Source organism: Pistacia vera, unplaced genomic scaffold (genome assembly GCF_008641045.1).
Source record: "Pistacia vera cultivar Batoury unplaced genomic scaffold, PisVer_v2 Contig670, whole genome shotgun sequence".
Lineage (NCBI taxonomy): Eukaryota > Viridiplantae > Streptophyta > Magnoliopsida > Sapindales > Anacardiaceae > Pistacia > Pistacia vera.
In genome coordinates, this window is record NW_022196524.1 from 38,901 (window position 1) to 183,079 (window position 144,179).

At 35.7% G+C, this 144,179-nt stretch overlaps 9 protein-coding genes, 1 long non-coding RNA gene and 1 pseudogene across 30 annotated transcripts in view; 3 read left to right on the forward strand and 8 right to left on the reverse strand.

Annotated features, from left to right (window-relative positions):
• Nucleotides 1-4,379: 4,379 nt before the first annotated feature.
• On the reverse strand, nucleotides 4,380-7,435 carry LOC116112911 (auxilin-related protein 2-like). Its single transcript, XM_031399025.1, has 8 exons — nucleotides 7,412-7,435; nucleotides 5,838-6,455; nucleotides 5,692-5,764; nucleotides 5,469-5,566; nucleotides 5,324-5,389; nucleotides 5,144-5,233; nucleotides 4,739-4,915; nucleotides 4,380-4,642 (listed from the first exon to the last, which is right to left on the reverse strand). Exons 1-8 carry the CDS (start codon nucleotides 7,433-7,435, stop codon nucleotides 4,607-4,609), a joined length of 1,182 nt encoding a protein of 393 aa, XP_031254885.1. The 3' UTR covers nucleotides 4,380-4,606.
• Nucleotides 7,407-11,537, forward strand: LOC116112912 (annotated as a pseudogene).
• Nucleotides 11,538-36,253: 24,716 nt separating this feature from the next.
• On the reverse strand, nucleotides 36,254-39,162 carry LOC116112917 (NAC domain-containing protein 45-like). Its single transcript, XM_031399029.1, has 3 exons — nucleotides 38,275-39,162; nucleotides 37,916-38,187; nucleotides 36,254-37,094 (listed from the first exon to the last, which is right to left on the reverse strand). Exons 1-3 carry the CDS (start codon nucleotides 38,417-38,419, stop codon nucleotides 36,381-36,383), a joined length of 1,131 nt encoding a protein of 376 aa, XP_031254889.1. The 5' UTR covers nucleotides 38,420-39,162; the 3' UTR covers nucleotides 36,254-36,380.
• Nucleotides 39,163-39,286: 124 nt separating this feature from the next.
• LOC116112918 lies at nucleotides 39,287-40,575 on the reverse strand. Its single transcript, XR_004125330.1, has 3 exons — nucleotides 40,321-40,575; nucleotides 40,098-40,169; nucleotides 39,287-39,744 (listed from the first exon to the last, which is right to left on the reverse strand). It is a non-coding gene; the product is annotated as an uncharacterized LOC116112918 (long non-coding RNA).
• A 10,890-nt stretch (nucleotides 40,576-51,465) lies between these two features.
• On the reverse strand, nucleotides 51,466-80,253 carry LOC116112919 (NAC domain-containing protein 71-like). Of its 5 annotated transcripts, none has more exons than XM_031399034.1 (9): nucleotides 56,778-57,035; nucleotides 56,525-56,665; nucleotides 56,344-56,431; nucleotides 55,997-56,072; nucleotides 55,238-55,417; nucleotides 53,631-55,008; nucleotides 53,271-53,542; nucleotides 52,320-52,464; nucleotides 51,466-52,031 (listed from the first exon to the last, which is right to left on the reverse strand). In XM_031399034.1, the coding sequence occupies exons 6-9, from the start codon at nucleotides 53,773-53,775 to the stop codon at nucleotides 51,580-51,582; spliced, it is 1,014 nt and encodes a 337-aa protein (XP_031254894.1). In that variant the 5' UTR covers nucleotides 53,776-55,008; nucleotides 55,238-55,417; nucleotides 55,997-56,072; nucleotides 56,344-56,431; nucleotides 56,525-56,665; nucleotides 56,778-57,035; the 3' UTR covers nucleotides 51,466-51,579. The 5 variants fall into 5 exon arrangements, with proteins under 5 accessions (XP_031254894.1, XP_031254893.1, XP_031254891.1 ...); XM_031399033.1 differs by having other exon boundaries at nucleotides 51,466-52,226; XM_031399031.1 differs by lacking the exon at nucleotides 56,778-57,035 and adding an exon at nucleotides 80,216-80,253 and having other exon boundaries at nucleotides 51,466-52,464.
• Nucleotides 58,401-60,848, reverse strand: LOC116112924 (putative NAC domain-containing protein 94). Of its 2 annotated transcripts, XM_031399052.1 has the most exons (6): nucleotides 60,520-60,848; nucleotides 60,169-60,434; nucleotides 59,372-59,506; nucleotides 59,202-59,279; nucleotides 59,046-59,096; nucleotides 58,401-58,930 (listed from the first exon to the last, which is right to left on the reverse strand). In XM_031399052.1, the coding sequence occupies exons 1-6, from the start codon at nucleotides 60,662-60,664 to the stop codon at nucleotides 58,652-58,654; spliced, it is 954 nt and encodes a 317-aa protein (XP_031254912.1). In that variant the 5' UTR covers nucleotides 60,665-60,848; the 3' UTR covers nucleotides 58,401-58,651. The 2 variants fall into 2 exon arrangements, with proteins under 2 accessions (XP_031254912.1, XP_031254913.1); XM_031399053.1 differs by lacking the exon at nucleotides 59,372-59,506.
• Nucleotides 66,766-68,929, reverse strand: LOC116112923 (NAC domain-containing protein 96-like). 2 transcript variants are annotated; one of them, XM_031399051.1, is made up of 7 exons: nucleotides 68,613-68,929; nucleotides 68,250-68,533; nucleotides 67,956-68,090; nucleotides 67,771-67,848; nucleotides 67,587-67,664; nucleotides 67,398-67,475; nucleotides 66,766-67,304 (listed from the first exon to the last, which is right to left on the reverse strand). In XM_031399051.1, exons 1-7 carry the CDS (start codon nucleotides 68,755-68,757, stop codon nucleotides 67,083-67,085), a joined length of 1,020 nt encoding a protein of 339 aa, XP_031254911.1. In that variant the 5' UTR covers nucleotides 68,758-68,929; the 3' UTR covers nucleotides 66,766-67,082. The 2 variants fall into 2 exon arrangements, with proteins under 2 accessions (XP_031254911.1, XP_031254910.1); XM_031399050.1 differs by having other exon boundaries at nucleotides 66,766-67,307; nucleotides 68,613-68,925.
• On the reverse strand, nucleotides 70,049-74,183 carry LOC116112920. 14 transcript variants are annotated; one of them, XM_031399038.1, is made up of 18 exons: nucleotides 74,160-74,179; nucleotides 74,004-74,053; nucleotides 73,833-73,910; nucleotides 73,569-73,648; nucleotides 73,383-73,459; nucleotides 73,213-73,290; nucleotides 73,035-73,111; nucleotides 72,864-72,941; nucleotides 72,693-72,770; nucleotides 72,523-72,600; nucleotides 72,166-72,243; nucleotides 71,646-71,723; nucleotides 71,481-71,558; nucleotides 71,303-71,380; nucleotides 71,141-71,173; nucleotides 70,958-71,035; nucleotides 70,663-70,743; nucleotides 70,049-70,539 (listed from the first exon to the last, which is right to left on the reverse strand). In XM_031399038.1, exons 7-18 carry the CDS (start codon nucleotides 73,035-73,037, stop codon nucleotides 70,267-70,269), a joined length of 1,014 nt encoding a protein of 337 aa, XP_031254898.1. In that variant the 5' UTR covers nucleotides 73,038-73,111; nucleotides 73,213-73,290; nucleotides 73,383-73,459; nucleotides 73,569-73,648; nucleotides 73,833-73,910; nucleotides 74,004-74,053; nucleotides 74,160-74,179; the 3' UTR covers nucleotides 70,049-70,266. The 14 variants fall into 14 exon arrangements, with proteins under 14 accessions (XP_031254898.1, XP_031254896.1, XP_031254895.1 ...); XM_031399036.1 differs by lacking the exons at nucleotides 72,523-72,600; nucleotides 73,035-73,111 and adding an exon at nucleotides 72,343-72,420 and having other exon boundaries at nucleotides 74,160-74,182; XM_031399035.1 differs by lacking the exon at nucleotides 73,035-73,111 and having other exon boundaries at nucleotides 74,160-74,180.
• LOC116112913 lies at nucleotides 74,000-75,299 on the reverse strand. The gene is made up of 4 exons (XM_031399026.1): nucleotides 75,070-75,299; nucleotides 74,587-74,994; nucleotides 74,352-74,497; nucleotides 74,000-74,053 (listed from the first exon to the last, which is right to left on the reverse strand). The coding sequence occupies exons 1-4, from the start codon at nucleotides 75,215-75,217 to the stop codon at nucleotides 74,000-74,002; spliced, it is 756 nt and encodes a 251-aa protein (XP_031254886.1). The 5' UTR covers nucleotides 75,218-75,299.
• Nucleotides 80,254-138,314: 58,061 nt separating the features above from the next.
• LOC116112909 (cholesterol oxidase-like) lies at nucleotides 138,315-140,503 on the forward strand. 2 transcript variants are annotated; one of them, XR_004125329.1, is made up of 5 exons: nucleotides 138,315-138,944; nucleotides 139,030-139,452; nucleotides 139,666-139,822; nucleotides 139,994-140,133; nucleotides 140,397-140,503. XR_004125329.1 is itself a non-coding variant. In XM_031399023.1 (5 exons), exons 1-5 carry the CDS (start codon nucleotides 138,684-138,686, stop codon nucleotides 140,495-140,497), a joined length of 1,167 nt encoding a protein of 388 aa, XP_031254883.1. In that variant the 5' UTR covers nucleotides 138,316-138,683; the 3' UTR covers nucleotides 140,498-140,499. The 2 variants fall into 2 exon arrangements, 1 of the variants encoding a protein (XP_031254883.1); XM_031399023.1 differs by having other exon boundaries at nucleotides 138,316-138,944; nucleotides 139,909-140,133; nucleotides 140,397-140,499.
• The window catches only part of LOC116112914, a 12,003-nt gene continuing 8,322 nt past the window's right edge, over nucleotides 140,499-144,179 (forward strand). Inside the window, exons 1-4 of the mRNA XM_031399027.1 lie at nucleotides 140,499-141,310; nucleotides 141,385-141,728; nucleotides 141,974-142,237; nucleotides 142,315-142,397. Coding sequence (XP_031254887.1) covers nucleotides 140,499-141,310; nucleotides 141,385-141,728; nucleotides 141,974-142,237; nucleotides 142,315-142,397 — 1,503 coding nt within the window. The remainder of the gene's footprint in view (nucleotides 141,311-141,384; nucleotides 141,729-141,973; nucleotides 142,238-142,314; nucleotides 142,398-144,179) is intronic.

Here is a 144,179-nt window from a genome sequence, read left to right on the forward strand (position 1 = left end):
CTAAACCTAGGTGATCGAATGGTTTGATAAAATCTTAGGTGTATTATTAAGAGGTTTTAAGTTCAAATCCTTTCTCGATTACTAATAAGGGTAGTCATTGAAGTTCTTACCGATAGTAGTTCAGAGTCTTGAGAAATTAGTTGAGGTGTCATAAACTGGTCCAAACCCCGATCATTTAAAAAAAATATATAACAATTATATCATCGATTACAATCCACCAGGAAGATCAAATCATAAATAGTTTTCAACTGACCCAGCTACTCCCTACTACCTTAGGCGACCTATCTTTCTTATACTGCTTTCAAGTGTTCTGCAGTCCCACTTCCAATGGTTGCAAGAAATTTGAAAGCAGCACGAATATAGCAGGCACATCTGGCTCCAATTCTAAGAGATGCTTTGCTGCAAACTCTCCCTTGTGACATCTAAACTATAATACAAGCATTTACTAGTGCTCCCCATACAGCAGGTGGATCTTGGTACCATTCTAACCATATATGAAACAACACAATACTTCTCTATTTGACCAGCCCGGCCTAAAGTGTCTATGAGCAGACATAAGTTCTGGACCCGGATTCAAACCATACTTCTCCTCATCAAATTAAAACATTCTCGGCCCTGCTCCACAATCCAGAATGTGCACAAGTGATAAAACAAAACAAGAAAGGTCACAGAATTGGCGAACCCCACTTCTTCTCACCCATCTTTTTGAAAAATTTAAGAGCTTCAAGCCCATGCCATGACTGCCGGATGCATCTATCATGCTTGTCCAAGAAACAACATCTTTCCGACAAATTCTATCAAATAGGACCCAGCATCCGATATTTTACCACATTTTGCATACATGTCAGCAGGACATTGCATACTGGGTATAAGAAGTAAACCCAAAACGGATAGCCAAACAGTGGAACGCTTCCCATCCACAAATATGAATTCTCAGAGCAAGCAGAAAGAGCACTGTAAGTGCAACCACATTTAGTCTAATTGTACTGATAATCGAAAACGCCTCTTCATACTCCTATTTCGAAAACATCCAGAAATTAAGCAATTTCTCATAACATCATCCACTCTACCATCAAAACTATAGAACACTTTCATGGCATCACATAACATCTACAAACGAGTAGAAATCAATAAGTGCAGTACCTAAAACCACCATTCCCCACCTAACACAACACCCAACTATGCACCTGTTCCCTTGTTCAAATGCTTCAAAGAGGCACAAGCCTTAAGAACAGCATTAAAGTAAACTCACTAACCTCAACTCTTTCCTTCTCATTGCCTCAAAAACACCAAACGCTTCCTTAGCAGACCGTGCCTTAGAAGCTAGAAAGCAAAGCTTCCACGTGACAACATCCTAAACTCCATCTTGAAAAACTTTAACCGATCATTCAAGAACCCAAACTTGGAATACATGTCCATCAGCGCAGTCTTGGACACAGTTCCAGTATCCGAACCAGTTTTGATCATTAAACCATGGACTGTTTGCCGCGTTTGGTCCAGGCAAAGAAGAACAACGCCCAAAACTGGCGTGAAAGTGTAAGCATAAGGTTAAGGCAGCGCAATGCATGTGACAAAGAGAGTCCATGTGCAAGAAAATGGGGGCGCGACGTATGAGCAAGTTGGGAGTTGAGGGAGCGGAGATCTCTGTAAGGAATTCTCTCAAACGAGTGGTGAGTGATACGTTGCGTTTTTGGAGGTGTGTTACATTTACATTTGAGTCGCAAGTGGGGGTTTTGTGGGGAACAACTTGTTACGCATTAACGGATCATGATTCATGGAAGGTTGGGTCTCAGGCTACCCCGTAAACTTTAATTAGTATTTCTAATGGATTTGGATCATTTTATTTTGACCTAATTATAAAGGACTTGAAGACATGACTAGGAGGGCACGGCTGGGGTGGGGCCGGAGACAGTGGTCCCCAGCCCCAGCTCGAAAGCCCGGGGAGTTCTCCAATCCCGGCCCAAAGCCCGTTTGAGGAATTGGGGCATCCCCGAAAAAGCCCGTTCCCAAACGGGGAATTCGGAGATTCCCCGTTTGGGTTTTTTTTTTTTTAAATCCAATTTTATACTTTTATTATTTTTTTCTCCCAATATATATACCACCAAAAAGAAATTAAATATATAATACATATTAAACATAAAGACCATATATCATAAAAAAAAAAAATTAAACTCATAATATGCATATTAATATAAAAACCATCATACTAAATGTCATATTAAATTTATGTATTATATAGGTAATAAATAAAACTAGATTTATAATATAATAATCATAATATTTGTTAATTATATATGTATTATATTATGTATGTATTATATATATATCATATATATTAATATATTATATATAATATATTACAAATATTTATCAATGATTTATTATATTTAATCTAGTTTTATTTATTACCTATTGTATATGTTTCATATAATTATACCACAATTATAATTGTTATTGTATATATATAATTGATTTTCAAATATTATAATGTATATATTATATAATATGCGGGTCGGGCCGGCCGCAGCGTCCCCGATTCGGGGGGCCAATATTGGGCCTGATCTCGGCCGTAGCCTGAAATTTCGGGAAATCCGCCCCGTTCGGAGGGTCGGTGCGGATCCGCGGGGGCGGGCTTTGTGCCCATCTCTAATGACAGTTATACTGTGTTACAATCTATTCTTATAAAAATTAAAATATAGGGGCTTTACCTAGCAAAAAATTATAAAAATAATACTTTATTGAACCTAATCTTTGAAGGATCTAAAGATACTATAATAACCAACCCCGGTGTGATCGAATAGTTTGATAAAGTCTCTTGAGTATGATTACTTAAGAGGTTTTAAGTTTTAAATCTTTTATCGGTTGTTAATAATGGTGATCATGGAGTTCTTATCGGACCGATAGTTCTAGGGTTTCGGAAGATTAATGAGGAGTACGTAAACTGATCGCGAACACCCGATCATTAAAAAAACAATAGCAATTACATCATCTAACGATTACAATACCACCAAGAGAAGATCCAAATTCATTAAATAATGTTTACGTGTTATATTAAAGAGTTATTGTAGATATTAGGATATGCTTACAGAATTTATTTCTATCACATTAATTGTATAAATAAATTTTATAGCTCTTGTTAATTAACCTTCTGATGTAATGGGATGTTTGTCTTGAATTAATCTTGTCTTTCCGAAAATAGAAAAGGAATTAAAGGATTTACCTATATGTTAATATGGTAGTCATTTGCATCTGAATTCACATTAAACGGATCCTATATTTGAGAAATTATTGAGATTTTGAGTGTTTCATAAAGTTAACGAGCAAATGGTAATGAATATTAATAAAGAAATTCAACACCTATGAATTAGAACATAATAATCCTTTAAGTCATGCCAACAAAGATTAGGTGTGAAATCTTTATTCTATCTTATTTCTTAACTAGTATAGTACATGTGGAAAATACTTAGATAGATTTTATTTATTTAGTTCTTGGCCATTCTAAAACACGGTTCCTGTCAATCTACGCTTTTATCTTGGAGAAATTTTTACGCTTATATCTTATTCATGATTGTTTTATATCATATCACATCACCTGCGTACAAAAATTTGAAATTTGAACCTTACATATAAAGTATTATTCATGCGATTCGCCCGTATGAGTGGGCCAACACATATCTGATGAATGACAAAACTAGACTCTACAATTTCCTGCAATATCTATCCTTTCACAAAAACATTGACAAATAAAGCGTTCATCATTGATTTTACAGCATTATAGCAACCTCATGTTATAGGCCTTGATGACTGGTGGAGGTTTTCATAATAATTACCATAATTAGCAGGCTTTTCATAATACTACCCCAAAGCGCGATAATCATCCTGCTCCGTTTCCCCCCCCCCCCCCCCCTCCCCCCCACCATTTATGTTCAAAAAAATTTTTTTACATTTAAAAGATGATTCATTATTTATTAGGCTCAAAATACATATTGGTTATATTTTAACAAAAAAGAAAAAGCTCATTACTTAATTAGAAAGCAATGCTAGTCCCAGAACTTGGATCATCTTTCCGAAGCTAATCACGCCGGCACTCCAGAATTAGTGCCTGCTAATTCTGACTAAGATTTGATAGCAAGATTTCTTTTGCAAGCTGTCTCCATGAGTTGATTTAATTGCGCTAAAAAAATAGACAAAGTTTCCAACTTCCACCTTTTACTTTTTCTCTTTAGCTAAATGAGACTGATTTAGCAAGAGGGCATCTGCCCTTTATCCATTAAACAACAATTTCTACCACCCAAAATTCAAATATCCAATACCTGCTTTTTTTTTTTTTTTTCTTTGTTTTGTAAATCATCATTGAAATATACTCTATTCATGGTAGATTAGCAGAATAAATAAATAGCCCATATATTTGAATGAATATAGCCATTTTCTTTTAGCTAATATCTGTTTCATACCTATTTCTTTAAGCTTAGCTTAGCTTAGCCTAGATTTACCAACTACATAGATGACTAGAATTATCAAATAGACATGATCGATATTACTTACAAGCAGCATAAATTTACAGGATGAGTGTAAATATGCGTTCAGCATATACACTAAGTTTGACCTACCGCTCTTCTGAGTTGAATTTGTTCCAAGCTTCCTGAAAATTAACAATTAAAGAAAAATTTAGATACCGACAGGTCATAAAAGCAACATTCAAAGAGGGCAAAACTGCAACTGTAACAGTATAACACACCTTGAGAAGATCAAAGACCTTCTCGCAAATGTACTTCTGCTGGATACTTGCACCTCTTTGTTGTAATTTGTCAGGGTGAACGCAAAGAGTGGCTTTCCTGTAAGCTTTCTTTACAGCAGCAGAAGTTATAACTTCAGTCAATGGAATGGGATGCCAACCACTATCAGGCCCAAGGATCTGCCAAGGAATAAAACTTGGTTAATTCAGATGCTAGCACAGATTGATTTTTACAAAAACTCCGAATAGAAAAGGTTTGGTAATTTATACATTCATTTATTTCACAAAATACTAAGATCAAAGATAGAGATTGAGGATTTTTTTCCTTCCGTTAAATAATATAGTGGCACTAAAGGAAAACCAGAATTGAAGCTTGTGCATGAAACATTTGATATGAATAACACATACATATTGCAATGTTGAAAGCAAAGCTCGTAGGTTGCCTTCCTTTCCGCTTGACCACCTCTTGACATCAGCATCCAGTGTTTCAGCTAGTCTCTGCAAACGGAAATAAATTGAAGACAATAAGCAAAATATGGCACTAGTTCAGAGTTTGAGAAATATTTTTTAGTGGAGTGAAGGTTTTACATTTCTTTCAGCTTGCTCTCTTTGAGCAAGAAGATCACGCATATTCTTCTCTGCAAGAGCTTTTGCCTACAAAAACACCAGAAGCAAGAAGTTTGTAAGAAATGGATAAGGCATTCACAAATTTTGATAAAATTAGAAGTCATACCGCACGTTCAGCAGTACGGCGATGCCTTTCTAGTCTAGCTTTACACCTCTGAGCTGTTTCACCTTCAGTCCCTTCAGATCTCTCAGTATTATATGAAGCTTCAAGTAGAAAAGATAAATGGTTAGAAGCAACAAGCAGAAGATAATAAAAATTTTAAAATATTCATTCACTTAAATATCCCATCTACAAGAAACCAACACCTGGTACTTCAAAGATTACATACCAACATAAGCTGAAGAATATGGATATCTTGAACCACTAAAGCCGGCACTCTGATATTTATGATCCTGTAGATCCTGCCATTTTCCATCAGTTAAAACACTGCCATGACTATGCATGCTACAAAACATCAATTAAGTATATACTCACATTGGATGAAATTGGTCTCAGTGTACTGTTTCTGGAAGAAGCAGAAAACTTATCTGGAAAAGTTCCACGTTCTCTCGCCTCAAAAGCAGCCCTGTCTGCCATTGCTTTCTCCACAGCACGCTCTCGAGCCTCAGCAGTTGCTCTCTCTACAGCAGCACGCTCTGCCCTCAGTCTAGCCTCCATAGATGCCTTCTCGGCTAATGATTTCTCCTTAGCCTCCGCACAAGCCTTCTCCAATCTCTCCCGGGCCTCTGCCAAAGCTCTTTGTCGAGCTTCAGCAGTTGCTCTCTCCAAAGCAGATCTTTCTGCCCTCCCACGAGCTTCAAGGATTGCTATGTCGACAGCCATCCTATCTTTCTCTCTCTCCCTCTCTCTCTCCCTCTCTTCTTCTATCCTCCTAAGACGTTCCTTTTCCAGTTCTCTCTCCCTCTCTTCTTCTCTCCTCCTAAGACGTTCCCTTTCCAGTTCTCTCTCCCTCTCTTCTTCTCTCCTCCTAAGACGTTCCTTTTCCAGTTCTCTCTCCCTCTCTTCTTCTATCCTCCTAAGACGTTCCTTTTCCAGTTCTCTCTCCCTCTCTTCTTCTATCCTCCTAAGACGTTCCTTTTCCNTTTGCGGTGACTAGCTATGCTGGTGAAGCTACGGCGCCACAGTTTTGTCAGTATGCTCTTGGGGTTATTGATAAGGAGAGCCAGACTTTGAAGATTGTACCTATTGCTTCTAATAAAGTAAAAAAAAAAAAATTGAAAAATTGACATCAAGTTGAAAATTTTATGGAAAAGGTTCAATTTTGAAGATTGTACATTTGTACCTATTGCTTCTAATAAAGTAAAAAAAATTGAAAAATTGACATCAAGTTGAAAATTTTATGGAAAAGGTTCAATTTTTATGTAAAATATTTGAGTTCTCGGTTGGCTTCCGTTGATGGATGCCGTCCATTATTTTATTTTTTAAATTTTATGGATGACCGTTCGTATGATTTAGACACCGTCCATGTAAATGACTCCTGTCTAAATAATATAGATGGCAATCCGTTGTTATTTTTGTGGACGTTCATCCAATTGTAATGAACGATCGTCCATCAAATATGTATGAACTTTCATAATTATTAGATGGTCGTTTATTCACGGAAAGCGTGTGTTGTATCCAACGTAGTTGGGTCTGACTGGATGTCATGTACGTCAATACAAAAATTTGGTATAAATTATCGGTGTTTATAGTATTATTGATTTTACCATTAGAATTTTAGAAATAAAATTTTAACTAAATGCACCAAAAAAAAATTGATATATTGCATACAAAAATCGTTAGAATATATTTTTAATTTAGAAATATTTACATTATCTTTAAAATAATAAAGATAAATGAATTAAAAATATTTTTTTAAATATTTAATAATGATGGTTTACATGGATGTGCATTGCTGAAAGGGTTTAAGTTTAACAAAGACAATTAAAAGTAAAAATTTCAAAAAGCCCCTCTAAATTCGATTAGTTTAATGAGACCCAAAAGATAACCGGAACTTTCTTTATAGTACCCGTATTCTAACAACTCCATCCAAGTAAATACTAATGTACCCACCGGCCACCACTTTCAGTCATAAAGTCTCTGCAAATTCCACACTTTTTCACTATAGTGCTTCGAAATTCGAAGATTTTTCGATTTTCTTCCTCAAAACAGGTAAAATTTCATGCATTATTGTTTCTTTTGAGTAGTTTTCTTGGCAGTTTTGTTTATGAACCCTTTCATCTATGCTATTGAATTGTTTATTTCTGTTTGTTATCTTCAATGTTTTAGGGTTTAGAAGCCTTTGAAGGTGGTAAGGATTGGACCCTTTGATTAATTTTCTTTATGGAACTCTGGTTATGTGCTTAAGAGATTATTGGAATTTGTTTTGTAAATTTATGTATTATTTTCATTCTTTCATTGCGTTTGATGATTCTGAGTATACCCATGTTTTTGTTTTTGGGAAAGAAATGAAATTATAAATGTTGAATAAATAATCTTTTCGGTTTCGTATGATGAAAACTTGATAATGTACCAATCAACACAACTCAATAGGCAATATTAACAACCACCAATAAAAATAACTAAGCAAACCATACAAGTTATCCACGAATGAGACCCAAAATTTAAATCAAGAATCAAGACTAGTAGAGCACTGTACTGGTATTGATCACTTGGAATGTGAGCGTAAACGGAGCTTGTTTGATCATCTAATGATAAAGTTGATTATCAAAGCCCTAAGGCCTGGTTCTTTATCTTTGGCTACTGTCTTTTTCTCTCCACTTTCTTTGTTCTTTTTCTTCACGTGTATTATACAACACTCACTCGCTTCCTTTTTTATTTGATCTTTTATTTTGGTGTAAGCCTTAAACATATGTGGTGGCCTGCTAAGTTCCCCTTCCGCCTCTTGTGGTGAGCTCCATCATACACAATCTGCTTGTACTTTCAGGTTTTTCTTGGGAAATGGCTTTGTATCATATCTGGCTCTTTCTTAGTTGTATTAATCTTCTCAACCAGCCATATCTTTATCTCTGGCACAGCACTGATCCAATGATATCAAATCATTGTGCTTGGATTTTGAATTAAAAATATGCTGTCACAATACACAGCATGTTTTCCTGTTTCGAGCCCAATTCCCAAGGGATTTTTCTTATCCATTGCCTGTCTTTGCTAGCTTCATTCACCACAATATATGGTAGACAAAGCAACACACTTTTGTAGCTTAAATTTCCATTAACCCCTGCCAAGGTCATCCAATACCCTAGAGTAGATAGACTCAATATCGGCAGCTACAATTGCATCTTTTTAACTCTGAGATATCTAACGATCCTTTTAATTGCTAGCCGATGGTTTTTAAGATTAGAGAAAAGCTTTTGAAAAATCCAACACCATGAGATTTATGGCCTTGAATTTACCATGATATATGTTCAATTACTGATTATTGATATGCAAGGAACTCTACTTATTTATTCTTTTTTTTCTCACCTGTAGGATATTGTTGTTTGCTAAGCCTGAAATGGTTCAATAGGGGATAACAACAAACTGATTATGCATTACTCATGTTGAATAATTTGTTGGGATGATTAATTGGGGTGATGTGATGAAAGTACAATTATACTTCATATTGCCTTCCTATTGAAGTATCCGTGAATTCTGGCTTTTCATTATATCATTTATATGTGTGCTTATTTGCTTCTGGGGTTGGTTTTTATTGTTGTCTTTTTAGTGATTTTGTTGCTCTCGGAATATCTCATTTATACCCTGGTGTTTTAAGCACCATTTGAGGTTGCCTGGGAAACAACTCTGGAGTATCAATCACATTTCACTTTATTGTTTGTGTATTTGTTCTTCTGTTAAAAAAGAAAAATGAATTTTAGTGTTCCTTATTATTCATGGTTAACATGCTACCTTTTTGGGAAAGTGCAATTTTAATTTTAATGTGTGATTGTGATTGTTTGATTCAGAAGTAGCAGAGCACTCGGCTTTCCTCTGTTTATAGATCTGTGTGCACATGCAAAATTTGCCAATTCTGCTCTATGTTTACCAGTTCCAACTTTGAGTCATGGAGACTTGTTAGTTTATGCAAAATCTGAAACTCAGTAATGTTTTCTTTAATTGGATCTGAAAATAGGTCTCACTTTTCTCATGTTTTTACAGGGTTTATGGTGAACTTCTAAATGTTGGGGAGGAGCTTTGGGAGGAAATGTTACCATTACAAATGGGTACTCGATTGTACCAGCTTCTGGGGTTCAAATCAGATAATTGGTATGAAGTGAAGATATCGTATCCAGCTTCTGTATGTGATTTTCTTTATGTATGTTTTGTTGCTCTTTGCTGCATTCTCATTTTGAAAACTTATTTCTGGTGTTCTGTATCTGCTTGCTTTTCATTGCAACTGAAGAAAGGCAACTTCGACTTGAGTTTGAATCAGAACAGAAGGTTATTGAATACTGAAAAGTTGATATTCAAGACTGATAGTCTTGATGTGCTCAATGTATGTGACGAAGTTTGTGGATGCAATCTTGTATGTTTTATGAGATGATCTCAAAGTTTTGTCTTGTGCTCCGGGTGGAATATATGTTTTAGTGACTGTGGAGCCTGAGGGGACTGTTGCAATACCACTGCCACATGTACAAGAGAGGGTGTTTATCATTTTTAATATCGGTAATATTCAGTTAATTTATTCTATCATAAATTTGTGTTCCACTGTTGCATAAAAATTTGGTTAAGCTATCCGTATTTGCCCTTGACATATTTTAGAAATGGTGATCCGTCTCTCTCGTCATGTTCTGTGAAAGAAGTTCTAACACTTCGTATTTCTGTCATGATCCCATTTCAGCTTTTTGTTCCATTATAATGATGCTGATTCTTTTATTTGCATCCTTAATGATGATTTCATAAGTAATCGTACAAAATTCTACCAAAACTATAAGATCAATATGTCATGTCGAGGCTCCTAAAATGTTGAAAAAAAAGTATTGCCATTCTGGACTAGCTTCTAATAATAGTTGAAAAGATCTAGGTTCCTTCATTCCGAATATGTTTTCAAGGAAAATTTTAGTACGACTTTCACTGTAATTTATCAATAAAGAGACAAAGTTATGTTTGTTTTCTCGGGCGATGTCCCTTCGATAACTCGTTCCCTTGCCATCTGACTGCCCTCCCTTTTACCTTCCTACTGGATATAGCCTTTGTTTATCTTGTTTCTGTCACAGCACTTTGTGAAACGCTTTTGTTTTCCAATCTCCATTCATACTCTATGGTACATCGTAAATCACCATATCTTGAATTAATTAAATAGTTCTGTTCTTTTTGACAGTTAGCGATGAACTATTACTGGGCATCCCGTACAGAGCTTGGACGTTGTTGTCTTCATGTTGATCAATTTGGTATCGGCGTTCATTTTTCCTCATTTTCTTCCATACTATTTGCTGCTAAAAAATGAAAAAATTGGTGCCGGTTGCTCAGTATATTTCCAAGGAATCTGATGGATACCTCCACTAGAACTCTTTACTTGCAACGCAACTTCCAAACAATTCACACAAGCACAGCAACACCAGACGTCACGTACATCAATATAAACCAGAGCAATAACCAATATAAATCAGAACAATAACCAGACAAGGGAATGCAAATACGATTCTATTAAAAGTTAAGAATTATGTTCAACAGACCCAAATAACAACTGGAAACAAAAAGACAAAGATAAGCTGGTCTTCGATGGCCAGCACCTCCCAGGACAGACCAATACACAAATTTCAGAATGTTGTCCCTCTGCCCATTCTTCCCGTTTTATTCTAACACCCAAATCCTAATCCTAACTAACTACCTAGCCATCTGTCTCAATGCATTTTCTGCCTAGCCACTTGTCTCAATGCCTTTTCCCCCTTTTCCCCCTTTGTCTTGTGCCTTTGCCTTGCGTGTGTACCACTTTGAAATGCAGGGTCCATCATTACCCTTCCCAAGAAGTGCCAACTTGTCCTCAAGGTGGAAAGATGGGAACTGATGGCAGATAGCTTCACAAGGTTCCCAAGTATTGTCAAAAGTTGGCAGGTGTTTCCATTTGATCAAAACTTCATAGGTGCCATCAACCAACCGTCGTTTGAGCAGGGCCTGTTCGAGTTCCACCTGAAGCACCATATCGCCAGCCAAAAAGGGTGGAAGAGGAAGTGGAGTGCGGAACTGGATGTGAAGTGACCGATTAGTTTGCGATACATGGAAAATGTTGGGGATACGAGCAGTGTCCGGAAGTCTCAATCGATAGGCCACAAGACTAGGGGTGAGCGGTTCCGGGTACCCTGCACTTTTCCGGGGAACCGGAACCGGAACAACACGTACAGGTTTCCAAAAAAAGGAACCGGAACCGGAACCGCACAGTACAGGTTCTTCAATTCAAGGAACCGGAACCTAAAATGCAGGTTCGGTTCCTTTCCAGGGTACCCTGTAAAAAAAATCAATACCCCCTATTAGTTAAAAAATAACAAACAAACACCTTAAAGTTTTACAAATACAACCCTAACAAATTTTCGTTATCATTTTCTTGTGTCCATGGAACTCATAACCTGTAATCTCTAAGCAACACTTGAATTCAATCAATTCATCCACAATTCACATAAAATTCGTCAATCAAAACCAAAACACAAACAATTATTCATCACAATTCACATAAAATAACTTCACAAAATCATTTAACAAAACAACAATTCTTAATAATAATTACTAACATGCCATTTGCCAGGGTCTATTGATTAGTTAATAAATTATTAATATTTATTAATTATTAATTTAAGTTATAATTGGTTAATGGGTATTTATAATTACCAATATAATTTAGTAAATTTAATATTAGAAACAAGTAATGTTATAATTAATAAGTGATCATACTACAATGTAAATTGTAATGTTATAATAATTAAGTGATCATACTACAATGTAATTGTAATGTTATAATTAATTAAGTAATATATTATTTAATTATATGTAAATTTAATTAATTAAATTGTAATCATTTAATTAGTATTATAATAGTTTATAATAGAATGTTATAATTAATTAAATAATCATATCATAAAATTATAAATAATGTTATAATTAATAAATTTATAATAATTCGATTAAAATTGTGCAATTACAAATTAAATATTATATATAATGTCATAATCAATTAAGTAATCATTTAATTATGTAATGTTATATTAATTATATGATCATACTATAATAGTTAAGTAATGTTATAATGAATTAAGTAATCATATCAATCTAATTTAATATTATAATTAATTAAATTTCAATCATTAATTAATATATAATGTTTATAATGGAATGTTATAATTGATTAAGTAATCATATTACAAATATAAAAGTAATGTTATAATTAATTAAATTTTTAATCGTTTAATTAAGTAAGTAATAGTATAGTAAATTACTAATGTTTATAATGTAATGTTATAAATTCATACTAATAAGTAATTATGCAATCATTTAACATATAATGCTATAATTAAGTAAGTGATTATAATATAATGTAATATAATAATATTATAATTTAATGAGTAATTATTTAACTATAATGTAATGCTAATTAATGTTTATAAGGTAATGTTATAATAATTAATTTCTTATCATTTAATTAAGTATTGTGCTAATGTTATGTAGTAAATTAATCTAATGTTAAAATATAATATCATAACTTATAATCAATTAAGTATTATTTAATTATGTATGTTATATTAATTATATGATCATACTATATAGTATAATGTAATGTTATAATGAATTAAGTAATCATACTATAAATCATAATTTAATATTAATTAATTAAATTTCAAATCATTTAATTAATATATAAGTTTATAATGGAATGTTTAAGATATTAGTAATCATATTACAAATATATAAAGTAATGTTATAATTAATTAAATTTTTAATCGTTTAATTAAGTAATGTAATAGTAAGTAGTACTAATGTTTAAATAATAATGTTATAAATTCATAACTAATTAAGTAATTAGTATCATTTAACTATATAATGCTATATAAGTAAGTGATCAAATATAATGTATATAATAATATTATAATTTAATTGAGTAATTATTAACATAAAGTAATGCTTAATTATGTTTATAAGGTAATGTTATAATAATTAAATTTCTTATCATTTAATTAAGTATTGTGCTATATTTATGTATGTAAATTAGTAATTACTATGTTTAAAATATAATATCATAATTCATATTAATTAAGTAATTATTTAATTATGTAATGTTATATTAATATATGATGATTACTATAAATAGTATAATGTAATGTTATAATGAATAAGTAATCATACTACAAATCTATAATTTAATATTATAATTAATTAAATTTCAATCATTTAATTAATATACTAATGTTTATAAGGAATATTATAATTGAGTAAGAATATTACAAATATATAAAGTAATGTTATAATTAATTAAATTTTTAATCGTTTAATTAAGTATGTAATAGTATAGTAAATTACTAATGTTTATAATGTAATGTTATAAATTCATAACTAATTAAGTAATATATAATCATTTAACTATATAATGCTATATTAAGTAAGTAATCATAATATAATGTAATATTATAATTATTATAATTAATTGAGTAATTATTTAACTATAAAGTAATGCTTAATTATGTTTATAATGAATGTTTATAAGATAAGTTATAATAATTAAATTTCTTCTCATTCAATTAGTATGTGCTAATGTTTATATAGTAAATTAGTAATTACTAATGTTAAAATAATATCATCTCATAATCAATTAAGTAATTATTTAATTATGTAATGTATATTATTTATAGATCATACTATAATAGTATAATGTATGTTATATGAATTAAATAATCATACTATAAATCTATATAATATTATAATTAATTAAATTTCAAATCATTTGATTAATATACTAATGTTATATAGATAGAATGTTTAATTGATTAAGTAATTATATTATAAATATATAGGAATGTTATAATTAATTAAATTTTTAATCGTTAATTAAGTAATGTAATAATATAGTAAATTAGTAAATTGCTAATGTTTATAATGTATGTTATAAATTCATATAATTATGTAATTATGTAATCATTTAACTATGTAATGCTATAATTAAGTAAGTGATCATAATATATAATTATATATAATATTATAATTTAATTGAGTATTATTTAATATAATGTAATGTTTATTAATGTTATAATGAAATGTTTAAAGGTAATGTTATAATAATTAAATTTCTTATATTCAATTAAGTATTGTGCTAATGTTTATATAGCAAATTAGTAATTACTAATGTTTAAAATATAATATCATAACTCATAACAATTAAGTATTATTTAATTATGTAATGTTATAATTAATATATAATATACTATAATGTAATGTATAGTGAATTAAACTATTAAATAATCATACTATAAATTTTAATGTAATATTATAATTATTAAATTTTTAATCATTTAATTAAGTTTGTACTAATGTTTATAATAAAGTCAATTAATTAAGTAGTAAACATTAAAGTAATGCTATAATTATTTACTATAAATCAATAAGTAATGTTATAAAATTATAATTAATTAAGTAATCATTTAACATAATGTAATGTTATAATTGATTAAGTATGTATTTAACTAGTAATTAAATTATTAATGTTTCAATTTCATATATAATTAATTAATACTAATTTATAGATATACTTAGAACTGATAATTGAAGTAAATAACTAAATATATTACTCAATCAAATATACTATTTTATTCAAAAATAATCTTTTAATAACATTAAAAATGTAAAACACTTATTGGATCATAATTCCAATTATTCACTTAATTGATCAAAACTTTAATATTATGTATTATAATATATTAAAGCTTTTAATTGGTGTAATTTATATGTAATAAGTATAATTGTATTCGTAATTTATTTAATTGGTTCTTTAAAAATTTAACTTTTTCTATTTTAAATTTTTTTATATGTAAAATAATAGAAACTCCCTATTATTTACATTTCACAATATTTCATCTATAGTCCAGGTTCCAAAATAGGTTCTAAAAAGGTTCCAAAAACAGGTTTCACCAATATAGGTGTCAAAAACAGGTTCTAGCAAGGCAGCCGGTCCACACAATGCAGGTTCCAAAAACAGGGTTCCAAAACAGGTTCCAAACAGGGTACCCTTTTTACAGGTTCCGGTTCCGGTTCCGGTTCCTCCGGGGGTAAGAACCGGAACCGGAACCGCACAGTAGCGGTTCCAAAAAATTGGAACCGGAACCTACCCGCACAGTGCAGGTTCTGGGTAGGTTCCGGTTCCGGTTCCGGTTCCGGTTCCGGTTCTTACCCCCGGTTCCGGTTCTACCCGCTACCCGTGCTCACCCCTACACAAGACCAACTTTTGCTAACACCTCATAGGGACCATAAAACATGGGGCTAAGTTTTTCATTAGGCCTTTGTGCCAAGGATTTTAGACAATATGGTTGGAGTTTCAAGTAAACCGAGTCCCCTTCTTCAAATTGAACAGCCCTCATCTTTCCATCCGCTTAGGCCTTCATGGATTCTTAAGCCTTAGACAGATTTAATTTGAGTTCATCTAAGATGTGGTTTCTCTCTATCATCTGGTTATCCACTGCCTCAACAACAGATGCATGTTCAGAGCAGCTGATAAGGGCTGGTAGGTCTTTGTCGTACAAGGCCCATAATGGAGTCATACTTGAGGACCGATTGAAGTTCGTTTTGAACCAATATTCTGCCCAACTTAACAATTTAGGCCATTGTTTTGGCTGTTGTCCGACAAAGCACCGTAGATATGTCTCAACACACCAATTGACTACTTCGAATTGGCCATCTAATTGGGGGTGGTAAGTTGTGCTCATGTGAAGGTTAGTACCGAATTATTTAAACATTTCCCTCCAAAATGTACTCCTGAATAGCCTGTCCCTGTCCGAAACAATTGTTCTCGAAAAACCATGCAATTTTACAATATGCTGGAGAAATAAATTGGCTACCTCAAGTGTTGTGTAAGGATGCTGAAGAGGAATAAAGTGGTTGTACTTTGTTAGTTGATCAACCACCACCAATATTGTATCAACCCGATGGGTTTTGGGAAGGTCGACGATGAAGTCCATCAAGATGTCTTCCCACACTTGTGTCGGTATGGGTAAGGGTTGTAATAGGCCAGCTGGTTGGAGGTTATCATATTTATTTTGTTGGCATATAGAGCAGTTGTGAACAAACACTTGGTTGTCCCTCTTCATGTCTTCCCAATATACAACTTGAGATAGTCATTTGTAAGTGCGGAAGAACCTAGAATGACCCCCCATGGGGCTTGAGTGGAACTCTTGAAGAAGCAACTGAACTTGTGAACTCGATCGCAGTTAAACGAGTTGATCATCAAAAAATAACTGATGCCCTACCAAACGAAAGTGTGGATGCCTTTGAGGATCTGTAATCAAATCCCGACTGATTTTGCTCAACTTCTCATCCTGACGGATGGATTCTTCCCATTCATCTCGACTACCAAAATAGCAAGTAAAGATTGCGTTGCATTCTGCCTATTCTACTCTCCTGGATAAGGCATCAACCGCCTTGTTTTCCAGCCCGGGTTTGTCTTGTATCTCAAAATCCATGCCTATATGCTTGACTATCCACTTCTGTTGATCTTCCCCAAGTAAGCTTTGATCATTCAAGTAGTGAAGGCTTCATTGGTCGGTTCTTATGACGAAATGCTGTAACACCCACATTAAGGTACGTAATTTTACTTATGCCCTAATACCCTTAGTTGGATTTCTTTGGAGTTACCATAGACAAATGTGAAGAAAATTTCTTAAAACTTCATTAGGGGTAAAATGGTCTTTTCACTCATAATTAGTTGAAAAAGTGGGAAGTGAAATGAAGCAAAATAATGTGAAGAAGATAATAAAAGTGAGGGTATTTTAGTAATTGACTGAAAGACATAGATTGAATTTCTTAGAAAGTGCAAGGGCAAAATGGGAATACATGTTTATATTATTTGATATAAGGCTTTATTTGAGGAAACCCTAACATACCCTCATCCCCTGTTCACGCCACCTTTATCCCATTTTCTCTCAATTTTCTTCACTAAATTTCAAAGGAAAATCATAGGATTTGGCTTGGATTTGTGGAGATTTTCAATCCTAAAACATCCTAAGGTAAGATTCTAGCAAAAGGAGTGTGATTAAACTTTAAAGTTTTAAATTCTTATAGTTTTTATATGATATAGGTCCAAGAGGAAGAGATTTAGAGCAAAAAGGAAGTGATCTTACATATTTAAGGTAAGCAAACCTAATTTGAACCTTGATTTGAGCAAGACTTGTGTTGAATGAATTTTTGCATGTTTGTATGTGATGGTATGAGAGAATTATTGACTGTTTTTTATGTATAAATTCTAGCCAAGAGAAGTAGTGTATAGTTATGTGATGATTTGATAAAGTTGTGGAAGATTTTGTATTGAAATTTTTGGAGTGTAAAGAAGTGATGAAATCGGCTAGGTTTGATAACTAAGTTAGTGAGTTTTTGGCTCACAATTTGGTGGAATTAGAAAGTTGTGGAAGTATAGCCAACATGGTAGTTGCATGTGCATATGAAGTGTTTGATGAAAATCCAAAGAGAAAATACATGCATGAGTTGGTTAAACCCTAATGAAGAAATGGTTAGAGAAAGGCAAGAATTGAAGTAAGAAGATTATGTATGGGCTTAACCAAGTGTAAATGTTAGTATTCAAGGGTGCATATTGTTTTGCCAAAATTTAGAATATCACTTGGTCATGTTAGTTTCGTGAGAGAAATGACCCTTAGTGCTTGGTTCTAGTACTTGAACCCTTACTACTTCTTGAATAGAACATGAAAGTGTTAGAGAAGAATTGCAAGTTAAAGTGTTATTTTGATATGGCAATTGTGATAGTAGAGAATGGTAGAATATGTCATGACATACCATTATGCCATAATGAATTTGCAAGTTTGTATATGTGAATTTGGAAAGCATATTAAAGAATGAGCTTGATCATGCATATATTGTGCACATGATTATATATATAGCCTTGATTTAGGGGGTGTTTGTCTAAGTTTATAAGCTGGTCAAACTAGCTTATAAGCTCTAAAATTAAGTTGACCTGTTTGTTTATAAATTTTTTGGGGTTATAAGTTAGGCTTATAAGCAAAAAAAAAAAAAAAAAAAAAAAAAAAAAAAAAAACAAAAAAATAAAATAAAAAAAAAAAAAAAAAAAAAAAAAAAAAAAATCTCCCTAACTTATTATTATTATTATTATTTTGCTTATAAACACTCTGCTTATAAGCTAGTTTGACCAAGTATATTACCATATTATCCTTGTTTAATTTTAAAATTTCATAGTATATCCTTGTTTAATGTAGTACCTTTTTTAGTTATTTTATAATAAATTGTTATAAGCCATATTTTACTACACACGTCAACTACTTATTAATCACTTATAAGTACTTTAACCAAATACGTAATTGCTTAAAATTTCAAATGCTTATAAGCACAAATTAGCTTATAAGCACTTGTTGCTTATAAGCTAATTTTCATAAGCTCAGACAAACACCCCCTTAGTAAATGAGAATATGTTAGCAAAGAATGAAAAAGAAAGAAAAGAAAATGACTAGTAATTTCCTTTTAAGCTAATATGCAAATATGTATATTTTCTCATTTACTAAAGAATACAAGTGTAGAATTTCCATAGCTTGGAAATTCATGTTAAAATGTGTATAATATCTCTTTCTATTCTCTTTCTACATCATGTTATGATATAAGGTTTTTGTGATGGGGAACCCGTGAGTGACAAAGATGCCCACATACACGCCGCCACAAGCGAGCGACATTAGTAGAGAGATACATTATTTGTACAGTCCATGTGCAGTGTATGTGGATGAGGATTGTACCCAGTAGAGCATACCTACATGCACGCCGCCACGAGCGAGCGACCACAACAGAGAGATACAATACTTGTACAGTCTGTGAGTATACATGTAGATGAGGAGTGTACCCACTCACATGGTCAGGGTTCCAAATCCATGCATCAACCTAGTCCGATCAGCAAACCAAAAAGAAGAAAGAAAAAAAAAAAGAAACAGAGAATAAAAGAAAGAGATACAACATAAGAGACAGAAAACAGAAAAGAAAAGGAAGTTCTTTTCTCAGAAAAGTTTATTATTCTGCATGTGTATTATGCTACTTACGTGCTTCAGTATTTCTTATGTGCTCAACGAAGTACAATTTTATTCATTGTTTTTGCACGTTGGTGAGTAGCAAATCAGAGTATCAGAAAAGAATGCAGAATATCAGAAAAGAATGTAGAATATTATCAAAGAATGAAGTGAGAAAAGGAAATCAGAACATGAGTAACAGAGAAAACACAATAGTGCAGTTTGGTTTACTTACTGAGCAATTAGTGCTCACTCCGTTATTTTACTATTTTGTAGGTACTAAATGATTTACGACTGGGTGGGACGTCAAGAAGCGGAGGAGTTTGGCAGTACTATTCAAGATTACCTTGTGCTTACTAAAGTATATCAGTATTTTGTGTATATATTTATATGAATTAAAATTAGAATTTTCGGATTTTACATTATGTATATATGTTTATAAAATTATTTAGTGGATTTTATCTTATATTTCTCAAAGAAGTACTAGCTATACAATATATTACAAATGTCGTCTAAGAAGGTAGTGTTTCCACTTTTGTATTGCCAAAACAATTGTCATAAGCTCTCTTTCATAAACCAACTTCGCTTGAGACCGGGGTGAAAGTCCCTGACTAATAAATGCTAATGGTCCCCTTCTTGCATTAAGACAGCCCCAAGTCCTAAACTTGAAGCATTTGTTTCGATAACAAACATCTTGGAGAAATCAGGCATAGCCAAAATAGGTACCATTGTCATCACTTGTTTTAGTTCTTGGGAACTCGCTTGGGCAGATTTTGTCTAGATAAAAGAGTTCTTGCAAAGCAGGTCAGTGAGTGCTTTTGCTCTTGTGCCATACCCCTATACAAACTTCCAATAGTAGCCGATGAGCCCCAGAAAACCTCGAAGGGCCTTAATGTCCTTTGGTACAGGCCAAGACAGAATTCAATCAACTTTGGCCGGATCAACAGAGATACCCATAGGAGATATGATATGACCCAAGTAATCCAAATGAGTTTGTGCAAACTTACATTTTTTTTTTTTTTTTTGGTTCACCATAAGCTGATGTTGTTCCAGAATCTGAAAGGCGATATGCAAATATATAACAAGATGTCCTCGAAGAAGACCAGTATGAATCGCCGAAGGTAGGGCTTGAAAATGTCATTCATTAGGGCCTAGAAAGTGGATGGAGAGTTAGATAAACCAAAGGGCATCACAAGAAACTCGTAATGGCCTTCGTGTGTCCAGAACGTCGTTTTGTATATGTCATTGTCCTTTACTCGGGTTTGGGGGTAACCGAATTTGAGGTCCAACTTGGAAAAGATAGTAGCTCCGCCTAATTCATTGAACAACTCATCAACCGTAGGGATCAGAAACTTGTCTGGAATAGTGATCTTGTTGAGTGCCTTGTAGTCGACACAAAAACACCACCCCCCATCTTTCTTCCTTACCAACAATACCAAGCTGAAGAAAGGACTCTTGCTTGGTCGTCTAATTTCGGTTAGTAACATATCGTGCAGAATCTGCTCAATCTCATTCTTCAAATAATAGGGGTACCTATAGGGTCTAATGTTAGGGGCTGACTTCTAGGCTGTAGTCTAATAACATGATTGTGAATCCTAGCTGGGGGAAGTCTCGTGACAGGTTCGAATAGCTTCTCATGATGCTTCAACAGTTCCATAACCCTTGTATTCACACTTGATTCTTCCTCAGCGAATTTCCCTTCAGCTTGTAACTGCATATGATCAAGTTCAATGTAGTAGCCAGGTCCCTCAGACTGAAGTGCTTTTAGCATTCCCTTTAACGAGACCATAGTTTTGCTTAAAGTTGGGTCCTTGCGGAGTGTCACTGGTCCACCTGCACAATGAAACTTCATAATCAACTTCTTCCAGTTAGTGGTGGATTCGCCATGTGTCTCTAGACAAGCCACGCCCAAATGACGTCGGCATTGCTTATCTTGAATGGAAATTTTTTTTGCACAATGTCAACGCCTTGTAGCTTCAGTCGTACATCTCTACACTCCTCTTGACATTTCACATTGAATTTGTCCCCCATTCTCACTCTAAAAGCTTTGGTATGTAGCACTGGAATTTGTAACTCATCAATCACTCCCTAGTTAATAAAGTTATTCGACGCACCACTATCCACCAAAACTAAAACTTCTCTACCCATAATCTCTCCTTTCAATTTCAAGGTCCTCGCTCTTATGATACCCACAACCGAACTCATCGCTAACTCTGCTTCCTTTGGAATCCCATCATTAGTCATATCTTCCTCGGTAATTCCAACATCTTCTTGTACCTCACCCTCTTCAACCAATAAGACATGGAATTGGTGTTCACCACATTTATGCCCCAGGGAGTACTACGCATTGCATCGATAACACAATCCCTTATCCCTCATCAATTGAATCTCCGCTTCCGTCAACTTCTTGAACGGAAACTCTCATCTGAAAGTGCTTGACTTGGAGTTTGCAGATGAGGTTGAGTTAGAGTTGGAGCTAGAATTAGAAAATATCTCACCCGGGTTTCTATAGGCTAGAGTGTTATATTGGTTGGATGTATTAATAAAATTGGTTTGGGCTTTGTGAGTCTCTTCAAGCTTGGTTTGAGAAATGAAATTACGTGGGCTAGTGTTGGCATAACTCCATTTATTCTGTCGGCCCAATTGAGAACGGGCCTCTTCAATCACTAAGTTCATCTCCTTAATCCTTTGGGCCAAAAAGGTTACACTTGTTAAGGAATTGGGTTGCTGCAATTTGACTTCTACCTTCACCTTCGATTTTAACCCATTGAGGAAGGTTGCTATAAGGACATCCTCCCTCTCTCCAGTAGTTAGTGTTGCCACCTCCTTAATTTTCCTCTAATATTCAACCACCATTCCCTTTTGTCTTATGGCCGTCAAGAGCTCTAGTGGCCTAACCTCTTAGGTCCTAGTAAATCGTTGTAATAGAGCCACCTTGAACGTCGGCCACGTCCTTGCCTCTGCCTGAGACTCTGACCACTGATACCAGTAGAGAGCCTCCCCTTCCTACACTGTATTGTTGTGGACACCTTGTGTTCATCCGAGATCTGGTTGATGGAGAAATACCTCTCTACACAAAAAACCCCACCCATAAGGATCTTCGCTGGAGACGATGGGTAGCTCCAGCTTCCGGCCACCCTAGTCATGGTGATTTCTCCCATCTCCGTCATGGTTCCAACCCTCTCCATCTAGGTTTTCCCCTAAGGTTCCACCTAGGTTTCCCTAGTCCCCATGAGGATTGCCCTCTGTTCTACCCCTCTGTCACAACTTGAGTCTTTGGTAACATTCCTTCTGTGCTCTTCTTCTTCTTCATCTTTATTGCGCATCCAATTTTATATGTCCATCAAGATCTCCCTCATGGAATTCACTGTTTCAATCACCCTAGCTACGTCCCTCTGAACAACTGCCATATCCTTTTTCACACCCTCTACTCTATTCTTCATCCTAGTGCCAACCATAACCCAACTGATAACCTGACTCTGATACCAAAAATGATGGATACCTTCACTGGAACTCCTTACTTGCAACGCAACTTCCAAACAATCCACACAACCACAGTAACACCAGACGTCACGTACATCAATATAAACCAGAACAATAACCAATATAAACCAAAACCATAACCGAAGAAGGGAATGCAAATACGACTCTATTAAAAGTTAAGAATTATGTTCAACAGACCCACATAACCAAATAACATCTGGAAACAAAAAGAAAAAGATAAGCTGGTCTTCGAGGGCCAGCACCTCCCAAGACAGACCAATACACCAATTTCATAATGTCGCCCCTCTACCCATTCCTCCCCTTTATTCTGACGCCCAAATCCCAATCCTAACCAACTACCTAGCCACTTGTCTCAATGCGTTTTCCCCCTTTTGCCCCTTTGTCTTGTGCCTTTGCCTTGCGTGTGTACCACTTTGAAATGCAGTGCCCATCAGAATCTTAGAGACTTGAATCAAGTCACTTGATTTAGAATTTACCAGTTAAGGTTGTTGCCAATGTTTTGGTTATAATGGATATTTTAGTTGGTTGTATAGATGTTTTTGTTGTCTCCTTGTTTTACTTTTAAATTAANCTTTTGTTGTCTTTCTCTAAATGCCCCTCCTTTGTTAAGTGAAACACTGAAACTATTACATAGTAATACTTTCTTCTTCGAAAGTAACAATGAAGTGACCCCCATTCTTTTACAAGTTGTTTCTACCCTTATATTACATATTGGGTATGTTTGGTTCAAGAAATATTTTATTGCTAAAAGGATAGGATTATCAGTGAGATAGATTAACTTGAAAATTATGAGGGAATGTTATATCAATATGTTTGGTTAGATTGGTGGGTATAAATAATTAAAATGTTTAGTGGGGAGAAATAAAATATTATCGGCGATGCTTTTACTGAATTGCCCTTTCTTTCTAATGATATTATTATAATTATTATTTAGATAGATTACTTTTAACCCCCTATATTTGAGAATTTAGCTAAAACACCCCCAACAACAAAAATTTAAATTTAACAAAATACCCCCAACTACTATAGCGATTAATGGGCACCATTGCTGGTGGCCACCATAAGTCACCAGAACAGTGCACGATCGGTCGAATCTGGCCAGTTGTGAGTCGATTTGGTTGTTGTCGGCCAGACCGAAGGCTGAAAACGGCTAGATGGCCGTGGATCTGACCATTTTTTGCTAGATCCAAGGCCGTTAACAGTCGTGGATGGCCGGGTATCTAGCCATTTTCGGCCAGATCCAAGACCATTAGCGGCTAAATCCAAGGCCATCTTGTCGTTTCCGGCCTTCGATCTAGTAAAAAATGGTTATCTTGGCGCATGGCTGGCCAGATTCAATCAGTTGTGTGCCGTTCTAGCGACTGCGGGAGGCCACCGACGGTGGTGGCCGAAAGTCGTCTACAATGGCTAAATAATTTTGGGTGGTATTTATATAAATAGTGAGGGGCATTTCTATCCAAAAAATTAATTTATGAGGTTCTAGAAGTCATTTTGCACAGTTGAGCCAATTGTTATTTGATAGACATATGAGCACATTTTTGTTTGAAGTGTGTTTTTAATTAAGGGTAAAATTGGTATGAATAGTGGATTACCTTGGTAATATTTTAATAACACCTATTGATTACCTCATATATTACCAATAGTAACAACTATTGTCAATGAAAGATTACCGTAATATTTTATTACTTGACAACCAAAGAATGTAATGCCCATAATAAAAGATAGATTACAAGAGTAATCTTCCTAGACCCCTAACCAAACACACCCTAGATTGATGTTATGTATATACACGAATGAAAATTGATTCTCTTTGGCAATATCAAAAGGAAAATTTCTTGGAATTTTTTTTTGTTATTTCTTTAGCAATAAGTTTGTATTCCAACCCTTTTAAAAACATCCACTATTTTATCTAATTCATAAATGAACAGCTCCATAATAAACTTGTGCAACAAAAATACCTTGAGGCTTCAATGGACGATCAGTGGAACATGTGATTTTCATACCTCTCATTCTTTTTGTTGATGTGATAAATCGTATCAACCAAAGATACTCAGCCGGCCTTGGGAGGGGTTGAGCAAGATGTGCATGTGGCCACAGGTGACTAGCAATGTCGCTAAAGCAACGTATTAAAGTAAAGAACACAAGGAGTTTATAGTGGTTCAATGGTTATGAGTGGGTGTTACAAGGTGTAATGAATTTAAATGAAGTTACAAAGGAGGGGAGATCGCGAGCATGAATTGAAGACCTTCAAGCTTTGTGATCAATCTTCTCTTTAACTCTCTCTAGAAGATCACTGTATTTTCTCCTTGAGCTTTACTAATGCTAGAAGAGAGTTCTTTCAAACAGAGGTTAAGAGCTCCTTTTATACTCATCCCATCTGACAGTTGGTGAGAGTGGATGCTATGGGATTTCTTGCACGCATAATCCCCCTAATTAGGATCAGGATCAGTAATCCCATGCTTGTTGTAGGTCGGACCATGCTAATGGAAAGTTCTACGGACTTATGGTAATCACCTAATTATAAAAAAAGTCAAACACCAAGAAGATGACATGTAGGAAGATCCAAAGTGTTAGGCTACTGTGTATTTTAGAGAAACTTGGCATTTATCAGACCATTCGGGAATTAGGCATAACATCAACCCCTCAATTTTTGAAAGGCGTATCGGGCTTTGAAAACCTCTACTTTAGTGATCGTATACAAAAATGGAGTGTGGGTCTCGATGCTCGCCATTCTCATGACCTATAACTCTTTGGCCTATTACTTCGAGTCCATGCAAGGAGTTATGTTTGACACCCTTTGCTTCCCTCTTGATGAGTCATATCAGCCGTCATTTTGTCTAATTTTTCATGGCACAATGAATGGTGGCGTGTCGGTCTCTTTTTCCCTTGTGTACGAGTATGTTGGGAACGACGATAGTTGAGAGAAATGAAACGGCGCCTGTACCCCTTATCTAGTCATTGGAAATGGCGATAATGATGACAACGAACAATTCGTCTTCCCATTCGCTTATAAATATAGTTTTTGCGATTAGGTTTGCCACCATCGCCTCTTCTGCTTTCTCCATCCTTTTTGAAAAGAAAATTTCTGGTATGTCGCTCTTATTTGGTCTTGTCATTGCTATTTGTACTTCTTACATTTTTCTAACTGTGGTTGCTTTCTTATGCAAATGTCTATTGTTAATAACCTTCATGCTCAACAGAGAGGGACGGGAGCAATGAAAGGGTCCTTTCTTGCGGTGTTCCAGACCATGGCGTTGTGTGACGCCTCTCAAGCATTTCATCAAACACTTGGTGTGCGTCACCCGGACATTCTAGAAGCTTCCGGAACACTCTTGTACATGCTAGAATATTGTAATTAATGTGGTAGTTGGTAGATAGTAGTTGGTAGGTGGTAGTTTGGAGTTAACTAATCTCCACCGTTGATCTCGGAAGATCTTGACCGTTCATTGTATATTCCAACTACTATAAAAGGGGGAGGCCTTCATTTGGCCAAACCATCCAAAAATTGTAAAGTTCTCTCAATTAGTAAAGAGTTTTCTTCTAGCATCTCTTGTGAGTTTGTGTGAGTGTTTTCTTACTTGCAGGGCTAGGAGCGTGAGCAAGCAAGGCTGACTTAGGGTAATCATCGGGAGATTAGCACCTAAGGCCGAACGAGTTCGAAGGGAAGCAAACGGGTCGTTACAGTTGGTATCAGAGCCAGAAGATTCTTGGTTCAAGATGTCGTCCAAAGTTTGCCATGAAGAGCAAAGGGGGAGGGAAGCCAATCCTAACCCCAACCCTTCCAAGAAGAACTCTCGAGGAGGGAAGGACAAGTCCGTGGACGTGATTGCCTCCATGGAAGCGCGGGTGATGCGCAACGAGGTGAATGTTGCCGAAGTGAAGGAACACCTCGACATCCTCGANGGCTGTGAGAGACTGAGAGGCTGTGCGATACTGCAATTGACGATGACGATCGACGACTGTGCGTGAGCGAGAGTGCGAGACAGCGTGTTCGTGTAACGAATCGTGTTCCAGTCGAGCGAGAGAGATGCTGGATTGCTGGGTGTTTACTGTTTAGGCCTTTAGGGTTCGTGACTTCGTGTTGTTCGAGTCTGAGACACAGAGACAGAGAGTCAGAGTAGTGAGACTGTGTTGTTAGTGTTAGTGTCTTAGTGCGTTACTGTGTTAGCAGTCTTAGGGGGTGAATTTAATTTTGAAAAGCAGTTTTAGGGGGTGAATTTAATTTTGAAAACCCAAAACGACGTAGTTTAGCAAAATCCGGATCGGATATGGATATCCGATTTTTTTATTATCCCGATCCGGTATCCGATCCGAATATTCAGATTTTGCTAAATTCTGATCCGTATCCGATCCGATCCGAATTTTCCGGAGCGGAGCGGAGCGGATTAGGATCGGATATCGGATATCAGATTTTTTTGCACAGCCCTACCTGTACCCCTTATCCAGTCATTAGGAAATGGCGATAATGATGACAACGAACAATTCGTCTTCCCATTTGCTTATAAATATAGTTGTTGCGACTGGGTTTGCCACCATCGCCTCTCTAGCTTTCTCCTTCTTTTTTTAAAAGAAAATTTCTGGTATGTCGCTCTTATTTGGTCTTGTCATTGCTATTTGTACATCTTACGTTTTTCTAACTATGGTTGCTTTCTTATGCAGATGTCTATCATTAATAACCTTCGTGCTCAACACGAGAGGGACGGGAGCAATGAAAAGGTCCTTTCTTGCGGCGTTCCAGACCATGGCGTTGGGACTACAAATCCGCTGGGTCATCCTAGTTGATCTAGCCCTTAGGTTGTGACCTTCGATTCTCAAGAGAAGCCCACACTTCTAGAGAGGCTCCGGAGGGTGGAGTGCAAGTTTTGCAGTCGAAGGATGTTACTGTTGCAGCGGATGCTAGCCATTAGAAGGAAATTGATAGTTTACGTGGCGTTCTCCATGACACTCGTTGGCGTATGGAGTTCCTTAGGGAGGAGCTCATTTAGGTGCATGCAAAGAACGTGAGAATGAGTCGGCTTATTGCGACACGCTGGGATGCAGAGTCTTAAGACTCCATTTCTTCTCACGAGGATTACTGTCCGCCTAGGAAGACAACTACCCATACTTTCCCCTATACACTAGAGTTAGTATCTGCCTAGATGCCAGTTGGTACGTTCGTGGCTACGAGACTTTCGTTTAGTTGCATGGGCGTATTTTTTCTCGAATTAGAACTACTATGTTCCTTTCTTGAGGAGGCTCTTCTAGCGAGCTGGGTAGATGTGGGGCTGTCTTTTTCCCTTCCCCTCCCCTCCCCTTCATTCGCTTTTGATCTTAGAGGAGTTTTGATATGTTCTGTATCTTATTCAAAACCTCAAGAGATTTGGTGAAGTGTGCAGCTCCGTGGTAATGTCCTGTGGAGCCTCTGTCCTGTTGCTCCCATTCTTTCCTTTGGGTATACTTCCAATAGGCTTATTGGAGGGTAGTGTGCTCACTTTGGCCTCTTGGTGAGTCTGGCTAGTTGCTCCCTCCTTGGGAATTTTCACGGGGGATCTCTCTTGTAGAGCTACAACATGTCTACAGGCTTTGGGATATTCTCTTCGTCGAGTTGTAGCGCACATGGAGGCCTTGGAAACTGTTGCAAATTCTGAGGATGTGAGGGTGAATCTGTAGCTTGTAAACATTTTCTGTAACTTGTTATAGTGCTTGTACTCTTTTCTTTATGTTAACTATTTTATAAGCATTGGCCTAGTGGCCCTTACTTTTATACATATATGTGTATTCACCGATCGCTTTTGTATGACCTTCATATTTTCGCTCATCCTGTATACGTTATTCTAAATATTATCCTTTGCTTGAACTTGTTGATCGCTTTACTCATCTTGTTAAATGTTAGCGCTTTTGTCCTGGCTATTTAATACCTACATGTCACAACATCCGACATGACGTCCCTTAATATTAACCCCCAATTTTTGAAGGGCATATCGGGCATGAAAACTTAGCCGTTGAATTGGTGCGGTATTTTTTACGAGCGCGACTGTTCATTATGCTTGAATTATGAGTTGTCACATCATTATTGTCTTAACACCCTGTCAAATTTGGGGTTACGTCACTTAGAATTTTGGAGTTGATGACGCCTTGGGAAGAGATGTGTTTTTCCCGTTTTGAGTCATTCTGGAGTGTTGGAAGTTAAACAGTTACCATGACGAGTCGTTTTAGTGTCTGTGGGCGTGTACAAATATGGCCCGTTACACTTGTATCATATATAGCTTGTGCTTTCCTTACTTTGATGTAGAGTTGTTGTGAAGATGGTTTCAGGTGGGAATAATAGTAACAGTAACGAGCTTGGGTGGTTGGAGCGGATGCAAGAATTTCTACGGATGTTGGCTGTTGAGGCTGGGCCTTCCTGAAGCCTCGGAGAAGAGGATGAGGTTAGCTCTGTCCTTGCATAGTGTGATGCTAAGCGAGACACGGTGGCTGTAGGGGCTGGTGGAGGAAGTGGCGGTCACAGGATTGTGGTGTTGTACGTTGGTAGGTAGATGAGGAATAATAGGGAGTGGATGTGATGTGCTACGCATGTCGTCAGTGGCTCATCGTCTGTCCATGTGGTTGTTGGACCAACCACCCCAGGCGATGACGTCCTTCCCAAAGTATCTATGCGAACCTATGAGCACCCTAATAGACTGTGATAAATCAACAAAGTGGGAGGTAGATAAGCTCCTTAGCAAGGCTGACTTGCTGAAGACGGTAGCTAGCAACTAGGCTTAGGTACGTTGTGTTGTTGATTTTTTAATTGGCTTCATTGTATGTTAACATTATGTTTATGCAACCGTCATCAATGTTGCTATTCCAAGAAACCTATGGTGACCTAATGAGGTTGGGTGAAAATGCAGCGAGGCTTCGGCTGGTCGAAGTGAGGCTGGCTGAATCGGAGAGGTTGGGAATCAATGCTCATGCCGCATATGAAGAGGAGGTGGCACTATATCATGGTCTTATCGCGGACAAGGACCAAGCATTGGTTGAATTGCGATTGGAGAGGGTAGCCCTTCAAGAGCAAGCGCACAAAGATGGACGAACCATTGCCACCATTCGACAGCAATAAGATAGGGCGCGACAACAGGTTGAGGCGCTTGGGGTTGCGGAATCGCAGGGTCGTCAACTCCGAGTGAGGGCTAGGGCTGTGGACGCTTATTAGTGGAGCATCATTGGCCATATGTTTATTATTATACATACTTCTCTCTCTCTCTCTCTCTCTTTCTCTTTCTCTTTCTCTTTCTCTTTCTCTTTCTCTTTCTCTGTCTCTCTTTCTCTCTCTCCTAGGCACAATGTACTTGTGTGATGAATTATATGAAATAATAGTTTATGCTTTTGAGATATCTTTGTTGCTCTTCTACATTTCCACTTAATTTTTTCTTTGGGCTAACTTTCTTTGTCATATGGTTATAAGTGTTTTAGGGTGCGTTTGGTTTATTATTTTGGATAGGATTTTGGGGATAGTATTGGATAGTTAGATAGGGGAGTATTACGAGAATATAATTTGCAGAATATGTGTTTGGTAGAGTATTTTGACCTTGATATTTGTGTTGAATATTTTATTAATATATTTTTTTTATAAATAATTTATTAATATAATATTTTGTTGTATTTTGTTAAAATAATGTATTATTATATATATATATAACTTATCAAATTACATTTTAATAATACTAAATATTTTATTGGTAATTTTGTCACCCGTATGTATTAAAAAACAAAAACCCATATTAATTTTCAAGTACTAATCCAACTGTTTAAAAACACCACATTAATACATATATGACAAAAGTACTAATTATCAACCCTTACAATCATTATTACACGTATACTCCATTAACAACTACGACATGGTCCACTGTGTCACCCACAGTGCATTCGTTATGTTATCCCGTACAGTCGTCATGTTGTCTATAATACCTTGTTGCGGTTGACTCAGTCCTTCTCCATTTCCGCCATATTCTGCCCCATTTTGACGATCACAATTTACTTGCTCATTACCCGTACTATTATTGGTTTGTTCGAAGATACGGTCTGGAAAAACGTCGAAACTTTCGGCTCTGTTGTAAGTACTAATCAATCCTGCGACGTCGAGACAAATTATCCTGACATCTATGCATATGAGCGTAATTTCTAATTACGATTAAAGAACGATGTCGAATCTACACAACAAATATATCAATTAGTGAAACCCGAATAAAATATTTTAGTCAACTAATTACAAAACGCATTGTTAAAGTCCAAATTAAAAGGATTAATGAAAAGAAAAAAACAGTATTAACACAAAGTATTTCCAATAAAAAAAATGAAAAAAATAGCGTCTCGGTGACTTGAAAACAAATAGGTAACGGAAACTTACAAACTAGATTTGGATACTTCGCGGGTTTATTTCCCTTCTCTGAGACAGAGAAACATCAAACACAATTAAAGGGTGTGTGTACAGGAGATTAAAAACCTGTCAAACAAAACAAAAAACTTATTAAAACAATTCATCTGTTTGCCAAACAAAAAAAAAAACGCATTGAAAAGGATTCATGCCTATGCCAAATAAAACAAAAACGAAAAAAAAAAAAAAAATTCCCGTGCCAAACAAAATAAACAACCAATTACAATAATGTGCCAAATGCCAAATTAAACTCATTCACATGCGTGTGCCAAATGCCAAATAAAAGCAAAACCCATTCCAAATACCAAATAAAACAAAAACCATTCCAAATACCAAATAAAACAAAAACCAAATAAAACAAAACAAAAACCCATTCAACAATCCATTAACGGAAAAAGCATTCTCTGTATCCATTAACGCAAAAAGCATTCTCTTCTACACAAATCAAACAAAAACCCATTCACACCATTAATGCAAAAGAGCATCCTCTTCTACACAGATCAAACAAAAAGCATTCTCTGTATCCATTAACGCAAAAAGCATTCTCTTTTACACAGATCAAACAAAAACCCATTCACACCATTAACGCAAAAGAGCATCCTCTTCTACACAGATCAAACAAAAACCCATTCACACCATTAACGCAAAACATCATCCCCTTTTACACAAATCAAACAAAAACCCATTCACAATCAATTCCTGCCAAACAAATAAAAAACGTAAAACAACATCTGAGGTGGGTTTGATCCAGATGGGGGTGTGGGTTTGCGAAGGATCGGGTCACAGTGGGTTCCTTTTGGATAGATCGGGTCACGGTGGTTGGGTTGCGAAGGATCGGGTCACGGTGGGTTTATTGTGGATAGATCGGGTCACGGTGGTTGGGTTGCAAAGGATCGGGTCACGGTGGGTTTGTTTTGGATAGATCGTGTCACGGTGGGTTTGTGTGTGACAGATCGGGTCATGGTGGGTTTGTGTGTGACAGATCTATCACAGTGGGTTTGTTTGTGACAAATCGGGTCATGGTGGGTTTGTGTGTGGCAGATCTGTCACGGTGGGTTTGTTTGTGACAGATCTATTTCCGGGTTCACGGTTAGGGATCTAAAGTGGGTTCGCGGTGGGTTTGTGACGGAGGCATTTGCGGGTTGACGGTGGTGGGTTGACGGTGGGTTCACGTTGGGTTAGGATGTGGGTTTGTGACAGAGGGACTTGAAGGTTCACGGTGAGAACTGAGAAGTGAAGCACTGAAGCTGCCACTGGATACTAGAAAGTGAAATGGTGGTAATGCAAACTGGGAATTGAAGCACTGAACCTGGTAATGGATTATCAGAAACTGAAATGGTGGTGATGGATACTAAGAAAGTGAAGCACTGAAAATAGTAATGCAAACTGAGAAGTGAAGCACGAAGCTGGTAGTATACTGAGAATGAGAAAGTGAAATGGTGAAGCAGTGAAGAAAAGTGAAAAAGCAAACTGTAACGGTCAAAAAAAATTTGTCAGGATAGTTGTCAGGATTGAATTATTAGGACAGTGTTATGTAAATAATAAAACAAACGCTATCTGAAGAATCCGATCCAAAATATGAATAAAAATAATAAGCCAAACATAGCCTTAATGTTATTAAAAGAATTATTTTTGAATAAAATAGTATATTTGATTGAATAATAATATAATATTTAGTTATTTACTTCAATTATCAAATTCTAAGTATATATGTAGTAAATTTGTAATTAATTAATTAATTATATTTGATAATTTGATAAATATTAATACATTACTAGTTAAATAATTACTTAATTAATTATAACATTACATTATAGATAAATGATTACTTAATTCATTATAAGTTTATAACATTACATTAATAATTTAGTACATTACTTAATTAAATAATTAGAAATTTAATTAATTATAACATTACATTATAATATGATTACATAATTAATTATAACATTGTATAATTAAATGATTATTTAATTAATTATAACATTAGTACAATACTTAATTAAATGATTATAAATTTAATTAATTATAGTATTACATTAAGATTTATAGTATGATTACTTAATTCATTATAACATTACATTATAGTATGATCATATAATTAATTATAACATTACATAATTAAATGATTACTTAATTAATTATGACATTATATTATAAACATTAGTAATTTACTACATTAGCATAATGCTTAATTAAATGATTAGAAATTTCATTAATTATAGCATTACATTATAAATTTATAGTATGAGTACTTAATTAATTATAATATTCTATTATATGCATTAGTACAATACTTAATTAAATGATTAGAAATTTAATTAATTAAAACATTATATTATAATTAAATAATTACTTAATTAATAATAACATTATATTATATTATAATTACTTAATTAATTATAACATTACATAGTTAAATGATTACTTAATTAATTATAAATTCATAACATTACATTATAAACATTAGTAATTTATTACATTAGTACATTACTTAATTAAATGATTAAAAAATTAATTAATTATAACATTACATTACATTATAGATTTATAGTATAATTACTTAATTAATTATAATATTTCATTATAAACAATAGTACAATACTTAATTAAATTATTAGAAATTTAATTAATTATAATATTAAATTATAGATTTATTAATTTAATTAATTGTTTTGGTTTTGGTTTTGATTGAAGAATTTTATGTGAATTGTGATGAATTGATTAAATTCAAGTGTTGTCTAGAGATCAAAGGATTTATGAGTCACATTGAACACAAATGAATGAGTAATCAAAATTTGTTAGGGGTGTATTTGTAAATTTTTAAGGTATTTTTGCCATTTTTAAACTAATAGGAGGGTAATTGATTTTTTATAGGGTACGCGGGAATGAAACCAGAACCTGCATTTTAGGATCCGATTTCTTGAGTTTAAGAACCTGCACTGTGCGATTTTGATTTCGGTTCCTTTTTTTGGGAATCTGCACTGTGCGGTTCCGGTTCCCCTGAAAAATGCAGGGTACCTGGAATCACCCACCCCTACAGAATACCAAGTGCCCGATACCTTCCAATATCACCCTATGTAGTGGGGAGGGGGGGTTTTGTCACCACTTCAAATTTTCACTTGATTAGCTCAATTGTGTCCGATAAGGTCTATCGGGCGAAATTTGCAATCCGTTTCGTAATTTTTCACGGCTTCATATCACTCCCATTTATTAGTTTCTTCCAACAAAACTACAAAATCACTTCTTCACAAACACCCAGTCACAATAATCAAACAATAAACCATCAAACAAACATTCAACAATAAAAAATTGCCCAAATCTATACATGACATAATCTTAAAATAAACTCCAACAACAATATATCATAAAAAGAAGATTATAACTGTTACCTTTTTAAACCTAGCAAACTGATTTCTTCTAATCTCCACCAAATGCACTTCAAGTCACGGTAAAAATTTTGATTGATGAATAGAGGGTGTTTGGGTTTGTTCAGAGTTTAAATGTGAGGAGAAAAGTGTTAAGGTTCGAGTAAGTTAGGGTTGCTTTTATGTCAAGGGTATTATTATCTTTGAAAATGTGGAAGGGATATTTTTGAGAGACCCTTTTTTTGTTTTTTTTGGCTAGATTTCAATTCGGTCCCTGAATTAGGGACATTTAATATAATTTCTCTATAATATAAAATGGAAAAAAAAAAAATGCGCCACCTTCCATGAAAGGGTTAATATTAGTATTACTTCTCAAAATTGGCAAATTGAAATATTGAATAGCCATCATGAACTATATTATACACTCAATTTTGCCTATAGTATTGGATGATTGACTTGAACTGACAACTTAAAAGATGGTATTGCCCTTAAAGTTTTCTTAAAAAGTATACGCTTGTAATTTTTAAAAATGTATTATTGCTGAAATTGTTATGTGAAACGTCCAATTTAACCTTTTTCATATCAAATTTAGTTTACAATAGTGATGGTAAGGGGTGTATGGTGTAGTTTTTGATCTTAGTGGTGCTTAACATATAGTTTTGCAGAGTTTTAGGGGTGTATTGATATCAACCCTCCACTGTCCTTGGTAAGTTAGTGTTGTTTCTTCCTTTTACCATTTTATTTGTTTATTTATTTATTTTTTTTGGTAACCGGGTGTCTGGACCAGCTTGCGCAGTAACAGATCCAGAAATTTTTGCTAGGGTGGGCCAAAGTAAAAATTAATTATACATTAATACTTTTGTTCATTAATATTTTTGTTAGGATGGGCCAAAATATATAAATTATACATATTAATATTTAAAAAAAAAATTCATGGCCCACCCAAAAAGTGGCTGGATCCGCCCCTGAGCTTGTGCGTATCTCAACTAATCCCTAAAGTTTATTAAACATTATACAAGCCTAAAGGACCAGATAAGTCACAATATTATTATCGTAGGTGAACTCAAGGTTTGAACCCAAGAACTCATTCCTTTTACCATTCCATCTAGATGCTAATTATTTTTGGGAACTTCTGTATTTCATTTGTTAAAACCTAATTGAAACATCTAATGGCTCAAACTTTGAGAGTAGATCAATAAGTACCAAATAAACTTTTATCAGAGAGACCTAACAAGTAATGAGACCAGCTTTTAAATGTGTTTGCATTTAGGAACACCAGCAACTTAATGGCATTTTCCGTTCGGACACTAAGAAGTGAAACAGGAGTTCATTTACCTATGACATCCTCACAGTAATCATATAAGAGGAGAAACAATTGTGTGTGAGCCTTACACATTGTTTTCGCTAATAATGATAGGAACAAACAAATGGAGTTCTCCAATGTTCTAAATAACAAACTCCAGAAAGATATAACCATATTGAAAGATTACATGGTTTGGAATACACAGATACATGAGTGAAACATCTTTACAATGTCAAAAATACAGAATTTGGTTGTGGTTTACAAATGCTAGGAATTATACTCAAATAAACCATTTACCCATTCACCGAAGGTTTCAGTGTCTAATTCACTGCTAACCCCACTGCAAAATCCAGCTACTGATTTTATTGAGTTGAAGTAAGGAGGAAGAGCACTATCTCCCGTGTCTCCACAAGGGTATTTGTTCTGGAAACACTGACATCGATTCACAGAGTTATCTTCCTTCTTGTCGCCAAATGGAGAACTCAATACGTCATGGTCATTACTAGAGGCACTGGAATATGAGGGTCCCTGTTCTGGATTTATCGGTGACTGCAGTACCAAGGGAGAGGTGTGATCCAACCCATTACACTCATTGAGAATATTTGATTTGGCAAGATTCTGGGGATCCACTTGCAAAGTACTTTCTGTAACTTGATATCTAGGATTTGAAGCTGATGAATTACTTGGTGGTAGTTGTGATTCCGGAGAATTATTTTCTGCAACATGTGATTGCAATTGTGTAGAAGTATTTTCTACAACACAATTTCCCGGATTAGAAACCAAAGAATTACTTGGTAACTGAGATTCTGGATAAGCATTATCTTCAACAGGATTGCCATTATCATAAGCAATCCTATGACTTGGTTCACCCTTATTCCTGGTTGATATGCAGGGCTTCTTTTTTGGTTGAACTGCAACGTTGGTTGAAACATGACGCTTCTTATCCCTTTTTCTTTTTATGCGATACACAACAAAATCCTTCTACACAGAATAATTGTCACAGTAAATGAATTGCTATTGTGGAATTGTGAACTAACATTTAATTTCCAGCAATAGCAAATTTCCACTAACAATGACAGAGTACTAGTTACCCAACTTCTACGTGGAAAAAGAAAAGACAACAAATTCTCATCCATCAAAATAAATCTTACATGGACTAAATTTGTAAAGTCAAATGAATAATAATCTTGCTTTGAATTAGAAACAAAGATCAAAATTCTGACATTGTTCAAGAAAAAAAAAGAAAAAAAAAGAAATAATCCATGTAGATATCTATTTCTGCATATGATATTCTTTCAGTTTTTCCTTTTCCTTGCAATCTTAACATCGAAGCACGATTAATCTCAAAAATTATTATGCAGGATGAAAAATTCACCATTAAATTAGTTACTACCCATAACTCAAGTGGTAACTGACAGATATTCTAATTGCATAGCATGTCCACAAAACATAGAACAAAAATGAAACTGTAGTTCTTTTATAGTTTGGAGCCTAATCCGATCATATCTAAATTGAAAACAAGATTCTAGCACTTCAATTTCAATCTTCAACAAGTAACACAAACACAATCAATCAAGAGAACTGAGTACGCAACATTTCACTAAGTACGCAACATTTCACTTAGTACGCAACATTTCAGTATATAAAATGAACATTAGCAGAAGTTTTTCATTCCATAGATGATTCATAACTAAAACAAGGAACTTAAGCCAACCATATTAAGTAGTGAAGTTCAATGCAAAGCAAAATGTACAACAATTAAAACACCAAGCAAATAAATTAGAAACTAAAGGTTCATATACCTTATAAAGAGAATCATCATCGACAGAAAACTGATGCATAACCCAGTTAGTCTTAATCTCCTTAGAACCACCGGGACGTTCATAGAAAACCAAGATTCTTTTGCTACCAATCACCTCCTTGCTGCGTTTAGCCTTGATTTTACGAACTTCGCCGGTTACCTTCCAGTACCCTGTCTTAGTTGCTCTACTAACGCGTTTGGTATCAGCATTTATATAATCAGGTGCACAGAAAAAGTTGCACCATTTTTCATCGGACTGAATTCGCGAAAGACCTGTAACACACCCAAAGCAAAAAAAAAAAACTGTTAGAAGCATTCTTTTTAGAGAATTTAATGGGCTGATAGCAAGAACCCACTTACTAGGTAACTCAAAAGGTTCGAAATCGTAGATATTAGTCTCAGAAATAGCTTGGACAGAGAAATCAGGGTCAAGCCTCTTCTGCTTCAGAAGACGGATGATTTCTTCATCAGTTGGATAGAATCTGAAACCAACAACAAAGTCCATTTCTGATTCAGCTAGATATCTCTCTGGTTTAATTTGATCGGAAAATCTTGGTGTTTGAGAAATAAGAAGAGGGAAGTGGGTGATCACTTATTTATATTCTCATTCTTTGAGTGATTGGTCAAACTACTGGCGTTGCTCCGACGCTCTACAAGTATCCATTAATAAAATTTAAAAAAATTAATTTGTTTTACTGTATTAAACTTAGCTCTGAAGCACTCTATGTATAAAGACTTTAAACTAAAGAAGAAGACCCCACCTTTAATTCTGATTTCCTTTTTATGATTCTTTCTCCACTTGGAAGTGTTTTTTTCCTTCCATCCCAACTGCCCTAATAGAAAAGTTCAAAAAATCAGAGAAATCTTCTTTCTCCTTTTGTTATCTTTTTTCTGGACCGACCTAGAATATTATTATTATTTCAAGTTTACAACATAACTATGAGTCATCCTATTAAGAAAATCGGTAGATTCCTTGTCCTAATCTTTTATTTACGAAAGGTTCTTTCTTTTTAAGTACTGATGAGTCCCCTCTCCACAATTTTTTGCCTTTTGTGCTTCTCAACGTCTGCTTTGTGTTATTGATAGAATCTTTCATGGACAGTGCAGTTGTATACAATACCGACATGTCTCAATTGATTAATATTCAAATCATAGACATTCAGCCCTAATTGGAGCAGCACAACACCATTAGAAATTTTGAGTACACAACATTTTTGGAAAATGTCCAATAAGGAACATGCCATGTGTTAATGGAAAATGTCCAATAAGGAACATGTCATGTGTTAATTAATGGTCATACTGTGACATAGAGACAAAGAACAGGTTTGAGTTTTCAACTGTTTCGTCCCTAAAAAACTACAGAGCTTGGATATACACCACAGCATGAATGAAACATTATTATAAGTAATGTCAACAATAACAATATTTCTCTAGAGAAATTTAATTATGATGAACTGCCTATTAGAGTTCTATTCCCAGATACTGATTGGAGGATATTCAATTTACCCATATGCATTCATGGGTTCACTGTCTGTCACTGCTATCTCCAACATAAACTTCACTGACAGGCTTTGACGAGCTGAAGTCGTGAGTGCATGTCCAGTTTCTTCACAAACACACAGTCTCCTGGACAAGCTGTTGAGAATTGACAAAATCTTCATCCTCATGGTTGAACGGAAAAATCCACAAACTACAATAATTGCAGATATCGTTTTTGAGGAGGATCTCTGTTCTGGATCCAGAGGTGACCGACTGCAGTTAAAAGAAGAGTCGTGTCTAACTCATACAATCATCGAGTGCACCAAATTCTGCAATTAGTGGAGGTTCTACCTGAAGAAACACACATGAAGAAGCATTAGTCTAAATATAAATATCCATAAACAAATAGTCCACAAGCAATAATAACTTAGTAGAAACTGTTCCTCTACCTGAATCAAAAGTCACAAAGAAAAAAACATAAGTTCTGGAGATGTTTCTTATGTACCACTTGTACAAGTCATCTATAAGAAAGTAATTATTAAAAATATCACTGCACACTCATAAGCTAAATGGTGAATTGGTAGTAAATGAGATTCTACTTAAGATACAAACCACAAACAAATTCTAATTTTGGATGTGCTCATGAAAAATATGCATAAATTGGAATGGAAAATTACCCATAAAGGCTAGGCATGATTTCTCACCTTGGAATAGGTATTTCTGGCAACTTGATTTCCTAAATCAAAAGCCAAATCGTCAAGCAGTTGACGATCTACCTAAATTAAGAAGTATAGACAAACATCAAGCAGTTGACGATCTACCTAAATTAAGAATTATAGACAAACATACATTAGTTGTGAATGTGTCAATTGCAACAAATACATAAGTTGAAATAGGGAATAACTTTTAAAGCATGCTCTTTCTTACCTTTCACTTTCTACAACACGGTTTCCATAATCAAAGGTACAAATAGTGCCTGATTTGAGAAACTTGTTGAACTAGAGAGATTCAAATGGTCTTGGTCTTAGTAGTTATGAGAGGTTCTACCTGAAGTAAGAGTCAAGGTACAAACAAGTATTAAGACATTGATATAACATGAGTTTTAAATATGTCTTTCATAAACGAAAGGTATTAGACTTTATTTTCTGCCATATGATTTCTCAAATTGGAATTCATAATCGCTGAGCTTTGAATGAAATAAAAATTGCAATTACAGAAGCATTGACTTTAAGACGTGTAATGAAAATCATTCGAAANTCTGCAATTAGTGGAGCTTCTACCTGAAGAAACACACATGAAGAAGCATTAGTCTAAATATAAATATCCATAAACAAATAGTCCACAAGCAATAATGACTTAGTAGAAACTGTTCCTCTACCTGAATCGAAAGTCACAAAGAAAAAAACATAAGTTCTGGAGATGTTTCTTATGTACCACTTGTACAAGTCATCTATAAGAAAGTAATTTTTAAAAATATCACTGCACACTCATAAGCTAAATGGTGAATTGGTAGTAAATGAGATTCTACTTAAGATACAAACCACAAACAAATTCTAATTTTGGATGTGCTCATGAAAAATATGCATAAATTGGAATGGAAAATTACCCATAAAGGCTAGGCATGATTTCTCACCTTGGAATAGGTATTTCTGGCAACTTGATTTCCTAAATCAAAAGCCAAATCGTCAAGCAGTTGACGATCTACCTAAATTAAGAAGTATAGACAAACATCAAGCAGTTGACGATCTACCTAAATTAAGAATTATAGACAAACATACATTAGTTGTGAATGTGTCAATTGCAACAAATACATAAGTTGAAATAGGGAATAACTTTTAAAGCATGCTCTTTCTTACCTTTCACTTTCTACAACACGGTTTCCATAATCAAAGGCACAAATAGTGCCTGATTTGAGAAACTTGTTGAACTAGAGAGATTCAAATGGTCTTGGTCTTAGTAGTTATGAGAGGTTCTACCTGAAGTAAGAGTCAAGGTACAAACAAGTATTAAGACATTGATATAACATGAGTTTTAAATATGTCTTTCATAAACGAAAGGTATTAGACTTTATTTTCTGCCATATGATTTCTCAAATTGGAATTCATAATCGCTGAGCTTTGAATGAAATAAAAATTGCAATTACAGAAGCATTGACTTTAAGACGTGTAATGAAAATCATTCGAAATACTTGAGTTCCTACCTTAAGTAAAATTCCATGGAGATAAAATCCAGAACCTCAAAATAGTTGAGGTTCTACCACTTGTTTTGAAAAGGCGTTTTTGAAGCATTCTCTCAGTTTTCTGCCAAAGTCTTGTCCTTGTCTTGGCTGCCAAAACTGAGCTGGCTGAGACACCTATAATCCAAAAGTTAAGCTGGTGTGACAGCAACGTCCCATGGAAAGACTTAAGCACATCTCCAATGAAACACCAATTTGGTGGCATCTCCAATGCTACACCAAAATGGTGTCCAACTCCAACCCAACTCTAAAAATCACCCCTCTGCTTGCAGGGTGGCTAGCTGGCTAAGATAGCGAAACAGAAATTCTTAAAAAAGATTTCTCTTCTTGCGAATGCAAGAATACCATCTTTAAGATCTTCTCTGAAAGAAGCTGTAATTAAAGCTGATAAATGACTGTAGTGTGTTTTGCACTCTTCTTCTTTTTCTGTTTGTGTGCTTTTTCTTTAGCACTGGCTAAAGATTCTTTCTCCACTTGTGTAGTGGGGCATCAAGGGGCTTCTCCCCCCCGAGTGCTGCTGTACAGTAAACTGTCTAAGCTGTCGTAGGCTTGGCGACACGTCCTTTAACAATTTGAAAATTTTGACCATTGTTTCGCAATGATGCAAAAAAACAAAGTGTTTGTGGAGTGTTCTGCTGATTGAGCAGCATGAGAGCAACATGAGCTGGTGCCTAAAATCGGGTACCTCCATAGTAGTTGAGGTTCTACCGGAGGTAGAATCTACTCTCACCATAGTAGTTGAGGTTCTACCGGAGGTAAAATCCGGGATCACCATAGTAGTTGAGGTTCTACCGGAGGTAAAATCCGGGATCACCATAGTAGTTGAGGTTCTACCGGAGGTAAAATCCAGTATCTTCATAGTAGTTGAGGTTCTACTTGAATTAAGAACCAGGCGATGTCACGCAACTACCATGGTAAACACCCTGCAAACCACCCAAAAACAAAAGAAGGCTTATTATAAAAATCTACCAGTATCTCTGGAAAGATAATATAGATAGAAGCTAAATAGAGATTAGATTGACTGATACTATGTATTTACTTACCGAGCAAACCCGGGGCTTCAAACTATCAAATTATTATTTGATAGATCGATTGGACAGAGAAATCAGGGTCAAGAATCCTTCCGTAGACAGATGATTTCATCATAGTTCGAAGGGAAGCGAAAACGAAATCCTCAAGATTGCCCATTTCTGGTTACCAAACAATAAAACCCATTTCTGATTCAATACAAAAATAATAATAATAAAAAAAAAACAGAACCCTCTAGAGAGAGAGCAGTGGATTGCATCAGTTTTGATGGAAAGCGGAAAAGAATTTGCTGTGCGAGAATGAGAGGACTGGGTTCATTTGTTTATATACAGCAGAAAAGCATAAAGGAGGGACGGGAGACAATGTGTTCTCTTGTGCAACGGCGATAAGCACAGTTACGGCTTGAGGTTAACATTTGATTGATCGGTTCCCAAGCCAAAGTGGGGTAAATTATAAAATAAGACATTAAGACCCCACCCACCCACCCTCCATCTGTCATCCCACTGGCCTCTGTCTGCTTCCTTTGCAAGGAGTCTAAAACTTCAAAGACTTATGTGTCACTGTCACGGTCCCCTTCTTCAACAAGTTTTTGCTTCAGGAGAACGACATATTCCCACCCAAGGTTCCGCGAAAAGACACTTTCACACCCTTCCTTCCCTAAAATATTAACAGAAAACATGACAAAACTTAACTATTAACGAAGGGTGAGAAAGTGTTATTTTGAAACTTAAAGGGTGGAAAATGTTATTTTGCCAAACCTCGGTGATTTTGCTTTTTGTATTTTCTCCACTGCTTTTACACATATTCTCCTTCTAGAGCCTGATTACGTCTTTCATCTTAGTTTTTCGTGTCTTTCTCTTGTTTTTATTTCTTTTATTTGTTTTTATTTCAATTCTTCTATTTTGTCTAGAGGGAGAAGCTGCCTGAATTTATCACGGGAAATGATGATATGGCTTTGAAGTTAATTTTTACGGATACGATTGTTTAGGAAATGTTGTATTATAGGATATAGAAAATGATATATTAACGGAAAAAATTGTTCAATAAATATTATATTATAGAGAATATTATATTAATAAAAAAATAGATTATCTCAAAAATTATTAGATTTACTTAAGAAATTGTGTTTTGTTAATTTGAAATAAATTAGTGATATGTTATATTAATATGTTTAATTGGGAAGAATAAATTAATCGATATATTATATAAAATACTAAATTTGAAATTTTGTTAAAACACTCTAGCCACATAAAAGTTTAATTTCTAACAAAATCACCCCCTTCCCAAGCCACTATTGGCTGTCGACCACCATCGCTAGTCAACGGAACGACATACGAACGGTTGGATCTGGTCGACTATGCACCGATTTGGTTATTTCCAGCCAAATCAATGAATGGATTTGGTCGAAAACGACCAGAATAGATTCGGCCTTTTCGATGTCGGCGGTGGTGGCCAAATCTGGCTACTAGTTTTGGGTAAATTTTTTTTGAGGTCAAGGGTATTTATGTTATAAAAAGAGTAATACTACATCAATAACTCTTTCTCACAAATTTTCTCTTACAATCCTGACGTTACAGCTCGCAATTAATTAATAAGACTCACGTATGACTCGTTGTAAATTGACTAATTGTGAACTGTCACATCAGAATTATGAGAGAAAATTTGTGAGAGAGTGTTATTGGTGTAGTATTATTCTATAAAAATTGTATATATAAGAATAAAATAGTTCATAAATATTTTTGTAAATTGTTTTTAAAATAAGGGTATTATTATCCAAAAGTTTTAATAGTTAAGAGTGAAATTGTAACAAAATTAAAATTACTAAGTAATCTTAAAGCATTTAAAAAAATAAAAATATCCAGATTACCTCTTATATAATCAATAGTAATTATTGGTTAAAAAAAAATTAAACGTGAGAGTTTAAGTAATATAAGAGCAAACGTGAGAGTTTAGGTCAACCAATCACCTCCTGTGAAGAGTTTTAGAAGCCAAATAAGCTTAACTTGGAAAACAAGTCAGCCAATAAAAAACTTAACTTGGGGAGCAAGTCAGCCAGTAAAATCAATCCTACTAATTTCTGAACACGCTGGGTTACTTTAGGCGTAACTTTCGTTTTAATGTCCAAATGCGGTGATTCTTGCGTCTAATAAAAGTTAAGAGAGTGTTGACAAATTTGCCCAGATCGATCGTTGTCACGGAGTAAATCGGAACACAAGTGACGGGTCGAATAAAAGCTACCTTTTTCAATAACAGATTTTGGGAAAATAANGGTGATTTTGCTTTTTGTATTTTCTCCACTGCTTTTACACATATTCTCCTTCTAGAGCCTGATTACGTCTTTCATCGTAGTTTTACGTTTCTTTCTCTTGTTTTTATTTCAATTCTTCTATTTTGTCTAAAGGGAGAAGCTGCATGAATTTATTACGGGAAATGATGATATGGCTTTGAAGTTATTTTTTGACTGATGCCTTTGTTTAGGAAATGTTGTATTATAGGATATAGAAAATGTTATATTAACAAAAGATTGTTCAATAAATATTGTATTACAGAAGAATGTTATATTAATAAAAAAATAGATTATCTCGAAGATTATTAGAAATGTTTAGAAAATTGTGTTTTGTTAATTTGAAATAAATTAGTGGTATGTTATATTAATATGTTTGATTGGGAAGAATAAATTCATCGTATATTATATAAAATATTAAATTGCCTTCTTTTTAAAATATAAATATAATATTATTTTTTGAATCATTTTTTAACCTCTTACGTTTAAAATTTTGCTAAAACACTCTAGTCATATAAAAGTTTAATTTCTAACAAAATCACCCCCTTCCCAAGCCACTATCGACCATCGACTACCATCGCCCATCAACGGAACGGCGCACGAACGGTTGGATCTGGCCGGCTATACACCGATTTGGCTATTTCCAGCCAATTAATGAATGAATTTGGTCGGAAACGACTAGAATAGATTCGGCCTTTTCGGCGTCGGCGGTGGTGGCCAAATCCGGCTACCAGTTTTGGGTAAAATTTTTTAAGGTCAAGGGTATTTATTTTATAAAAAGAGTAATATTACATCAACAACCATTTCTCACAAACTTTCTTTTATAATCCTGACGTGACAGCTCGCAATTAATTAATAGGACTCATGTGAGACTCATTGTGAACTGACTAATTGCGAGCTGCCACGTCAGATTTATAAGAGAAAATTTGTGAGAGAAAGTTATTGGTGTAGTATTATTCTATAAAAATTGTGTATATAAGGATAAAATAGTTTATGAATATTTTTGTAAATTATTTTTAAAACAAGGGTATTATTGTCCAAAAGTTTTGATAGTTAAGAGTAAAATTGTAATAAAATTAAAATTACTAAATAATCTTAAAATACTTAAGAAAATAGAGGTGTTCAGATTATCTCTTACATAACCAATAATAATTATTGGTTTTAAAAAATTATTGAAATCGAGTCTAAGAATATAAGAACTAATGTGGGATTTTAGGTCAACCAATCACTTCGTGTGAAAAGTTTTAGAAGCCAAATAAGCTTAACCTGGGGAACAAGTCAGCCAATAAAATCAATAAACAAACTTAACTTGGGGAACAAGTCAGCCAGTAAAATCAATCCTACTAATTTCTGAACACGCTGGGCTACTTTAGGCGTAACTTTCGTTTTAATGTCCAAATGCGGTGATTCTTGCGTCTAACAAAAGTTAAGAGGGTGTTGAAAATTTGCCCAGATCGATCGTTATCACGGAGTAAATCGGAACACAAGTGACGGGTCGAATAAAAGCTACCTTTTTCAATAACAGATTTTGGGAAAAGAATGTGGATAGCAAATAAAGGAGGAGAAATTCGTGGGATTAGGGTTGAACAAGAAATTCACCAGTAGAGAACCCAGAGGAAGTGCAGATCATTGAGGAGAGAAGAGAGATCGGTTTGAAATATTTCAGACTAGTCTTATTTTTCTTTTCTTTCTTTTACAACTCCTTTTAGATTTGTTAATTCTTCAATTTTCTTGATTGAGACTATGGGCTTGAACTAATTTCATTTGCTAAGGTAACGATGTAACCCAACCACGATGTTTTAAATCCCTTAATATATGTTATTCGAAATATGCTTTTATGTTGAGTATACATCATTGTACTTAATGTCTTTAAATGCTTGATCACCATTTAGATGATTCGTTGTGCACATTGAGACCGAGAGGTAATATAGATAAATAGCTTCTTATGATGTATGTTGTGAATTGAATGAAAGACGAAGATGTGCCAACATAGTTCATGTAGTCTTATTTATGAATTTCCATAGCACTTAATGAGTCTTTTCACATGGTTATATACTTATATTCAAATAGAGATACGGTGGGACCGTGGGTTATTATATGGGAAGCACATTATTTCTACCCATATTCCCAATCCTATTCTCCAAATATTGTTTGTTTTGTTATTTGAGAAATATTAGTATTTTTCATTAATTGTAAACCCTTTAAGTTTATTAATTTCATTAAATATCCCCAGAAAAAAAGTTTAAAAATTAACAAAAATACCCTCACCCACCCATACTTGCTAGATTCAGCAACCACCGTCGGTGGTAGCCAGAATCTGTCACAACGGCCTAAAAATGACCGAAAATAGCTAGTAATTCACTGATCTGGCTTTTTCCAGCTAGATCCATAGTAGATCTGGCCGTCAGCGACAGCCAAAGAAATGGTTGTCGTTGACCGACAACGACGACCATATCTTTGGCTGTCAAGAACGGCTAGATCTAGACTTTTTCAGCCGTCGACGGCTAGATTTGGCGATAGATCTTGCCTTTTCTGACCAGATCCGTGGTGGATCTGGCTGGAAAATGCCATATTGACACCCTACCCGCCAGATCCGACCAGTCTGCGTCGTAACGACATTTTTCGGCCAGATTCCGACGGTGGTGGCAGGAATCCGGCACTGTGGGTGGTGGGGGTGTTTTTGTCATTTTACAACAAATTTATATATTGGGGTGTTTAGTTAAATTAGCAAACCTAGAGGATTTTTTGTAAATTTTTAAATTTTACCTCGCTATTCAACAAATCAATATTATTCCCAAAATCCTATCTAAAATAATAAAGTAAATGGACACTTTAGTATTTCTTGAGCGAGCATATTAAATATGATAGGGATTTTCATTGTCAACATATATGATGATTTCTTTGAAAACATTTTTTTAGGGTTTATTTCATAATGGTTATGGTGAAATCAGATGCTCACTGTCAACATATATGATGATTTCTTTGAAAACATGTTTTTAGGGTTTATTTCATAATGATTATGGTGAAATCAGATGCCTGTGTCTTAATTCCTTTGTGAATACTATTTCTTCTTTTGCATTATTTAATTTTTATTTGCTGAGTTTAATTACAAACATCAATTTTTGACCTTTTCAAATGTATTTAAGGCTAGAATGATTTTGGTAACTATTAGGTTAACTAATCTTTGTGGGACAATACTTTTCATTATATTACTTGAGTCAGATTAGTATACATGCTAATTTTTGCATCATTTTTTGAAAGCTCGGGTGCGTTTGGTTCAGTATTTATATCCATATTCCCAATCCTATTCTTCAAATATTATTTGGTACATTATTCCAGAGATATTACTATATTTTTTAATTACTTTTAGACCCCTTAAGCTTATTAATTTCATTAAATACCCTCCAAAAAAAGTTTAAAAATTAACAAAAATACCCCCATCAACTCATACTTGCCAGATTCTGACAACCACCGATGGAATCTATACAACGGCCTACCTGCTGACCAGAAATGGCCTAAAGTTCACAAATCTGGCCGTCAGCGACGACCAAAGATGGACTTATTTTGACGTTTTTCGGCCGTCGATGGCAATATTTAGCCGTAGATCTAGCCTTTTCTGGTGGATCTGGCCGGAAAAGGCCATAGCGACGCGTTACGACACAGATTCGATCGGTCTATGTCGTAACGAAATTTTCCGGCCAGATTCCGGCGGTGGATTGTGGGGGTGTTTTTGTTATTTTATATATTAGGGTGGTTAATTAAATTAGCAAACCTAGGGGTTTTTTCATAAATTTTTAAATTTTACCTCGTAATACTCCCCTATCTAACTACCCAATATTATTTCGAAAATCCTATCCAAAATAATAAACCAAACGCACCCAATTTTGCTATTATCATGTTGTTAATTTCAAGATAAAAATAAATTTTCCTTAATAAGATGCGTACGTGGATTTAGAGGTGGGCATTTGGGACTGGTTCCAAAAACCCAGCCCATAAACCTGATCCTAGGACCAGGAGGACTGGTCCCTGCACTGGGCCCTCCTCCAAGGACCTGGCCTAGGCCCAAATTTTTTTAAATATTTTTGTTTTAGTCACTTGTATAATTACATAAAACATTCTATAAATTTTGAAATAAACATAAATTATAGGGGTTAAAATTTTTTTTATAAAATTTAACCCAAAAAAAAAAAAAAATTTCTAGGCCCAGAAAAATTTATAAAATTTATAAATTTTACCTTAAAAAAATACTAAAAACCCCTTACAAAATTTCGTTTCGTCCCTAAAATATAAAAAAATATGAAGAGGGAAAAAGAACTTTTCCAAACCCATAGGACCGGGTCTAAAATTGCTCGTGTGCTTGAGACTGGAGCGATGGGACCAGTCCCAAACTGGCCCAGGCCGGGTCTGCTTGGGACTGGTCCTTGACCAGCTCTACGTTGATCAATACAAATATTATATAGATTTGCTAAAAAAAAAAAAACAAAAAAAAGGCACAAGAACCCGTAAGTATAAAGTCATGACAAAAGCTAAATAAGAGAAGAAAAAATGATTACATATGTGACTTATACTGGTAGGAGCAGCACCATTCAACGAAGGGACAACTTTTTAATCATCATTCTCAACAATGAAAAAAGTAAAGCACTCTTACAATGTCAAACAAAGCAACCATAATAATAATACTCCCCTACGGAATTTGATAGCGGTTTACAGTTTACACACTTGCTATTGAAGGAATGTCCTCGTATAACTCATTCATCCATGGATTGAAGAATTCAGTGTCTCTATTGGCAGGAAACACATTACAGTCATTACTAAAGCCGGTTGAGTATGAAGAGGAATTGGATCCCTGGTCTGGACTAATTGGGATCATAGCGCAAAGACAGAGTTGTGATTCAGCAAATTACAGCAGTTAAGTGCATCAAATTCTGCTAGTGGCTGAGGTTCTAACTGAAGTAAGAATCATACACAAACAAGCATTAGTTATGTATGTTTTCCATGAATCATATGTATAAGTTGATCATGAATACTACTAGAAGACATATTTTTCCTCACCACTGAAAATGATTTCTTGGATCATAATCCAAAGAATCATAGAAAAAGAAGTATTAGCTATGTGAATATTACTATTGAAAAAGTATTTTCTGGAAAATAATTTATTGGATCAAAATCCAAATTGTTGTTTGACAGTCGTTGATGTTCTAGCTGCAGTAAGAATCATATGCAAATAAGCACTAGGAGGGTATACACTTTGATACTAAAGACTATCATAAGACATACTCTTTCTCACCATTGAAAATTTACTTCCCAGAGTACTATTTCATGGATCCTAAACCAAATTGTTGGGCGAAAGTAGTTGAGGTTCTTCTAAAGTGAGAATCATGGGCAAACAAGCATTTATTGTTAATATGTGTGTTATGTACCATAGAGATGAGTTGATTGAAAACTACCGTAAGGCATATTTCTCCTCACCAATGAAAATGTATTTTCTGGAAAATGATCTATTGGAACAGAACCCAAATTGTGCAGTTGAGATTCTACCTGAAGTAAAGAACCATAGTCCATAGAGAACCAACATCAATTGTTTGAAATATGTTGTCCATATACTGAAAATTATCCACAGTGAATTTTCTTTTCTCACTTATAAAAAATAATATTCAGTGACATGCTTTCTAGAATTAGAAATCAAAGGGTGACATATGGTTTCTGAGATTTAACACTATCTTTAACTTGATATTGGAAGGTGGCCATAAGTTGCTCTATATCTCACCTCTCTAGAAGGGTGTTCGGTAGCATTTGCTTTCAGAATCGGAAGACAAACTGAGACTTAGTTGACCATCATCCGGTGTTAAAACATTAGACTGTTTTTTTTCTCCGTGTAACAGACAGCAAAAATCATTCCACAAAAAACGCAAAATCAAAAGGTACAAAGCGAAAACTGGAATGTGTTCGCTGTCCAGAATGCAGTAAAATCAATTATTTTCCAGCCATGACAAAGTTTGATCAAAAGTGCCACAAAGCGACTTACCTGACTCCAAGGAGAAAACAGAACAACAGACTCTCGTTTGTCAAATAACTAATATTCTTTAAGTCATTTCTTATTTTGTTATCTTTCTTCAAAGGGAAATGCTATCTAAATAAGGTAAGGTTACCCGAGTGCTCACCCTTAAATCTTTGGGGTTAGGGGCCTTGGTCAGCTCTGACCAAGATTTAAGGGGTGACCACTAGGAGTTAATGTTACCCCTACATAGCAATAATGCCCCTTTCTTCATGTTCATCTCCAGGCACATGCCCATCTGGAATTCTGCTATTTTATTTTTACTATTCTTATATAAATGTATTCAAGATTATAATTGCGCCACTAAGATTTTTGAACATATATTGCGACTTCTCTTAGAACAACTAAATAAGGAAAATGATTATATGCCAGGCTCAGACCTGGTATGAGCAGCATATAAGATTTTCTAGTTTTTGCAAATTATGATAAGAACAAACAAATTGAAATCTCATAAATGTTTAAATAACAAACTCCAAATAGGCAAATATATATATAAACTATAAAGATTACATAGTTCCAAATACATATAAAGATTACATAGTTCTGAATACAAAAATAAAGGTGTGAAGCATCAATACAATGTCAATAATTCAAAATTGCATTGTAGTTTACAGATGCGATATTATTATACTCAAACATATCATGTACCCATTCAGTGAATTCAGTGTCTGTTTCACTTCTATCCCCACCAAAAAATCCTGGGATTGATTTTGATGATTGAAAGTAAGGAAGAATACTATCTCCGCCTTCTTCACTAGTGTATTCATCTTGGACATTCAGTGGAATATCTTCCCACACAGTACTATATGGAGAAACCAAACCATTGCAGTCATTAGTAGAGACACCAGAACTTGAGGATTCCTGTTCTGGATTAATTGGTGACTGCACTGCTGAGACAGAGGACTGAACAAGCCCATTACAGCCGTTGAGTGCATTAAATGTTGCTAGATGTGGAGGATCCACTTGCAAAGTGTTTTCCACAGCATCATGTCCAGTATTGTAGACTGAACAATCACTTGGTAGTTGTTGCGACTCTGGAGAAGTATTTTCTGCTATAAGTAATTGAAATAGTGGAAATGTATTTCCTACAACAGGTAACTGCAATTCTGGAGAAGTATTTCCTATGACAGGTAACTGCAATTCTGGAGAAGTATTTTCTATGACAGATAATGGTAATTCTGGAGGAGTATTTTCTATTGTAGGTAACTGCAATTCTGGAGAAGTATTTTCTACATGATGATAATGATTTCTAAAATTAGAAACCAAATAATTAATTGGTACTAACTGAGAATTTGAAGAAGTATATTTTGCAATAAGATTACCATTATCAAAAGCCACATCTTGAATTGGTTGACATTGACTGTTGGTTGATATGCGGCACTTCTTTCGTTGTTGACCTCCAACAGTAGTTGAAATACGCCGCTTCTTATTTCCTGGCTTTTTTACGCGACACACAACAAAATCCTTCTGCACAAATTAAAGTTCACAATGAAATGAGCTTGCTATCTATAAATGCTATACTAAAATAATGTTAACATTAACAATGACATAATACTACATACCAAACTTGCAGATGGAAAAAAAAAAATACACAGATTCTCATTCATCCAAATAACTCATACAGAAACAAAATTTTCCAAGTCAAATCTGTAGTATTTTTGGACCAATATTTGTGATTTGAATTAAAATCAAAGATGAAATTTTCTCACATAATTTCATGAAAATCACATGTTATTATCCAATTAGATATCTTTATTCTCAACAAGAAATTCTTTTTCTTTTACCCCTATCACAATCCACTTCCCAAAATCTTACAAAACAAGTGCAATTTAATCCACAGAGTTATTATATTATGCAAGAGAACATATACTACCAAGTAAACTAGCTAGTACCTATAACTCTAGTAGATAACTGACATTTATTCAAATTGTACAGCATGTCCATAAAAGATAGCACATAATTGAAGCTTTAGTTTTTAATAATTCAGAAGCCTAAGAAGATCATATCTCAATTGAAAGAAAGTTTCTAGCTCTTCAATCACTTCAATGTTTAACCAGTAACACAAACACAATCAATCAAGAGAAGCTAAAATAAGCAACTTTTCACTGAATTCAACAAGTGTATTTGAAAAAGAAAATTAGCAGAAGATTTACACTCCATACATAATTCATTAAGTAAGAAATGAAAGAAATACAACCATATTAGGTAGAGAAGCTCAGATCAAAGCCAAATGTACAGCAAAAAATAAAAATAAAAACCAAAAGTGCATATACCTTATAAAGAGGACTGTCTGCAGCAGTGAACTGATGCATAACCCAGTCAGTCTTAATCTCCTTAGGACCACCGGGGCGTTCATAGAAAACCAAAACTCTTTTGTAACCAATTACTTTTTTACTGCGTTTGTCCTTGATGGGATAACCTTCACCAGTTAGTTTCCAATATCCTGTCTTGGTTGCTCTGTAAACACTTTTGCGACCAGCATTTATATATTTAGGTGCACAGAAAAAGTTGCACCATTTTTTATCGGACTGAATTGTTGAAAGTCCTGTACAATACCCAAAACAAAACAACTATTATTAATATAATCAGACATTTAAAGTAATTTTGTTGAGTGATAGAATGAACCCACTTACTAGATAACTCAGGAGGCTCGAAATCGTAGATATTAGTTTCATAAATAGCATGCACAGTTATACTAGGGTCACGCCTCTTCTCCACAAGAAGACGGATGATTTCTTGATCAGTCGGATAGAACCCGAAACCAACAAGAGGGTCCATTTCTGATACAGCACCACACAAGCGAGAGGAACAGCGAGATATCTCCAGTTTAATTTGATGAAATAATTTACTCTTTTAGAGAAGAGGAAAGTGGGTGATCAATTATTTATATCAATAGAACCCAGTGCTTTCTTTTTGAGTGATATGTCAAACGCGGTTTAATTGACGTCTGATCAATGATGGTACTGTGGTAATCTTCAGTCTCAAGACTCCCAAGAAGTCTAAAAAAAGGCCCCACCTTTAATTCTGATATTCTTTTCATTAAGTAACTACCACCTTTTAACTGTAGTTTTTCCACAGGAGGGTATTTCCTTCCATCACAAGAAGTTGGAAAATTCAAAGAAATCCGGGCCCTTTACTAGAATCTTCTTTCTCCTTTTGTTCTCTTTCTTAGTAGGTTCGTGATCCACAAGGAGTGATTTGCTTTTTATAGCTCTATCGTTATTATATGATTTCAAGATTACTACGAGTCATCCTACTATTCAAAACAATCCTTGGCTTTACAACAATAATGAATAACTTAGTTTCTTACATCATTAACAACAGTGATTGGTGATGTGTCTCCCTCACAAGTTTTTCTGGGTGTCTTCTCCGTGTCATACTTTAGTTCACAAACAAATTAAGCTAACAAATCTCAACTGATCAAACCGTTCAAATTAAGCTCTAATAAGAACAGCACTCAAACAAGTTAGCATGAAGGTTAGAAACCATTTGGTCACTTGCAATGTTGATTGCATAACACCAGTACTCATTTCCGTTGGACACTATTTGAAAGAAACATTGCTGGAAAATGTTCTTTGTTCATTTATTTTCAAGTTTCTACCCTGGCCTTATTATAGTGTCCAAAACTTTCTCCTTCGCATAAACAGAAGATACTTTTGCAGTGGCAGCTTCGGAGTTACAGAAGTTATCCCAAAAAATGGAGTGTTTGAGCACATTCCTGTGATACTAAATTGTGGGATTTTTGTTTATTCTGAGGTTTCCAGGTTCTTCTGTTCATATATAGGAATTTTGTTTTCAGAAGTTGACTGGCAGAAATTCTTATGCAAGGATCTCATGATTCATGACAAACTCACACTGATCTCGGATGGAGTTGCATAAGGTAGATCTCATGATGAATTCAGCACACTTTTCAACAGAGTTCTATAAGGTTATGAACCATTTGCATCCCCTGGTACTCTTTGAGCAAGCAGTCCCATCAAACAAGCTCCAATTTCGCAGAACTTGGTTATACTGTGACATAGATATGAAGAACAAGTTGAGTTTCAAGAGTTTCACACATGTCCAAGAAATTGTAACCTTTTGCTGCAAAAATCAGAGCGCTTGTAGTATACATTATAACATAAATAGGTAATATTACAATTATGGTCAATAACGATAACATTCCGCTACAGAACTTAATTTTGATTAACTCTCTATTGAAGTAATGTTCTCCAATAGGTAAAGGAGGATATTCATTTACCCATTCTTTGATGGTTTCAGTGTTCAGTTCCCTCACTCAAGCATTCTCCTGGACAAACTGTTGGGAACAAAGAACTCTCTGTTCGAGATCCACTGGCAAGTGCATTGCAGAGGATGCGTTGTGGTCTAGCCATTTACAGCCATCGAGTGCATCAAATTCTGCAAGTAGTAGTGCTTCTACCTAAGGTACGAACCATAGACGAAGAAGCATTAATTCTAGATATGTTTATCGAGCACTACAAAAGTAAGTGTACATTTGGAAACCACCTATATCTCTTAAGCAATATTTTTCCACATGAGTCACGGAATACTAATGCATAAGGTAGCTTGATAGTAGATGAGGTTTTAGAGGTAAGAGTCATTGACAAACAAGTATTAGTTTTGGTATGTTTCTCAGGCAGAGTTCACATAAATAATAACCCATAAGCAATGCCCTCTCTCATCTCTGAAAAAAAAATATTCTATGTAAAACGGTTTACAAAATCAAAAGCCAAATGGTGACTAGGTAGATACTGCAGTTCTACCTGTATTAACAACCACAAAGAACGAAGCTTTAATTCTTTTAGATATGTCCTTATGCAAATACAAGTCACCTCTAAAAACATACTTTTCGAAAATAGCAATTCCATAATCAAACGCTAAATGATGAATAGTAGTAAATGGAATTCTACTTGATATACGAATTCCATGTGTTTTTATGCAAACTACGTATAAGTTGAAAGCAGATACCACCCATGAGAGCTAGGACATTCTATCTCACCTGAGAAAAGTTATTTCCCGCAATTTGATTTCCTAAATCAAAAGCCAAAGTTACATGGTAGTAGTTGAGGTTCTACCTACATTAAGAATTATAAACAAGCAAGCATTAGTTTAAAAATAAATTAAGAATCATAAACAAGCAAGCATTAGTTCGAAAATATGTGCCTATTGAAGAACTTGTATCTGTTCATACAACAAATTATTTTTAAGGCATGTCTTTCTGACAGTGTATGCTGCTTATTTACAATATACATAGGTTGATATAACATTAGATTGAAAAAAGTTTCTCATACACCACAAATATTAATTTAGATTGAAATACTGTCAATAAAGTATGCTCTTTCTTACCTCTACCACACTCCCAGAAAATATATTTTCTGCACATGATTTGTGACATTAGAAGTCATATAACGACTGGTAGTTGCCAACGTTTAACCTGAAGAATCATGAAAAATTATTAACCTTTAGACATATTTGTTATCATTATCATCATCATGGCTTATACTGAAAGTTACGCACTCTTTCTCACCTCTGAGAAACAATTCAGACTAGTCCCAAAACAACTCATACGATACTAGTCCTCGTAGTAGTTGAGGTTCTACCTGTAGTAGTTGAGGTTCTACCTAAGGTTCGAACCAAACGAGGTAAAACGAGTGAATTGCGAAACGCCCTGTATCAAATCATAACAGAAAAACTCTTTATTTCAAAAGATTACCAGCCTTTCTAATGACATAATAAATAAAGAATTTAAAAAGAAATTCAATGGTTGACACTATACTTACCGGATGAATTCGGCGCTTCACACCCTTAAATATAAATATTGGATATGAATTGAACAGAGAAATCACGGTCAAATCTCTTCTACTCCAGAAAAATGATGAATTCATCATCAGTAGGAGGGAATAAAAATCCCTAGAGATTGCTCATTTCTGGATCTATAAACAGTATACCCATTTCCATTTCTGAGATTCAATAGAAGAGGAACAGAACACTGTAGAAACAGCGTATGAATTAGGTTTGTGGGTTTGATGCAAAGAATTTGGTATCCAAAGTGAGAGGGGGATGGCTTGTTTATATACATTACACATATGAAAGCGTCAAAGCATCTAGCAAAAAAGATTGACTGGATATTCTCTCTCCTTTTTTTATTGGTGGAAGCCCGACTAGATGCTTTTCCAATGGCTGCTTTACAGAGCATACATGTCAGGTAATTTCATGTGAATAAACCCTGGGTTGGATATAATTGTTGGTGAGGAGTTAACAGCCAACTAAATACTTGGTTCTACTAAAAAAGTCTGAGACCCCACTATCGATCATCCACTTTCTTCTGTCTACTTCCTTGGCAAGGGGACTAAAACTTACAACATTTATGTCTTCTACATCCGGGTTATTTTTAATAATTAAAATATGTTTATGATAGAACCCTACTCCAACAATTCAAAAAATTGGGCTGAACAATGGATCTTTCATGGGATTGAATAAAACTCCACTTAAAAAACCGTTCAAGGGAGGGTGCCTAGGATATTTTACTTCAACAACTCAAATAATTAGGTTGGACAATAGGTCTTTCATAGATTTGAATAAAACTATTTTAAAAACCCAGCTTGTTAAGGGAGAGTATCTACCCTTTATAATCGACATATCTACCATTTTTCATTCCAATATGAGATCCTAACAGTTTCATATTCTAAATCCTGATTAAAAACTCAAACCTTGGGATTATCGTGTGTGTCTACTACAAGTATTGGGATTTTGATTTTCTACCACAGAAATGAAAAGAAGTTGCATATTGTTATTAAATCAATCTGAAGACTGAAGGAAACCTCCATCATGGAAAATTGTAATGAGCTTCTTCCACTCCAAATCAAGCCACCGTGCTGCATGCAGTAAGGTTTATTTATGTATGTAGATGGGCTCTTGGAAGTTGGAACAAAGGCTAGAAAGTTAAAACTCAAAACTATAACGTCCTGTTTCTGACAAAAGCTAATTAAATTTATGTCAGCCATATACCTGATATGAGCAACATCATTCAATGAAGCACCACTACCTTTTGCTAATATCAATGAAGAACCACGACCTTTTGCCAATAATTAAGGAATATGAAGAAAATACACTGGAAATAAACATTGCCAAATTACAGTGATGGTGGATTTTGTTTATGTTTTAATGGGGTGTCCCCACTCCCCAGGAAAACCAAACAAACCTTTTCCCCTGCTATTACTGCCTTCTTAATGGTTATATTTGAACTGCAAAATTATTTCCAGACATTGGATCCTCATCTTAGATTTACAAGGGAAAAATTCAAGTTTGTGATTAATCATTAACTAAAATCAAAAAAGGAGAGAGAGAAGGAAATATGATTTTGTTCTTAACAAATTCCTCAATGGAATTTTAATACCTGGACATATGAACAGCATTCCCATTAAACAATACTTGAAGTTTCCAGAACTAAGCCATACTTAGATATAAATATAATTGACAAGCTGAATTTTTTCAAAGTGTTTGAAACAAGATCCAAAAGGATGTGACCATTATGGTCGACAATTACAAGGCTCATAATAATTAGAATACAGCAAAGCAGTCTACAGTGTTCATAACCGTAATAATATAATCCCCCTTCGCTATTTAATTTTCCCATGCTATTGGCGGAAAGTCCTCAAGATAGCTCTTTAACCATTGCTTCAATGTCTGACTGAGTCAGTACTACTTCGCAAGGATATTGATTCTGGACATTCCTTTGCGAATTCACGACATCTTCAAGCCCACCAGTGAATTCATAGCTCCCCAGATTACAGTCATTACTAATGCCATTTGAGTATGAGGAATTGGATCCCTGGTACTGATTAATTGGCGACTGCAGAGCAGAGACCGAGCTGTGATTCAGCCAATTATAGCCACTGACTGCATCAAATTCATCTGGTGGTTGAGGATTTATCTGAAGCAAGAATCATAGACAAAAAAAGCAATAATAGTTATTTAAATATGGTTTTCATGCACCATGTCTACATGTATAAATTGATATGAAAACTATGTAAGATATTTTTCCTCACCATTGAGTAAATACTCTCTAATTCGTCACTTGATAGTGGTGGAGATTCTACCTGAAGAAAAGTATCATAGACAAAGAAAGTATTAGTTGTGTGAATATGTTTTTCAAAGACTACAGCTGATACCGAAGACTACCCATAAGGCATGCTTTTTCTCACGTCTAAAAATGAATTTTCTGTAATATGCTTTCTAGAATCAGAAATCAAATGCTGACTCATTGTTTGCTGAGATTCAACCTGAACCAATAACCATAAATAAAGAAGTATTAATTCTGGATATGTTTCCGACTTGATATTGAAACATGACCACAAGACATGTTCTATCTCACCTCCGAAGAAGAATTTTCTGTAACACGACTTTCATAATGTGAAGACAGACTGTGACTCGGTTGACCATCATCGGGTGTTGAAACACTAGACTTGTTTTTTTTTGTTTTTTCTATGTAACAGACAACAAAATTCTTCTACAAAAACAAAAAATTAAATAAAGGTAAAATGAAAATAAATAAAACGTAATGTGTAGCTGCCTAGAATCCTGTAGTACCAATTATTTCCCAGACATAGCAAATTTTGATCAGAACTGCCTCTATACTACCTACCAGACTTTAAAGAGAAACAAAAACAACAGACTCTTTCATAAAATAATTCATAAGGAAAATATATTCTCCTTGTCACATTAGTAATGGTTCTGCAAGGCGATTTTGAACTTAGAAGAAAGGTCTCAATTTCTTACATAATTTCCATGGATATCACTAATAATAAAAATTCAAGTACATAACTGAGATACATACGAGTTCCTATACGATCTCATAAAACAGATTACAAAATTAAATTTGTAGATTATAATTAAATCTAATTGAAGTGCCTAATCAAACGAAATCAAGCTTCTAGCATATTTACCAATCACTTCAATCTTCTACCAGTAAGTCAAACACAACCCAGAAGCTAAATTTATGCAGCTTGTCACTAATATCACAGAGCATATTTAAACAAAAGTTAACAGAAGATTTACTATAGATAAATTCAACACCAAATCAGAAAAGAGGACAACCCATCAAGCCAAATGTTTCCAAATTCAACACAAAGAAGAGGGAACAAGCAATAAGAATCGAACAAAGTAATACACCTCATAATAAGGGCTGTCCTCGATATAGAACTCATGCATAACCCAATCAGTCTTGATCTCCTTAGAAGTACTACCACGTCTGCAGAAAACCAATGTCCTTTTCTTACCGATCACCCTTCCTTTATCCTTCACGTCACAGCCTCGACCGGTTATTTTCCAGTTCCCTCCTCCGGTTGCTCGGTGGGCACGTTTACTGTTGGCATACTTATAATGCGGTTCACAGAAAAAGTACCACACCTGGTCATCGGACTTGGTTTCTGAAAGCGCTGCATGACAATTCAATTCCAGTCAGAATCGAAGAAATTAAAGAGAGAATTAAAGTTAAAAGTTGAAAGAATAAAACTCACTTACCTGGCAAGTCATAAGGATCAAACTGGTAGATATCAACCTCGTTAATCTCGGGAACAAAGAGATCAGGGTGAACCCTCTTCTCTGTGAGAAGAGTGATGATTTTGACACGAAATAAGTGGTACATCAATCCCACAAGAGAACCCATTTCTGATTCAGCACAAAATAATGAAGCAGCAGTAGTGTTAACTAACAAAGAGTGTGAGAGAAAGTGAGCAAGAGCTAGCTATTTCTGCAATTGATGGGAAGAATTATCTCTGGCAGAAGCTCAACTCTACTCGCAATTGATGGGAAGAATTATCTCCGGTAGAAGCTCAACTCTACTCGGGCATGCCAACACTCCTTATATATATACAAATGAAAAATAATACGGTTACCAAAGAATGAACACTGAATCCATGCATCAAATAACGTGGCATCATCCTGATCATCAATTAATTATCAATTTTTTTTTTAAAAAGGATAACGTTACGCTCATACAAATAGAAAATAAGCGGAACTGCTGAATGATTGTGAGTGTACTGTGCAAAACCGCGTGAGAATTTCCAAAAGATGGACGTCAAATAGAAACGTCATCATAATTTGTTTTTTTAGTGCGGAAGAAAATATTTGAGAGAATAAGAATCTAAAGATGAGCAAACGACTTTTCCCACCCGAGGTTTAGTGAAATCTCTACTTGATATCTTTAGATTTTTACCATTTGATTCAAAGAATATTAGATTATTGGTAATATTATATTAATACAAAGTTAGATTATCTTGAAGATTATTAAAAATTCTTAGGAAAATATGTTTGGTTAATTGAAATAAATTGATGAGTATGTTATATTAATATATTTGGTTAAGAGGAATAAATTGATGTATATGTTATTTAAATTACTAAATTGTCATCTTTTTAAATATTAATATAATATTATTTTTATTATTAATTTTTGAATAATTTCTTTTAATCGCCAACATTTTAGATTTAGCTAAAACACCCTAACTTATATAAAATTTTAATTTATAACAAAATCACCCCCACCCACCCCAAGCCACTGCTCGCCGCCAGCCATTGCCTTCCGTCGCCGCAAGTTGCCGATATGGCCATTTACGGCCATATTGATGGCAATATCGAAGTAGATCTTGCTAGAGATGGCCATATCGGAGCCTCCCGGGGATTCTCGACAACTTCCAACGGCTGTAGACAGTGATTGGCCAACTGTCGATGACGGTGGCTGGGTGCAAGTGGTGGTCTGCAATTTGTTTTAAATATAAGGGTATTATTGTCCAAAAACTTAATTAAACAAGGATAAAATTATAATGGTGGATTAATGAAAATTGATTTTAAAACAAGGGCATTATTGTCCAAATTTTTTATTAATAAGGGATAAAATTGGAACAAAAATAAGATAACCAAATAATCTTATAATACCTAAAAAAATGGAAGTAATCAGATTACCTTCAAGGGGCTTTTGGATCATCTAATGTTTTATTATAGAGAGATATTATATTAACAGAATAAAAGATCACCTTGAAGATTACTAGGAATGTTTAGAAAATATATTTGGTTGGGAGGATAAATGGGTGGGTATGTTATATAGAATACTAAATTGCTTTTTTTTTTTTTTTAAATATTAATATAATAGTATTTTTCTATTATTATTTTTTGAATAATTTCTTTTAACTCCCTACTTTTCAGATTTAGCAAAAACACCCTAGCAACCAAAAGCGTTTTAAACTTAACAAAAACACCCCTACCCACCCCAAGCCACTATTGGCAACAAGCCACCTCCGTCTGCGACCACCAACAGTGCCACAAATCTGGTTGTGACGCCGACAGTGCCATAGATCTGGCCGTTTCACTGCCAAAGATCTGGCTGTAAAACGACCACAGATTTGGTCGTGAAATGGCCAGGTCTTTGATCTTGAAACTTCGGCCGTTTCACGACCAGATTTAGCCATTTTCATGGTCAGAAAAGGCCTCATTAGCACACGGTCGGTCGTAAGCCATTATGACGACTTTTGGTAGCCTCTGATGACTGTCGACGGTGACTAGCGATGGTGGTTTATTCTGGGTACAATGACATTTCTGTAAATAATGACAATAACAAGGGCAATGTCGTTCGAAAAATTTAAAAAGTGAGGATAAAAGGATCTGCATGAGTGAATTTGGTGTTTTGTAAATCTTAACAAATATAAGACTAATTTGGACCAAATGCTCAACTTTTTAGGGGCAATATGGGACACAAAATTAGATTACCTTGGGTAAGTTTTAACAACCCCCCTTCCCCACCCAGATAATAATATTCCCTGCAACTTATCCCCAAAATGCCACCATTTGTCATAAAAGATTCTGAGAATATTTTTTTACAAACCAACCAAACATTGTCATCTGCTTAATTTAAAAAATATTACTCCAGTTATCTAATATTACCCCTATCTAAACGGGCCCTCAATATTACCAACAGTAACTACTATTCGTATTGGAAGATTACATGAATCTTATAATATTTGACAACCAAATGTGGTAATCAAGTAATATAAGATGACATTACTTCAGTACTCCTATATAACCTCCAACCAAACGCCCCTTAAAGTAACGTCGTTTCTTTTATTTTAGTAGATTTTCAACTTTTTACTGTAGTGCAATGCAGATTAGCACACTAAAATACGCTGACGCTTTCCTAGGTAGAAGATGGGTTCATTTTAGCATAAAAGGGCTCAAGTTAGTAGTGTCCGAGCTGCTAGTTTTTGGCTTTTGTTGACTGATTTTGAAGTCCAAAATCATTTCTAAAACCATCGTTGGACTCCTCATAACCTCCTCTACAACTCACTCAGTATTTTCGATCACCTCCAATACTCAATAACGATATTAGTTTAAGGGTGAAAATCTAAAATAAATACAAGCATAGGTATTAATTCAGGATTTTGCTAAACCTCGGGTGGGAATATGTTATTTACTCTTTAAAGATGATTTGATGAATTTATATAAGAGTAATGTTACACTTACATCAATTTTTTACACAATTTTTATTATATCATGATGTGGCATATGCCACAACTACACAAATTTTTAATTATTTTAAATTTCTAATATTATAATATAATTTGTATGATTATGACATATGCCATATTATGATGTAATAAAAATGGTGTAAAAAAATGGTATAAATACAGCATTATTCTTTATATAAAGGAACAGAATCGTTAAAGACTAATCAAGTGCTAAGGATAAGAAATAAATGGGAGAAAGTGACACGAAGGCTATCTTCTTTTGCAAGTCGTATAAGAAAGAAGGACCCCGCCATCTCTCTATTTCCACTCTAGAATCTTCCACAGCTACCTCTAGAATCTTCTTCTCATTTTGTCATCTTTCCTTCATTCTTTGCCTATATGCCACAACTACACAAATTTTTAATTATTTTAAATTTCTAATATTATAATATAATTTGTATGATTATGACATATGCCATATTATGATGTAATAAAAATGGTGTAAAAAAATGGTATAAATACAGCATTATTCTTTATATAAAGGAACAGAATCGTTAAAGACTAATCAAGTGCTAAGGATAAGAAATAAATGGGAGAAAGTGACACGAAGGCTATCTTCTTTTGCAAGTCGTATAAGAAAGAAGGACCCCGCCATCTCTCTATTTCCACTCTAGAATCTTCCACAGCTACCTCTAGAATCTTCTTCTCATTTTGTCATCTTTCCTTCATTCTTTGCCTCATCTTCCGTTCTCCTGCCATATGCTCCTCGGGAATGCTTTCATTTTATTATTTCCGTTCTTCATATATGAAGATCAGAATATGATTTCAATATTCCTTCATTGGAATAAAACTGTTCTTGGTAAGGTGTATGGTTGGATCAATAACTAAATACAATTATTAATTCCAAAGCTTTAATAAGGTCTTCCAAAGTTGTTAGCAACATCACTAACATAAATTATTTTTAGGTGATCGAATGGTTCGGTAGAGATTCTTAAATGTATTATTCAAGAGATTCTGAGTTCAAGTTTCTTTTCGGATACTAATAGGGATAACTACTATAATTCTTATCTGATTGATAGTTTTAAGGCCTCGGAAGAATAATTAAAGTACGCATAAACTGACATGAACATCTCCAACATAAAAAAAAAAAAAAAAAAAAAAATCATTGACACAAACATATTTAATATATTTTTGGGCCAATTAAGGCCCAACTTCTTGTAAATCTGGCAGCCCAAACTGCTGTATTGACCGTAACCCAGGCTGTTGTCACTTGATTTCTTCCACCCGGGCACATTTCCAGTAACACAATCACATGCATAATAAACCATAATAAACCTTTAATATATTTTCTTAGTCACTAATTCAAAAACCAATACCAAATCATTATTTCAATACTATCCTACTGTTCAGGCTCCAAAGGATTGTTAATGCAAAGCAAAAAAATATTTCAATGGCTTTTGTGATTGAATCTGATTTTCAAAGATATTGAAATCAAATTTGTGTTTGTTGTAGAGCAACCAAAGATTGCAAGGGAGGTGCTTATTGAACAATTTCTTAAAAGGTGAAACATTTCCTAAGTTGGGCATTCTATTTATCAAATACACAGTTGATGGATTTTGGTTTATATTACCGTTTACAAGGTCTTCTGTTGATATATAGGAAATGTTTTTGGAAGATGATAGGGAGAATCTAACGCAACGATCTCATGAGTAATGACGAACTCACACAATTCTCGAGTGGAGTTGCATAAGGTAGATTTCACGATGAAATCGGTTAGCACATTCTTGAATATGCTGGTGATTTAACTATTAATCTCAAAATCAGAGAGGATGTAGTATACACGATAACATGACTATGAACATTGTTACAATTAATGTCCATGAATCTCCATTGACCTAATGTTCCTCAACAGTCATTGGAGAATATTCATTTGCTTCCTAGCAAGGTATTCTCCTGTAGACTAAACGTTGTAAATTTGTGACATCTCATGCTCATGATTGAGAGGATATATGTCTGGATCAAATTTTGATAATGGTAGAGGTTCCACATGAGGAATCACACGTGAAGAAGCATTAAGCATAAGTTCGAAATATGTTTCTAAAGCACTACATAGATAAGTTTAAACAATTTCACAGTAATGCTTCTCCTCACCATATCTCTAGTAGTTAGGCTATGCTTAAAGTTATAAAATACAACATTCGTAGTAGTTGAGGTTCAACCTGTAGCCGAGCCTAGAAAAAATCATGCAAATGAAATATGAAAAGCCCTGTATACACCCAAAACAAAAAAAAAAGGTGGTTTATTATCCAACATTACCTGGTATTTCTAACAACATAATATATTGGAATTTGAATCGAGATTGCCATATGTATGTACTTCCCTAGTAAATCGAGGGCTTTACACTTGCAGATATATATGTTATTGATTGATTTGGACAGATAAATCAAGGTCAATTGTCTTCTTCTCCAGAGGACTTATGAATTCATCATCATTCGAAGGCAATCGAAATCCCTCAAGATTGCTCATTTCTGGTTCAGTACAATCTACAGACGATTTCTGATTTAATACAAAATAAAGCAACAGAAAACACTAGAAACACAGTAAGAAATAGGTTTGAGGGGATTTGAAGGAAAGAATTTGCTCTGCAAAGGGAAAAAGCATCACTTTTTGATACACATAACACGTGTGAAAGTGAAAGGGTTATTCTCTGTCCTTTTGTGATGTATGAAATGGTTGATAAGGTAATTAACATTGTTATTTAATAAAAGAAAAATCGTGAAAATTAACAGCTAACTAAAAGAGTAAAGTGACTCCCACTATCTGTCATTCCCACTTCCTTCTGTCTACTTCCATGGCAAGTAATCTAAAATTTCAAACCATTTTTAATGTATCCGGCTCCCCTTCTCAGAGAAGTAGTTTCTGCTTTTTGTAGTTTTGCTCTGTTTTTACTGGTCTTCTCCTTTGCATATTTGTTTTCCAAGTTTGATACTGATCTTAAAACTGATGTATTTAATGTTTCAAACTGGAACTGAGAGCTCAAGTTATGAGATTATCATGTTTTTACATTAAGAAGATCATAAAATTTTCTTGGCAAGGTGTATATGTTGACTGATAAGTGTGAGATTCTCATTCGGGTTTAAGGTTCTATCCCAATCTTAATAAAATTCTCACTCAGAGCTCTTACGAGATTGCAGAGTAAAACCTGGAACAAAATAATAACAATCTTGACAGAAGCTATATGAGAAGATAAAAACAATCGAAATTCGAAGAGCAACATTCATTGGAGAAAATAGATGGAAATTCTTATGACAAATTCCATAATGGATACAAGCTCCAAGTGGCCAGAACTTGGCCATAAATACAAACTGACGAGTTAAATAGGTCACAAAAGATGCAACCATTATTCTCAACAAGTACATAATCTCGAAATACAGTTAAAACATTCTTACAATGATAATAAACCACAGTAATACTATTCCCCTACGGAATTTCAATGTGGTTTACAGTCCACATGCTACTGAAGTGTAGCCGATGGTTTCAATGTCTTCGCGAGCAGGAGGAATCTGTCCAGTTACTTCTTCACAAGGTTAATTAATTCTCAAGGTCCCATAGTGAAATCACATCTCCAAGCTCACCATCGAACTGAAAATCCTGCACATTACAATCATCACTAAAACCAGGTGAGTATGAAGAGGAATTGAACCCCTGGTAGTGGTCTGGATTAATTGGCAACTGCGGTGAAGGGATAGGGCTGTCATTCAACCAATCACGGCTACTGGTTGCATCAGATTCAGCTAGTAGTTGAGGATCTACCTGCTGTAAGAATCATAGATAGACAAACATTAGGGGTGTGAAAATGTTTTTCATGTCCCATATCCATCTGTATAAGAATAAAGTTGTCCTTACCATTAGGCAAGTAATTTCTGGAATATGATACATCTGGTCGGGAACAAAATCGCCACAGAATAGTAGTTGAGGTTCTACCTGCAATAAGAATCAAAGACGAACTATCAAAATTTATGTGAATATATATATTTTTTCTTGAACATGTCATCTATATAAATTGAGACTGAAAACTCCAATATTTTTCCTCACCGCTGAGGTAGTACTTTCTGGAAACAAACTTCCTGGATCAGTAACCAAATTGGTAGTTTTTAGTAGTCGAGGTTCCACCTGAAACAAGAATCATGGAGAAACAAAGAACCAGTATTAGTTGTGTGAATATATATTTCACATACCAATTGAGAACTAACCATAAGCCAGGCAAGCTTTTTCTTACTTCTGAAAAAGAATTTTCTGTAATAATCTTTCCAGAATCAGAAATCAAATTGTGACTGGATGATGTCTGAGATTCAACCTGGACGCAGAACCATAGATAAATAAGTATTAAGTCTTGATATGCTTCTCCCGAGGTATGAATAACTTTGACATTGAAAAATGGCCATAAGACACGCTCTATCTTACCTCTGTGTAAGGGTTTTCTGTATTATGGCTTACAGAAACAGAAGACAAACTGTCACTTGGTTGACCATCATCAGAAGTTGATACGGCAGACTTGTTATTTGATTTTTTTTCTATGAAGCAGACAACAAAATCCTTCTACAAAAAACCAAAAAAAAAAGATCAAAGGTTAAAACATATATAAAATGAGATGTGTAAAATTAATGCAGCCTTTCATTAATTTCAATTATACAGAACATATAGCTTAAACAATGAACAGGCAAGTTAAAAAAACAAAAATAGAACAAAGAAGTACACCTTATAACGAGGGTTGTCCTCATCCTTAACATAGAACTCGTGCATAACCCAGTCAGTCTTGTCTTCCTTAGAAGTACCACCACCAACACCAAGTCTATAAAAAACCAAATTCTTTTTACTGCCGATGACTTGGCCACTTTTATTCTTGACATCACAACCTCTCCCAGTTATTTTCCAGTATCCCCCATCGGTTCGTCGGCTGGCACGTTTACTCTTCGCATACTTATAGTAAGGTTCACAGAAAAAGTACCATCCTTGTTCGTCGGAGTCACTTTCTGAAAGCCCTGCATCATATTTCAATTCCCATCAGTGATCAGAAACCATTGAAATTAAAATTGAAAACTTGAAGAAAATCCCACTTACCAGGCAAGTCAGAAGGATCGAACTTGTAGATGTCAACCTCATTAATGTCGGGGTCAGAGAAATCAGGGTGAATCCTCTTCTCCTCCAGAAGACTGATGATTTTCACATGAAAAAGGTAGTACATGAGTCCCACAAGACATCCCATCTGTAATTGATTCAGCACAAATAGTAACGAGGAGTGGAAGTGTTCAAGAACAAGAAGAAGGTATGTGTGATTTGATCGGAACGGTTTGCTTGGAAGCAAGAGGCTGAAGCTGAAGTGTGACGGAAAGCTCTTATCAATATTTTTTATATTCGCAAAAGTGGTAGTGTTGAGGGAGAGTGAGTGCTGCGTATAAACGCGTTGAGAATCTTCAAACGACGTGGAGTAGAATACTGTATCGTTAGTTCTTGGTTGTAGAAGATGATGACGTGTTTATTATTACGTCGGGTCCATTTTAATTAGAAAATAAAATAAATGTCCATTTGAAGAAGTTAAGCATGAAAAGAATTTGAAGATTAATTGATAAATTCTTATTTTAATACACGGGACCGTTTAGTAATGGTTGACGTCGTATCACAGTGTACGGAAATCCTTCCTTTGCAAGTCGTCTAGTCTATTTAGGCCCCACCATCTCCTTCTATTAAGCTCCTTCTTCTAATAGGTCTTCACTCTAGAATCTTCTCTTATCCATTTGTTATCTTTCCATGCGTTTTTTTATTTTTTTATGACATGGGTGTAGTCCGTAAGAACTTTGAGTAGGTTTCAGGATTCATGGAATCCTTTACAAATTCGATTTTTCAAGGTTAATTACAAATATAGTTACAAATTTGATATTTCAAATTAAATCATAAATACCATAGGTAAATAAGTTTAAACTCAGGGATAAACCCTTTGAGGTAGACCCAGGTCTACTCTCGTATTTAAAAAAAAAAAATTATTAATATATAGACCATAAAAAATTGTTATTAATATATATATTCAGACTTATCTTTAGATATTTTAAAAATAAGAATTATTATACATATATTCCATAAAAAACTTTCTATTAAGACTTATCTTTATGATTTTATCCTTAAAATTTTTTACTCTCTTGTTCTCCCTTTCTCTTTCTCATGATATTTGATTTTAAAACTTTTTAAGACTAAAATTGTTGAAATTTTCACTACATGTCATAATTAGTTCCATTTTCTGTTTTATCAGTTTTACGGATGTGTATTACTCATTTCAATTTAATCATACTTGTTTTTTTTGGAGATTTCTTATTCTAATTTGAAGGAAAAAGACATGAATTTTATAAGTTAATATATGTTGAGGCTTCAAATGACTCTTTTAGACACGTAATAAATTTGTAGGATTTAAATTTTAGTTGATATTCATCTTTACACTTCTTTAATTTAAAAAGGCATTCATTTCCATTAAGCATGCTCCAACCATCTGGAACTCATGTACTCATTCTATTAATTTATTAAATATAGAAATTCAATATTTTTAAACAAGAAGGCCCAGAAACATAGGAGCCATTATTCTCAAACGATTACACAACATTGAGTAAACCATTCTTCAAATGTCAACAATAATATAATAATATTCTCCCGCAGAATTTAATTGAGATCAAGAGGAATGTCCACAGATTGCTCATCCATGAAAGCCTTGGTGTTGTCAGTGTCCGTATCAGTAGGAAGAGTCTTGTCCAGTTGCTTCTTCAGGATGTTTATCCTGGAAACTCCTTTGTGCAACCCAGGCATCTTCAAGCCCTCCATGAAACTGAGAGCTCGACGAAGTACAGTTATTACCAAAGGCGCAGTTTGAGTCCAAGGAGGAATAGGATCCTTGTTGTGGATTAATTGGCCACTGTGGTGCCGACACTGAGCTGTGATCCAGCAAATAACGCCCAAATAGTGCAGTGAATTGCGCAAATAATTCTGCAACTTGTTGAGGATGTACCTGAAATACGAAAGAGGAGACAAAGCAAGAACTATTTGTGTAAATAAGTTTTAATTTTTATATATGCAACATATATATGTGTAGTATGATACTAAATCTACAATAACGCATGCTTATCCTCACCATTAAACAAGCATTTGGCGCAAAATGATTTCTTGGATCAGAAAGGAAATTGTGATTTGATAGTAGCTGATCATGTGCTGCCTGGAATAAGAATATAGATGAACAAGTATTTTAGTTGTGTAAATACATTTGTCATGGAAAATATATTAAGTTAATACTAAAAACTATCGTAAGGGAGCATGTTCATCCTCATAGCATGGAAGAAGTATTTGGCACAAAATGATATCTTGAAGAATCAGAAACCAAATTCTGATTTGATAGTAGTTGAGATTCTATGAGTCATATGCATCCTCACCATTGAAGAAGTACATGGTGCAGAATGATTCATTGGATCAAAAACCATATTGTGATTTGATAGTAATTGAGGTCCCAGCTGTTGAAGTAAAAATTATAAACAAAATAGCATTAGTTGCTTGAATATATTTTATATGCACAATTATAAGTTAATACTGAAAACAACAAACATATTCATCCTCACCATTAAAGAATCCAAATTTTGATGCGGTAGTAGCTGAGGTTGAAGTAAAAATCATATACGTACAAACAAGCATTAGCTTTATATGTGACAATATTTTCATGTACCATATATATGTATATGCTCATACTAAACAAAAATTTTAAAGCACATGTTTATCCTTACCATTGAAGAAGTATTTGGCACAAAATGAGTTCTTGGATCAAATTCCATGTTGTGATTTGATAGTAGTTGAGGTTGTACCTAAAGTAAAGAATCATAGACAAACAAGTTTTACTTGTGTGAATATGTTTTCATGCACAAGTTGAGACTAAAAGAAACCATAAGCCATATGCAACCTCACCATTGAAGAAGTAATTGGTGCAAAATGATTTCTTGGATCATGTTCCATATTGTGATTTGATAGTAATTGAGGTTGTACCTAAAGTAAATAATCATAAACAACAAGTATTATTTGTGTGAACGTTTTCATGCATAAGTTGAACCAGAAGCAACCAAAAATCCTCACCATTGAAGAAGTAATTGGTGCAAAATGATTACTTGGATCAAGTTCCATATTGTGATTTGATAGTAGTTGAGGTTGTATCTAAAGTAAGAATCATAAACAAACAAGTATTACTTGTGTGAATACGTTTTCATGCATAGTTGATACTAGAAGCAACATCCATAAGGTATATGCATCCTACCATTGAAGAAGTAATTGGTGTAAAATGATTTCTTGGATTAAGTTCCATATTGTGATTTGATGGTAGTTGAGGTTGTATCTAAAGTAAAGAATCATAAACAAACAAGTATTACTTGTGTGGATATGTTTTCATGCATAAGTTGATACCAGAAGCAACCATAAGCCGTCCTCACCATTGAAGAAGTAATTGATGCAAATGATTTCTTTGATCAAGTTCCATATTGTGATTTGATAGTAGTTGAGGTTGTACCTAAAGTAAAGAATCAAAAAAACAAGTCTTACTTGTGTTAATACATTTTCATGCATAAGTTGATACCAGAAGCAACCATAAAGCCATCCTTACCATTGAAGAAGTAATTGGTGCAAAATGATTTCTTTGATCAAGTTCCATATTGTGATTTGACAGTAGTTGAGGTTGTACCTAAAGTAAAGAATCATAAACAACAAGTAGTACTGTGTGAATACGTTTTCATGCAAGTTGATACCAGAAGCAACATCCATAAGGCATATGCATCCTCACCATTGAAGAAGCAATTGGTGCAAAATGATTTCTTGGATCAAGTTCCATATTGTGATTTGCTAGTAATTGAGGTTGTAACTAAAGTAAAGAATCATAAACAAACAAGTATTACTTGTGTGAATACGTTTTCATGCAAAGTTGATACCAGAAGCAACATCCATAAGGCATATGCATCCTTACCATTGAAGAAGTAATTGGTGCAAAGTGATTTCTTGGATCAAGTTCCATATTGTGATTTGCTAGTAATTGAGGTTGTACCTAAAGTAAAGAATCAAAACAAAAAAGTTTACTAGTGTGAATACGTTTTCATGCATAATTTGATACCAGAAGCAACCATAGGCCATCCTCACCATTGAAGAAGTAATTGGTGCAAAATGATTTCTTGGATCAAGTTCCATATTGTGATTTGATAGTAGTTGACGTTGTACCAAAGTAAAGAATCATAAAAAACAAGTCTTACTTGTGTTAATACGTTTTCATGCATAAGTTGATACCAGAAGCAACCATAAAGCCATCCTCACCGTTGAAGAAGTAATTGGTGCAAAATGATTTCTAGGATCAGGTTCTATATTGTGATTTGATAGTAGTTGAGGTTGTACCTAAAGTAAAGAATCATAAACAAACAAGTCTTATTTTGTGAATACGTTTTCATGCATAAGTTGATACCAGAAACAACCATAAGCCATCCTCACCATTGAAGAAGTATTGGTGCAAAATGATTTCTTGGATCAAGTTCCATATTGTGATTTGATAGTAGTTGAGGTTGTATCTAAAGTAAAGAATCGTAAACAAACAAGTTATACTTGTGTGAATATTTTCATGCATAAGTTGATACCAGAACAAACGTCCATAAGGTATATGCATCCTCACCATTGAAGAAGTAATTGGTGCAAAATGATTTCTTGGATCAGGTTCCATATTGTGATTTGATAGTAGTTGAGGTTGTACCTAAAGTAATGATCATAACAAACAAGTATTACTTGTGTGAATATGTTTTCATGCATAAGTTGATACCAGAAGCAACCATAAGCCATCCTCACCATTGAAGACGTAATTGATGCAAAATGATTTCTTTGATCAGTTCCATATTGTGATTTGATAGTAGTTGAGGTTGTACCTAATGTAAAAAATCATAGACAAAAAGTATTACTTGTGTGAATACGGTTTTTGATGACAGAACGCATAAGTTGATACTAAAAGGAACCATAAGCCATATGCATCCTTACCATTGAAGATGTAATTGGTGCAAAAGGATTTGTTTGAGCCTGAAACAAATTGTGATTTGATAGTACCTAGGTTCTACTTCCTGAAGTAAGAATAAACAAACAAGCGTTTTATTAATTGTGGAATATAATTTATTCATGAAGCATTAATAAGGGTATGCATGCACCCTCACCATTGAAGAAGTATTAATAGCGAGAATAGTTTATCATGGACCATATGTATAAGTTGATACTAAAAACTACATAAGAGCATGTGATCTTCCTTACTAGGGTAGAAGTATTTGTTGCAAAATAATTTCCTGTATCAGAAACCAAACTGTGATTTGACTGTAACTCAGATTCCACCTGATTAAGAATTATAAAGAAACAATAATTAATTGTGTGAACAGAAGACATCTATTTGTAATGAGAACTACCCATAGGATGTTTTTTTCTCACTTCAAGAACTCATTGCCCAAACAGTGAGTCGACGGTTGCTGAGATTCTACCTGAAGCAAGAATCATAGATAAACAAGTATTAGATCTTGATACTTTCCTCCTGCATTATGTATTACTTGATGTTGAAAAGTTTCTGAGACACATGTTCTATCTCACCTCTGTAGAAGTTTTTTCTGCATAGGTTTCAGCATCAGAAGCAAACGGTGACTCGGTTGACCATCATCGGGAGTTGAAGTATTAGGCTTGCCCGTTGGATTTTTTTCTACGTAGCGGAAACAAAATCCTTCTGCAAACAAATGATAAAAGTGAATGTGTTGGATCGTCTAGAATGCTTTAGTACATACTCACCAAAGGACAAAACAGAACAAAAAACTCTAATTCATCTAATAACTTGTATCCAGACTCACGTCTGTGAGTAATTTTCACAACATATGTGGTTTCAGCGAGAACATAGCTCAATTTTTTTACCAAATTTCCACGGATATTGATCACTACTGTTATAAAAAATTAAAGTAGACACAATATAGTTTTTTATCAAGCTCATCCATCATCATTTCAATCTTCAACCAGTAATACAAAAAACAGAGTCTATGAAAACCAGTAGATGAAGATTTATGTTCAATAGATAAATAAACACTAAAGCAAAAATTAAGACAACTCATAATAAGTAATGAAGTTGAGTAAACTCCAAAAATGAGAAATGAAAACAGAAAGCAATACACCTTATAACGAGAGTCGTCATCATCAACATAGTACTCGTGCATAACCCAGTCAGTCTTGATCTTCTGCTTAGGAGAACCACCACGTTTATAGTAAACATAATTCTTTTTGCCACCGATCCGCTTGCCAGTACTTTTATCCCTGACTTCACGATCGTTACCTGTTTTTTCCCAGTTTCCATTTGTTAGGTGGGCTTGTTTACCCTTTACGTTCTTATATGGTTCAGAGAAAAAGGGCCATGCTTGTTCATCGGAGTTAATTTTTGAAAGTCCTGCATCACAATTAAATTCACATAAAAAACTGATTTATCTGACTAACTGATTATTGATAGCTTGAATCCACTTACGGGGCAACTCAGAGGGATCGAGCTTGAAGATATCAAGTTCATTAATCTCGTCAGGTACAGAAAATTCAGGATCAATCCTCTTCTTCTTGAGGAGACGGATGATCTCTATTTCCAGCTTACGGCCCATGAATGCTACAAGAGAGGCCATAGATATGCAGAAGCAGTGAGAGAGTGAAGTCAAGTAAGAGAGCTAGCCATGATGGGGAAGACTTATGCTTTGACTACACGCTAAGCTTCCTATTCAAATAATAAATATGGTCTTGGAAGTCAAAGATAACAAGAAAATAACAAAAGAAGATATCTTTTAAAAAATTAGAATAATCTATGATACGCATGTTAAAGTGAATTAGAAGAGCATTAATTGATAAATAGGGGGCGCCGTTAAATAACGGTTGATGAAATATGAAGGAGAAAAGAAAAAGAGTAAACGACCTTTTCCCACCCAAGGTTTGGCCTACTGACACTTTCCCACCTAAAAAGTTTCAAAATACAAGTTTACCATTTACCATCCACAATATAGATTTGCTAGTAATTTTTGTTATGAAGGAAGGTAAGTTGGTCAAAAGTCCCATTTAAGTAAGGGTAGAATAGTCTTTTCTTCTCTCATTCGCCACCTCTATTCTCCTCTCTCCTTCGCCATCGACAATAGAGAAAAGAGACTGAAACTGAATCTTTACCTCAAAGTCAAACTCTGTTTTCTCGCAATCTATATCAAATCGGAACTCATCAAGAGGAACCTTGCTTCAATACAATCTCTAGTTCACTAGGTTCCTCTTCCCCAGCACGAAATTCCCCACTCATCATCTCACTAGTTTCAACAAGACAAAGACCAAATTCAGTAGCTTTCTTTAGGAAAATTGTGCAAAGAACCAACACTCGCAGACAAGCCTCTTGGATCATCGGGAGCTCCCTTCACAGCATTTCAGAGTCACGAACAGGATCAAGTTTTCTAATGTAATCAAAGTTCATCATCTGAAAACGGAATCGAAGCCTGAGGCCAATGGATCCACTCAAAATGGGATCCTCCAAAGTTTCTGGCAAGCTTAAGCCATGGTCAATTGGAATGAGCTCCACCTGACCAAAGTTCCCAACAACATCAAGCTTCCTCACTAAAAGGTTTCCCGCATGTCTACGGTGTTTATAATTCTAACATCTAATATCCCTATGCAATGCACCACAGTAACTAGGAAGCTTGATGTCCCATGATCACTTGCATCGAAATTATGCTTTATGAACTGCTGGAAAGATGCAATCTTACTAACCAAAATCTTTTAGTGAGCCTTGTTCCCATTTACACCCTCATTGGCATTGAAGATTGAGTGTGTGATCTTCACCAGGGTAGTGGCAGGCACATTTGCAAAGTGATCATAATTAAACAGGTGGGGGGCAGGAGATGGTGGGAGAGGTTCGGGTGGTGGTCGACGACGACAGGTGGCTATTAGGCCTTCTCAATTCAAACACCAACTCAATAACAAATCACACTCCAAAAATCAATCAAAACACAACACAATCCACAAAAAACAATGCATCCATCAATCAAGCCCACAAAACTCTAGTCAATTTTGCGAAATTGGCGGTAATGGAAAGGTTTGCGACTAGGAGTGAAGTCGACGACAAGTGCAGGTGGTGAGGCTGCTGGTGGCGATGAGCTGGCGGGCGGAGGGACAGGGGTGGCGGATTTTGGTGTTGAGGAGTAGGGAAGAAAAGAGAGGAAGAAGAAAGGATATTTTCGACTTTACAACCAATATGTACTGTATTTAACCGAAATTACTAATGGAATATACCAGGAGGGTATTTCCTTCTATCACAAGAAGTTGGAAAATTCAAAGAAATTTGGGCCCTTTACTAGAATCTTCTTTCTCCTTTTCTTTTTTTTTCTTAGTAGGTTCGTGATCAACAAGGAGTGATTTGCTTTTTATAGCTCTATTGTTATTATATGATTTCAAGATTACTACGAGTCATCCTACTACTCAAAACAATCCTTGGCTTTACAACAATAACGAATAACTTAGGGTGCATTTGGTTTATTATTTTGGATATGATTTTGGAGATAGTATTGGATAATTGAATATGGGAGTATTACGAGGTAAAATTTAAAAATTTACAAAACAACCCCCTAAGTTTGCTAATTTAATAAATACCCCAACATATAAAATGACAAAAATATCTCCACTACCTGCAGTGCCAGATTCCGGCCACCACCGCCGGAATCTGGCCGAATTTGGGCAAATCCATAGATCTGCCCGGAAAAGGCCAGATCTACGGCCTGCTATGGCCGTTGATGGTCAAAAAAGGCAAAAACGACGACCATCTTGGCCATCGTTGACTGAAAACGATGGCCATATCTTTGGCAGTTGCTGATGGCCAGTGGATCTGGCTGGAAAAGGTCAGATCTATGAATTACCGGTCAATTTCGGTCGGTAATTCACCGTTGTGATAGATTTCGGCTACCACTGACAATGGTTGCCGGAATCTGGGAAGTATGGGTCACGGGGGTATTTTTGTTAATTTTTAAACTTTTTTTAGGGGGTATTTAATGAAATTAATAACCTTATAGGGTCTAAAAGTAATTAAAAAAATAGGGTAATATTTCTGGAATAATGTGTCAAACATTATTTGGAGAATAGGATTGGGAATATGGGTAGAAATAATAAGCCAAACATGCCCTTAGCTTCTTACATCATTAACAACAGTGGCTGGTGATGTGTCTCCCTCACAAGTTTTTCTCGGTGTCTTCTCCGTGTCATACTTTAAGTTACTAACAAATTAAGCTAACAAATCTCAACTGATCAGACCATTCAAATTAAGCTATAATAAGAACAACACTCAAACAAGTTAGCATGAAGGTTAGCAACCATTTGGTCACTTGCAATGTTGATTACATAACACGAGTACTCATTTCTGTTGGACACTATTTGAAAGAAACATTGTTGGAAAATGTTCTTTGTTCATTTATTTTTAAGTTTCTACCCTGGCCTTATTATAGTGTCCAAAACATTCTCCTTCGCATAAATAGAAGATACTTTTGCGTTGGCAGGTTCGGAGTTACAGAAGTTATCCCAAAAGATGGAGTGTTTGAGCACATTCCTGTGATACTAAATTGTGGGATTTTTGTTTATTCTGAGGTTTCCAGGTTCTTCTATTCATATATAGGAATTTTGTTTTCAGAAGTTGATTGGCAGAAATTCTTATGCAAGGATCTCATGATTCATGACAAACTCACACCGATTGCGGATGGAGTTGCATAAGGTAGATCTCATGATGAACTCAGCACACTTTTCAACAGAGTTCTATAAGGTTATGAACCATTTGCATCCCCTGGTACTCTTTTGAGCAAGCAATCCCATCAAACAAGCTCCAGTTTCGCAGAACTTGGTTATACTGTGACATATATATGAAGAACAAGTTGAGTTTCAAGAGTTTCACACATGTCCAAGAAATTGTAACCTTTTGCTGCAAAAAATCAGAGCGCTTGTAGTATACATTATAACATAAATAAGTAATATTACAATTATGGTCAATAATGATAATATTCCGCTACAGAACTTAATTTTGATTAACTCTCTATTGAAGTAATGTTCTCCAATAGGTAAAGGAGGATATTCATTTACCCATTTTTTGATGGTTTCAGTGTTCAGTTCCCTCACTCAAGCATTCTCCTGGACAAACTGTTGGGAACAAAGAACTCTCTGTTTGAGATCCACTGGCAAGTGCACTGCAGAGGATAGGTTGTGGTCTAGCCATTTACAGCCAGCGAGTGCATCAAATTCTGCAAGTAGTAGTGCTTCTACCTAAGGTACGAACCATAGACGAAGAAGCATTAATTGTAGATATGTTTATCGAGCACTACAAAAGTAAGTGTATATTTGGAAACCACCTATATCTCTTAAGCAATATTTTTCCACGAGTCACAGAATACTAATGCATAAGGTAGCTTGATAGTAGATGAGGTTTTAGAGGTAAGAATCATTGACAAACAAGTATTAGTTTTGATATGTTTCTCAGGCAGAGTTCACATAAATAATAATCCATAAGCAATGCCCTCTCTCATCTCTGAAAAAAAATATTCTATGTAAAACTGTTTACAAAATCAAAAGCCAAATGGTGACTAGGTAGATATTGCAGTTCTACCTGTATTAACAACCACAAGAACGAAGCTTTAATTCTTTTAGATATGTCCTTATGCAAGTACAAGTCACCTCTAAAAACATACTTTTCGAAAATACAAATTCCATAATCAAACGCTAAATGATGAATGGTAGTCAATGGAATTCTACTTGATATACGAATTCCATGTGTTTTTATGCAAACTATGTATAAGTTGAAAGCAGATACCACCCATAAGAGCTAGGACATTCTATCTCACCTGAGAAAAGTTATTTCTCGCAATTTGATTTCCTAAATCAAAAGCCAAAGTTACATGGTAGTAGTTGAGGTTCTACCTACAATAAGAATTATAAACAAGCAAGCATTAGTTTAAAAATAAATTAAGAATCATAAACAAGCAAGCATTAGTTCAAAAATATGTGCCTATTGAAGAACTTGTATCTGTTCATACATAAAATTATTTTTAAGGCATATCTTTCTGACAGTGTATGCTGCTCATTTACAATATACATAGGTTGATATAACATTAGATTCAAAAAAGTTTCTCATACACCACAAATATTAATTTAGATTGAAATACTGTCAATAAAGTATGCTTTTTCTTACCTCTATCACACTCCCAGAAAATATATTTTCTGCACATGATTTTTGACATTAGAAGTCATATAACGACTGGTAGTTGCCAACGTTTAACGTGAAGAATCATGAAAAAGTATTAACCTTTAGACATATTTGTTATCATTATCATCATCATCGCTTATACTGAAAGTTACGCACTCTTTCTCACCTCGGAGAAACAATTCAAACTAGTCCCAAAACAACTCATATGATACTAGTCCTCGTAGTAGTTAAGGTTCTACCTGTAGTAGTTGAGGTTCTACCTAAGGTTCGAACCAAACAAGGTAAAACGAGTGAATTGCGAAATGCCCTGTATTAAATCATAACAGAAATACTCTTTATTTCAAAAGATTATCAGCCTTTCTAATGACATAATAAATAAAGAATTAAAAAGAAATTCAATGGTTGACACTGTGCTTACTGGATAAATTTGGCGCTTCACACCCTTAAATATAAATATTGGATATGAATTGAACAGAGAAATAATGGTCAAATCTCTTCTACTCTAGAAAAATGATGAATTCATTATCAGTAGGAGGGAATAAAAATCCCTAGAGATTGCTCATTTCTAGTTCAATAAAAAATATACCCATTTCCATTCCTAAGATTTAATAGAAAAGGAACAGAACACTATAGAAACAACGTATGAATTAGGTTTGTGGGTTTGATGGAAAGAATTTGGTATCCAAAGTGAGAGGGGGATGACTTGTTTATATACATTACACATATGAAAGCATCAAAGTATCTAGCAAAAAAGATTTGATTGGATATTCTCTCTCCTTTTCTTATTGGTGGAAGCCCGACTTGATGCTTTTCCAATGACTGCTTTATAGAGCATACATGAGAAAATTTAGCTGCCCGGCCATCCCAAGTTTCAATTTAAGAAAATGGCCTTGAAAATGATTTTCATTTTTTTTTTTTTAATTTAGAGAAGATGACGTGGCATAATTAGGATTAATTAAACACGTAAAATGGGTTAAAATGAAAAGATTAAAACATATGTGGGTCGAATCATAAATAATGAAAGTTTTTAAAATTTGAAATTTCTGAAAACAAGCCCCACCTATTCACCTCGCTTAATCGAAATTCATTAGGGAAAAAAGCGATTTCTTGAACCAAAGGGAGACTGCGATTTTTTCCGATCGAACTGGCAAATTTTCACCCTAAAATCAATTTCTTGAACCCTAAACCGCATACAGTCATGATTTCCGATCGATTTCTTGAACCCTAAAATCAATTTCCTTAACCCTAAACAGAATATGTGCGATTTTCGGCGATACAGTCCACATTTTTAATCGAAACTGCAAACTTTGACACCAAATTCAATCCAAAACCATGGCTGACACTCAGAATGAGGAGGAAAACCCAACGCCATTTTGAATCCTAGATTCCGGTGGCGCAAGCAGTTTAATGGCTGCTCTGGTGGATCATCCAATCAGTGAAGGTGGTCCACATGCAGAGAAGACACCGGTGGCACAAGAACAAAGGGAAGAATCGACAAACGGTTCTGAAGATGAGGAGTCAGGCGAGAATTCAGGCCAGGAGGAGGAGTTCGAGGATTCAGGCGATGAGGAGGAGGCCAGTGAAGAAAAGGTACGTTGTTTTGGGAATACTGCTTATACTGTCGCTTAAGCGATCATTTGTATCGCTTAAGCGATTAATCTATTTTACTCATGATCGCACTCATGATCGCTTAAGCGATATATTTAATTTACTCTTGGTCGCTTAAGCGATTTCAGATCGCTTAAGCGATCTTGTCGAGGCAGAATCATAGATATAAGATCGCTTAAGCGATCTTTTGTATCGCTTAAGAGATTCTTTCAGTTTACTCTTGGTCGCTTAAGCGATTTCAGATCGTTTAAGCGATCTTGCACGAGGCAGAGTCAAGATCTCTTAAGCGATCCAAAATCGCTTAAGCAACTACAATGGTAATTTCTTTTTTGCTGATATTTTGTTTATTAGTTGTTTTGGTTTATTTTTGTTGTTGACATTTTGTTTATATCGATTGTGCAGATTGTGCGGACCGTAAACTGTAGAGACTACGAGTTGGAGCTTATAAGTGAGAAGGTACCCTAAAGGGTGACGGTGAGGTCGAGTTGGGATGTTTTTGACAGAATAAGGGACATTTTAGATGGAATGAGGCATGGTGCAAGAGATTTCCATCGCACTTGTTTCAGTCAGTTTTTAAGAATCGGAACAAATTGGAAAAAAAAGCATTTTGGGGGCAGGGAGTGCATTACATGTTGCTGCACTCAGTAAAATGCAATAAATAAAAAAAAGAAATGTGGTTCGTGGTGGACAGAAAGCCACTATAGTTTGGGATGATGGAGTATGCCTTGGTGACGGGCTTAGGATGCGGGGAAGTGCCAGATAAGGCAGAGGTAGAGGCAATAAGGACGAGTCTAGGAGGGGGCAAAGTCTATTACAGGATATAGTTTAGAGGAGAAGCTAGAAACAGTTCGGTTTAATGATGGAGAGAAGATAAAAGTGTGGTTGCTATTGTTTTTACATTCTATCTTATTGGCTGGTGACTCAACAAAAGCTGTTGAGAATGATTGGTTGTTGTTTGCAAGCAACTTGGAGTTCTTTAATTCTTATCCGTGGGGACGGATATCATTTGAGCGAACCATCAACAGCCTGAAAAAACCAGACATGGCGTTAAAGCAGGCCCAATGGGTCGGGAAGGATAAACCAAGCACGTATAATTTGTTTGGCTTCCCATAGGCAATGCAGGTAAATATTAAAAGCTTTCTATTATATTTTTTATAATATATGTGTTTGAATTATGATATGGATTGTTTTTTTACAATGTAGGCTTGGATGTATGAGGCCATCCCTATCTTCGCTCAGGCTGGGGGAAGGAGCAACAATTTGGATGTGTAAAATCAATTTCCTAGGATGTTGCGGTGGCATGTCGAGAGGTGTATTTATTGGGACTACGACCAAATAGACATTGAGATTGAAGCGGCTAGGGTAAGATTAAAGGATTAAGCTTTTGAATATGCAGTTGCTTTAAAATGTCGCTTCAATTTGATTGATTTTGTTTCTTATTGCAGGAAGTCATCCGTCCTTTTCTCACCACTACTGGGGATGAAGTGGAAGAGGACTATGTCACATCTTTCAAAGCACTGGAGGATGAAAGGGGTGAACGGATAGACCGCCTGATACGGGACCTAAAAGGGGTCACGCATGTGACAAAAGTTGTAGGGCCATTGCTTGACAACGTGGTTGATGCCGAGGATTATGAAGCTCCAATGGGTGGGAGGCCCGAGGATGAGGAGGAGAAGAGGAAGGAAGAGGTTTGTATGCCTCAGCAAACCAGTACAACAAGTACCGCTTTGCCAAGACATCTGCGTCGGGAGAATGAGGTGGTTGACCTCATAAACAACCTGTTTGAGAGTTTTACAACAACCGTTTATGACAGTTTTGACAAGATGGAAGAGCGCATGAAAAGGGTGGAGGAGAAAGTGGATAAACTGGTAGAGAAAGTTGGTACAGTGGAGGAGGAAGTTGGTACAATGGAGGAGGAAGTTGGTGGAGAATTAAAGGCGGTTAAAGTGCAAACTGGAATAAAAAGAAAGAGCCGAAATAGCAAGTTTGTGAAATCGCCTTACATGGTAGTGACACAGGTAAAGAAGAAGAAAATTAAGAAACAAATGGAGGAAGAACCAGAAATGGAGGAGGTTGGTGGAGGAGGTCGGGCAGTGATAATGGAGGAGGGTGAGGTGGGAGGTGAAGGAAGCGGGGATGTAAAAATTGAGGAAGGGGGAGGAAGTGGGCAAGCGAAAATGGACTCAAATGTCAATTTGTATAGGCCAATAGAGGAAAAGAAAAAACTCTTCTATGCTTGTTACAATGGATCAGGAAGTAATGCCCATATAAAGTGTAAGACAGGGGATTATCCCCAGGAATGGTTTGAGAAGTTGTTGACGATGGGCATGTGGCTTGAGGACTTGGTGAGTTATTTTCGCTTAATTTTCCTTATTTTTGCCTATGTTTTCCATACTTATCTTGTTGTTTTTATTTGATGTAGCATATCAATGAGATATTGGCACTGATGAGGCTACGATAGACTACTGATGGTGATCTATTGTATCCCGACTATGCCATCACCGATGCGGCGTTTGGCCAAATGCTTGTTTCGGCATATTGCACTTCAATTAAAAATGCCGTTGCTAGTGGTGCAGCAAAAGGACCGAAGCGAAAAAGATTGGCCCCACTACAGTTGGACTGCAACCTTGGTGATTTTCATTTTGATGACATAATTATGCAGTATATACAGGGGGATCGGCCCAAATATGGCCACGGTTGGGCCTATGTTAAAAGAGTATATTGTATCATCCTCGTCAAACAGATGCACTGGATAGCAGTCGTCGCGCATCTATAGGAGGGGTTTCTGAAGATCCTTGACTGCAACCCAACTATTTGTCGAGACAAGTAGTTGGAGGTCGAGTTGGAGCCACTATCCAGGTTGGTCCCACGGCTATTGTGTGACATTGGGATTTTTGGGCACTTGGGTGATCAAGTACTAACCGGAAAATGGCCAATTAAACGCTCTACCAGCCCAATAAATGAGTCAAGGTAAATTTTGTATAAAACTAACTTACTTAATACAATTGTTCTATAAGTTTATTCTAATGTTAATGTCTTCTTCCTATTGTAGTGCTGAATGTGGGGCATATGCCCTGAAATTTATTGAGTTCAACATGACCAACACCCCGATGGACGACTTGATTGATGAAACAATAAGAGACTGTTGGGAAGGCTGGGCTGTCAACTGCTTCCATGGGCAGATGGATCCGTTTTGAGTGAGCAAAACCTAATCAAAAGGTATAAAAGTTGGACTTTGAATTTTGTAGTTTATGTGATGTTGATGTTGATACTTGGGTTGTGGTGCTGATGCTGCAGGTGTCATGCTTATATGGAACTTTACCGAAAGACACGGACTAACTGAACTTCTCACCTAACCACTCTGTAACTTTTTTATGTGTTTTTTTTATTTGCAAAAGTTGACGTGTCTGCAGGTGTGTGCCGGATAATTTTGCAGGTTCCTAGAAAACAATGAGAGAAAACTTCTTAAAGGCTGGTTGGCAAGAGGAGGCATCTGCAATAAAGGCTACTGGGAAGGCTTGGTACCAAACAATAATCTTAGAGAGGTTATTGGCAAACAGAATTCGGAAACTTCTCAAAGGTTGGTTGGCAGGAGGAGGCACCTGCAATAAAGGGATTGTGCAAAGGTGTTAGTGACATTAAACTCTTTGGCATCAAAAAGTAAATTAGAGGCAGTGTATAGGAAATTCTTGTGCTGTGGCTCTTCTTGTGGCAACCAAAAGCCTTGTGCCTGCAGAATCATTGTAAAGAATTGGATCTGACATTTGGGAGATATTTTTTTTGTCCATATAAGATATCTCATTAGCAGTTTGAATTTACTATGTATGGTGTGATCATTTGCTTCACCCAAGTTAGATAATGGTTTTTTAGCGTTTTGTTTCATTTTGTGTATCACTACAACGTGTGATGTACTGGTGTGATTATTTGATTCACCACAGTTGGGGCTAATGGTTAGCTTGTCCATATATTTCGATATTTGCCGCATCCCATGCCTATTTTTTATTTTGTGTTTCGATAAACAGGTTACATTGATATCTGTTATATTTTGATTTGTGATGAATTAGATTGATATAAATTACTCAATTTTGCTATACAAATTCTTTTCGAATTTGGGAGGGAAATGAGTGATGTACAAATGTTTCCCAATCACAGTCATTTCGAAATTAATTAACTTAAAGAATGGCATGGTACCAAACAAATAAGTATATGACCGACCACATATATCTCTTAAACGACCAAGACTTTTCCAGATATGATCGCTTAAGCGATCTCAAATCGCTTAAGTGACCAAGAGTCTATTACGAAGCATCGCTTAAGCGATTACCCATCTGGGCAGATGTTCATTATGCCTTGGCCAAGATTGCTTAAGCGATCCCAAATCGCTTAAGTGATAAAGACTCTTTTAGGAATGATCGCTTAAGCGATCTGTGCAGATATTCATTCTGCCTCGAACAAGATCGCTTAAGTGATTATAGATCTGGGCAGATTAATTCTGCCTTGGCCAAGATCGCTTAAGCGATACAAATGGATAGCTTAAGCGATTTTCGATCTGGGCATCTGCCGCGGACTAGATCACTTAAGCGATTACCGATCGCTTAAGCGACCAGGAGTAAAAGCAAAGAATCGCTTACGCGATACAGACGGATCTCTTAATCGACTAGAGTAAAAGCAAAGAATCGCTTAAGCGATACAGACTGATCTCTTAACCGACTGTGTAAATACAGAGGATCGCTTAAGTGATCCTATGTATTCGAATATTATTTATTGTATTTCAGAGCATCGGTTGAACGATTAACGCTATGCTAAACATATAGGGTTTATGATTTGTTCAGTAGACCATGACCGTTATTATATTTATATTAAACATATAGTTCTTTTACGTCAGTATGAAACATATAAGGCGTAGAATGTTTACGTCTATGCTAAACATATAGGGTCTACGATTTGTTTAGTAGACCATGACCGTTATTATATCTATATTAAACATATAGTTCTTTTACGTCAGTATGAAACATATAAGGTGTAGAATGTTACGTCTATGCTAAACATATAGGGTTTACGATTCGTTCAGTGGACTATGACCGTTATTATATTTATATTAAACATATTGTTCTTTTACGTCAGTATGAAACATGTAAGGTGTAGAATATTTACGTCTATGCTAAACATATGGGGTTTACGATTCGTTCAGTGGACCATGACCGTTATTATATTTATACTAAACATATAGTTCTTTTATGTCAGTATGAAACATATAAGGTGTAGAATGTTTACGTCTATGCTAAACATATAGGGTTTACGATTCGTTCAGTGGACTATGACCGTTATTATATTTATATTAAACATATAGTTCTTTTACGTCAGTATGAAACATATAAAGTGTTGAATGTTTACGTCTATGCTAAACATATAGGGTTTACGATTCGTCTTTGTGGACTATGACCGTTATTATATTTATATTAAACATATAGTTCTTTTACGTCAGTATGAAACATATAAGGTGTAGAATGTTTACGTCTATGCTAAACATATAGGGTTTACGATTCGTTCAGTGGACCATGACTGTTATTATATTTATATTAAACATATAGTTCTTTTATGTCAATATGAAACATATAAGGTGTAGAATGTTTACGTCTATGCTAAACATATGGGGTTTACGATTCGTTCAGTGGACCATGACCGTTATTATATTTCAAAGGTAACCATGGAATCTTAGTGAACATATGTTCTTCTTCTTTGTTCAGAACATAAAGGGTGCGTTTGGTTGAATATTCCTATAAATATTACAAATCCTATTCCCAAAATATTTCTTTGTTTAATTATTTAGGAAATATTAATATTTTTTTAATAAATTTTAGACCCATTAAATGAATTAATTTCATTAATAATGCATGAAAAAGTTTAAAAATTAACAAAAATACCCCCACCCACCCAACTTCCCAGATTCCGACTACCACTGACGGCTACAAATGACCAAAAATAGCCGATAATTCACAGATGTGACATTTTCTGGCCAGATCTACTGTGGATCTGGCCGAAAAAGGCCACATCTAGCCGTCATCAACTTTTAAAGAAATGGTCGATGTTTACGGTCAATGACGGCCAAATGTGGACTTTTCCGTCCATTGACGACCAGATCTGGCCGTGATCTGGCCTTTTCCGGCCACATCCGTGGTCGATCTGGCTAGAAAATACCATATTGACGCCCTATCCGTTTGATCCGACCGTTATGCATCATAACGCAATTTCCCGGTAGGATTCCGATGGTGGTGGCCAAAATTTGGGAAGTTGGGTAGGTAGGGGTGTATTTGTTAAATTTTAAAATTTTTCGTTAGTCGATAAAACGATCGTACTAAAAGGAACTTCGTTTACACAAGGTCGCTTAAGTGATCGTAGATATTGCTTAAGCGATTCTTTTCTTTTTCACTTGGTCGTTTAGGCGATTGTGGATCGCTTAAGCGATCATGTGATTGGTAGAATCAAATTTGCCCAGGTGCATGATCGCTTAAGCGATCCGAGATATCGCTTAAGCGATTCTTGTCTTTTTGTCTTGGTCGATTAAGCAATCGTGCACCTAGACAGAATCATATCTGCCCAGGTGCATGATCACTTAAGCGATCCTGTTTGAAAAACTCTTTGTCGCTTAAGCGATATACTTAGTCGCTTAAGCGATCATGGGCAATATATACTTTTCCAGCTTTTCTCCTGAATTTTGACAAACTAAAATTACCAACACATATTAATTCCATACTTTCTCCTCAATTTGACAACCTAATTCCAAACTAAAATCACCAACAAATATTTAGGCCATGTAACAAGAAAAATAAAGAATGATTTTTTAAAGGTAACAATAAAATTTAAAACATCAATAATTGAAAACAATAACTCATCAACGGTTGGCCTTCGCAACTCCCTGAATTTCATCTTTCTTCGAACCTAATTTTCTGGATCTGCATGTGATTACTTTTGGCAATTGTTTCTCTTGTAGCTAGGTTGCTTACAAATTGAGCACTTATTCATCTTCCAGGGAACCTCAAAGGCTGATGGAATACGCTTAACTCTTTTTCTCCCCTTTACTGTCTTCTTGAATGGCAGATAGATGATAATGTCAGCCAACTCTGGCGGCACTACCCACTGCTCTTCTGGAGGCATTGGATATATTGTTTCTGAATAAGCTAGCATGTAGTCATCTGCCATATAGAGAGGGGAGCAAAGTTCCATGTAAATTCTTGAACCAAAATCAGGCTTCCGTTGGTGTTTCAGTGCTGCTAGTGCATGAGGACAAGGTCAACGTTGAATGTCAAGCACTTTATAGCTGCAAGTTTTACTAACAAGGTTAACTAGGGCATCCGGACCATAGCCGCGCACAGTGAACTCTTGAGCATTAAGAGGATAGGCAATCAGTGCATTTGACAGTTCCATACATTCTCGCAATAATTTTTCAGTTGACGGAACAAGGGTTGTAGTAAAATTATCTGACTCCGTACGACACTCATGGAGCCACCGTGACAATGTCCTCTGGATTGCATCAAAAAGTGCAACTATTGGAAACTCTCTTTCTATTAACAACTTCGAATTTATGGACTAAGATATATTAGTGGTCATGACATCAAACCTTCTTCCAGGAAAGTAAGCTTTACTCCATCGGTCGAAACCAACATCATGCTTAAGATACTTAGCAACTCTATCATCCTTGATTCGGATTTGCTGGAAGTGCTCCTCAAACTCATCAACCCGATAAGCTTTTGCTGCCATGTAGTATGTCTGAAGGAGGCCAGCACACTTAAACTTTTATTTTATGTTCTCACCAAGGTGCCTCATACAGAATCCATGATGTGCTTGACGGTAAATAGTGGCAATCCCCTTCTTTATAGACTTATGCCTATCGGATATTATGCACAACTCGTCGCTGTTAGGTACTATTGTACATAATTGCCGAAAAAACCAAGTCCATGACTCGTCATTCTCAGAGTCAACCACACACCATGCAACAGGATATGTATGATTCTCGCTGTCCTGTGCAGTGGCCACCAACAATGTACCTCCATACTTTCCCATCAGAAAGCAACCATCAACAGCCAACACCTTTCTCATGTTTACAAAACCCCTTATAGCAGAACCATAAGCAACAAAAAAATATTTAAACATCATATTCCTGTCCCACTTCAAAGCCGTCTTGCTACCTTGGTTTGTCAACTCAAGCATATAACGGTACGCTTCTAATACTGCGTACCCGTGCTCCGGCGTGCCCCTCACAAAATCTTGTGCATGTTGTCTCCCTTTCCAACATTTCCAGTAACTAACAGCACATCCCAACTCTGTGCGCACAAGTCTCTGAATGTCTTTAGGAGATGGACCTTTCCCTTCGACGAACCGACTTTTGACAAATTGTCCAATAACATCAGCGGACGCTTGTCGATGCTCACCTGAAATATGTCCCAAACCACATGTGTGCTCACGGGTATATGTGCTAAGAATAAATTTTTCCGACTCCGCCAACCTTCTACAATAAACCCGCCACTTGCACTTTCGGTCACGACATGCAACCGTCACAGCCAATGAATTTGACTTTTTAGTGATGAACTCAAAATTACCTCTCACGGCAACAAATTTTAGCTTCCTTACCACTTCCTCTTTGTTGTCAAATAAATACCCTATGCGCAACTCCGATCCATCCGTAAAAACATGAGCTGATTCACTACTACCTCCAATTGCCCCTTCTGAACCTGCATAAATGACCATAGTGTTCTCTTCCTCACAATCTATGCCTTCTGCATAATCTATATTTAAAGGAATCTCTACATCTATGGGAACATCTACGGGGTCCTCCTCCTTAACATTTTCATTCTGCCCCCCATCACCAACCTTTTCTATAGTGTCCTCCTCACCACCCAATTCACCGTCTACTCTTGATTTTTCAACTAACAAATCAGTGGCCTCGTAGTTCAAATTAAAACCAAGCAAATCTCTGCCTACTTCCTCGTTATCCCCTTCCTTTGAACAAACTTCCAATGGTTTTTCTACAAAAGAAACCCTTAAAACCGGCCTCGAACCATTATTGGCCACATCAATCATATAACTTCACACTTTCATCCGACTTTACTACAACAGGAGGTACCTTATAATGTTTAGGAACTCTGCTTAAAACATACTTCACAACTATATCACTACGCGAGCAACTCAAATTACCTCTTCTAATTATTTCATCAATCAACTCATCAAAACTAACCTCTGTGCTCACAGCAATTGGTATAACTTCTTTGCTCTTCCCAATCTACTTCCAGCTACTTTCTTCCTCCACCCACTCACCAAAATATTCAACACCCAAAACAACTTGTCCTATGTGTAATAATAGCCAACTACCTGTAATGCAAGAAAAAAAAAATTTCTTAAATGTTGTACTAAGGGTTCAAATATTTTAAAAATAATCTGCACAGTCGCTTATATGGTCTGGTGTATCGCTTATTTATACTGGATCGCTTAAGCAATCGCTTAAGCGATCTAGTATAAATAACCATGATCGCTTAAGCGATCTGCTCCTATACACCAGACTTTTAGCAGATTGCTTAAGCGATCTTATGCCATATACCTGATCGCTTAAGCGATCTATCTGCTGCATTATCAAGCGTACTAGATTGCTTAAGCGATCCATCATACCCAGAACACATTTTCAGTCATCTCCACCTACAATTGATCCATCATACCTAGAACAAATTTTCAACATATTTCACTCCTTTGAACTTCCGTTACATCAAACATAGCCCAACAACCTAAACAACTAAATCAAAATCATAACCCAAACCCAATCCATGCTAAATCAAAATCATAACCCAGATCTTTGTAAATTGAAATATGAAATCGAAAGGGAGATACACATACCTGGATGAAATGTCAGGAGGAGGAGGAGGAGGAGAAGGATTTGTGTTGGAGAAGATGTTAATGGCGAAGGAATGCGTTAACGTGGTGGGAGGAATAAGAAGAAGGTGTTTGAGTTTATTTGCAAGAATTTTGACTCCTTGGGGACATATTATAATTTTTAAAAGATTACACAATTATTCATTAATCCTAATTAACCCCTAATCATATTTAATTAGGCTTAATAAAAAATAAGGCTATTTAGTTAACATTTACAAACTACATAGCCTTTTAATTAAATTTTAACTCCAAATGTGTTTTTAATAAACTGCCCCGCATACATGTTAGGTAATTTTATGTGAATAAACCCTTGGGTTGGATTTAATTGTTTGTGAGGAGTTAACAACCAACTAAATACTTGGTGAGTTGGTTCTACTAAAAAAGTTTGAGACCCCAGTGGTGGAAAACTAACCCGCATGGATCGACCCAGCCTACGGCGGGTTACTCACTTTGGCGGGTCAGTCTTGGCCCGCCCGCCAACAAAGGCAGGCTGGGTTAGGCCTACCAATTTTGGGGGATTGGCTGGCCCAGCCCGGCCCGCCAACCCTAACCCGCTAGGTTAGGCTGCGGGTCGAGCCGGGTTAACCCCCATTTTTTATTTTTATTTTGTTTTGTTTAATTAACTTTTCAAATGAATAATTAACAATTTATAAAGAAAAACCCAATGGGACAAAAACTTGGTAAGGAAAAAAGAGTGCAATAATTGACAATTAATTTACAAGTTACAATTTACAAAATTTTAGGGTTGACTAGGACCTCCCACATCCGTATCATCTAAATTACAAAATTGAAATGATTCTATTAAGGTATTGTCGACAACCTCATATTGATCTTGATGGCGCGACCGTTCCCAATCTCGAAGACATGTGAGGATTTCAATCATTTTTTGTGAAAGTTTAGTCGTCCTTTCATTTAAAATTCTTCCACTTGCACTAAATGTTTGTTCGGATGAGACGGTTGAGACAGGAACAACAAAAACATCTAAGGCAAGTCTTGATAATACCGGAAAAATACATTTTCTGGTTTTCCAATATTTCAAGACATTAAAGCTCGCTCTTTGTTGTGGATCTGTTGGTAACATTTCGGGAGTTCCCAAATATTGTTGAAGCTCGTTACTTTGTGACTACGTGGCAGACAGTAGATTCGTTGTTCCCGTTGGTGCTTCTAAAGAGGAGGTTGTGCTTGTGCTTCAGGTTCGGTTCCTCTTCGATTGATTAAATGCACTCTAGGTGTAGAAGTCTTCATTTGTTTCTTCTTATGCAACTTCTTTGTGTATTTCGTGTCTTTGCAGGTTCCCATACCTGTTTTCATATTGGAAATATACCTCTGCAAGACAATTTTTTACCTCTCCTATTTGATTGGCAATGCTACGTTTTGTAAATTTTTAGTTAATGTCTCTAAACCATTTTCTAAACCTCCTTGTTTAATTCTAGGATCAAATATAGCACCTAAACAATAAATAAAAGGAATGAGTTTAAAATATTTAAAAAAAAAAATTTCCACTCCCTTTATTGGTTCTTTTAAAATTTCATTGTTTTTGTTTTTTGTAAATAACTCTGAAATTTTTATAATTGTATGTATTACCAATGGACTAGTAGGATAATACATACCAGAAAGTTGTAAAGTGGATTGGTAAAAAATTTTAAGAAAAGAATGAAATANCGCGATCCGCTGCCGAACTTATTCCATTTCAATATTATGCCTTGAAGAGGCGTTCCTCGAACCTCCACGCTCTTTAGCACGAGATTTTGAGTCTCGCGTGTCTACCATTTCACCACCAAGGCGTTCATCGGAGTGAATCGTATTCCATAAATATGATATCTATCTAGTATGGCCAATTGGACTGAATGTGGTATGGCAGCAGTAGCAAAGGGGCACATTAATTAGTAAGGCAAGCTGTAAGAATAGCACTCGGAAATCTCTCTAAAACCAAAGCCCCGGACTGAGTGACTGTAGCTGTTAGTAAGAAGCTCCGGTTCACAAAAGGAAAGAGTCACTGACCGAGTGCAGTGGTAATACCGACAGAGAGAGCTCCCAACGGAAAGAGGTCCCTAATAGGAGAGAAAAAAATTCCAAAGGTATGAAATGACTCGATAAGAGGTCCTTTGGAAGAATGCGGAAGCACCACCAATGGCCAGGCACAAGGCTACGTCTGGCACTCTTGCAAGTAGGGAGTCCTATGCCTTTTTATATAAACAGATAAAAGCTCGAGAAGATCTTTCCTCATGTGGATTCAAAAAGCAAGGATCTGTCCAATGGATTTGCCTTGAAAACAAAGTCGTATTTGAGTTGGGAAGTTCTAGGAAAAAGGTTTGCCTACGGAGAAGACTTAATCAATTCACTTCGTGGATAAACTTCATGGTGTTATTCTTTTGGAATTTCCGGTGGGAAAGACCAGGGGAAGCATTGACACTATGGAAAGAATCTATCTCTGGCAAGGGCAAAAGCGATAGGCCAGATTAACGAGGAAAGGGGGACTGGTTCAACCTCAGGAATGAGAGCAAGCAAGTCCAGATTTGTTGTGCAAGTCACTGTCTTTATCCGATCCGATAAGATAGATCTGATGCATATATAGTAAAGAAAAGCTCTTCCGCAAGCCATTTGGGGAAATTCCCTAACTTTGAACGAAAGAATAGTAAGCTTCTTTCCTTGCTACTTGAAAGAATGCCTTGGCACACTCATACTAGAAGTCAAAGAAAGAACTCGGGTCTAAGCTCTCAACTTCAAGGAAGGCGTTCCTCGAGAGCAGAAATGTCATCTACCTTTCCAACGGAATCTTTGACCGACTAACGTGAGTTCTAGGAAAAGAGAGAGACTTTAAGCTAAAGAAACCACTTTTTTTTACCTAGACATTCTTCTAAGAGTTCAGGGCTAATAGGCCCAGTCTGATAGTTATTGGCTGAGAACATAGAGCGGGGAAAGTTCTGACTTTGTGGTTCCCTAAGAGCAGTTACCTCCTGTCCCGGAAAAGCCTAACCTGTCTAGCCGGAAAATGCCTCCTTTTTATTACCTCCAATAGATAAGTTCTAATCCGCAAGGGTGTTATTCTGGGAGTGTTGCATGCCCAATAGAAATCTTTATTAGACTATACCCATTACATAATAATACAAACTTTAATGCCCGAAACTCCAACTGAAGAAATCCACCTCCGGCAAAGACTTCCACTATGAGCTCGATTGTTCCCATAATGCGACTTAGGGCCCGTAGGAATCTTCAGTCTTATACTTCTTACACCGGGACAAATGAAACTACTATATCCGGAAAACTTCAACTGCCACTGAAACCGTTATCGCCCCAGATGCGCCTGGCAGAATAGATTCTATTGTTGAAATTGCCCTAACGGCACTAGCCCAGATAGAAGTTTTGATCTTCAGCTGTTTTGGTACGAGCCAGGGGAATGCACCACGCCTTAGTGCACGGTACTCTTATTTAAGATATTACCATTGGCAGGTACTCTTAGTCTCCTATTTCTTACTATTATAATAACAACTTTTTCGTATTGAATCTACCACTGAATTCAACTATGAAAGCTTCAACCTTTTTTCTTTCTTTTTCTTATGCCCTGAAAGACCTTCCCACTCAGATGGCATGGAGAGTTAGTTGAAGCATCGCTACCAAAAGGATCCTTTCTGGTCCCAAGGATAATCACCATTGCTAATGCCTTCCTATCTTAGAATACCTTCCTCCTGCCAGAGAGCGAGTGCCTGGCTGCCAGTTTCCTTAACCAAGTGTGAGCAAGTCTAGAAGTCTCCTTCTTTTCAAACCAGAAAGCATTAAAGGGATAGGGAATAGGTCCATATAGTAAGTAGGTACAAGCATTCCTCTTTTGAGCCTAGGTGGACGGGAAAGCACTCCTCTCAATCCAGCTAGCAATGGATATGGATCTTCTGCAAGCTATTTACTTTTCTCTCCGGGCTGTACCATCAGAAAGTAGGAAGATTGTAGTGAAAACAAATGAGTTCTAAATTGGATAGCTGGGTGGCGGTCTAGGCCGGTTCCGTTCTATCCACTGAGCAAGCTAGTTCAAGAAAGTAATTGGATCATATGCGCAAGCCCGCTTGAAAACAAAACACAAGTATTGAAAATATAGCTCGAAAGCTCGTGAAAGAGCAGGAGTCTTTTAAGCATTTCAAGTAGTAGCATCTCAAGCCAGCATAAAAAGTTTTTCCATCAGGTCAGGGCTTTAGGCAAGCTAGCTAGTCAGTGAGCCAGAGAGGGTAGGAGTCTTCTTCAGCCTTTTTGGGGGAGAGTTGCTCTAACCGAAGCCATTGCCTTNTTTTGGGCCAACCCGGCGGGTTGGCCGTTGGCAACAGCCAACCCAGCAACCCGCCGGGTTGCGGGCCTCTTGCAAAGAGGACAAATTAGCAACCCGGCGGGCCGCCGGGTTACCATTGTGTAACCCGGCCCGCCCGGGGGTTGCTGGCGGGTTGGGCTCAACCCGGCCCGCCATTAAGGCGGGCCGGTTTGAGCCCTCTTTTTTACGGGCCGGGTTAGGGTTAGCCCGCCTAACCCGGCCCATTTTTCCACCTCTACTTGTCTCAGCAAGTGATTGGGATTGCCGATGAGGAAAGAGTTACCTGATCGCTTCTCCTTAGGACACCCTACTAATATACATTTGTAAGATTTTGAGCCCAACTTGTTCGAAGTCAATTTCTTGACATAAGCTTCACAACCCCAAATCCTTAAATAAGACAAGTTAGGCTTTCACCCACTCCATAGTTCGTATGGAGTCTTATCTACAACTTTGACGACACACGGTTCAGTACGTGAGTCACAGCCTCTAGGGCATAACCCCACATTGATGCAGATAGATAACTAAAACCATATCAAGTAAGGTCCTATTCCTCCTTTCAAACACACTATTATGTTGGGGTATATACAGAGGGGTGAGTTGTGATACTTTCCCACCCTCTTTCAGGTATTCAAAAAACCCTGAGCTCAAGTATTCACCTCCTCGATCCTACCAAAGAGCTTTAATACTTTTGCCCAACATATTCTGTACTTCATTCTTGAATTCTTTGAATTTATCAAAGCCTTTAGATTTATGTCTCATAAGATAGACATAACCATATCTATTGAAGTCATCAGTAAATGTGATAAAGTATAAATATCCACTTCTGGCCTCAACTATTAGTGGACCGCATACATCACTATGGATGATGCCTAGCAGTTCAGTAGCCCTTTCACTTCGTCCTGTGAAAGGCGATTTGGTCATCTTGCCTAATAGGCATGATTCGCATACTTCAAATGACTAAAAGTCAAAAGGTTTTGCAATATGGGTCTGATTAACATGACCCAATCTACAATGCCAGAGGTATGTTTGGGTTTGATTGCTATGTTTAACTTTCTTAATTTCAATGTTGAGAATATCCTTATTGTTTAAATCAAGAACATATAATCCGTTATATAACCTTGCGATTCCAAATAGTATACCATTCAAACTAAAGGACAACAATCCATTAGAAATTTCAAAATGATATCCTATATTACCCAAAGCGGATACTGAAATAATGTTTCTAGAAATCGTAGGTACAAAATAACAATCCTTGAGTTATAACAATAAGCTTGTAGGCAAAGTCAAACAATAAGTCCCTACAGCTAATGTAGCCATATGTGCTCCATTTCCAACTTATAGGTGCACTTCTTCCTTAGCGAGCAATCTACTTTACCTTAGTCCCTACACATCAGTACAAATATGAGTACCACATCCTGTGTCAATGACCTAAGATGTTGAAGGAGAGAAGTTAATCTCAATCATGTACATACATGAAGTCGACTTCTTCTTGTTTGCGAGGAAAGCCTTGCAATGCTTCCTCCAGTGGTCAGGCTTACCACAATAAAAGCATACTATCTTTCCACCTTTCCCAATGTCACCCTCAGGCTTGAGAGCATTCTATCCCTTGGGCTTGGGCTTGGGCTTGGGCTTGGGATAGGTCTTGGCCTTTCCCTTGCTTACCTTTTCCTTTACTGGCAGCAACCAATAAAACAGGCTCGGACTTTTTCATGTCCTGCTCTGCAGTCCTAAGCATGTTCAGAAGCTCTGACAGGGATTTCATCATCGTGTTCATATTGAAATTCATTATGAACGGTGAAAACGAAACCAGGTAGTGACTGCAGAATTAAATCCACTTGTAAGTCTGCATCCACACCAAACACCAAAGTCTCAAGCCTCTTTATGTACCCAATCATCTTGAGCACATGAAGACCAACTTGGGCTCCCTCAGTCATACGACTCCTAAACAGTGCACTTGACACCCTATACCTCTTGTTCAGTTAAAAACAACTTTAATTCCTCCGCAAGTGTATGAGTTGCTATTGCAGTAAAGTGCACAAGTAAGGGTCAATCCCACAAAGGGTCAAGCTATCAATTAATCTAATACTATGCAAAAACAACTAAAAATAATGAAATTAAGTGAGATGATAAAATTACCCAACAACTTAATAAAATCCAAGTTAACTAAAATTCAAGTAAGAATAACAAAAATACTAAAAATAACAATTAAGATAAAAACGAGATCTAAACAAATGATCAAACAATGAGAAATGGTCTAATGTATCCAATTTCACATAATTATCCTACTTTATGTTATTAATCTAACCGATGTTTCTCGATCCAAATTTTAGGGTCGATACTTACCAAGGTAAGGTCGTGCTGTGAACAACCGGATCAACCTAGTGTTTTCATTATCCAAACTAGCTAGTGGCGTGTAGCCTAGTCTAAATAACAAAAACCCATTATGCACAAAAGTACAAAAAACAAACACAAACCAACTTACACTTGTCGAGGGCATTGTACAAACATAAATCAATCATTCATCAGAGCAATATGAGATTAGCTAGTGGCATATAGCCTAACCCGAACTCATATAGTCAATCAATCAACTATTAAACATGGTCTAACATCAACAACAATCAAAGATCAAGAGGTATTCAAGATTAGCTAGTGGCGTATAGCCTAACCTTGACTCATACAACCATTCAATCGTAAATCAAAGGCAATCACATAATAATAATGGTTAATCAACTCAATAAACATCAATGAACGAAACTAAGATATCATTGGATCAATAAAACATTCGATAAATAATAAACATAAAGTAGTCTAATTAGATTACATTGGATACACTAGGGAAGATTTTAGATACTCATAAATACAAGAAAACAAACCTTGATCTCACCATTACACATTTGGATGCAAGATCAACTCAAGATGATCAACGTTTACATTTACACAATCAATCACTTTCTCCCAAGCCTCCAAAGTTGCAAAAGTGTTTTATAATACTTAATAATCATAAAAATCGGACTAAAGTTGCCTTTATATAGTTTTTAGGCAAAATGGCAAACTTGTAAATATGGGTTACCAAAAATAGGGTTGAAAATGCGGAGTTTTTTTTTCTAAATATCGCGATTTGCACTATGGCTTTGCGGCGTGGATCCAGGCGATTTTTCCTTTGACAAAGACCCTATCACGTCGCAGCGTGGTTGAATTGCACTGCGGCGTAATTTGGATTTCATCAACTTTGTGTTACGGCGCGATGATTCTTTGTTGGGGTGCAATTTGAGTTGCGTCATCTTCACACCACGACTTAGTTGCAGAATTTCACTCTTTTTCCGCTCGCCTTGATTTATCTGCACTCAATGGGTCTACACAAGCACAAATAATCCATCTTTTTGCACTTGAATACCTGAAAACACAACAAAACCCGTGATTCTAGAAGATAACAAAACAAATAAGGAAACTCATCCTAAATAATGCGTTAAACCTTGAATTCCTTACAATTTCACCCCCAAATCACAAAATAAATTTGCATTTTCACCACTCAAACCCTCTCATGACAAGCATTTCCTTGGAAAAGCCCCTTGAGGTGCAGAATTATGGCAGCAGTATCCATATTCTCATGCTGCTTTTGCAACTCAAGTGCCATTGATGCTAGCATAATGCATTCAACATTATCAACATCATCAAGAAACTTTTGGTAAGTATCCTTTATTTCCTGAGTGGCATCAGGATTAGGCTCAGTCATATAAGACTTGTCAAGGATATATAATTTCTTTTCGGACTTCAATACAATCCGAAGATTTCGATACCAGTTCGAGAAATTGGATCCATCCAGCCTGTTTTCCTTTTTGATTATCGATCGCAAGTTGGTATTGCTAATTTTAGTGAATCTACAAATGTAGAAAAGTAAAAGTTATTACAATGTTTATTATTATTTAATAAGGTCTTTTATTAAAAATGCTCCCACTATTTTCCTCAAGCCAATAGCCCTCACTATTAACTCGGGAAAGCCCGTTGGCTTTCTACAATGCTTCTCTTTCTCTAGCTAGTATACTTGTGAAATATACAGTAAAACTCACTAAATATATATATATATATATATATATATATATATATATAAAAGAAAATATACATGTAGATGAGTATAAAATAGAGGGTCCATGCTAATTTTTCTTTATATACAAAACTGTACATTAAGTAATAAAATTACTCAAAAATAAACTTGACAGTGTTGCCAGACCCTTCCGATTCTTGACGCTCCATCTGATCGCATCTCATCTACTACTTGCAAAAACAGTAAAAACAATGAGGTGAGTACTAATTGCTCAGTAAGTAAACCCGCTATGCTACCCTTCTATCTCCGTTGCTCTTATTCTGATTTTCTTTTCTTCTCTGCTCTTTCTATAACTCTAGTTTCTCACTACCCAGAATAGTGGAAATGGTATCATGCATAAATATAATGCATGTGCATAAATATAATGCATATGCATAAATGCATAAGATGTGCATTTTCTTTTTTGTTTTCTGTTTCTTTGCTCTGTATTTTTTTTTTTTTTTTTCTTCTAGTCTTTCTTTCTTTATGTTCTTTCTTTCTATTCTTTTTTTCTATTCTTTTTTTCTTTCTATTCTTTCTTTCTTTCTTGCCGATCGGCCTTGGTTGAGGCATGGATTCGGAACCCTACTCGTGTGAGTGTATTCTCTAACTCTTTCTAGGTACAGTCCTCATCCACATGCACTTCTAATGGTCTGTACAATTCTTCTTTCTGATTCTGAGGCCGCTCACTAAAGGCGGCGTGCATGCGGGGCTAGTCACTCACAGGTTCCCCATCGCAACAACCTTCTCTTCTCTTCTTTAAAAGTGTTCTTTATTATTTCTCTTTTCTTTCTCTTTGTTCTTTAATGTTCTTTAATGTTCTTTTGAGTATGTATGCATGTAGATAGGCTTATGCTTGTTATGCTTTCTAAATACACATGTTTAGAAGAAATAATGCTATATGGCATGTGAACATGTCATTCTCTACCATCTACAAACTCATCTCAAGATAATAAATAATCATATTCATGCATGCACTTCTCTTTGACATTTCATCAAACAATTTGTATGCACACACAAACTCTAAATTGGCTACACTTTTACATCTTTCTTAAGCCACCAAAATTTGGAGCCAAACTCCTTAAAATCATCATCAAACCTGGCCAAGAATTACACTTCACAAATTCTACTCTAATTCTTCCATAATTCATCCAAACTCTCATCAAACACCACATACACAAACACCACTTCTCATGGTGGAATTCTAACCGTCATTCAACATCAATTCCATCAACAATTCTCATACAAACACATACATGTATAAAAGAAGTTCTCTACACAATATTGCTCCAATCATGACTAGGGTTGGATTTACTTACCTTAGATGTGAGCAATCCAAACACTTTAGTAGTCTTCCTTGATACAACCCTCTTTATCTTAAACCCTATGAATACAAATCATAAGACTCAACACTTTAAAACATTAATCTAATGCAAGAATCTTACCTAGGGATGCTTAGGTTTGAAATTCCACCAAAAGTGAAATAAGATCTATGAATTTCCTTGAAAAGTGATTGAAGAAATTTGAGAGAACTTGGGTGGAAAGTAGCGTGAATGGAAGGGGAAGAATGGCTAGGGTTTTATGCTTGAACCCTTAATATAACATATTATTACTTGTAGCTTCCCATTTTACCCTTGCACTTTCTATGAAATTTCATCTATGTCCCTTAATCAATTACTATAATGTCCTTATTCCATTGCATTCTCCATGAAAATCTATCTCTTTTCACTTCCCACACTTTCAACTAATTATTGGTGGAATGACCATTTTGCCCTTGAGCAAGTTTTCCCCTGAATTTCACTAAAATTTCCAGGGAGTTCTTCGCCCCGGCGAAGCACTTTCTTTGCCTCGGCGAAGCATGCATTTGCTGCCATGAATTTGGGTAGAGAGTACATTGCTACGGCGAAAAAATCCCTTTGCCGCGGGGAAGTCTGCAAAATTTTCCCCAAGCTAATTTCATGTATTCATCTTGGAAAAAACACTACAACTAAGGGAAATGAGAGTACGTACCTCGATGTGGGTGTTACAATTCACCCCCCTTACAAGAATTTCGTCCTCGAAATTCAAACGAACAACTCAGGATGGCGGTTTTACATATCTTGCTCTACCTCCCATGTTGCTTCTTCTACTTTATGATTCCTCCATAGGACTTTTACAAGTGGAATACTTTTGTTTTAGAGCTCTTTAATCTTTCTATCTAAGATCTGAACTGGACGCTTCTCATAAACGAGATTCTCTTCCAAGTCTACTTCCTCTACTTTTAGTATATGAGAGGGATCACTGACATATCTTCGAAGCATCGAAACAAAGAGCACATTGTGCACCTTGTCCATACTAGGTGGTAGCGCCAACTGTTAGGAAGCAATCGAGTTATGGCAGCAAAAACAAAAATATTTACATCATAGATCGTTCCCTAGAACCAAGATCAGGGCACAAATTTACAGTTTATACATAATATTAGAATCTGCAGATTTTCAGTTTAGAGTTTAAGACATCATAAGCACGTTTGGAGGCTCCTCCAACTTGTCTCTGAACGTGTTTTGCTACCGACCCAAGAGTAGGATAGAACCAATGTAGTCCACACGAAGATAACCCCAAAGAACTAAAAAGGCATTTGCTAGATCCTCTTTGGCCTTCAAGAACCAAGAAGAAATCAAGCAAACTTTGATTTCAAGCAAAAATGCAAACTGGCATGAAAGAGAAGAAGGGGCTGGAACTTTTAGTATAAATGATTGAATGAAAGAATTAGTTTTTCTCACAAATTGTTGTACTTATATAATGCACACTTTGCCCTATTCCATCATGCCTGGGCACCAACCCAAACAACCTCTATGTCCAAACCGCCCCAATTAGATATTTTATCATTATTGTTATTTCAATTAAACTCAATTAATATATATTTCATATATTAACATTTAACAATAACAATAATTCATTTAAATATATGCGAACATATATTTAAATATAATTTCACTTATTTAATTTTATTAACAAATTAAATAAAGGCTACGACCTTAGTAAATTTAATTGCACTGTGAAATTACCAAAATACCCTTTTTGCCTAAAATGACGAAAATGCCCTTCTTTTAAATAGGTTCTTAAATTATCTTCTGTGTATGTGACCCGTAGGCTCCTTGTCATACCGACAGTGTGTAGTATTTTGATTAACACCAATTAATCATCTCACTACACACAGACCAAGATTAGCCCCTAGCAAGGCATCATGGCCACTCGATAGATTCAGATTCAGTGAAGCAGCTACCTGTCAACGATATGGTTACCGTACAATTCAATCATTTCATCATACGTTATCTCGACGAGACTGAGGCATAGAAATGTTGTCAACCTCGGTTACTCTCGATATTATGTATTCAGTTACTAGACCAATGACCTGAATTATAAACTGGATAGAGCAACAACTCAATCCCACTATGGCCATATTTTTAGTGTCATTGCCATTTACTGAATTACGCTGTGAGATAACTTCTCCCATACCCAGGAGCGATGAATCCTCTATAGATCCACCATAGTCTTGATATACTCTTTGATGCAGCCAATCACTATCGTATTGACAGCTCTGAATAGAACTGCATTAGGCTAGTGTCAAACTACACCAATCGGTGCACAAGGCACTCCGGTGATCTCAAGTCTAAGGATCACATGAACCACCACTCGTTAGAGGATTAGTTCCATAGTCATTAGGTTACAATCCATATGGAATCCTCTTGTGGGTTAGTCTGGTGAACTTGCCTGCAATAAGCACTCATGTGTTGCACCAGGTTGTCACCAAATAACCTTGGCAAGTGAGATCAATCACTGCCTTTCGACAGGGTCGTTCAACACTATGATAGCCTTACTGTATTATCTGTGCCCTACTTTAGAATAATACTAGGGCTATAGACGTTTCTAGAATGGACACCTTATGTGCTTGTAGGGTTCTTACTATCAAGATTTGAAGCACTTGATACCCTCATCATGGTTTTACCATTCTAAGGACATATATCAATACATACAATGATGATTTACGCGATATAGAATAAAATGCCTTTTATTGATCAATGAACATTATTATAAAGAGTCAATTCTACAATAATTGATTGGCTCTAGGGCATCTACTCTAACAATCTCCCACTTGCACTACAACCAATCATTTGTGTATTTAATACCAAATGATCTCAAGTGCCTTTCATGCTTCTGCTGCGATAGAGGCTTTGTTAGTGGATCTGCAAGATTGTCGTCATTATGCACTTTACTAATCTATACATCTTTCCTCTCAACTATTTCTCTGATGAGATGGAATCGTCTGAGTATGTGTCTGGACTTTTGATGAGACCGTGGTTCCCTAGCTTGAGCTATTGCTCCATTGTTGTCACAATAAATGTCTATTGGATCAACAATCATGGAAACCACACCAAGTTCGGTGATGAACTTCTTAATCCAGACTGCCTCTTTGGTTGCATCTGATAATGCAATATACTCAGCCTCCATTGTGGAGTCCACTACAATGCTTTGCTTGGACTCTTCCAGCTCACTACACCCCCATTGAGACAAAATACAAACCCTGATTGCAATCGATAATCATCTTTGTCCGTTTGGAAACTAGCATCATTGTATCCTCTTACAGTGAGCTTATCTTCCCCTCCATAAACCAAGAACATATCCTTAGTCCTCTTTAGGTACTTAAGAATGTTTTTGACAGCCATCTAGTGATGCTCACTTGGATCTGATTGATATCTACTGCAAGTGCTCAAAGCACATGAGACATCAATCCGAGTACATAGTATGACATACATGATGGATCCAATTGCTGATGCATATGGGATGCTTTTCATCCCTCTCATCTTGTGTTCTAGGACACATTTCCTTAAAGAGATAAACACCATGTGACATCGGAAGAAATCCCTTCTTGGATTCTTCCATACTGAATCTTTTAAGTACTTTGTCAATATATGCACTCTGACTTACGCCAAGCAACCTACGTGATCTATCACGATAGATCTTTATTCCAAGGATGTAGGCTGCTTCCCCTAAGTCCTTCATGGAGAAGCACTTGGATAACCAAGTCTTTACTGACTGCAAGTTCGGTATGTCATTCCCTATTAGAAGTATGTCATCGACATACAACACTAGGAATACCACTGCGCTCTCACTCACTTTCTTGCAAACACAAGGCTCATCTTCTTTCTTGATAAAACTGAATTCTTTTACAGCTTCATTGAAACAAATGTTCCAGCTCCTTGAAGCTTGCTTGAGTCCATAAATGGATCTCTGCAACTTGCATACCCTATTAGCTTGCCTATCAAGAATGAAACCATCCGGTTGTGTCATATACACATCCTCTTCAAGGTTTCTATTCAGGAAAGCTGTTTCGACATCCATTTGCCAAATCTCATAGTCATGAAATGCAGCAATCGCAAGCATAATCCAAATGGATTTAATCATGGCAACTGGCGAAAAAGTTTCCTCATAGTCAATACCATGAATTTGTTTGAAACCTTTGGCAACCAGTCATGCCTTATAAGTATGCACCTTGCCATCCATGTCAGTCTTCTTCTTGAAGACCCATTTACACCCTATGGGTTTTACCCCTTCAGGTGGTTCCACCAAAGACCATACTTGGTTTTGATATATGGAGTCCATCTCAGATTTCATGGCTTCAAGCCATTTAACGGAATCTGGATTCGATATAGCGTCTTTGTAGGTTCTGGGTTCGTCGTCTTGGTAGACTAGCACATCACCATGTTGAGTCACAAGATAACCATATCTCTTAGGCTTATGGTGTACTCTCCCAGATCTATATAGCTCTTGTGCTACTTGAGGTGGTTCACTTTGATCCATAAGTTATGGAGTAACCTCCTTATAATGTTCAACCACCTTCTATGGCACATCATCCTGTCCTTCGTCTAGTATATTTTGTGGTTCTAGAACTTTATCGAGTTCTACTTTTCTCCCACTAGTAATTCTTAGAAAAAATTCCTTTTCTAGGAAGACACCAGAATGAGCAACAAAAAATTTGCGCTCTTTTGGGTGGTAGAAATAGTATCTTTTGGTCTCTTTTGGATACCTTACAAATATACATTTACAGGATTTTGGGCATAGCTTGTTCGAAGTCAATTTCTTAACATAAGCTTCGCAGCCCCAAATCCTTAGATAAGATAAGTTGGGCTTTCACCCACTCCATAGTTCATATGGAGTCTTATCTACAGACTTTGATGGCACACGGTTCAAAATATGAGTCGTAGTCTCGAGGGCATAACCCTAGAATGATGCAGGTAGATCACTAAAACTTATCATGGACCTAACCATGTCAAGTAAGGTCCTATTTCTTCTTTCAGATACTCCATTGTATTGGGGTGTATACGAATGGGTGAGTTATGATACTATCCCACATTCCTTTAGGTATTTAGAAAACCCTGAGCTTAAGCATTCACTTCCTCGATTCGACCGAAGAGCTTTAATACTTTTGCCCAACATATTCTATACTTCATTCCTGAAATCCTTGAATTTATCAAAGGCTTTAGATTTATGTCTTATAAGGTAGACATAACCATATCTACTGAAATCATCAGTAAATGTGATGAAGTATGAATATCCACCTCTGGCCTCAACTGTTAATGGACCATATACATAAATATGGATGATGCCTAACAGCTCAGTAGCCCTTTCACCTTGTCCTATGAAAGGAGACTTGGTCATCTTGCCTAACAGGCATGGCTCGCATACCTCAAATGACTAAAAGCCAAAAGGGTCCAAAACTCCATCCCTTTGAAGTTTTGCAATGTGAGTCTTATTAACATGACACAATCTACAGTGCCAGAGATATGTCTGGTTTTGATCACTATGTTTAGCTTTCTTGGTTTCAATATTGAGAATATCCTTATTGTTTAAATTAAGAACATATAATCCATTATATAACCTTGCAATTCCAAATAGAATACCATTCAAACTAAAGGATAACAATCCACTAGATATCTCAAAATGATACCCTATAATATCCAAAGCGGATACTAAAATAATATTTCTAGAAATAGAAGGTACGTGATAACAGTTATGTAGTTCCAACAACAAGCCCGTAGGCAAAGATAAACAGTAAGTCCCTACAGCCAATGCAGCCACATGTGCTCCATTTCTAACTCGTAGGTCCACCTCTCCCTTGGCGAGCACTCTACTCTGCCTTAGTCCCTGCACATCAGTACAAATGTAAGTACCACATCATGTGTCAATGACCCAAGATGTTGAGGGAGAGAAGTTAATCTCAATCATAAACATACCTGAAGTCATAGCATCTGACTTCTTCTTGCTTGCGAGGAAAGCCTTGCAGTTTCCTCCAATGGCCAGGCTTGCCATAAAAGAAGCAGACTACCTTACCCTTCCCTATGCCACTTTCAAGCCCAAGAGCAACTTGTCCTTTGGGCTTGGGCTTGGGTTTGGCCTTGGCCTTACCCTTACCCTTACCCTTACCCTTACCCTGACTGTTACCGTTTCCTTTATCGGCAGCAACCAGTAAAATAGGCTTAGACTTCTTCAAGTCCTGCTCTATAGTCCTCAGCATGTTCAAAAGCTTCGACAAGGTTTTCACCATCGTGTTCATATTGAAGTTCATTATGAATGGTGCATAAGAATCTAGCAAGGATTGCAGAATCAAATCCATTTGTAATTCTGCATCCAACTCAAATCCCAAAGTCTCAAGCCTCTCAATGTGCTCGATCATCTTGAGCACATGAGGACCAACTTGGGCTCCCTCAGTCAGACGACTCCCAAATAGTGCTTTCGACACCTTGTACCTCTCATGTCAAGCATTTCCTTCGAAAAGCTCTTTGAGGTGTAGAATAATGGCAGCAGCGTCCATATTCTCATGTTGTTTTTGCACAATGCTAACATCAAACATTGAACGCCATCAGCATCATCAAGGAACTTTTGATAAGTATCCTTTACTTCCTGAGGGGCATTAAGATCAGGCTCAGCCATGTATGGCTTTTCACGGATATACAATTTCTTTTCCGACTTGAGTATAATCCGAAGATTACGATACAAGTTTGAGAAATTGGATCCATCCAACCTGTTTTCTTTCTCGATTTTCGGTCACAGGTTCGTTATGCTCATTTTGGTGAATCTACAATTGCAGAAAAGATAAAGTCATTATAAAGTTCATTATTATGTAATATGGTTTTTTATTAAACGATGCTCCCATTATTTTACTCAAGTCAATAACCCTTACTATTAACTCGGGAAAGCCCGTTGGCTTTCTTAGTGGACTGAGATCCCATCCTACCCCTTTCAAACCTTTGCTTTGGCGAACAAGCCAAAATGAGTTGATTAGGTAGGCCAACAAACTTAATCCACACCAGTTGATAGCTCCTACTATCAACCTCAAATGTGAAGAAGCCAACAAACCAATCACACAATCCAATGGCCCCAATCACCGTCCTCAAGTGTGATTCTCAGTATCAGTAAAGTGGACACTACATGCCACCACGTACACACAATATGTGTACTTCTCTACTTTGCTTATGACGCGTTTATCAACCTTCGCTTTGACGAACAAGCAAAACCATCATTTTAAGTCGACCCATCACCATTAAGGAAAACTCCAATGAATTTTAACCTCCCACTGGTAGAAGTGTACCCTTCGCTTTGGCGAACAAGGTTCCGACGAACAGTGCTTTGATTAAAACCATGGTGATGGAAGGCATACGTGACTTAATATACTTTAATTGAGGGTTTATTATTTAATGTCTCACGAGATTATTATCTTTGTTAGAATGACATTGTTTGGCATGTTATTGATCGTTCAACCTTAGCATGCTTTCTAAACAAAATATTAAAAATGTGTCGGTACATGGCCCAACTAAAACCGATTTCCTCAAACCTAGAGGAATCGGTAGGTCACCTAGGGGTCCTGTAATGAATATCTTGAGTCTTCAAGTACAATTGCCTCTTCCTTTGCTCCGCCTCAAGTACATTACAAAAACATCATACTAAATTTACAATAAAATTAATCTTAAAGTAATTTTACATCAATAAATATAGAAAACTCGATTTACATTCGAGGGGAATGAGATGAGAAGAGAATGTACATCAAGAAGGGGAAGGAAGGCAAGACATGCAGGCCCTATTTTTAAAACGTACAACCATACATACCCAAAAATAATTTAAAACATTCACCATAGGAAATAGGGCTCATGTACCGGGCACCATGCAATATACAAACAAGTACATGACATATATTTAAAAAACAATCAATTTTTGAATTGGGTGGGTTTATTATTAATTACCCTCTTATATGTATAGAATGATTATTGGCTTTATAGGTTATTAAAAACTGCAGTTTTTTCATGTAATAACATGAATCCAAATCAAATCGAACGCACAAACATTCGACCAGGATACCAACCAACCAAGATAACATTCATCAACACATTATTAAACCAATTTATCAATTGAATCATTCATTCAATAGTAGATTTTTTCAGATTTTGCAGATATAAAAAAAAAAAAAAAACATGTTATCAACCAAATACATGTTATAAATCATACAATAAACTATAAAATTTGGTACCCATGGCTCTGATACCACTGTTAGGAAATGATCGAGTTATGGCAGTGGAAACAAAAATATTTACATCATAGATCGTTCCTTAGAACCAAGATCAGGGCACAAATTTACAGTTTATACATAATATTAGAATTTGCAGATTTTCAGTTTAGAGTTTAAGAAATCATATGCACGTTTGGAGGCTCCTCCAACTTGTCTTTGAACGTATTTCGCTACCGACCTAAGAGTAAGATCGAACCAATGTAGTCCACATGAAGATAACCCCAAGGAACTAAAAAGGGATTTGCTAGATCCTCTTTAGCCTTCAAGAACCAAGAAGAAATCAAGCAAACTTTGATTTCAAGCAAAAATGCAAATTGGCGTGAGAGAGAAGAAGGGGCTGGAACTTTTAGTATAAATGATTGAATGAAAGAATTAATTTTTCTCACAAAGTGCTGCACTTATATAGTGCACACGTTGCCCTATTCCATCATGGAATAGGCTTGGGCACCAACCCAAACAACCCCTATATCCAAACAGCCCCAATTAGATATTTTATCATTATTGTTATTTCAATTAAACTCAATTAATATATATTTCATATATTAACATTTAACAATAACAATAATTCATTTAAATATATGCGAACACATATTTAAATATAATTTCACTTATTTAATTTTATTAACAAATTAAATAAAGGCTACAACCTCAGCAAATTTAATTGCACTGTGAAATTACCAAAAGACCTTTTTTGCCTAAAATGACGAAAACGCCATTCTTTTAAACAAGTTCTTAAATTATCTTCTATATGTGTGACCCGTAGGCTCCTTATCATACCAACAGTGTGTAGTATCGTGATTAACACCAATTAATCATCTCACTACACATAGACCAAGATTGGCCCCTAGCAAGGCATCATGGCCACCTGATAGATTCGGATTCAGCAAAGTAGCTATATGTCAACGATATAGTTACCGTACAATTAAATCATTTCATTATACGTTATCTTGACGAGACCGAGGCATAGAAATAGTGTCAACCTCGGTTACTCTCGATATTATGTATTCAGTTACTGGACCAATGACTTGAATTATAAACTAGATAGAGCAATAACTCAATCCAATTGTGGCCACAGTTTTAGTGTCATTGCCATTTACTGAATTGCTCCATGAGATAACTTCTCCTGTACCCGGGAGTGATGAAACCTCTGTCGATCCACCATAGTCTTGATACACTCCTTGATGCAGCCAATCACTACCGTATTGACAGCTCTGAATAGAATTGCGTTAGGCTAGTGTCAAACTACACCAATCGGTGCACAAGGCGCTCTGGTGATCTCAAGTCTAAGGATCACATGCACCACCATTCGTTAGAGGATTTGTTCCATAGACACTGGGGTTACCATCCATATGGAATCCTCTGGTGGGTCAGTCCAGTGAACTTGCCTACTAGCAAACACCCATGTGTTGCACTAGGTTGTCACCAAACAACCTTGACAAGTGAGATCAATCACTGCCTTTCGACAGGGTCGTTCAACACTATGATAGTCTTACCGTATTATGTTGCCCTTACTTCAGAATAATACTAGGGCTACAGACGTTTCTAGAATGGTCCCTTATGTGCTCATAGGGTTCTCACTATCAAGATTTAAAACACTTGATACCCTCGTCATGGTTCTACCATTCTAAGGACATATCAATACATACAATGATGATTTACGCGATATAGAATAAAATGCCTTTTATTGATAAATGAACATTATACAAAGAGTCAATTCTCAATAATTAATTGGCTCTAGGGCATCTACTCTAACACCAACTTATAAGCTACCTTTCCAACTCGTTGAAGCACTTCAAAGGCCAATGTATCTAGGTGCTAACTTTCCTTTACCGCCAAACGTATTACCCGCTTTTAGGGGGAAACTTTAATAAATACTTTATCACCCACTTCAAATTCCACATCTTTTCTCTTTAAATCTGCAAAACTCTTTTGTCTGTCTTGGGCTTGTTTCATTCTACTTTGATTAGTTGGATATCTTCTATCATTTTACGTTATCTCCAGCCCAAGAGCTGTGTAACTCATCTTTCTCTCCATCTCATCCAATGTAGTGGAGATCTACTCGTCTACCATACAAGGCTTCATAAGGGCCATCTTAATTTAGACTGATAACTGTTATTAAAAGCAAACTCCACCAATGTAACACTCATGCCAAGTCATTCTATAATTCATACAGCAGGCTCTCAACATATCCTCCGTACTTGATTTGTTCTCCAGTTTGGCCATCTGTCTGAGGATGGTATGCTGTACTAAATGCAATATGGTACCCAAGTTTCTCTATAGACTGGTCCCGAAAGCTACACAAATCTAGATCTCTATCCAACACTATTGTCTTGGGCACACCATACAAGAACAAGTTTATGTAAAACAACCACTCGGATTTGAAAACCCCGATTTTCCCAAACATATTTTTAACCTCTCAAAAACACTTTATGGTTAAAGCAAGCTCCTAGAGCTTGGTATGATAGATGAGGTGTTTCCTTGTTCAAAATAGTTTTTCAAAAGGAAATGTAGATACTACCTTGTTTTAAAAGACATCATGACATTTGGTAGTTCAAATATTGTTGACGATATCATCTTTGGTGTTTAATGAAATCCTTTGTAAGGATTTTTTCTAAGATGATGCAGGAGTAGGAATCGTGTCATGGCAAGCGCAAAATTACAAAAAAAAAAATCTTACCAGGGCACAACCCCTTTACCTAAGATCACGATATGATAAAATAATCCACATATTACAACCTCATACAAGGATATGATTTATACCTTTCGTTGACAGCTCCTTCACTGGATTAGTATTTTCAGTACTGTTCATCAGCACTATTCATGTACTGTTTATTGGTATTGCTCACAGTTACTGTTCATAGGGTATTGTTCATGGGCACTGTTCACCATACTATTCATGGGGGTGCTGTTCACCAGCACTGTTCATAGGTACTTTTTATAGGTACTTCACTATCGATTCAAAGTAGAATCGAGCTTGATGGTATCTACACAAAAGTAGGTTCAAGATCACCCTAAGATTGACTGCTAGACCAATCAAAGGGCTTGAGGAGGTGGCATAAATTAGAGAGAGAATTTCTCTCTCTAGGGTTGGCGGCTAGAGTTTATTTTGGGAGAGTTATTTTGCTCTTAATTTTGCAAAAACAACTTATGAGAATTTCACATCAAATCAAAACCCAATGACCTTTTATATAGGCAATCCCAAATAAGAATCCAATTAGGATTGTAAATCCTTAATTCCTATTTGAATTGGATTGCAATCCTTGATATAAGGGATTAGAATATCTCTTCAAGATATTCTCCTTAAATATGAATCCTAATTAAATAAATATCCCTATTTATTTAATTTCTATATAAATACATATTCTAATTAAATAAATATTACTATTTATTTAATCCATATATATATTTATCATATTAATATATGAATTTTAATATATATTTAATTAAATTAAATATATATTCTCCATATTAATTAAAATTAATATGATTCCAATTTTGCTAAAAATTCTCCCAATAAATTGGATAATGGCATCAACCTCTTAGCAAAATTACTAAAGTGCCATTTTCGCCCATAATGATGAAAATGCCCCTGGACTCCCAAATTACTGAAATACCCTTTTTGGCCCAAGGACAAGATTGTCCTTCCATTTCCATTTCTCACTTAACTACCTTTTATGTGTGTGACCCGAATGCTCTTTACTTTGCCGACAATGTCCCGATAACTAATTAGGCATCAAGCAATTAGTGTTTTCGTACACCAATCAAGATTGACCTCTAGCAAGGCATCGTGATTCTTGGTAAGTAAATAATCAGTGATTTACGCTTACCTTTTCTACAGTATGGTTACCGTACAATTCGATCCATTTCATCATCTTATATCTCATCAAGGTTTGAGGTACATAAATAGTGTCTACCTCAAAATGCTACCTTAACATGTTCTATATTTGGTTCTTGAATCTAACAACTATAAAATTAGATTTGAGCACCAACTCGATTCCACCATGGCCATGGATTTGAGGTCGTACTTCTTAACCAAGTATCTCGCCAAGATAAGATCTCCTATAACCAAGAGTGATGAATCCTTTGTTGATCCACTATAGCCATAGTGTACTTCTCGATGTAACCAATCACCACCGTTTGGGTAATCCTTATGAGAGATGACATTGGGTTGGTGTCAAAGCACATCGATATTTACACATGACGCTTTGGTGTTCTCAAGTTGAAGGACCACATCACCACCATCCGTAAGAGGATATATGCCACAAACACTGGGTTTACCATCTTGTGTGGAATCCTTTGATGGGTTATTCCAATGGACTCATACAAGCAAGCACCCATGCATTACACCAGGTTGATCCTACAACCTTGACATATGAAATCTATCACCACCTTTTGATAGGGTTGTTCAACACGATCATAATCTCTTTGTATAATCTATGTCCTTGGTCAAATTTATACTATGACTACAGACGATTTAAGAAGGACCACCATTTGTGCTCATAGGGTTTTCACAATTAAGATCTATAACACTTAATTCCCTCGTCACTGGTTTCAACCTTTCTAAGGACAAATATTATTTTCTTTACACGCAGTAAATAGATGTTATAGTATATATGCTCATAAATAAGCGATGCCTTTTATTTATTAAAATTGAGTTTACAAGAGCTAAAACGTTGGCTCTAGTGCACCTACTCTAACACAAGGTGAATTCGAGATGAGCATGGTGGGAGAAATTAAATTACTTCCTTGGATTACAAATCAAGCAACAAAAGGAAGGGATCTTGTTGAATCAATCTAGGTACATTCATTATCTCCTCAAGCAATTCAATATGAATAAGACCAAAGATCAACCTACTCCCATGAGCACATCACTCAAATTGGAAGTTGATGAGGGAGGTAAAAGTGTTGTACTAAGCTTTATAGAAGCAAGATAGGTGCACTTTTGTATTTAATTGCATCTAGGCCAGAAATATCATTTAGTGTATGCATGTGTGCATGTTTCCAATCATGTCCTAAGGAATCTCATTTGAATGCTATCAAAAGAATTCTTAGGTACTTAAAAGGAACTCTAAACATTGGTTTATGGTATCCTAAAGGATCTTCATTTAGTCTTATAAGATATTTGGATGCTGATTTTGGAGGATGTAAGATAGATAGGAAAAGCACTAGTGGAACATGTCAATTCTTAGGAAGTAAGCTAGTTTCATGGTTTTCAAAGAAACAAAACTTAGTTGCTATTTCAACCACAGAAGCTGATATGTGTCAGTAGCTAATTGTTGTGCACAAATTCTTTGGATGACACAACAACTTGAAGATTTTGGTTGTAAAATGCATAACATTCGTATTCATTGTGATAATACTAATGCTATTAATTTATCTAAAAATCATGTACATCATTCTAGAACAAAGCATATAGATATTAGACATCATTTCCTACGTGATCATGTTAGCAAGGGTGATATTGTGCTTGAATTTGTTGATACTAATCACCAATTGGTTGATTTTTCATTAAGCCTCTTGATAAAGAAAGATTTTACACTATTTGAGGAAAGCTTGGGATGATAGATGCAAACCAGGTACGATTCATCATCTTATGTGATTGTTTTATATGTGAAATTGATTGAGATGATGTGTTTTATGTGCATATTGAAAATATGTTTGAGTTGGTTGTGTTAACATGCTTTATACATTGATTGCATGATTGTCTTCGCATAAGTCAAAATGCAACTACTCTTACACAACCCATTAGTGATTTGATCCATCAGATTGTAAAGATAAAAGGGTTGGGATTATGAGTTGGGTACTCAAAAATCTGCTTTTGCAACAGCATGTATAGAGAAATCTATATATGCTTCTCTAAAGGGGACTGAAAAGGTAAATTAGATGGTGGACATAAAAATTCATTAAGTGGCAAGTCTTCTTACAAAGATGAAGAACATGTTTAGTTCATATGTTTTGGTTTGCATTTTTAACATATGAAAGACATATTTTAGATAAATATATGCATGTATGTTTAAATGGTTGTTTTGATTAAAGAAAGGTCAAAATTATACAATCTTGTGGTGGATATCAAGTTTGACACTTTTTCTCAAATATGGAAACTCCCCGAGTGATTGAAATATTAAAGACATTGGTTGTTGTTGATGCTTTGATCAATGTGCTTAAGAGTCAAATTATTTCAAAACTGTCTGAGTTGGAACGATTGTGCCTAGTTATGGAATGATCGTGTATATATATATATGTTCATTTTTTGAGTAAACACAAAACCAATAACTCTCTGAACTCAAAAGCTTTTCACTACAATCTTCTCCAAATCACACCAAACTCATCCAAATCTCCCAAAACTTCATGCCTCGAATGAAGAATATGGCAAGAAAAGGTCATGGCCAAGATCAAGAAGTTTACAAAGGCCATATGGAGTCAAATTTAGAAATCCCATTCAGAAAATGGACTTTGAGTGAGAAACCGGGTATGCATCTTGGCCTAACATTTGATTGGTCCATTATTCATACCTTAGGAATAGAAAATAACTTGATAGAATGGCTTGGTAACCTGAAATGGAGAAGGCTGCCAGAAATAAGATTGCCTAGTTATAGACATCTCATAAGTGAATTCTATAGCAGTTTAGAAGTTATTCCTTCATATACAGTGCTCGTAAAAGTTGAAAAAATAGAGCATACTATTCCACTTGATTTGTTAGCTCAATGGCTTGAATGTGATCGTAGTGGATTACTGGATCCGCCTAGAAGATGGTCTTCCTCAATTGCTTGGCAAAAAGTAGGAGGAATAGGAACTTATGATATACGTCTAAATCGACAAAGCTAACTAATCCAACAATAAGGATTCTTCACAGATATATCTCTTACTCTATCAATTCAAGGAAGAGATTGAATGGTTAGATTACGACCAATTATGTACTGCTAATGGAAGCGGCAGTGGATGGACAAGCAATGAACTCAACAATACTTTTGGTAAGAAAGCTTGAAGAAATTCAAAAGGATTCAGGAAAAATTCCTTTGGGTATGTTGATCACTTTCTTTTGTGACCAATTGAATCTTCCAATCACGAAGTTGGACACCAAATAGCGGATAATCTTTAGTGATTCAAACTTGTTCATTGAGAATGGGGATTATTAGGGCAAAGTTAAATGGATCATAGGCATTAATCCCTCATAAAGGACTTGACAAAGATGAAGAGGTGTTGGTGATAATACTAATAAAGTCAAATCCTCGCAAGTGCATGAATCTCAACTGCAACTAGTGTGAAAAGCAGGGGTCGATCCACAAGGAATTGGGAGCTATTAAATATTGTGCAAAATCAACCAAGAAAATGAAATTAAAAGAAATAACAAAACTGACCAGCAGACTAAATTAATCTAAAATCACAATAAAATTAGTAAAAAATGCTAGAATTACCAAATATAACAAAACTGAACTCTAAATTACCAAATGTAACCAAAACGATGACTAATCAAAGATTAAAAAGTGGGAAACTGTCTAGTGTATCCAATTTCACCGTAATCGTCATACTCTATGTTATTAATCTAACCAACGTTATCTCAAACCAAATCTTAGGGTTGATACTCACCAAAATAAGATATTACCATGGGCATTTGGATTTAACCTAGTATTTTCATTAGTCAAACTAGCTAGTGGCATATAGTCTAGTCCTACTATGAAAACCCATTAAACACAAGAGTACCCAAACGTTCACAAACCAATTTATACCTGCTGAGGGCATCGTACAAGCATAAATCAATCATCCACAAGATCAATTTTGAGATTAACTAGTGGTGTATAATCAAACCCCAAACTCATACAATCAATTAATCAAAAATTACTGTTGATTAGACAATAATAACGATCAATCAATTCAAAAAGCATAAATGAATGAAACTAAGATATATTGGATCAATCAAACAATCAATTAGACTAAAAACATAAAGTAATAAAATTATATTACATTGGATACACTAGAAGTGAAATTAGTTACTCATAATAACAAAGAAACAAACCTTGATCATAGCTATGAACATGTGTATGACAAATCCACAAGGTTAATCAGCCAATTTAGCCTAAAATCTCCTCTCAAAGTTTCCCAAAATTTTAATATATGTAAAAGTTGTTGCAAATATGAATAAAGCTGCCTTTTTATAGTAATTACACATGCTAGCACTTTAGTAAACATTTGCAAACAAAAATCAGGTTGAAAATGTAAATATGCCGCGGCATAGTTGAATTGCGCCACAACGTAATTTGGATTTCGCCAATGTTGTGCTGAGGCATTGTGATTCTTCGCTGGGGTGCAATCTAGGTTGCACCGTCTTCATGTCGCGGTCGAAAAAATGTGCTACGGTGCGAAGTCAAAATTTCACTATTTTTTTCACTCGCCTTGATTTATCCACACTCGACGGGTCCAGGATGTCTGAACACCAATACAAGCACGAATAATCCATCTTTTTGCACCTAAATACCTGAAAACACAATAAAACCTATGATTATGGAAGATAATGAAATATGCAAGGAATCTCATCAAAAATATGCACTAAACCTTAAATTCCTTACAATCTCACCCTAAATCACTAAATAAATCTGTATTTTCAGCACTCAACAAGAGGCCACTAAATCATCCAGTGAAGAGTAAGCAGTCACTTGAAAGAGAGCAAGAATTGAGGTTGGATCCAGTTCAATGCCTCCAAGCTTAGTCGATGAGATATTCGAAAGAGTTTCATCATATTTTGATGAAAAATTTGACAAGCTAAGCAGTGTAGTTGCAAACAAGTTTCTTCTTCTGAGCACTCAAATTTTGGAAGTTTCAAACAACCTCCATAGCCTTCAAGCCCAACTATCACCATTTCCTCAACCTCCTCCACCATTCCCTCCATCTCCTCCACCTCAACCTTAGCCACATTCCAATTTTTTTTTTTTTTTGTGTCTTTATTTTCTCGTTTTTTAAAATTATGTTTTTAACTTTGATGCACATGGGAAACATTTGTGTCCTTTGGACACTTATTTTGGCTTTATTTTGCTCTTACTTTGTTTATACATGTGAATGCAAGTGAATAGTTTTTATTTAATTTCTTTTCATCAATTCTATCTAATTGATATATGATGTATACTTTTTGATGTCTCCTTTTAATTGATGACAAAAAAGAGGAGAGAAAAGATGAATTGAGTTTATTGAAGTGTTGAAGTGTAGTAGTGTTGTGTTGATATTTTATTGTGAAGTGTTCAAGTGTAGTAGAGTTTATTGAAGTGTTGAAGTGTAGTAGTGTTGGTATTTTATTGTGAAGTGTTGAAATGTAGTAGTGTTTTGTATATTGTTGAATTGTTTTGTGAATGTTTAGTTGAAGAGTTGAAGGATTAATATATTATATATGTATAAATTGTGAAGTGTTTTTGTTTGTTGAAATGTTGATATATTGTGTTGAATTTGAGAATATGTTTGGTGTAAAGAAAGCCTTTGTGCTCAAAATTCTTCTTGTGAAAAAAAACATATTTGGAAGAAGAGTTCACAGTTTAAGGGGAGCTCTTCTCAATTTTTGGTTTATGGAAAATGCATGTTGATTATGATATTGTGCTTAAATGAAACTCAATTTTTGTTTAGTTTTGTCATCAATTAAAAAGGGGGATATTGTTGACCTCTCATGTGTTTTGATGTGCCAAAATTAACCAAAAAGTTGATTGATCACGAACCAAAACATGCTAAGGTATGACACAGGTCATAACCAAACCAAAATAGATTTGTCAGGTAGTATGACCGTGCATAAGTAGATTTTTAAAGTGGTATGACCATGCGAGATCAAGGCATGGTCATTCAATAGAAAAAAACTGGTTAGATGAATGTGTCGTATTGCACAACATCGTTCCTCATAGTCGTTCAACGTTATGCCAAAATGTGTGGCACCTGTACGACCGTTTCGTTCAAATCAAAAGTCGAGATATTTCAAATTTCAGAATCCTTTGCGCTCTTGACTATTTTCTAAAGTTAATCAAGTCAAAACTAATGTATCAAAAGTGGAATGACCGTTCTTCGTGGTGGAACGACCATTCCTATCTAAAGAGTTTTGTACAATAATGTTCCAAGAAGTCAGCATGCTTCTAGAAAATTTGGTGGATTTGGAAGAGCATTTGGGTGAGACCGTTCCGCATGGTGGAATGACTATGCGATGCCTTTGCACGATCATATGACATGGTGGAATGATCATTCTAGGAACCTTAGATCTGAGAAAATATACATGTTGTATTAGGAACAACCGTTTGCGATTATGAAACGACCGCTCCTTTGGGTTTCTATAGACTTTTTCAGAGTTGCATTAAATGAAGCAACAGTTCAAATTTGAAGGGATGTACAAACTCGACATTTTTAGGCTAAAGGGGAGAGAAGAGTCTTATCAAATCAGGACACATTCCTACACAATCCGTGGAGCTCAAAATCCAAATCAAATTCTCTCACTTGTACTCATCTTGTAAACCTTTGAAAGTGTCTTTGTTCTTATTGTGTGTATAAGCCTATATAAAAGAGGCAATCATTCACAAAACACTTTAAATAAATCCTTGGTGGTGAAATCCTATAAAACTAGGTGCAATCATGTGAATCTAAGTGTGTGTGGCGAAATCCTATACAACTATTGTATTTGGTGCAATCCAATTCTAGTGGAACTTCAAGGAGGTCGTCTTAAAGAAGTGGATGTAAGAGGCTTGTGGATATAGCTCCGAACCACTATAAATCTCTGAGCATCTCTCTCTCTCTCAACTTATTTATTACTCTTGTTCATACATTCATTGCTCATATTTATTTCTTATAACTTGATTGCATTTATTGTTCTAATTTGGGTATCTTTATTGCTCATTTACATTAACATTAACTTTTTCATTCTTTGGTTGTTGAGTTTGTTTATTGAACATAGATTTGTTAAACTCATCATTAGCTACTACTTGTGTTGATAGTTATTATTCCGCGAATATTTCTATTGATTTCTATTCAACTCTCCCTCAGGAATAATAGTCATATTTAGGGTTTAACAATTGTTAGCATCTTGATGATTGTGATTGAGTATTTACATTGCAGAAAATGAACTTGACAAAATTTAATATAGAACAGAACAACAAAAGAAAAAGAAAGATACACAGTTGTTAAAAAAAAAAAAAAAAAAAAAAAAAAAAAAAAAAGGACCTTAAATAGTTGATCAACCTTTTATTTCAAGTATTAACCTTAATCAAGGTTCTATTGTATGTGATTTTCTTTTAGTTGTGGAGAGGAACCTATCCATTCATTTTTATCTCTTTTGTGATTTTTTATTTTAAGTTTTTCAAGAAATCTAGCACATGAGAATTCCTAATAAACATTGAGCCACACAAATATGAATTACTATTATATTATAAGCCATGGTCATGAGAAGAGTCAAAAATGGAGGAAATTCCATTTTTTTCTGATACCATTGTTGAATCTTAGTTTTTTTTTTTTTTTTTTTTTTAAATGTGGTTGACTAACATATGAAAATTCTTCATTTATAATTTGAGCTACACAACTATGAATTACTATTAACACGTGATAATTCTTGGTAAAAATTGAGCCACACAAATATGAATTACTATTATATTATAAGTCATGGTCATGAGAAGAGTAAAAAATGAAGAAAATTTCAAATTTTTTTTTTCTGATACTCTTGTTGAATCTTCATTTTTTTGTTTTTTTCAAAACAAACAACATGTGAGAATTTCTTCATTTAAAAATTGAGCTACACAAATATTAATTAATATTTTATTATAAGTCATGGTCATGAGAAAGTCAAAAATGAAGAAAATTTCATTTTTTTTTAATGAGGCTAACTAACACGTGAGAGTTCTTCATTTAAAAATTGAGCTACATAAATATGAATTACTATTATATTATAAGTCATGGTCATGAGAAGAGTAAAAAATGAAGAAAATTTTATTTTTTCTGATACTAATCTTTATTCTTTTTTATATAAAAAAATGTGGCTGACTAACACGTGAGAATTCTTCATCTAAAAATTGAGCCACACAAATATGAATTACCATTGTATTATAAGACATGGTCATGAGAAGAGTCAAAAATGAAGAAAATTTCATTTTAAAAAAAAAAAAAAATGTGATTGACTAACAAATGATAATTCTTCATTTGAAATTTGAGCTACACAAATATGAATTACTATTAACACATGAGAATTCTTGGTAAAAATTGAACCACACAAATATGAATTACTATTATATTATAAGTCATGGTCATGAAAAAAGTCAAAAATGAAGAAAATTTCATATTTTTTTTCTGTACTGTTGTTGAATATTCTTTTTTTTTTTTTTTTTTAAATAGGCTCACTAAAACTTGAGAATTTCATTTAAAAATTAAGCCACACAAATATGAATTACTATATATTATAAGTCACGATCATGAGAAGAGTCGAAAATGAAGAATTTTTTTTTTTTTTTTTGATACTATTGTTGAATCTTCATTTTTTTTTTTTTTAATAAAAATGTGGCTAACTAACACATGAAATCTTATTTAAAATTTGAGCTACACAAATATGAATTACTATTAACACGATAGATTCTTGGTAAAAAATTGAGTCACACAAATATAAATTACTATTATATTATAGTCATGGACATGAGAAGAGTCAACAATGAAGAGATTTTTTTTTTTTTTTAAATGTGATTGACTAAAACGTGAGAATTCTTCGTTTAAAAATTGAGGCACACAAATATGAATTACTATCCTATTATAAGTTGTGGTCATCAGAAGAGTCCAAAATGAAGGATTTTTTTTTTTTTTTCTGAGACTCTTGTTGAATTTGAATTACTAATATATTATAAGTCGTGGTCATAAGAAGAGTCAAAAATGAAGATTTTTTTTTTTTGATACTCTTGCTGAATCTTCATTAAAAAATAAAAAAATAAAAAAATTGTTGACTAACATGTGAGAATTCTTCATTTAAAAATTGAACCACACAAATATGAATTACTATTAACAAGTGAGAATTCTTGGTATAAACTACAAATATGAATTACTATTATACTATAAGTCATGGTCATGGTCATGAGAAGAGTCGAAGATGAAGAAAATTTCATTTTTTTTTTTTTTTTATACTCTTTTTGAATCTTCATTTTTTTTTTTTTTAAAATGAGGCTGACTAACATGTTAAAATTCTTCATTTAAAAATTAAGCCACACAAATATGAATTACTATTATATCATAAGTCATGGTCATGAGAAGAGTTAAAAATGAAGATTTTTTTTCTGATACTATTGTTGAATCTTCATTCTTTTTTAAAAGAAATGTGGCTAATTAACATGTGACAATGTTTCATTTAAAAATTAAGCTACACAAATATGAATTACTATTAACACGTAAGAATTCTTGATAAAAATTGAGCCGCACAAATATGGTTTACTAACACGTGAGAATTCTTGGTACAAATTGAGCCACACAAATATGAATTACTATTATATTATAAGTCATGGTCATGACAAGAGTTAAAAATGAAGAAAATTTTATTTTCTCTGATACTATTGTTGAATCTTCATTCTTTTTTATAAAAAAAAAAAAAAAAATGTGGCTGATTAACACGTGAGAATTCTTCATTTAAAAATTGAGCCAACAAATATGAATTACTATTATATTATAAGTTATGGTAATGAGAAAGTCAAAAAGAAGAAAAAATTATTTTTTTTTCTGATACTTTTGTTGAATCTGAATTACTATTATATTATAAATCATGGTCATGAGAAGAGTAAAAAATGAAGAACTTTTTTTTTTTTTTTTTTCTGATACTCTTGTTGAATCTTCATTTTTTTTTTTTTAATAAAAAAATGTGGTTTACTAACACGTGAGAAGTCTTCATTTAAAAAATTGAGCCTCACAAATATGAATTACTGTTATAATAAGTCATGGTCATGAGAAGAGTAATAAATGAAAAAAATTTCATTTTTCTTTTTTTCTGATACTCTTGTTGAATCTTCATTTTTTTTTTTTTTTAAATGTGGCTGATTAACATGTGAGAATTCTTCATTTAAAAATTAAGCCACACAATATGAATTACTATTAACACATGAGAATTCTTGGTTAAAACTGAGCCACACAAATATGGCTGACTAACATGTGAGAATTCTTGGTAAAATTTAGCAACACAAATATGAATTACTATTATTTTATAAGTAATAATGAAGAAAAATTCATTTTTTTCTGATACTATTATTGCATCTTCACTTAAAAAAAAAAAGAAAAAATGTGGTTGAGTAACACATGAGAATTCTTTGTAAAAATTGAGCCAAATAAATATGAATTACTATTATATTATAAGTCATGGTCATGAGAAGAGTTAAAAAAAAAAAGTATTTTTTTTTTCTGATACTCTTGTTGAATTTTCATTTTTTTTTATAAAAAAAATGTGGTTTACTAACACGTGAGAAGTCTTCATTTAAAAAATTGAGCCACTCAAATATGAATTACTGTTATATTATAAGTCATGGTCATCAGAAAAGTAAAATATGAAGAAAATTTCAATTTTTTTCTGATACTCTTGTTGAATCTTCATTTAAAAAAAATGTGGCTAACTAACACGTGAGAATTCTTCATTTAAAAACTAAGCCACACAAATATTAATTACTTTTAACATGTAACATCCACTTTGAGGTACATAGCTTATTCATGTTTATTTGCCTTTAAATGTTGTTTGTTGGCCTCAAGTTAAATTGGTATGTTGATATTGTTGTGTGATTGCCCTAAATTTGGTGGAGACTTGGCGAATTAAAGAGTTACAGACTTCATCGGGGCGAAGAATAAGCCTCGCTGCAGCGACTTACGCTTTGTAATTTTTCGCCGAGGTGAAGAAAAATCTTTGCCGGGCGAAGAGTCGGTTGAATTTCTTGTAAAGTTTCTAGAGGAATTTTCCATAGGGGTAAAATGACTATTCTACCCCTAATTAGCAAGAAAAGTGGGGAGTGAAATGCAAGAAAATTTCATGGAGAATGCATTGGAGATAGGGGTGTATTTGTAAAGAATTAAAGGGAAATGATGGAATTATTAAGAAAGTGTAAGGGCAAAATGGGAAAGAGTGCTTATTTATATGAGCTAATAAGGGTTTAGCCTTACAAACCCTTCCATTCTCTACACGCCATACACCACTTCCACTCTCCATTCCTCTTATCTCTTCACCAATTTTTTAAAGGAAATTGAGGGCTTGTGATAAGGATTTGATCATAAGCATCAAAAGGTAAGGATTCTTGTCTAGTTATGAGATTAACTTGTGTTATTATGGAATTCTTATTAAGATTATGCTTAGGGTTTTAGAGAAAGAACAATTTACCAAAGATCAAGAGCTTTTTGTGAAACTATCCAAGCACAAGGTAAGTATTTCCGGAAGATTTACCGGGTTTACCTCCGGAAAGAGAAGTAGAGTTCAGTATTGAATTGGCATCAGGGACAACACCGATTTCTAAAGCCCCTTACCGAATGGCCCCCACCGAGCTTTAAGAATTGAAGAAGCAACTACAAGAGCCCCTAGATAAATGTTTTATCCGACCTAGTCATTCTCCCTGGGGAGCTCCAAATTTGTTTGTAAAGAAGAAAGATGGATCATTGCGGATGTGTATAGATTACAGAGAGTTAAACAAGTGACAGTGAAGAATAAGTACCCGTTACCTCGTATGGATGATTTATTTGATCAGCTGAAAGGAGCTGCAGTGTTCTCGAAGATTGATTTGAGGTCGAGTTACTATCAAGTAAGAGTGGCAGAACAAGATATAGCTAAGACTGCCTTCCGGACAAGATATGTGCATTATGAATTTGTGGTGATGCCTTTTGGGTTAACCAATGCCCTAGCAGTCTTTATGGACTTAATGAACCAGATATTTCATGATTGTCTGGATTAGTTCATAGTGGTATTTATTGATGACATCCTGGTTTATTCTATGTCAAGAGAAGAGCATGACGATAAGATTTGTGTTACAGCGATTAAGAGAAAAGAAGTTTTATGCTAAATTTTCTAAGTGTGAGTTCTGGCTGAATCAAGTGATATTTCTGGGCTATACTGTTTCTAAAGAGGGGATATCAGTGGATCCTAGTAAAGTGAAGGCAATCCTAGAATGGCAAAGACCGAAGACAGTAAAAAAGGTCAGAAGTTTCTTAGGACAAGCAAGCTACTACCAGCGATTTGTAGCAGGGTTTGCCTAGTTGGCTAAGCCGTTAACAACTCTTACCAAATAGATAACTCCTTTTATATGGTCAGATGCCTGTGAGGAGAGTTTTCAAGAGTTGAAGAAAAGATTAACGACAGCTCCCGTTTTGGTGTTACCACAGGAGGGTGTGGACTATGATATTTATATAGAAGCCTCATTACGGGGACTTGGTGCTGTGTTGATGCAGTTAGGTAGGGTGATAGCTTATGTTTCTCGTCAATTGAAAGAGTACGAGACACGATACCCTACGCATGATCTGGAGTTGGCAGTTGTGGTCTTTGCATTGAAGATTTGAAGGTATTACCTTTATGGTGCCAAGAGTAATATCTACATCGACCATAAGAGTTTGAAGTATTTCTTTACTCAGAGGGAGCTGAATATGAGACAAAGAAGATGGTTGGAGCTGGTTAAAGATTATGAATGTGAGATTAAGTATCAACCTGAGAAAACTAATGTAGTAGCCGATGCTTTGAGCAGAAAAGCTTATTTGTCCCAACTAACAAGATAGAAAGAGTTAATAGCAGAGTTGTGTAAAGAACATATTGAAGTTATACCAGGAAGGATTGCCAGATTAGAGGTTCAATCTACCTTACCGGAAGAAATCAAAGAAAAGTAGATTGCAGATGAGTGGTGTCAGAAAATAAGTCAGCAAGTGTGTGAGGGTAAGATACCAGAGTTCCACTTGTTAGATGATGTCCTCCGTTTCAGGAATCGTTTGTGCATTCCTCAAGATGATAAGTTAAAGAAGAAAATTCTTGCGGAGGCGCATGACACACTATACACTGCTCATCCTGGAGCAACCAAGATGTATCAAGACTTGAAGAAAGGCTATTGGTGGTCAAGTATGAAGAAAGATATTGGAGATTTTGTAGCTAAATGTTTGGTTTGTCAGCAAGTGAAAGCAGAACACCAAAGGCCGTCAGGGTTACTTCAGCCACTTAGTATTCTTGAATGGAAGTGGGAAAGTATCTCGATGGATTTTATTACAGGTCTCCCACGAGTGCAGAAAGGGTATAATGCTATATGGGTGATTGTGGACAGATTGACGAAATCAGCCCATTTTCTTCCAGTAAAGGAAAGCACTACTTTGGATCAATTGGCCCAGATATATATGAAAGAGATAGTGAGACTGCATGGAGTAGCCAAGACAATAGTATCAAATAGAGATTCTAGATTTGTTTCAGCTTTCTGGACTAGTTTACAGAGGAACTTGGGTACCAAATTGGCTTTTAATACTGCCTATCATCCTCAGACAGATGGCCAGACAGAGAGAACAAATCAGATACTTGAGGATATGTTTAGAGCATGTTGTATGGGTTATAGAGCATCCTGGCATGAGATGTTACCCTTAGTGGAGTTTGCCTATAATAATGTTAGAGTAGATGCCCTAGAGCCAATCAATTATTGTAGAATTGACTATTTGTAATAATGTTTATTGATCAATAAAAGGCGTTTTATATTATATCACGTAAATCATCATCGTATGCATTGATATATGTCCTTAGAATGGTAGAACCGTGACGAGGGTATCAAGTGTTTCAAATCTTGATAGTGAGAACCCTATGAGCACATATGGTGGCCATTCTAGAAACGTCCGTAGCCCCAGTATTATTATGAAGTAAGGGCACATATAATACGGTAAGGCTATCATAGTGTTGAACGACCCTGTCGAAAGGTAGTGATTGATCTCACTTGTTAAGGTTGTTAGGTGACAACATGGTGCAACACATGGGTGCTTGCTGTAGGCAAGTTCACTGGACTGACCCTCTAGAGGATTCCATATGGATGGTAACCCCAGTGTCTATGGAACAAATCCTCTAACGAATGGTGGTGCATGTGATCCTTAGATTTGAGATCACTAGAGTGCCTTGTGCACCAATTGGTGTAGTTTGACACTAGCCTAACATAGTTCTATTCAGAGCTGTCAATGCGGTGGTGATTGGCTACATCAAGGAGTGTATTAAGACTATGGCGGATAGACAGAGGATTCATCACTCCCGTGTACGGGAGAAGTTATCTCACGGTGCAATTCAGTAAATGGCAATGACACTAAAACTGTGGCCACAATGGGATTGAGTTGTTGCTCTATCCAATTTATAATATAGGTCATTAGGCTAGTAACTGAATACACAAAATCGACAGTAACTGAAGGTTGATGCTATTTCTATGCCTCGGTCTTGTAGAGATAACGGATGATGAAAGGATTGGATTATACGGTAACCATATCTTTGACAGGTCGCTACTTCGCTGAATCCGAATCTATCGGGCGGCCACGATGCCTTGCTAGGGGCCAATCTTGGTCTGTGTGTAGTAAGATGATTAATTGGTGTTAATCGCGATATTATACACTACCGGTATGATGAGGAGCCTATGGGTCACACACATAGAAGATAATTTAAGAGCTAGCTTAGAAGAATGGTGTTTTCGTCTTTTTAGGTGAAAAGGTATTTTGGTAATTTTACAGTGCAATTAAATTTGCTGAGTTCATAGCCTTTATTTAATTTGATATTAAAATTAAATAAGTGAGATTACGTTTAAATATGTGTTCGCATATATTTAAATAAATTATCATTATTGTTAAATGTTAATATATATATATTGTAAATATATATTAATTTAATTTAATTGAGATAATGATAAATTAATATTAAAATATCTTAAAGGGGGTGTTTGGAAACAAGGGGTGTTTGGGTTAGAGCCCAAGCCCATTCCATGATGGAATAGGGGTATAAGTGCACACTTTGTGAAAATTTTCAATTAACTCATTCATTTCATTCATTGAAAAGAAAGAAAACACTCCAGCCCCAAAAACACTCTCCACGCCAAATTGCATTTTGCTTGGAATAAAAAATACTTGATTTTCTTCTTGGTTCTTAAAGGCTAAAGAGGATCTAGCAAACCTCTCTTTAGTTCCTTGAGGTTATCTTCGTATGGACTACATCGATTCAATCCTACACTTGGGTCGGTAGCGAAATATGCTTAGAGACAAGTTGGAGGAGCCTCCAAACGTGCGTATGATTTCTTAAACTCTAAACTAAAATCTGCAGATTCTTATTAAATATATATAAACTGTAAATTTGTACCTAGATCTTGGTTCTGAGTAACAATCCATGTTGTAAATATTATTGTTTTACCACTGCGTAACTGGATCGTTTACTAACAATGGTATTAGAGCCTTGGGTACCAGATTTTACAGTTTTGTGAATGGTTGATTACATGTATTTGATTGATAACATGTTGCCTTGATGAATTTGCACAAAATCTGAAATGAAAGCATGTTATAAGAAATTGATTAATTGATTAATTTAAATCTGTTGATGATCTGCAACTTTGGAATATTTGGTTATGGATTTTTGTTGAAATCAGTAGTTTAGATTGATTGCAAAATCCGTTTGGTATTTTGGTTGCTGGTTGAACTGTTTTGTTGCTACAGATCAGTGTATGCTCGCCGCGGCGTGCGTTGTTGGCATACACGCTGATTGCAAAAATCAGCGCTCGTCGCAATGATATAACCCATCGTCGTGACAAGCGCACGTTTAGCGTGAGCGCAACGTTAATCAGCACACACTGTGGCGATTTAACTCATCACCGCAGCGAGCGCACTTTTGAGTGTGTAGGGGCCAGATTGTAAAGTTTTAAAACTTTTGGATTGTAGATCTGCAGATTGTCAGGGGGTAATTAAAAATTCACCCAATTCAAAATTGATTATTTTTTAATAAATGTCATGTACTTGTTTGTATATTACATGGTACCCGGTACATGAGCCTTAGAACTATGGTGAATGTTTTAAATTTTTTTGGTTATGTATGATTGTAAGTTATTAAATAGGGCCTGCGTGTCTTGCCTTTCTTCTCTTCTTGATGTACATTCCCTCCTTATCTCATTCCCCTCGAATGTAAATCGAGGTTTCTAAATTTTTTGATGTAAAATTAGTTTGAGATTAATTTTATTGTAAATTTAGTATGATATTTTTGTAATGTACTTGAAGACGGATCAAGGAAAGGACGACCATACTTGAAGACTCAAGATATTTATTATAGGACCCCCAGGTGACCTACCAATTCCTCTAGGCTCGAGGAAATCGGTTTTTAGTTGGGCCATGTACCGGCACATTTTAATAATTTGTTTAGAATGCATGCTAAGGTTGAATGTTCAATAACATGCCAAACAATGTCATTCTAACAAAGATAATAATCTGGTGAGACATTAAATAACAAACCTTCAATTAAAGTATATTAAGTCACGTAAGCCTTCCATCACCATGGTTTTAATCAAACCACTGTTCATCGAAATCTTGTTTAGCAAAGCGAAGGGTGCACTTCTACCAGTGGGAGGTTAAAATGCATTGGAGTTTTCCTTAATGGTGATGGGTCGACTTAAAATGACGGTTTTGCTTGTTCGCCAAAGCGAAGGTTGATAAACGCGCGACATAGGCATAGTAGAGCAGTACACATATTGTGTGTACGTGGTGACATGTAGTGTCCACTCTACTGATACTGAAAATCACAATTGAGGACGATCAATGGTTGGAGCCATTGGATTGTGTGATTGGCTTGTTGGCTTTTTCACATTTGAGGTTGATAGTAGGAGCTATCAACTGGTATAGATTAAGTTTGTTGGCCTACCTATCAACTCATTTTGGCTTGTTCGCCAAAGCGAAGGTTTGAAATGGGCAAGATGGGATCTCAGTCCACTAGGAAAGTCAACAGGCTTTCCCGAGTTAATAGTGAGGGCTATTGACTTGAGTAAAATAGTGGGAGCATCGTTTAATAAACGACCATATTAAATAATAATGAACTTTATAATGACTTTATCTTTTCTGTAATTGTAGATTTACCAAAATGAGCATTATGAACCTGCGACTGATCATCGAGAAAGAAAACAGGTTGGATGGATCTAATTTCTCAGACTGGCATGGTAATCTTCGGATTATACTCAAGTCGGAAAGAAATTGTATATCCTTGAAAAGCTATACATGGTTGAGCCTGATCGTGATGCCCTTCAGGAAGTAAAGGATACTTATCAAAAGTTTCTTGATGATGCTGATGGCGTTCAATGTTTGATGTTAGCATCAATGACACCAGTGCTACAAAAGCAGCATGAGAATATGGACGCTGCTACCATTATTCTACACCTCAAGGAGCTTTTCGAAGGAAATGCTCGGCATGAGAGGTACAAGGTGTCGAAAGCATTGTTTGGGAGTCGTCTGACTGAGGGAGCCCAAGTTGGTCCTCATGTGCTCAAGATGATCGAGCACATAGAGAGGCTTGAGACTTTCGGATTTGAGTTGGATGTAGAATTACAAATGGATTTGATTCTGCAATCCTCGCCTGACTCTTATGCACCGTTCATAATGAATTTCAAAATGAACATGATGGTGAAAACCCTATCGAAACTTTTGAACATGCTGAGGATTACAAAGCAAGACTTGAAGAAATCCAAGCCTATTTTACTGGTTGCTGCCAGTAAAGGAAAGGGTAATAGTGAGGGTAAGGCCAAGGCCAAAGCCAAAGCCAAGCCCAAGCCTAAGCCTAAAGGACAGGTTGCTCTTGGGCCTAAGAGTGGCATAGGGAAGGGCAAAGTAGTCTGCTTCTTTTGTGGCAAGCTTGGCCACTAGAGGAAACACTGCAAGACTTTCCTCGTAAGCAAGAAGAAGTCAGATACTACGACTTCAGATATGTTTATGATTGAGATTAACTTCTCTCCCTCAACATCTTGGGTCATTGACACAGGATGTGGTACACATATTTGTACTGATATGAAGGAACTAAGGCAGAGTAGAGTGCTAGCCAAGGGAGAGGTGGACCTATGAGTTGGAAATGGAGCACATGTGGCTGCATTGGCTGTAGGGACTTACTGTTTATGTTTGCCTACGGGCTTGTTGTTGGAACTACATAACTGTTATCACGTACCTTCTATTTCTAGAAATATTACTTCAGTATCCGCTTTGGATAATATGGGGTATCATTTTGAGATATCTAATGGATTGTTGTCCTTTAGTTTGAATGGTATTCTATTTAGAATTGCAAGGTTATATAATAGATTATATGTTCTTAATTTAAACAATAAAGATGTTCTCAATGTTGAAACCAAAAAAGCTAAACATAGCGATCAAAACCAGACATATCTTTGGCACTGTAGATTGGGTCATGTTAATAAGACCCGTATTGCAAAACTTCAAGGGGATGGAGTTTTAGACCTTTTTGACTTTCAGTCATTTGAGGTATGCGAGTCATGCCTATTAGGCAAGATGACCAAGTCACCTTTCACAGGACAAGGTGAAAGGGCTATTGAACTATTATGCATCATCCATAGTGATGTATGTGGTCCACTAACAGTTGAGGCTAGAGGTGGATATTCATACTTCATCACATTAACTGATGATTTCAGTAGATATGGTTATGTCTACCTTATGAGACATAAATCTGAAGCCTTTGACAAGTTCAAAGAATTCAGGAATGAAGTACAGAATATGTTGGGCAAAAGTATTAAAGCTCTTCGGTCGGATCGAGGAGGTGAATACTTAAGCTCAGGGTTTTTTGAATACCTGAAGAAATATGGGATAGTATCACAACTCACCCCTCCGTATACACCCCAACACAATGGAGTGTCTGAAAAGAGGAATATGACCTTATTTGATATGGTTAGGTCCATGATGAGTTTTAGTGATTTACCTGCATCGTTCTGGGGTTATGCCCTAGAGACTACGACTCACGTTTTGAATCGTGTGCCATTAAAGTCTATAAATAAGACTCCATATGAGCTATGGAGTGGGTGAAAGCCCAGCTTGTCTTATCTAAGGATTTGGGGTTGTGAAGCTTATGTTAAGAAATTGACTTCGAACAAGTTGGGCCCAAAATCCTGTAAATGTATATTTGTGGGGTATCCAAAGGAGACCAAAGGGTACTATTTTTACCATCCAAAAGAGGCAAAATTTTGTTGCTCGTTCTGGTGTCTTCTTAGAAAAGGAATTTTTCCTAAGAAGTACTAGTGCGAGAAAAGTAGAACTCGATGAAGTTCTAGAACCACAAAATATACTAGACGAAGGACGGGATGATGTGCCACTGAAGGTGGTTGAACATCAAGAGGAGGTTACTCCACAACTTGTGGATCAAAGTGAACCACCACAGGTAGCACAAGAGATACGTAGATCTGGGAGAGCACACCATGAGGCCGAGAGATACAGTTATCTCGTGACTCAACATGGTGACATATTAGTCTACCAAGATGATGAACCCAGAACCTACGAAGACGCTATATCGGATCCAAATTCCGTTAAATGGCTTAAAGCCATGAAATCTAAGATGGACTCCTTGTACCATAACCAAGTATGGTCTCTAGTGGAATCACCTGAAGGGGTGAAACCCATATGGTGTAAATGGGTCTTCAAGAAGAAGACTAACATGGATGGTAAGGTGCATACTTATAAGGCACGATTGGTTGCCAAAAGTTTCAAACAAATTCATTGTATTGACTATGAAGAAACCTTTTCGCCGGTTGCCATGATTAAATCCATTCGGATTATGCTTGCGATTGCTGCATATCATGACTATGAGATTTGACAAATGGATGTCAAAACAGCTTTCCTAAACGGAAACCTTGAAGAGGATGTGTATATGACACAACTGATGGTTTCGTTCTTGATGGGTAAGCTGATAGGGTATACAAGTTGTAGAGATCCATATAGACTCAAGCAAACTTTTAGGAGCTGGAACATTCATTTTGATAAAGCCGTAAAAGAATTCGGTTTTATCAAGAACGAAGATGAGGCCTGTGTTTACAAGAAAGTGAGTGGGGGCGCAGTGGCATTCCTAGTGTTGTATGTCGATGACATACTTCTGATAGGGAATCACATACCGAACTTGTAGTTGGTAAAGACTTGGTCAGCCAAGTGCTTCTCCATGAAGGACTTAGGGGAAGCAGCTTATATCCTTGGAATAATGATATATTGTGATAGATCACGTAGGTTGCTTGGCCTAAGTCAGAGTGCATATATTGACAAAGTACTGAAAAGATTCAGTATGGAAGAATCCAAGAAGGGATTTCTTCCGATGTCACATGGTGTTTATCTTTCTAAGGAATTATGTCCTAGAACACAAGATGAGATAGATAGGATCAAGAGGATCCCATATGCATCAGCAATTGGATCCATCATGTATGCCATGCTATGTACTCAGATTGATGTCTCATGTGCTTTGAGCACTTGTAGTAGATATCAATCGGATCTAGGTGAGCGTCACTGGATGGCTGTCAAGAATATTCTTAAGTACCTGAAGAGGACTAAGGATATGTTCTTGGTTTATAGAGGGGAAGATGAGCTCACTGTAAGAGGATACAGTGATGCTAGTTTCCAAACGGACAAAGACGATTATCGATCGCAATCAGGGTTTGTATTTTGTCTCAATGGCGGTGCAGTGAGCTGGAAGAGCTCCAAGCAAAGCACTGTAGCGGACTCTACAATGGAGGCTGAGTATATTGCATTGTCAGATGCGGCCAAGGAGGCAGTCTGGATTAAGAAGTTCATCACTGAACTTGGTGTGGTTCCTACGATTGTTGATCCTATAGACATCTATTGTGACAACAATGGAGCAATTGCTCAAGCTAGGGAACCACGGTCTCATCAGAAGTCCAGACACATACTCAGACGATTCCATCTCATCAGAGAGATAGTTGAGAGGAAAGACGTGCAGATTAGTAAAGTGCATACTGACGACAATCTCGCAGATCCACTGACAAAGCCTCTGTCGCAGCAGAAGCATGAAAGGCACTTGAAATCATTTGGTATTAAATACATGAATGATTGGCTATAGTGCAAGTGGGAGATTGTTAGAGTAGATGCCCTAGAGCCAATCAATTATTGTAGAATTGACTCTTTGTAATAATGTTCATTGATCAATAAAAGGCCTTTTATACTATATCGCGTAAATCATCATTGTATGTATTGATATATGTCCTTAGAATGGTAGAACCGTGACGAGGGTATCAAGTGTTTCAAATCTTGATAGTGAGAACCCTATGAGCACATATAGTGGCCATTCTAGAAACGTCTGTAGCCCCACTATTATTCTGAAGTAAGGGCACATATAATATGGTAAGGCTATCATAGTGTTGAACGAACTTGTTGAAAGGTAGTGACTGATCTCACTTGTCAAGGTTGTTTGGTGACAACCTGGTGCAACACATGGGTGCTTGCTGTAGGGGTAAAATGACCATTCTACCCCTAATTAGCAAGAAAAGTGGGGAGTGAAATGTAAGAAAATTTCATGGAGAATGCATTGGAGATGGGGGTGTATTTGTAAAGAATTAAAGGGCAAGGATGGAATTATCAAGAAAGTGTAAGGGCAAAATGGGAAATAGTGCTTATTTATATGAGCTAATAAGGGTTTAGCCTTACAAACCCTTCCATTCTCTACACCCCATACACCACTTCCACTCTCCATTCCTCTTATCTCTTCACCAATTTTCTAAAGGAAATTGAGGGCTTTTGATTGGATTTTGATAAGGATTTGATCATAAGCATCAAAAGGTAAGGATTCTTGCTCTAGTTATGAGATTAACTTGTGTTATTATGGAATTCTTATTAAGTTTGTGCTTAGGGTTTTAGAGAAAGAACAATTTACCAAAGATCAAGAGCTTTTTGTGAAACTACTCAAGCACAAGGTAAGTAAATCCACCCTAAGCTAAGATTTAAGTAATCAAATGATTTGTTATGCATGTATATGCTTATGAGCTTGAGATTGATTGTTGAGAATGATACTATTGTTAAGTATATGGCTTTTGATGAGTAGATTTAAGCCATGAGAAGTGGAGTTGCATGTGGATGGCTCATTCTCATAATTCTTTCTTAAGTGCAAGCAAGTAATGCAAATATGCAATGTTGCGATGGGGAACCCGTTGGTGACAAGAAGAAGAATTCCCACATACATGCCGCCTTAAGTGAGCGACATAAGAAGAAAAAGAATTTGTACGGCCCGTAAGAGTGTATGTGGATGAGGGTTGTACCAAGAAGAATTTCCTACATGCACGCCACCTTAATTGAGTGGCCTAAGAAGAAGAAAAAATTTGTACAGTCCACAAGAGTGCATGTAGATGAGGACTGTACTCACTCATACAGCCAGGGTTCTGAATCATGCATCAACCAAGTCCGATCGGCAAAAGAAAGAATAAGAATAAGAAGCTTGAGCAAGCAAGAAAAGAAAATCAAAGCAAGAATAGAAAGAAAGAAAAGAAATAGCATAAGAAATAGAAAAGAAGAAAGAAAATGCATTTCTATGCGTCACTGCATGTGCGTCCCATTCATGCATGTTACCATGATTCTTATCATGGTTAGTGAGAATAAGAAAGAAAGAAATAACAAAGAGAATTAGAAAGAACAGAGAGAATTAGAAAGAAAGAACAAAGAAAGTTAGAATGAAAGAACAGTGAGAATTAGAAACAGTAAAAGAAAAGAGAAAGAACAAGAGAGAAGGAAGAAGGAAAAGAATAGAGTAAGGAAAGAACTCAAGAGTAAGTCGCATGGATAAAAGAGTAGAAGATTTACTTACTGAGCAATTAGTGTTCACCCCGTTGTTTTTCTCTGTTTTGCAAGAAATAGGTAAGAAGCGGTCGAATGAACGTCGAGAAGCGGAGAGAAATGGCGCTATTGTCCACCGTTATTTGTTATGTATAAATTTTTTTTTTTTATGTAAAGAATTATATGTATATAAAGTAAAGAAAAATTTTGGGCCCATTGCTTTTCAAATTATATGTATATATGTTTTTCATAGTATAATTTCCAAGTATACTAGTTAAGGAAGAAGCTATTACATAATACGTGGGAGTTTTTGGTAAAAATTGAGCCACACAAATATGGTTGACTAAGATGTGAGAATTCATGGTAAAAATTGCATCACACAAATATGAATTACTATTATATTATAAGTCATGTTCATGAGGAGTCAAAAATGAAAAAAAAAATTCATTTTTTTCTGATACTCTTGTTGAATCTTCATTTCTGATTTTCATACTTCTATCTAAATCTAATCTAATAGGAATACCGATCTGAGAACATAATCTTCTTCTTAGCAGTTGAAGGAGTGAATTTTCTCATTTTCTTAGAATACTAAGCAGACTTTTTTTAAATGTGATTAACTAACAGTTGAGAATTCTTTATTTAAAAATTAAGCGTAAATATAATTACTATTATATTATAGTCAGCGTCATGAGTAAAAAATGAAGAAAATTTCATTTTTTTGGTGATACTCTTGTTGAATTTTAATTTTTTTTTTTTTTTAAATGTGGTTGACTTACACGTGAGAATTCTTGATTTGAAAATTGAGCCACACAAATATGAATTACCATTAACATGTGAGAATTCTTGGTAAAAATTGAGTCACACAAATATTGTTGACTAACACCTGAGAATTCTTGATAAAAATTGAGCCACCAAATATGAATTACTGTTATATTATAAGTCATGGTTGCGGGAAGAGTCAAAAATGAGGAAATTTCATGTGGGTTTGTTGTCCAATACTTAATGTTGCGCGTAATGATTTTGCAAATTAATATTCGTTGAAAACCGCATTTTTATGATTTTATCAAGAGCCGACATTGGATGAGATCTTTGTGGTGCTTTGACTTAGTGTAGTGTGCAGAGCCATCATTGCAGTTTCCACCAATAATGTTTCTTTGGCCGGCCAACAAATTTTGACTAAAGTTATCTTCAACTTGCCTTGTTTAGTATATGAAAAACATTGTTGACCACACATATAATATCTCTTAACCTTGCCCAAATCCCTGGTAAAAATGACAGCTAGCTGCATAACTTGGGCAGCCATACACTTTCTAACGTTATCTCACGACTAGAATTTTAACCCAAGCTTTTATTTGAGCAAATGCAATAATATGATTTATAAGTAAAAAAAATATAAAATAATACAATATCGTGAAAAACTCGTGAGTTTAAATCAGAAGGATCTTGATTCTATCTCTCTAGTTGTTTGACAGCGTCTTCAATGCAATCAGGCTAACAGCTGTGAATGTTGCATATCAATTTTATGCATGTATTGGGTGCAATCTCAAGGATTTAGGTGGGATATATTTTGTTTCTTGCCGAACTTAAATACTCTAGAATTGATCAGAGAAAAAATTGCTTCTCCTGATGGGCTTACTGATGTTTACATTTCCAAAAATTGAACAAGTAGATGAAATACCTGGTGGAGCACGATTGGGATTTATTACAGTTGGAGATGGAGAGACTTGAGGTCCTTGTGTACATAGATTGCTTGGTTTTTCTAGCAACTAGCAGTTTAGGTCCGATTTTTCAAGCTATAAGAAATGGACCATTAAAAGATAAGCCACCTCCTGGTAAGCCGCAGATCATGAGAAGTCTTCTGCAAGCCCTCTAGAAATCAGTTGAAACTACTAGAGTTTGAACAAGTTCTGTATTTGAGGTGTAATAATGTACATCTTGACTCTCTTTTGCTCATACTGTTATTTCCAACATTATGTATAGAATTTTAATTTATAATGCTTGGTTAAGGCAATAAAATTTTTGTAGTTCTCAACTATGTACGTTTATTTAGTTTCAGTGAAATTTGTGCTTCTAGAACATTTTCAGAATGAAAAATATGTGTAGTGTGAGTTCTGACTTTTGGCTTTTGAGTGCTCCACAAGAGTGATGTGAAGTGTAGAATTAAGCAGGTAGTTGTCAACATCTTGATGCTTGTGATTGAGTATTTACAGTTTTACACTGCAGAAAATGAACCTGATAAAATCTAATACAGGTAGTTGTTAAGAATGTACAAAAAGAGACCTTAAAAAGTTGATCAACCTTTTAATATTTCAAGTAATTAACCTTAATCAAGGTTATATTATATGTGATTTTCTTTCAGCTGTTGAGAGGAAACTATCCACTCATTTTTGCCTCTTTTGTGATCTTCTATTTTACGTTTTTAAAGAAATCTACTATGCATTGATAACTGGGTAATTGTTTTGTAGTGATTTGTCTCAATATAAACCGAGACAAGCCGAGATCTTGGAATTGGAGTCAACTGTATTCTTCATAATAGAAAACGATATTCTAGCCGCTCTTTGAGAAGAACATGCATTAGATATTCAGTATCATCTGTGCTGACAGTATGTTCATTTGCATATTTCCTCGAATCTGAAACTGAAATAGTCCTGAAATTTTTTGAGATTTCTAACAACATGAAGAAACAAACTGATTTAGAGCAAAGGTCGTGTGATGAAGAAGATGGTTATGATGCTGTTGTTGTGGGGTCTGGATATGGCGGTTCTGTTGCATCCTTTCGGATGTCAATGGAAGGGATAAAGGTATGCTTAATAGAGAAAGGCAGGCAATGGGAAGCTCATGATTTTCCAACTGATAGTTTGAAGATCATGTCAGCCTCACGGGTGGAGAACCGGAACATAGGTGTCAGCTTTGGCCCGAAAGATGCTTTGTTTCAGGTTATACTTCGCTTTTCTTCTTGATTTTATGGTGTGAAAGACTATTACATTTGCTTTGCAACTGAATGTTTGTTCTTGATTACAGCTCTTTGAACAAGGCGATTCTCTGGCAGCAGTAGCTTGTGGGCTTGGCGGAGGTTCACTAGTCAATGCTGGAGTGATGCTGCCAACTCCAGTTCGTACTAGAAGGAATCCAAAGTGGCCAAAGGAGTGGGAATGGGATTGGGATAGTTGTGAAGCTTCTGCTGCTACCATGCTTAGAGTACAAAGAGCTCCTGTCAGGTTTCCTGTTTCCAAAGTCATGGGAGAAATAGCCGATGGACAGATTGAAGAAAGTTGTGAAGACGTGGTGAAACTAAGCATTAATTTTGATCTTGAAGACCCTCCACCCCATCTTATAAAGCTTCAACAGACAGGAAGCTGCTTAGCCTGTGGAAATTGTCTTGCTGGGTGCCCTTACAATGCCAAAAACTCTACCGACAAAAATTATATCCTTTCAGCAATCCAGGCATATTCTCTACAACTTCATATATGGTGGACTTGAGCATTTATATATCTGCATCTTTAATTACACTGAATAATTTCAAGATCAGTAAATGTTAGAAATAATATGATATGGGATTGTTTACTGTTTTTTAGCAAATATCCAGCCTAACAGACTAATACCATATGATATGAGTTAGCCAACAGCTGTTTCAATCTGAATTTTTTGGTGATGCAGGCGGGATGTATTGTTAAAACAGGATGTCAAGTTCAGTATGTGGTCCAAAACTCTCATGAAAATCACCAGGAAGGCAAAAATAGCAGAAAAAGAAGAAGATGGCTTGTTTATTTAAACGAGATTGACTATGTAGCCGCTGATTTTGTAATTCTATCAGGTAGGACACAATACTGACAAATGTTAGATATTTTGTCAAAATAATGTTTCAAAATATTTAACAAGTTGGGAAAAAATGATTTTCAGCTGGTGTGTTTGGCACGACTGAGATACTTTTTCAGTCACAAATGAGAGGATTAGAACTCTCAGACACTCTTGGTTGTGGATTCAGCTGTAATGGTAATACTGTTCCTTTTCTTGCTGGAAGCCCTGCTCCACTTACTGCTTATGGATTAGACAGAAAGCAAATCCTTGAAAGACCCGTTCAAAATCTCTTCATCTCACACTTCTTCACTGGGTTTCACAATCCAGGTTTACCATTTCACCATGCTCAAAAACTCAATTCACTTCTATTTAGTTCTAAATGAAGTTCTAGTATCATATCATGGCATGCTTTAGTAATCAGAATATGCTAATTCCTACTGTTATTCATTGATTATTGCCATTGATTCTGGGATGATTGTGTGATAAAAGATGGAAATTAAATGGCTAGACGTTAAAGAAGTGGAATTTTTCTTTTTTTCGTCTTCCAGTGTGGACTCTTTTAACACTAGTGCTATTTGCTTATGCTGTAGAGTGCTGTACTTCCAACTGCTTATCCCTACCTCATGTTCAAAGGGATAGTATCTTATGGATGGCCAACTGGTTACTGGTTTTTTCATGGGATTATAGATAAGATGAAACATGTCATGGGTTTCCAAGCAAGCCAAGCAGTGGCGCTTAATGCAATGGGATATGATGAAAGTGATGGGAAAATCATTTTTGACAAGGGCACTAATAAAATCTGTTTCAGTCCACCCTGTGATCCTTTACTCCCACGAAAAGTTAAGGCCTTTCAAAAGCTTGCAAAGAAATTAGGGGGAATCCTATTCTTGTCAAGGTACCGAAGCACTTCGGTTCATCTTTTAGGTGGTTGCAATGCAGCTTCAGATCCTTCACACGGTGTCTGCAACTCCAATGGTCAGGTGTTTGACACAAAGGCATTTACAACTGTGCACCCAGGCCTCTATGTTTGTGATGCTTCTTTAATTCCATGTTCTGTAGGCATAAATCCATCTCTTACGATTGCGGCAGCAGCTGAGCATGTTAGTAAGCACCTTGTGAAGGATGTTATGGAGTACAAGAGCAAAAGAGGCATAGACCTTGCAGTTAAAAATGTTGACCGATATCCAGTTTTGGCCGATAGTGAAAAATTAAGGAGCACTGATAGATCAATTGTTGCAATCACAGAGACCATGAAAGGGTATATTGGAGGTATGCCATGTGTTGCTTATCTCAAAATGAAAATGAACTCCAATAATTCAGTTCATGGAGAATCTCATCCACTTTTAAGAGGAAAAGTTGGAGGTTATGTTGTTTTTGAAGCCATTGAGAAGGATCGGTTACATGTTATTGATGGAGAAGTAGATCTGTGCGAAGTGGATTACAGAACTCCTTACACGCAGTACATGCATTACCGTCTTCTTCTCGCTTCTTCTTCTGGTTCAAGGTGCAATGCAATCTGAATTTGAAATCATTTCAACTTTACTTCTATGATAACTTCTAAAATCTGATACTGTGCAGATATATTCTTGAGGGACAGAAGATAATGAACCCCTTTCTGTTAGCACTGTATGCTTGGAGGGAGGCAACTACATTGCATGTGACATTTAAAAATATTTCGGGAAAAAGTTCGAGGCCAGAAGCGATAAATATAACAGGAGAGCTTAGAATTTCCCTAATAGAGCTACTAAAGAGTCTCATGAGTCTTGAAGGAAACAGGAGGAGAAGGTTCGTAGCCCTTTTTGCACAGGCTCTCCTGAGAACATATATATTACAAATACCAAGACGGAACCCCGAGGTCTGTACCCTGCTAGATTCTTACGATAAAACTTATCCAAACAGCACTCTTTATGAAATTAAAACAGGTAATTAGAAATCAAAATCCATTTTTTAAGTTCCTCAAGAATGAAATTAACTTAGAATTTACTTCATCGATCTTATAACAGTTTAAAATGAGTTAGTTGTTAAGAATAAATGAAAAGAAAAAGAGTACTGATATTAATGAAAAAAATAAGGAAAGCAAATATAGAACACAGGTACTCTAATTGTTTCTTTGGTTTTGTGTACTTATGAGCAAATTATATATGTTTGGCTACCGTGGATAATGCAGACGATGGATATACCATCAGTTGCAAGCAATGGAAGTGCAGTCAAACTCCATGTCGACTTAAAAGAGAGGAACAACAAAATCCTGTTCTCCTTATTAATGGATATGCAACAGAAAGTTACTGGCTCCCATCAGAACCAATCGATTTAGTGAGAACTTTACTGGAAGAAGGGCGTGAGATATGGCTACTGCAATCAAGATTGCACCCTTTACATCCTGCAAACAACTTCACAATTGAAGATATTGCAAGATTTGATATTCCTGCTGGTATAAAAAAAGGCTAACGACAAATTTCAAATTTAGTTCTAAGTGAGAGTTTTCTTACTTCTCTGTGGCTTTTGCAGCAATTGCTAAGATCCTTGAATTGCACGGGAAGGGCACAAAAGTTCATGTTGTTGCACACTGTGTTGGAGGCTTAGCTGTTCACATGGCCCTCATTGACCAACATAATTTCTCTTCAACTTGGACGCCATACACTTTCTAACATTATCTCACGACTAGAATTTTAACCCAAGCTTTTACTTGAGCAATGCAATATTATGATTGATACGTAAAAAAAAAAAAAAAAAAAAAAAAAAAAAAACAATACATATCGTGAAAAACTCGTGAGTTTAATCAGAAGGATCTTGATTCTATCTCTCAGTTGTTTGACAGCGTCTTCATGCAATCAGCTAACAGCGTGAATGTTGCATATCAATTTTATGCATGTATTGGGTGCAATCTCAAGGATTTAGATGGGATATATTTTGTGTCTTGCCGAACTTAAATACTCTAGAATTACCAGAGAAAAAATTGCTTCTCCTGATGGCGTTACTGATGTTTACGTTTCCAAAAATTGAACAAGTAGATGAAATACCTGTTGAGCACGATTGGGATTTATTACAGTTGGAGATGGAGAGACTGAGGTCCTTGTGTACATAGATTGCTTGGTTTTTCTAGCAACTAGCAGTTTAGGTCCGATTTTCAAGCTATAAGAAATGGACCATTAAAAGATAAGCCACCTCCTGGTAAGCCGCGGATCATGAGAAGTCTTCTGCAACCCTCTAGAAATCAGTTGAACTACTAGAGTTTGAACAAGTTCTGTATTGTGAGTGTAATAATGTACATCTTGACTCTCTTTGCTCATACTGTTTCCAACATTATGTAAGAATTTTAATTTATAATGCTTGGTTAAGGCAATAAATTTTTGTAGTTCTCAACTATGTACGTTTATTTAGTTTCAGTGAAATTTGTGCTTCTAGAACATTTTCAGAATGAAAAATATGTGTAGTGTGAGTTCTGACTTTTGGCTTTTGAGTGCTCCACAAGAGTGATGTAGTGTAGAATTAACAGGTAGTTGTCAACATCTTGAGTGCTTGTGATTGAGTATTTACAGTTTTACACTGCAGAAAATGAACCTGATAAAATCTAATACAGGTAGTTGTTAAGAATGTACAAAAAGACCTTAAAAGTTGATCAACCTTTTAATATTTCAAGTAATTAACCTTAATCAAGGTTATATTATATGTGATTTTCTTTCAGCTGTTGAGAGGAAACTATCCACTCATTTTTGCCTCTTTTGTGATCTTCTATTTTACGTTTTTAAAGAAATCTACTATGCATTGATAAACTGGGTAATTGTTTTGTAGTGATTTGTCTCAATATAAACCGAGACAAGCCGAGATCTTGGAATTGGAGTCAACTTTATTCTTCATAAGAAAACGTATTTCTAGCCGCTCTTTGAAGAGAACATGCATTAGATATTCAGTATCATCTGTGCGGACAGTATGTTCATTTGCATATTTCCTCGAATCTGAACTGAAATAGTCCTGAAATTTTTTGAGATTTCTAACAACATGAAGAAACAAACTGATTTAGAGCAAAGGTCGTGTGATGAAGAAGATGGTTATGATGCTGTTGTTGTGGGGTCTGGATATGGCGGTTCTGTTGCATCCTTTCGGATGTCAATGGAAGGGATAAAGGTATGCTTAATAGAGAAAGGCAGGCAATGGAAGCTCATGATTTTCCAACTGATAGTTTGAAGATCATGTCAGCCTCACGGGTGGAGAACCGGAACATAGGTGTCAGCTTTGGCCCGAAAGATGCTTGTGTTTCAGGTTATACTTCGCTTTTCTTCTTGATTTTATGGTGTGAAAGACTATTACATTTGCTTTGCAACTGAATGTTTGTTCTTGATTACAGCTCTTTGAACAAGGCGATTCTCTGGCAG

Bases quoted from the DNA above. Each gene is read 5' to 3' on its own strand.
- LOC116112917 (XM_031399029.1), bottom strand. From the start codon at position 38,419: ATGGACTTTGTTGTTGGTTTCAGATTCTATCCAACTGATGAAGAAATC. The intron at 38,188-38,274 runs GTAAGTGGGTTC...GGTGTGTTACAG, and splicing joins CGAACCTTTTGAGTTACCTA to GTCTTTCGCGAATTCAGTCC. The intron at 37,095-37,915 runs GTATATGAACCT...TATTCTGTGTAG, and splicing joins ATGATGATTCTCTTTATAAG to AAGGATTTTGTTGTGTATCG.
- LOC116112919 (XM_031399031.1), bottom strand. From the start codon at position 53,775: ATGGACCCTCTTGTTGGTTTCGGGTTCTATCCGACTGATCAAGAAATC. The intron at 53,543-53,630 runs GTAAGTGGGTTC...GGTATTGTACAG, and splicing joins CGAGCCTCCTGAGTTATCTA to GACTTTCAACAATTCAGTCC. The intron at 52,465-53,270 runs GTATATGCACTT...TAATTTGTGCAG, and splicing joins CAGACAGTCCTCTTTATAAG to AAGGATTTTGTTGTGTGTCG.
- LOC116112924 (XM_031399052.1), bottom strand. From the start codon at position 60,664: ATGGGTTCTCTTGTGGGATTGATGTACCACTTATTTCGTGTCAAAATC. The intron at 59,280-59,371 runs GTGAGATAGAAC...TTATTGGTTCAG, and splicing joins CAGAAAATTCTTCTTCGGAG to GTTGAATCTCAGCAAACAAT. The intron at 58,931-59,045 runs GTGAGGAAAAAT...TTCTTGCTTCAG, and splicing joins TAGAGAGTATTTACTCAATG to ATAAATCCTCAACCACCAGA.
- LOC116112923 (XM_031399050.1), bottom strand. From the start codon at position 68,757: ATGGGATGTCTTGTGGGACTCATGTACTACCTTTTTCATGTGAAAATC. The intron at 67,849-67,955 runs GTAAGATAGAGC...TTCTGCGTCCAG, and splicing joins CAGAAAACCCTTACACAGAG to GTTGAATCTCAGACATCATC. The intron at 67,665-67,770 runs GTAAGAAAAAGC...TTCTTGTTTCAG, and splicing joins CAGAAAATTCTTTTTCAGAA to GTGGAACCTCGACTACTAAA.
- LOC116112920 (XM_031399036.1), bottom strand. The intron at 71,559-71,645 runs GTGAGGATTTTT...TATTTACTTTAG, and splicing joins CACCAATTACTTCTTCAATG to GTACAACCTCAATTACTATC. The intron at 70,744-70,957 runs GTGAGGATGCAT...TTCTTATTCCAG, and splicing joins CACCATGTACTTCTTCAATG to GCAGCACATGATCAGCTACT.
- LOC116112913 (XM_031399026.1), bottom strand. From the start codon at position 75,217: ATGGCCTCTCTTGTAGCATTCATGGGCCGTAAGCTGGAAATAGAGATC. The intron at 74,995-75,069 runs GTAAGTGGATTC...ATTGTGATGCAG, and splicing joins CGATCCCTCTGAGTTGCCCC to GACTTTCAAAAATTAACTCC. The intron at 74,054-74,351 runs GTGAGTATGTAC...TTCTTGCTTCAG, and splicing joins TTGTTCTGTTTTGTCCTTTG to GTAGAATCTCAGCAACCGTC.
- LOC116112909 (XM_031399023.1), top strand. From the start codon at position 138,684: ATGAAGAAACAAACTGATTTAGAGCAAAGGTCGTGTGATGAAGAAGAT. The intron at 139,453-139,665 runs GCATATTCTCTA...TTGGTGATGCAG, and splicing joins ATATCCTTTCAGCAATCCAG to GCGGGATGTATTGTTAAAAC. The intron at 140,134-140,396 runs GTTTACCATTTC...CTTATGCTGTAG, and splicing joins CACTGGGTTTCACAATCCAG to AGTGCTGTACTTCCAACTGC.